Raw genomic sequence first — 144,179 nt, forward strand, 5'->3', positions numbered from 1 at the left:
CTTCCCAGGCCTGCCAACATGTGAATAGGCTGGGAAGTGGATCTTTGACCCCCATGTTGAGCCTTCAGATGAAACCACAGCCCTGGTGAACAGCTTGATGCAACCTCATGAGATACCTCAGAGCAGCAGTCCCCGACCTTTCTGGCACCTGGGACCAGTTTCCTGGAAGGCAATTTTCCCACAGACCGGGGTTGGGGGTTGAGGATGGTTTTAGGATGAAACTCTTCCACCTCAGGTCATTAGGCATTAGAGTCTCATAAGGAACACACAACCTAGATCCCTCTTCATGCTCCTATGAGAATCCAGTGCTGCTACTGATCTGGCAGGAGGTGAAGCTCAGGCAGTAATGCTCACTCGCCCACCTCTCACCTCCGGCTGTGCAGCCTGATCCTAACAGGCCATAGACCAGTACCAGCCTATGGCCTGGGGGTTGGGAATTCCTGTCTTGGAGTACAGGTACCCAGCTGAGCTGTGGAAGATTCTCAACACAGGGAATGTGTAGAATAATGAAGATTTATTGTTTAAAGCTACTAAGTTTTGGAGTAATTTGTTATGCAGCAATAGGTAACTAATACACCATCAAATGCATTTTGCTCAGTCAGATTGCAAGGCAGACCCTAGAGCTCCAGCTGCAACCCTGTTTTTCAGGATGTAAAAGTATATATATTGTGGTAGACCAAATAATGAGCCTCCCAAAATGTCCACATTCCTAATTTCCTGGAACATACTGTGGAGTGTGTTACACCACAAGACAAAAGGGACTTTGTAGATGTAATTAAAGTTACAAACTTTAAAATACATTATCTTAGATGAGCTGAGTGGGTCCAATCTAATTACCTGAGCCCTTAAAAACAGAACTTTGGCTGGAGGCAGGAGAGATTTGCCGGAAGTGGAAGTTGGAAAGATTCAGTGTGAGAGGACCTCACTGTTGCTGGAAAAGGCAACATGTAAAGCATGATAATGAAGATGGGCAGCCTCTAGGAGCTAAGACTCCACCCCAGCTGATAGCCAGCAAGAAGACAGGGATCTGGGCTCTGCAACTGTCAGGAGCTGAACAACCTGAAAAAGCTTGAAAGCAATTCAGTGCTGGAGTCTCCAGAAAGGAATGCAGCCCTGCTAACTCCTTGATTTTGGCCCTGTGAAAGCCAGGGAAGAAAAATCAGTAGCGCCAATTGAGACTTCAGACCTACAGAGGTCTAAGATAAATAAATTTGTGTTATTTTCAGTTCAGTAAGTTTGGGGTAATTTGTTATGGCAGCAATAGAAAACATATCTCTATATATGATATTTATTGGTTTTCAGGACTTTCCTACCAAGTATCATTGCTATGCAGATGTTGCACAATGCTGTTTATCATTTTCCACTTATTCTGCTGAAGCAATCATTCACTCTCTTAGTGTCTCTGTGTATTGCAGGGTTGAGTGTTCCATGCATTGTTTTTAAGGCTCTCTTGGAAAGACACTCCTTCTCTGGGAGGCTGGCGTCTGGCTGGAGAAAGACTGAATGCCTGCTGGTTGTTTCTGAGGCTAGTAATCAATACTTACCATTAGGATGACAACTCTATGTATCACTAAACTTTGACCTTTGTGCCCCAGAGAGCACAAAGCAGTCCCTAGAGCAGTCCCCAGAGCAGTCCCAAGATGCCAGTTGATGTACGGGCAATATACATGTTCCATGAACACAATACCCCTTTCACAGACTTTCCTGAATTAAGTTTTAGAGGTGCTGGCAATAGCAAAATAATGTTGCTAGTGTACCAGCAAGCTCAGGATATTGAGAAAGAGTGCTTATATTAAAGTAACAGTGTTTATGATTTTTTAAAAGATCTTTTGGATGGATACTGTGTATGGAATGCTGACTAGATGTCCCTGTCTTCGGCATAACTGGGTGATGTTGGCACCAAGGGCCCGTTAAGCCAGCCTTGAAAGCAAGCACATGCCTATAGGCCCAAGACCTGAAAGCAAGCAGGCTGCACCCCCCTCAGAAATCAGAAAGCAGGCCCCAAAGAACCTTAATTGCCCTTCTCCTTTATCTACAACTTTCAGAATTTTATTTCCCCAAAAGTATGTATTTTTCAGGGAACTCTTCATAATGGTCTATCATCATATAACACTGTGGTATTCCCAGTAAAAGGTGTTGATACTTCTGTTTTCCTTGATCTCTTCAAATGGGATCAATTGCCAAACAGCTGTTTGGACTAAAACCAAATGATTAATTAGGCTTTCAAGAGGCAGTTATTTTGATTAAAGGACCATATATGAATGGCTTTTGGCAATTTCTTATATCTAATCAGAGATGTCCACACACTTAGCCCTTGTGTGGAACCAGTGGTCATGGACAGCTCAAGTCAAAAAGGGTTTATCAGAAGAGAAGATGCATGGAGCCGTATTAAAGAAAGGGTGGCCGAGACTCATAGGAGCTGAAAAACCATTAGGAACCAAGGAAGGCTATTCCTTCCGTCTCTTTCTCTCTCTCTCTTCGTAGCTACTTAGCCTCTCATCATTGCTTTCCCCTGGAATTCTCTGCTTCTTAATGCCCAGGGCTGAAAATTCCATCAGCTTTGATTTTGTATCACTTTCAACTCTGTGGAACTGATTCTGAGTCTGAATTCATTTATTTATTTATTTTTTAGATGGAGTCTTGCTCTGCTACCCAGGCTGGAGTGCAGTGGTGCAATCTCGGCTTACTACAGCCTCAACCTCCAGGGCTCAAGTGATCCTCCTGCTTCAGCCTCCCTAGTAGCTGGGACTACAGGTGCATGCCATCACACCTGGCTAATTTTTTTTTTTTTTGTAAATTTTTTAGAGATAGAGTTTCGCCATGTTGTCCAGGCTGGTCTCAAACTCTTGGACTACAGTGGTCTGCCCACATCAGCCTCCCCAAGTGATGGGATTACAGGTGTGAGCCACCACACCCAGCCCAATCATACATGCTTCTAATAGTGCTAATCATAATCCAACTTGGTATTGAGGCAAAAAAAAAAAAAAAAAGAAAAAGAAAAGAAAGGGGGTCATATATTCTGATCACTCCTGAGTTCTTTCTTCCAGCATTGCTTGGGTTAATAATGGCTATTATTTAGTGTTCATTTTCCATGAGGCAAGCATTGCATAAAGTGCTTTATACATTATTATCCCATTTATTCACTATAATAATCCTTTGAGGAAACCAGAGCTCACAGAAGTGAGCTCAACTTGCCTAACTACACACAGGTCCAAAGTACTATGGCCAGTTGTAAACCTAAATCATAGCCCAGTCCTCTTAAGCACTGTATTGTCTTTCCTCCAGTGCTATGAGGAACTGTGAATGAGGCTGAGAGATGAGGCTAAGAGGAGAGGTGTTGGCTGGGTCAATGCCAATTTTGTGGAACTAAACAAAATTGTTCCATTCTAACAGTTTTTGAAAGCATTTTGAACATGGCCTTGGGCCTTTCATGGTTCTGAGGATTTCCTACAACTCCTCTTAATTGAGTCTTTCCAGGCTGAGCTGCAGGATTTAAGAAATTCAACAACCAAAAAGTCCTCAGAATTTCCCTCCTTTTCCTTTTAGCTGAGTGAGAATGTGTCCCCCAGCTTGCTGCTTTTAACCACTGAAAAACAATCTGGAAATCTGAGTCAAGACCTGGGTCAAACCTGCCATTTTTTATTGTACCTTGCACAGTGAGGGCCGAATTCAGCCTGGCCTCCACTCACCAAGTCATGTACTCTGGCACAAGGCTGTACTGTCCAGAGGAAGAGATGCCATGCTCTAATTCACATCCTAAACCATGCTGTGGGTGGCTCATGGGCTAGGGGCAGCATTGGATGGATATAACATTGTTTCAGATATCCCCTGCTTTAGATTTTGATTATGATTTGTGATCATTCTATTTCTGGATAATATCTCTAATCTCTATTTTGGAGAGAGGAATCCAAATTCTGGAAGTCATTCTCAAGGGAAAGAAGGGCTGATATTGGTACCTAGAACTGGGTTTCCACATGTTCATGGGAGGGTTTTCTTCTTGTCATCTTCTGGCTTGTCTCCCACACACCCCTAGTCCCATCCACAGAAGGCAATCTGAGCAGCTTTGGGAATGGTGGGGAAAGAAACTGGAACTTGATTTAGTAAAACAACTGAGTGAAGATACAAACTAAGGAAAACCAATGTTATTCCTGAGAAAGCCTGGCTTGTCTTAGAGGTTTTTTTTGTTGTTGTTGTTGTTTTTATTTTTATTATTTTTTTATTTATTTATTTTTTTGAGACAGATCCTTGCTCTGTAGCCCAGGCTGGAGTGTAGTGGCGCAATCTTGGCTCACTGCAACCTCCGCCTCCTTCGTTCAAGCAATTTTCCTGCCTCAACCTCCCAAGTAGCTGGGACTACAGGCATATATCACCATCACTGGCTAATTTGCGTATTTTTCATAGAGGCAGGGTGTCACCATGTTGACCAGGCTGGTCTCAAACTCCTGACCTCGGCTGATGTGTTCACCTCAGCCTCCCAAAGTGCTGGGATTATAGGCGTGAGCCACTGCACCTGGCTGTCTTTGATTTCTTTCTAAGGAAGGTGAAAATCCTCTATCCAACCCACAAGACACTATGGGCACAGCTAAAGTGTTACGCAGTATTTTGTTTCTAGGTACTGTTAAAATGCCTTTCCAACATGCAGCCATGATTTTAATTGTGTATGTGTGTTCATCCTGAAGTATATACATTTTGGAATATATGTGGAATGGAATTCGGATTTTAAGGAGAAAGACAGACTGTGAATTTCAAGATGGCCTTCCATCTGCCCCAGGTGTTCATTTGATACCTAGAGATACTTACGCATGGCAGTACCTAGGGAGTACCTAGGCAGTAAAGTGTAGGAGGTAAAAATGATCAGTCTGGAGGGACAGATCTGGGTGGGTTCAAATCTCATCTCTGCCACTCACTAGCTGTGTCTCCTTAAACAAATTCATTAAACACTCTAAGCCTCATTTTCCTCAACAAAGATGGTAAAAGCTTCTTCATAACTTCATTGTGACGTTCAGTGAGCTGATGCATGTATAATAGAATGCTTAGCATAGAGCCAAGAACATAACACCCAGAAATGCCAGCTCTTCTTCTCAGGAATCGAGATGCAAACCTCAATTCTGGTTGGAAACATGTTGAACATCCAAGACAGTTTTTGTACTCTTTTGTTGGGGACTCCCTGTTTCCTCAGTGTGAATCCCCTCAGAATTTGTTCACTGTCCCCCAAATCTCATCTGTGTGGCTGCTCCAACCAAGGAGAACCGCTGGTTGCCATGGCATGCATTTATCCGGTGAACATGCTTAATGATCTCGTTCTCCAGGTCCCTGGAGTACAATGTAAGACTAGTGAGCTTGTTAACAAGGGTGCAAAGCTGGTAAGAATGGGCTGTCCGATGTGTTTGCTTTAGTTACAAAGTTGTGTGGCAAAATGGAATTGCTGAAAACTCAGGACACTCCTAGAGAATGCTCATGGCAGCAGATTTTCCATTCTCACATGCAATTGCTTCCACCACCAGGGTATAACAAAACCTTCCAGCGACTTCTTTTTATGTAAGGAGATAGTAGAATGTAGTCAGTTGGGCGGAGGTTGGGCTGAGAGAGCTGTGGGTTGGATGCTGCTAGCTGAGAGACTGGGCAAATTATTGGACCTCCATACACCTCAGTTTTCTCCTCTGTAAAATGGAAATATTAATAGCATCTATCTCACTTGTGTTTTGAGGATTAATTGAGATAATGAATATAAAGCGCCTGGCACATAGTAAGCAATCAATAAGAACGCTTTATCATCAGCACCATCTTCATAATTACTACCTAGCTCTTGGTATTACTGGGTGTAGAATATAAGCTTTGCAAAGCAATCAGCCTTCTGCCCAACATTGGTATGCTATTAATGGTGGGTATTAGAATGTTTCTGCTGTGAATATCAACTACAGAAGCAAATTATTCTTTTTGAAGCTCTCCAAGGGCTTGCCTCATTCTGTAAGGCCTCTGGTTTGCCCTCTATAGCTTGCCCTCACCCTGTGAAAGGATGATTTCCTGCAGCAGACACCATTGGTGGCCACCCCCACTGCGAGTCCCCCTTCTCCCTTGTGAACAGAACACAAATTTTGCTTAGGCAGCCACATGCCTAGCCCCAGGGTAAAAAGCCCGATTAATGCAAGCCATTTATGGCAGTCTCATTTGGCTTTACCTTAGTTGGTCTAGGTGAGGGCATGTGAATGCATTCTGGCCAATGAGACATAAGGGAAAGTGTCATAATAAAAGGAGAGAGGAGCATGAGGTGAGCCTCATCTTGGTCCCTGCCCTCTTCCTCCCTGCTTTAGCTACTGTCATGGGATGCTTGGAGCTGCAAGCTGCTATTTTGGGACCATGAGGGAGATACAAGCATGAGGACAAAAGCCAACACTGTTAAGATGGCAGAGCAGAAAAATAGGAAGAGTCCAGATTCTTAATGACATTGCTAAGCTGCCAAATCAACTTGGAGGCTGCTGCTCTCCAGACTTCTTTCTTAGTATACAATAACTGTTCTTATGATTTGGGCTACTGTTAATCTGGTTTTCTGCTAATTAATCAGTATACTCCTTTTCTGTTTGCCAAGCCAGGAAAATGACTGCTATTCAAATTCTGCTGAGATATAAAGACATTCTGTTCTTATTTTCCTCCTCTACATTTGGGTAGTCAAGTGTCTTTAAATAAATTCCACCCTCACTATTAAAGTGAAACTGTTGTTGAAAAGGTCATCAATGACCTCTTGATTGACAAGTCCAATAGCTCCATCTGATTTTGCATTCTGCTGAACCTCTGTTCCATTAAACAGCTTGACCATGTTCTCATTGCTAAAGTGAATCCTTCCCTCAGTGGGCCTCACTGCTCTTTCTTTCTACTGCTCTGGCCCTCTCCTCTGTGATCCCTTCTTTCTGCCTCCTTACCTACCTACGAACCCTGACATTCTGCCCTTTGCCTTCTCTTGTCTCACTCAGCACTTTCCTGGCATGCTGCTTTCACTTCTAAGACTTTGGTTACCACCTGTCAGTGCTAGCAATGGTCCCATTCATATCTCCTAGGCAGATCTTTTTGCAGCACCAGATGTGAGCAGAACATGCCCAACTGGATGTCCTCATAGGACCGTCAACATTGCATTTCCTAAACTGAACTGTGTCCCTTTACAAATTACTTCTCTATAACACACTTTGCCACTCATACTAGCCCACAGCTAAAAACCCCAGAGTCATCCTAAGCAATTCCTTCTCTTCCAATATCCAATTAATCACCAAGTATAAAAATTTCTCTATTCTCAGGAGTCTATTGCAGCTTCCCCATGTTCACTGCAACAGCCTCCATTTATCATTTCTATAGTGCATAAGGTTTCACCGGCCTCCAATCTCTCCCCTCTCCAATCATCTGCATTGCTGGTAGAGTGGGTTTTCTAAAAGCAAATTGAATCATCTCACTGGCTTTAAAAATGTCCAAGAGGGTATGTGTGTATGTGAGGGGGGTATGATGTGGAGACTGTATTAGCCATCATGCCCTCCAAATAAAGTCCACATTTCATAACATGGCATAGAAGGCCCTCTAGTCTCTCTGAGTACACACTGATTTTTGCATTTCGTCTCCTACGACCTCCCCTCACTGTTTCTGTATCCTGAGCTCAAGCTCCTGTGAATTCTTCTTTCCTTCCACCATTTCCTCTAATTAGATGGTGGACATCAATTCTCAGCACTCTGAACTCCTGGCATCATTCAGTTCTCAAGTCAAACTGCACTTCTTCCCAAAAGCATTACTTGACCCAAGGACCACACCTGAGTTTCTCAACCTCAGCACTACTGGCCTCCAGAGTTGGATAATTCTTTTTGTGGGAGGCTGACCTGTGCCTTGTAGGTGTCTAGCAGCATCTCTGGCTTCTGCTTACTAGATGCCAGTAGCAACTCCGCCAACCCGTGTGACAATCAAAAATGTCTTCAGACACTGTAAATGTCACCTGTGGAAAGTAACTGCCCCCAGTAGAGAACTATGAAACTAGACCTGGTCTCCTTCTTATCATCCATAGCTTCCTGGTCTTCCTTGATCACCACACTTATGGCACATTTTTATTTTATTTTTTGAGACAGAGTCACACTCTGTCACCAGGCTGGAGTGCAGTGGTGTGACCTTGGCTCACTGCAACATCTACCTGCCAGGTTCAAGCAATTCTCCTGCCTCAGCCTCCTGAGTAGCTGGGATTACGGGCACCCACCACCGTGCCTCGCTAATTTTTGTATTTTTAGTAGAGGCAGGGTTTCACCATGTTGGCTAGGCTGGTATTAAGCTCCCGACCTCAAGCGATCTGTCCACCTTGGCCTCCCAAAGAGCTGGGATTATATGCGTGAGCCACCACGCCCAGCTCATGACACATTTTTGAAGTGACTTGTCTGATTGTCTCATCTGCTTCCAAAGGCTGTTATCTAGGAGGGCAACTCCTAGGGCATGGCACCCAGTAGGCATGCAGTCTAACCTCATGGAAGAGTGGGCTCTGTGATGGGAGCATCTTCATCTGTCATCATCATTATAGCTTTAGTAACCAGCGTGGTGCTGGCACACAATAGATGCTCAGTAAGTATGTGTTGAATGAAGGAATGATTGAATGCTCCCATTCGATCATTTCTTTCTCTCTAACCGAAGTATCCTAGTCGGGGTTTTGAGCCTTGTCTTCTCTTCCCTCATAATATTATTACACACGGCCCTGTTCCCTAGTACTCAGTACACTGGATAACAATGACAATCAAGACAACGTGTGAAATCATGTTCGTGGGAAAAATGATGCTCTATTTTGAGGCCTCTTTCTAAAAACAGAAAAACCAAGTCCAGTGCTGTGCCCAGCAACCTCATGGTCTAACTTGTCCCTCTACTGCCACGCCTGCTGTGCCCCTGGCAGCTCTCAGCCACACCCATCACACACACACTAGCCCTAAGTGGAGGAATCACTCAGGGCTGCTGATATTTGAAAGCTCACTTCCACTCCAAAGCATCATTGTGCCTCGCTCCTCGCTGACTGTAACCCCAGCCCCCTGCACTGCATTCTGCCAGCGGGTGATTACACGGAGCTCACTCACCAGCCTCTCCTGGGCATGGGAACAGTCCTCTCTGCAGCGTGCTCTCCACCTGATGACCTGAAATGAAGAGGCCAGTGAGGGCTCCACAGCAGAAGGGAGTCGCGATACATTTCAGGCAAACAAACTTTAAAAAACGGTTGGTAGAAAGGAAATCTGCCGGCTAGGGAGAAGAGTCTGGTACTCAGAGTAGAGGTGGGTAGCTCTTCATGCACAGTAGATGGTGAATATGCATCCTTTATATGCATCCTCTAATCACAAAGCCTGTGGAGAAAAGATGCTGTAGTTATTATTTATATTTGGCATCCAATCTTCCGCATAAATAACAGGACCGAGGTCTGGTGTTTGGTTTTAGGTCAGCTTCGTTTAAACAGCCTGGCCAGGTGCAGACACACACTCTGGACCTTTGAACTCTGTGTGTTGTAATCCAGATGTTTGGTCAAGGTGATGAACTCGGGTCACTGACGGTGAGAGAGTGTGCGCTGCTCTCTTCTAGCATCTTCCACAGGGAGCCCTGGACAGTAGGCCTGGCCCCAAGCCCACTTTCTTCGCCAGAGTCAAGAAACAGTAGCAGCTGCAGTTGTTGCTAGGGATGAGGGATAATCCACTTGGGAGTTGAGATAGCCGGGAGGGGGAGGTGGGTAGCAGGAAGGAGGTCATGAAATTGACCGTGCTTAGCTGCTGCCCACGTTTGGATTACTCGGAGACAGTCTGCAATGGGGAAAATATTAGGCTTTTAACGACAGCCCTGACAAACACGATCCGTATGACCAAATCAATCTCAAATGCAACTGCTATCATTTATTAAAGGAGGATTTCCCAAGTGGCACGGTTCTCCTAGAGTTTTCCTAGTCCCATACTTTGCCTCAAACACGTACGCAGAGCGAGGGGTCTGAACTTTCTGAGTTTCATGCAAAGCACATATGTTGTTTGGGTTTTGTTTTGTTTGTTTTTATTTTTGCAAAATATGTTATATAAGAAAGAAGCATATATCAATAAAATGGTAAATACCAACCCGCCAAAACGATGTTACATATTTCTAATGAAAGGAAACAACCACCTTCGGTTTATCCACAAAAAAAAAACTTAAAAAGATGAAGAGGGGCCATTTTCATTCACAGATTGTGGAATCCTACTGTTTACTGCTCCCCAAATGAGTATTTTTGAGGCATGACTTCAATGGGAATTCTCAAAAGGAAGCAGCTCCTGGCATAGCGAAGAGAACACTGACGTTGGCAGCCAGACGGCTTGGATTCCGGGCTTGACTGCTGACCCCTGCTTCCTGGCTTCCAGCCCCAGCACTCCACTCAAAGTGTTCTTGTCAAGGGTACCAGTGACCTTCTAATTGCTAAATCCAAAGGGCATTTTTCAGCCCTCTTCTGACCTGACCTCTCTTCAGCCAGATGACATAATTGCCAATTCTGTCCTCCTTGACGTTCTCTTACCCTGTGGCTTCAATGACACCATCCCATCCTGGCTATCCTCTAGCTTTCTCCATCACTCCTTCTAAGACCCTCTCCTAGGCTGCTCTCTTTTTCCTCAACAGCTATGGGGTAGCAACTGTGGACTGAAGGCTTTGTGCTTAGGCTTTGTATGCATCTTTGTATCAACAATTCATAGCATTCCTGGACTTATTGGTTTCATTCTAAAGATAAGAAAACATCAGTGATGGCTCATGCCTGTAATCCCAGCACTTTGGGAGGCCGAAGCGGGCGGATCACTTGAGGTCAGGAGTTCCAGACCAGCCTGGCCAACATGGTGACACCCCATCTCTACTAAAAATACAAAAATTAGCTGGGCATGGTGGCACATGCCTGTAATCACAGCTACTTGGGAGGCTGAGGCCCAAGAATCATTTGAACCAGGGAGGCAGAGGTTGCAGTGAGCCGAGATCATATCACTGCACTCCAGCCTGGGTGACAGAGCAAGACTCCATCTCAGAAAAAAATAAATCAAATTTTAAAAAAAGATAGGAAAACTAAGGCTCTGAGTGATTAAGGGATCCTCACCCAAGGTCGCATAGCTAATGAGTAGCAGGAATGGCAATCCTAACCTAGGTCTGTTTGAATCCAGAGTCAAGTTCTCAGCTATTAAACTCTAATGTCGCCTTCTCAAGTAGCCCCTCCCTTAAATAGAGGTGTTCTCCAGAGTTCTGTGTTTGGCTCCTTTTTCTCCTCTCTGCCCCTGTCTCAGCTGGGGCTTCTTCTCAGCCTTTCCTGTAGTTAACTCCTCTATGATATCTTCAGCCAAAATCTGTCTTCTGATGCTGATTTCCAACTGTTTTCATGCTATCTCCATTTGCATGTGACACAGCCTCCTTGTAGAGGTGGGGTGGTGTACTCCCCAACTGCCATTTCATTCCTGATGGTTGGCTAAAGCCAGTGATTATTTTAGGAGTGGGCTCATGACCCAATTCTGCCAGTAAGACATGAAGGGGAAGATTGCTGGGGACGTCTGGGAAAGGTTTTTCTCCCTCCTAAGAAGACACATGAAAAAATGGTCCCTCTTCTTCCTTTCAATGCTGCACCTTGTAATATTGGAGTGGTGACAACTGTCTGCAGCCATGAGGAGAACCAATGCCAGGTCGAAGCTAGTAAGAAAAGGATGGAATCTGTGTGCTTACGAACAAGTTGATTGTACCTCATCTGGGACTGGAGCTTTCAACTATGTTGAATATTAATAATACATTTCCTCACGGTTTGTATGGGTTTGTTGTTGCTGTGGTGGTTGCTACTTGCAGCCACAAGCATCCCAAATAACACACTGAATTCATCACATCTATAACTTAGGTCAATATTTCCTCCTCTAAACAGCCTCTCCTCCTGTGACTCTATCTCTGTGAATAGCACCACGATCCACTCCGTCACCCAAGTCAGAAACCTGGGTATTATCCTTGACTCCTCCCTCTGCCTTATCCAGAGTGTCCAATCATGAATTAAGTCCAGCAGCTTTTACTGTTGGAAATCTCTTCATTTTTTTCCAGAAACCCTCTCCATGTCTTTTTCAGTTATTTGTTATTTTTACTGGTCTTCTCTTCCCTTTCTCACTCTGACCCAAGCTACTGCTATCTGCATTGTTCCTAAAGACATTTTAAAAATTCAATGTAAATTCTATAAATTTCCCAATTATAGTCTGTGAATAGGCCATCACTGTCTTCAAGATAAAATCTAACCATCATCAGTGAATAGCCCACTGTTGTCTTCAAGATAAAATCCAACCAATCAGCATGGTTCGTAAGGTGCTTCAAGGCAGAGCTTACCACTCTGGATGCTCACATCCACCAATCCACGTGCACTCCACGTTCCAGCACACTGGTTGCCTTGCAGTCCACAAGGCTCTTCTCCTTAGTGTCACCACATGTGCTGTTCCCTGACCTTGGATGCCCTTCCTGACTTGTTTCCCTGAACCATACTGGTTGGCCAGTATGCTCCCACGCACTTTGATTTGTGTCTCTCATAACATAACAGGTAGGAATTTCAGGCATGCCAGAAATGTCTTTCCTTATTGTTCTCTCTCTCTCTGTCTCTCTCTCCTTGATTTTTATTTTGAACCCATATCCTGACTCAATTTCAGTGCTAAGGGGGGTGTCTATCTGGTCTCAGGGCATGTGTTAATCACAGGTTGCCATAGAGATATCCCTAGATTCCCCTTCATGGCTCCTTCAAGTCCAGGAGCCGTCTTGGCAATGCCCAACCCAGGCTAGAGATCCTGGAAGCTCTGCACAGTGGCCTCTACATAGACACAACCACTGCCACTCCTGATCTGGGGTCCGGCCACCTTCCCAGAGCCCCATTTGTAGGCAGGCTCCCCCTCCTCTCTGGCCCACAGCCCCCTCTACCTTATGAACTCTTCATCTTCTCTCCTCCCCCAGTGCCTGGAGGAAGAACTCCCCTGACCTTCGTCCTTCCAAACATTTGTCTATCCCACACCTCCTCTCAGTTCTCCTACCAGGGACTTCGGGAGTTTAGAATTATGGATCAGGGAACATGAGAGGAAGAGATTGATGGGCCGTTTTTGCATCTCCTCTGCCACGTTTCCTAAGACGGGGAGCATCAACAGTCTGCTTGAGAAAGGGGAAAACACTGGCAGACAAAAGAACATAGGGTGACAGTGACCAGTCACCCAGCCACCTCCCTGTTCCCATCACCTGCTCATGTGCCTCCTTCTTCCAGACTGTGAGGCCTGCAGTGTCCGTGATCCTTATATTGTCAGCACGTGGTATCTGGCTCATAGTCGGTACTTCATAAATATCTGTCAAGACTAAAAATAAAAGTAAAAAGAGAATGGACTTGGAGTCAGGAGACCTGAATGCATGCCGCCAACTGTCTTCCTAGTTGTGTGAACTTGGGCAAGATACCCTACCTCTCTTCTCTTGGCGATAGCAGCAGGGAGGAGAGGCTCTCAAGCGGTGAGGGATATGGCACCCTTCAAAGCTCTGCAATTGGTACTTCCCCTCTTCCCAGCTTTCTCAGATTCTGGCTCCAATTTACCATCTTCCTGTCATGCTTCAAGTGACCCAAAACTTTTATATCAGGTGCCTCTCTCCCTTGCAAAGCCATTTTGTGTATAAATAGATTTTTGCCCTTCCTCCTCCAGGTAGGCCCCTTTCCTTCCTTCAGTTAACAACTTTCAGGATTCTTGAGTTCCAGGGATTCGGTTTGTGATGAAGTACAAAGAACTGGAAATTCTGGTTCTGCCACACCCTGGCTGTGGGGTTGGACCAGTGTCTAAGTCTTACTTTCCGCATCTGGAAGATACAAATGATCATAACTGACTGACTAATTCCTTCAGCGCCTGGACTCTGGAGCCCAAGCTGCCTCGCTTCAAGTCTAGCCCAGTCACTTTCCAGATGTGCGACTCAGGGTAAGTGACTTAACTTTACTGCTTCTTAACTTCCTAATTTATAAAAGGGGCACTGTAATGTAATCTACCTCATATGCTTATTGTTAATATTCATTGAGTTATTAGTTCATTAGTTAACACCTAAAGTGCTTAGCACCTTGTCTGAGTAAGCACTCCATATATGTTGGTTATTATTATCTCATAGGCAGCCTCTCTCCTGTTTTTGTTTTTTGGCAGGGTCTCACTCTGTTGCCCAGGTTGGAGTGCAGTAGCATGATCTCAGCTCACTGCATCCTTGACCTCCCTGGCTCAAGCAATCCTCCCACCACAGCCTCCTGAGTAGCTGATTACAAGCATGCACCACCATGCCCAGCTAATTCTTGTATCTTCTGTAGAGACAGGGTTTTGTCATGTTGGCCAGGCTGGTCTTGAACTCCTGAGCTCAAGCCATCCACCCACCTCGGCATTCCAAAGTGCTGGAATTACAGGTGTGAACCTCTGCACCCAGCCAGGGCAGCCTCTCTTTAGCTACCCACAAACTCATGATGTGTGGATAAGTTTGCTGGGTGTGCTGTAACAAATAACTCAAACTGTGCAACTTAAACAACAGAGATTTATTTCCTCGCAGTTCAGGACCTAGAAGTCCAAGATCAAGGTGTCAGCAGGTTTGATTTCTCCTGAGGCCTCTCTCCTTGGGTTGCAGAAGGCCACCTTCTTGCTGTGTCTTTACGTGGTCTTTCCTCTGTGTGTGCATTTGTCTTCATTTTTCTATGTAGAGTGTCTAAATTTCCTCTTCTTATAGGGATACCAGTCAGACTGGGTTCACCCAAATGGCATTATTTTAACTTAATCACCTCTTTAAAGACTCTATCTTTAATACAGTCACACTCTGAGGTAGCCAGGATTAGGGCTTCAACATATTGATTTGGGAGTGGGGATGGGGACACAGTTCAGCTCATAACAATGTGTACATAGACCCTAACATTATTAGATGTTCCTGTGGGTAAGTCTCTTTTTTAACCTTACTCTTAATGAATGTCAGGATATTTAAGTTCTAGGGATTCCATTTGTGGCATGATAGAATCTGCAATCAGAAAAGCAGGTTTTGAAGTCCAGGTACAAAACCTGGAGAGTTGCAGGAATGAACTTGGATGAACTACATACCCTGCCAGTGTCAGTGGTAATTCACACAGAGGCAGCTGTGAGAAGCAACAATGTATGTGAAGGCCCTCTGTGATCTCTCTGCCCCTGGAAGGTTTTTGCCTCTGAACTAAGACAGTACTAGATGGACGGTCTTAACTCTTCATTCCATCTTCAACATTCTATGACTCTGACTCTAAGGGTGGAAATTCAAGTATCAAGGACAAGCTGCCAGTAGCCAAGCACAATGGTGTGTGCCTGTAGTCCCAGATACTAAGGAGGCCAAGACAGGAGGATCTCTTGAGCTCAGGAGTTCGAGACCAGCCTGAGAAAAATAGACCCCTGTCTCAAATATAAAATAATAATTAAAAAAAGAACAAGCTGCTGGGGAAGCAATTTCTGGGCCCAGGGCTTTAATACACATTGCAGAAATGGCTAGGCACAGTGACTTATGCCTATAGTCCCAGCTCTTTGGGAGACTGAGGCAGGTGAATTGCTTGAACCCAGGAGTTCGAGACCATCCTGGGCAACAGGGTGAAATCTCGTCTCTACAAGAAATACAAAAAGTAGCTGGGCATGGTGGTATATGCCTGTAGTCCCAGCTACTTGGGAGGCTGAGGTGGGAGGATCACTTGTGCCCAGGAAGTCAAGGCTGCAGTGAGCTGATATCACACCCCTGCACTCCGGCCCTGGGAACAGAGTGAGACCCTGTCTCAAAAAACAAACAACAATAATCACAATAACAACAAAAAACATGGCTGGGCGCAGTGGCTCATGCCTGTATTCCCAGCACTTTGGGAGGCCGAAGTGGGCAGATCACCTGAGGTTGGGAGTTCGAGACTAGCCTGAGAAACATGGAGAAAGCCTGTCTCTACTAAAATACAAAATTAGCCAGGCGTGGTGGCACACACCTGTAATCCCAGCTACTTGGGAGGCTGAGGCAGGAGTATTGCTTGAACCCAGGAGGCAGAGGTTGCAGTGAGCCGAGATCACACCATTGCACTCTAGCCTGGGCAACAAAGAGCAAAACTCCATCTCAAAAAAAAAAAAAAAAATACGGAAAAAATGAAGGAAATCATACCATCATAGAGAACCACTCACCTGAATATTCACAAGGCCCAAACTGGAACAGGCCCCTGAGGACGGGCCGGGCGTGGCAGGAAACAGCAAGGGGCCCAAGTTCCTAGAGCTGAGCTGGGGGTGAAGAAGCCAGGGGTGGATGAAGTTAGCAGGTCTTGAAGGCCAGGGTCAAGATTCTGGATTTTCATCTAAATGTCATGAAAGTCATTCGAGGATTTTGTGCAGGTGAGTCATCAGCATCTTAAAAGGATCTCTTGACGTGGTTTTGAGAGAAGATTTTAAAGAATCATGGTAATCAGAAGGCCGATGGCCAAATATTTCTTGCTCTCTACCTCCTGGGCACATGCTGGCTTCCTGTTTATGCTTCCTGTTGTGCAGCGTGGCCATGAGACTCTGACCAATGAGTTGTGAGCACAGGTCACTGGGTCACTTCCAGGCCAGGCAGCTGGTTGCCAGAATGCGTGCCTCCAGAGCCCCTTTACAGCCACCGATGATGTTCAAGGTGGATGCAGCTCAGAAAGCCTGGGTCTTTGTTTGTGCTGCTATCACAAAATACCCAAGACTGCTGGGTAGTTTATAAAGAAGAGAAATTTATTGTCTCACAGTTCTGGAGGCAGGGAAGTCCAAGATCAAGGTGCTAGCATTTACTGAGGGCTGCTCTCTGCTCCCAAGGTGGCACCTTGAACACTGTATCCTCCAGAGGGGAGGAACGCTGTGTCCTCACATGGCAGAATGCAGTAGGGCAAAGAGGATGAACTCCCTCTGCCATGCCCTTTTATAGCAGCATTAATCCATTCATGAGAATAGAGCCCTCATGACCTAAACACCTCTGCAAAGGCCTTACTTCCCAACACTGTTGCATTGGGAATTAAATTTCCAACACATGAATTGTGGGGGACACATTCAGGCCATCACAGCCTAGGTCCAAAGAGTGAGGAGAGACAGGGTGGAAGTGTTGACCTGCAGACAAGTGGCTTTAGCAAGAAATCCCTTTAATCACTTTGTTGGGATAAATCACGAAGATTTGGGAGGGCTACCATAGCATAACCATGCATATCCTGACAGTACAGGGTGCAAGAAGAGAAGACTAGAAGTCCTCCACTTTTCAGTTAGGAGGCTGAGAAGTAATTCTATGTTGGACTGGAGTGACAGCAATAGAGATAATGGGAAGTGGTCAGATTCAGGATATATACTGAAGGCCAAGTGCAAAGGCTGGACTGATGTAGGGTATAAGAAAAAGAGAGAAGTCAAGGATAACTCTAAGGATTATGGCCTGAGTAACTGGATAAATTACTGAAAAGAAGAATACTCTGGAAAGGACAGGATTATTCACAGTGCCAGGCAGACAGCAAAGCTACACGATGCTAGGTCTTATGGTTATTACTTTAAGAGGGGAAGGAATATGGAATGTAGATACTTAGGGAACTTTTCAATCCAGAGTTATTGAGATGTAACTTATATACAGTAAAATTTACTTACCTTTTTTCAGAGACAGGTTCTTGTTCTGTCTCTCAGGTTGGAGTGCAGTGGCATGATCATAGCTCACTGCAGCCTCGAATTTCTAGGCTCAAGCAATCTTCCTGCCTCAGCCTCCTAACTAGCAAAATTTACTCTTTTTGGTGTACAGGTCTGAGTTTTGACAAAGGCATTCTATCTTGTAAGTACCTCCATAGTCAAGATGTAGATAACTTCCACCCGCTGCATTCTTTTTTGCTGCCATTCCTTTGTAGTCAAATGCTCCCTCCACCCCAGTCCTTGGCAACCACTGATCTGTTCTCTATCCCTCTAGTTTTGCCTTTTCCAGAAAGTTACGTAAATGGAACCACACAGCATGTGACCTTTTGAGACTGTGATCTTTCACTTAGGATAATGTATTTGAGATTCATCCACATTACATAGATCAGTAGTGTGTTCCTTTTAATTGATGAGTAGTATTCCATGATATGGATGTGCCACAATTTGTTTATCATATCGCCAGTTAAAGGGCATTTGGGTTGTTTCCAAGTTTTGGTGATTATGAATAAAGCTGCTATAAATATCTGAACACAGGTTTTTATGTGAACATATGTCTTCATTTCTTTTGGTAAATCCCTGGGAGTGGGATTGCTGGCTCATATGGTGAGTGTATGTTTAACTTTGTAAGAAAATGCCAAACTGTTTTTCCAGAGGAACTCTACCATATTGCACTCCCACTGGCAATGTGTGAGGGTCACTCCACATCGTCTCCAGCACTCGGGATTGTCAGGTGTTTTTTTTTTTTTTTTTTTGCCATTCTGATGTGCAGTGGTGTCTCTTTGTGGTTTTAATTTGCATTTCCCTAATAAATAATGATGTTGAGCATCTTTCCATGTACCTATTGTGCATTCGTGTGTCTTTTGGTGGAATGTCCACTCACATCTCTTGTTCATGTTTTCATTAGGTGGCTTGTCTTCTTATTGAACAGTAAAAGTTCTTCATATATTCTGGATGTAAGTCCTTTATCAGATATGCGCCTTGCAAATATTTTCTCTGTCTTTGATTTGTCCTTTCATATTATTAACAGTGTCTTTCAGAGGTAAGTTTTTAACTTTGATGATGTAGAAGCTATCAACTTCTTCTTTTATGGATCATGCTTTTCGTTTCACATCTAGGAAACCTTTGCCTACCCAAGGCCACAAAGATTTTCTCCTATATTTTCTTCTGGAAGTTTTATAGGTTTAGGTTTCACATGTTGGTCTATGATACAGTTTGAGTTAATTTTTGTCAAGGGTGTGACGTATAAGCCAGGACAATTTTGACTTGTGATGTTTCTACTGTGGAAGAGGCAGATCAATGAAACTTCACATCTCTGATAAGCACGTGCACAGATGACACTGTAAAATGTCACCAGGTTGCAAAATCTGGTGAAGGTTCAACACAGATGGTCAGGGAAGTTCCATCTCGCTCTGACTCCAGGGGAGCTTCTTTAGAAGTTAATCTTATCTTCAGCATTAGTCTCCAGATGTCCCCAGTGATACCAGCACAAGCCTCAGGCTTTAAGTGAAATGAGCTGGGTTCTCCCCAGTTCCTAAGACCCTCCAGCTCCAGGTAGGTAGTTGCTCCAAGCAACAGTTTTCTCTTTTGAGCCACTGAAGGAATATTATGTGCAAAATAGGGCATTAATTCCTAGCGATTAGGATTGACATTTTAACCTTTCTGGCTTCACTCCTTCTTGGGTGGCTTTTTCAGTCATTCCTCGTGATACTGTTTTCTCCTTCCTCTTCCCCTCAATCACACATAACTCAGAAAGCTTCATTAAGATCATTTAGGTCTCAGTGCCCTTAAAACTTCAAGGATAAAATCAGCGAGGGGAGAGAATTGAGAAATCAACACCGAATTGCCAACTGGTGATTTGGCCAATTGAGGACATTTTAGGAAAGGCAACTGCCACATACTATTGCCATCATTCCATTAAAGAAGGGATGCTTAAATTACCTAAACCTCTGAAAAAGAAAAAAGTGAAAGAACATCATCTAAGAATAAAAAACAGTCTTTCCCAAGAATCAACCATTGGTAATTTATCTGGTCATAGGAAAGTACTCATACGTTTACCCCTTATTTTTCTCATTTCACTGAGGATTGTTGAAAATGTCACCCCAGATCAGGGTGTGGGACTCAGAACATAAGAAGGTGTATCATGGGTGGGGCAGGGGTAAGCACTGAGGTGTTTGGAGCAAACCTTTTTTCTCTCACTTGTTTATAATACGTTCATTGGCGAATCCTAAGGTTCAAAGTCCTAGGCTTAGTGAGTATTCAGGTTTCCCTCTGGGGAGTAGCACTTGCAAATTTAAAGGCAGGAGGAAGCCTGAGTTGATAACTTTCCAGCCCTTCCCATTGGCAAGCCTCAGTGGCTTTCACTTCTTTCTTGAGCTGCCCTTCATGGTCTGAATCTGGGCCATTTTAAAGGTCCTTCCACTACCTCCACTCCTTTAAGGAGTCTGCTTCTCTAGCATTTAATTCTTTACGGCAGACACTATGACAGTCCCAGGTAGACATATTCTTGTAAACTCATCAGTGGCTTCCATCGCATTCAGGATAAAGACCTCACTCCCAACTCACTCCATACACTGCCATATGGATCTATCCAGCACCTGCCTCTCCAGCCTCATTTCTCCTCTCTGGCGGGACTCTGGCCACAGCTGCTTGCCTTTAGCTCCTCCAAAGCGCCAGACATCTGACTGCTTTTGCCTTTTTTTCTTGTGGGCAACAACTTTTTCAGGGGAGTTCCCGGCTCCACCAGCTACATCAACACCCTCCCTCTCTTAGTACCCTCTCACCTCTCATCTCGTATTTTGTCTTTGTAGCAATTGTCACAATTGTAATTACTTGTATAATGTCTGGCTCCTCAACTAGGTGGTAAATTCCAAAAGATTAGGAACGAAGTCTATTTTGTTTATCTGATCTTCCAGTCCCTGGCATGAGCATGATAGCTAGTTGCTACTCAATATATTGTTACATGAAAGATTTTTTGTCAACAAATGTACACTAGTCAGTGTTCTAGGCACTTGATATATACTGGGTGGGATGGTGGGGGGAACGCAACAGAAAAATAAAATCCCTGCCATCATGAAGCATATATTCTACTGGGGCAAGGATCTGCTTAAACAAGATAGCTGAACTGTGGGGTATGTTAGAGAAAAAGTCTCCTCATTATAAGAGCCAAAGTTAGGGTATGCTAGGGAGAGAAAAGTAGAGCAGGACACAGGGACATGGGACATCAGGTTTGGGTTAGTGTATGAAATTTTTAGATTGGGCCGGGTGCAGTGCCTCACGCCAATAATCCCAGCAATTTGGGAAGCTGAGGATGGAGGATCGCTTGAGCCCAGGAGCTCCAGACCAGCCCGGGCAACATGGTGAAACCCTCTCTCAACTTAAAAAAAAAAAAAAAAAAAATACAAAAATTAGCTGGGTGTGGTATTACGTGCCTGTAGTCTCAGCTACCCAGGAGGCTGAGGTGGAAGATCGTCTGAGTTCGGGAGGTTGAGGCTATAGTGAGCCGCGCCGTGATTATGCCACTGCACTCCAGCCTGGGTAACAAAGCAAGACTGTCTCAAAAAAAAAAAAAAAAAAGAAAGAAAAGGAAAAGAAACAAAACACATGTAGATGTAGATTGCGTGACCAAGGAAAATCTCAGTGAGGAAGTGACCTTTGCGTAAAGACCTGAAGGAATTGAGGCAGCTGACAATGAATGTGGGTATCTGCGCAAAGAGCATTCCAAGCCAAGGGAGCAGTAAGTGCAAAGGCTCTGAGGCCCTGAAGGTAGGGAACTGTTTTAGAAACAGCCAGGAAGCCCGTGTGAGTGAAGCTAATGCGGGGAAGGAAGTCAAATGTAGACTTCGAATGTGTCTTATGTATCTGTGGAAACATTTATACTGGACGTTTCTTGGCTAGTGCTTCTAACCAGCATCTACACTAAAACCATGGGGTTCAAACAATTTTTTTTTTCTCTTTGAAACAGAGTCTCACTCTGTTGCCCAGGCGGGAGTGCAGTGGCATGATCTCATCTCACTACAACCTCCGCCTCCTGTGCTCAAGTGATCTTCCCACGTCAGCCTCCCGAGTAGCTGGGACTACAGGAGTGCACCACCATGCACAGCTAATTTTTGTATTTTTAGTAGAGACAGGGCTTCACCATGTTGGCCAGGCTGGTCTCAAACTCTTGACCTCAAGTGAAACATTTGCCTCTGCCTCCCAATCAAATAATTTTTAAAGCAGTAGAACCCTTTTGTCAAACGAAATATGAAATGGAGGTTCAAGGGAGGAAACAGAGGAGCAGGACTGGCTGGCAACTCTCACTGTTACTCTCACCCCACACTGGTCCAAGATGACATCTTACAGGAAGATTAGTTTCCCATCCAGCTCAGCCTCCAAACTCCACTCCAGAATCACAGTATGCTCTGCCTAGAGCCACAGCACTCTGGAGCACACTGTACCAGAAGTAATCCCATTTGGCTCATACAACTACAAGGAGACTTTGCCTCCAACATCTGAATGAAATTAAAGCCTCTAAAGTTACAATCACAGAGTGATCCTTGGGTCTGATAAGTTCCTAGAGATTAGTTCTCTACTCTGAAATTGTTTTCTTAAACACATTTTTTTGGTTTTTTGGTTTTTTTTTTTTTTTTTGAAACGGAGTCCTGCTCTGTCGCCCAGGCTGGAGTGCAATGGTGCAATCTTGGCTCACTGCAACCTCCGTCTCCCTGGTTCCAGCAATTCTCCTGCCTCAGCCTACCGAGTAGCTGGGATTACAGGCGCCCACCACCACGCCCAGCTAATTTTTTTTTTATTTTTAGTAGAGACAGGGTTTCACCATGTTGGCCAGGTTGGTCTCGAACTCCTGACCTCAGGTGATCCACCCGCCTCGGCCTCCCAAAGTGCTGGGATTACAGGTGTGAGCCACCATGCCTGGCCCTTCTTAAACCCATTTTAAAAAACTTTTTCTTTTTTGAAAATATAACACAAGACAAAGATACAAAAAGACATACTAAAACAGTCAATCTCCTATGGATAAATTACAGCGTATTTGCAATGGAATTCTACACACTTAAGCAAACAAAAATGAACTATTGATGTAGGCAACAACGTGGATGAATATCACAAATATGCTGAGCGAAAGGTGCCAGCCAGACACAAGAGTACAGACCATATGACCCCTGAATATGACCTTAAAGAACAGGCAAAACTAATCTTTGGTGACAGAAGACGGAATTGTGGTTACCTAAGTGAGGGATGAGTCATTGGGAGGATAAAATGTTTTATTGTTCTAATGGTGGAAAGTGGGGTGTAGATGTATGCACTAAGCTGCAGTGTGAAAATCTGTGTGTTTTATTCTATGTATAGAATAATAACAAAGTCTCCTTTCCACTACTATGGCTCCCAGCTACCTCCCCGGAGGCCACTCTTCCAGTGAGGGTTTCTTAGTGCCCCGCTTCTTTCACGACCTTCATGCCAGGGGCAGAGTCCTGGGGGCATGCCAGGCAGACACCAGAGGCCAAGGCTGCTCCATGGCGCAGCTGCACTGGGCCATGGCTTGTGTACATACCCTTTGGCTTTCTACGGCCCTTTTACCCCTAGAACCCTATCCCTCTCTCCTCCTCTTCTTTCTTTCATCCCTCCCCTAAGGAGGCAGCTGTGGCATTGAGGCCTTGAGAGGTTGCTGACCCTTGTTAAACAGTGTTGCTTCTCCTGGCCCTCCTGGGTGCGCCTGCCTGGAGAGGACACTGCGTGCCGATCAAACTTATTGTTGACACATTCATTCTTTTATTCTCTCCCTTCTGATCCCTGGACTGATCTCTAGGAATTTCTGCTCCCTGGGTGCTCAGTCTCAGTGAGCTTCCCTGGTCGCAAGCCCTGATATGCTTCCCTTCCATGGGGCAGTCCTGATAACAACCTATTTTGTATTTGCATATATAAACCTGGCTGAGGGTCTGTCTTATCTCCAACCCCCCCACCCCCGGGCCACAACTCCCCGGGCCACAACTCCTAGTCCCTCCCCTAACCTGGGGCATCAGCACGGCCGTGTCTGTGTCCTTTATCTTATCATCTGGGGTCCTCCTCCTACCAGATCTCCCGGCCTGAGGACAGAGGGTCCAGAGTCACTTTCAAGTCAATTTGGCAAGCGTTTTTGGAGCAGGCCAGAAAGTGAAGGGCACTACCCTGTTCCTCGACTTCAAAAATCGAATGCGGGGGAAATGGTGCACAATTCAGGCCCAGTTATAATAGCTCCTAATACCCAATATCTTGTTTTGGTCCATCGTGAATACCAGGCATCCATCAGCGAACCTTCCATGCAAGATTTCTCTGAATTCTCAAAACAACCCTGGGAGGATAAGCCCCATTTTGGAGATGAAGGAGCTGAGGCACGAGGTTTTAATGCGGGCATGTGGTCGCCAGAATTTGAATAGCAACTTCCCTAAGGAAACGCCCTATTTAGACTCTAGGGGAGAGGAGGATCCCAGGAGGAGTCCGCCAGCAGGAGCTCAGAGTCTGGCCTGGGGGCATTTAGTTATGCCACACCCTTTCTGCACTGTTCCCTCCCGCGTCAGGGGACTGACAAGGAGGGGGGCTTCGGGCCAGCGTGTCGGCCGGAGGCAGGGACTTCAGAAGAGGCAAATACAAAGCTCCGCATGGCAGAAGAAGGGCGCGGGGGAACGCGGTCCAAAGGAGGACCTTGTCGGCCCCCAGGGCACTGCAAGCCTCGAGGCGCTGTGAGCGGTGAGGCTGTCGCAAGCTCCCGCGGCGCGCGCAAACTGCGTGGAACTACTTCCCCGGGGCGGCTTCGGGGCCGCCCCGAAGTCCCGATCCCGGCAACAGCCTCACGGGGCCCGAAGCCAGTTGCCGGCTCCCGGGCGCGGCCACGTGCGCCCCGCCGGGCTTGCACGCTCCGCCGCGCCGGGCCGCGGGGCCACCGGCAGGCACGCGCGCCCCCAGCGCGCACACACTCCCGGGCACGCACACCGACGGCCCAGCCCACGTCCGCCACGCCCCGCCTTCCCCCGCGCCCCGCCTCCGCCCTCGCGGCGCCGGCCGCCGCCCTCCCATTGGCCGCACGGCGCGTGACGCGCGGCGCCCGGCCCCGCCCCTCGTCAGTCACTCGGCGGAGGCGGCGCTGGCGGGGACTAGTCTCGGCCGGAGACTGACGGCGGCGGCGGCGGCGGCGGCGGCGGCCGGAGCTCGAGCCCCAGCGGCTGAGGGCGGGCGGGCGCGGGGGAGGGAGGGGGGCCGGTCCGCGACGACTCCCCGGACGGCGTTTCTCCTCCGAGCGGCGCCGGTTTCGGCTTGGGGGGGCGGGGGTACAGCCCATCCATGACCATGGGCGACAAGAAGAGCCCGACCAGGTACCTGCTCCGAGCGGAGGGGGCGGAAGGGGAGGGAGAGCTGGGGGCGGGCGGGGGCCGGCGACGACTAGGCCCCGGAGCCACCCGGGGCGGGGGGAGGCGCTGCTAAGATGGAGATCCGGGGGCGGGGGGAGGCGGCGGGCGGTGGCGGCGGCGGCGGCGGCGGCGGGAGGCGGTGTCGCTCCCGCTCGGGGCCGGCGGCCGTGCGCGCCGCAGCCATGGCGGCTCCTCCTCAGCCGCCCTCCGCCGCCGCCGCCGCCGCCACTCCTCCCAGACAAAGGGAGATTTAACCAGGTGGGGAGGGAGGGAGGGAGGGCGCGAGCTTGGGAGTGGAGAGGGAAGGAGCCGGCCCACTCCCCGTCGCCGGCCTCGGGCTGCCCCTGCGCGCCCCCTCCAGATCCGGCCCGCGGCTCCCCTCCCGGCCCCCCCAGCCCCACGCTCAAGTCCACAAGTCCGCCCGCTTCCTGCGCCCGCCGCGGCCCTTCCCGGGGCGCCGCCGCCACCGCCTGGTGTGCGAGGCTATCCGGCCCGGGCCCGGGGCTTGCAGGGTGCCAGTGGGGGCGCCCGGTTCCCTTCCTCGCTCCCTCTTCCAGTCCCCGGAAAGGGTGGGTGGGTGGTCGCCCGAGCGAAGTTTCCAGCACTGGATTCCTGCGAAATTACGACGGCTCACTCGCGCCTGTGTTTTGCTGTCTCTCCCCCGTTTTCCTGCTCCCTACCTCTTCCCTCCCTTTTCCCCCACTCTCCACTCCTCCGAAGGCCAAAAAGACAAGCGAAACCTGCCGCAGACGAAGGATTTTGGGACTGTAGCGTCTGCACCTTCAGAAACAGTGCTGAAGCCTTTAAATGCAGCATCTGCGATGTGAGGAAAGGCACCTCCACCAGGTACTTGAAGATCTGTGTTACCTTTTGTTAAAGGACTTTTTTTTTTTTTTTTTAAGTGAGAGAGGGTAGTGAGCCTTACTTTCTGCCCTTTTTCCAACTTGTTGATTACGGCTTTTTTTGCATTTGCGGGTGGGTTGTGTGTGTTTTTGGGTTGAGTGTATTAAGTGTTGGGTGAAAAGCCTTGTGTTCACTAAATGATTTATGGGAGGGAATTTTTCCAGGTTTTCATCTTATTTCAAACAGACACTGGATTTATTTGACACTTGTGTCTATTGGCTTATTGGTATTGGCTGGGGAAGAGAGGAAGCAGTACTGTCGCTATGGATTGTAGGACATAGACCTTTTATATTTTTGCCATGTGTAGAATGGTTTTAATTTGCCTGTCCCGAGTTATTTTTCTCTTGTCTGAGAAATTTAGTGGGGGTAGTAAGGCTGGCTGTGCTTTTCCATGTCTGTTACTTTCTTGCACTTGAAAATAAATGTCGGTATTTGATAAAGTAAGTGCATTTTGTGGGAGGCTGAGCTGTCAGTTTTTTTTTTTTTCTTTGACTAGCTTATGTGGGGTGGTGATGGGGGACGATTTTGTAAAATGGTGAAATGAGCAGTGACTGTGGAAGTTTGTGTTTAAAGCTCTATTATGATGAAAAGAATGTTGAAAGAATTCCTTTTCATTTTGATGAAGGTCGTAAACCATGTGATTAAAATGAGTTGAACTACTTTAGATTTAACATTCATAAATACTTGGATAAAATGTCAAGACTGATGTTGTAGTCTTTCAGTCATCTTTTAATTTGTGTCTGGAATTTGTTTCATTGGCGTTAGAGTTTGAAGTTAAACTGTTCTTGGTGTCATTTAATGAACAGGCATTGGGTGTGTGTGTGAGACAGAATGAGTTTTTGGTGGATTCTTTAGAACATTACAGTTGATTGCCAAAAGTCTCATTTTTCAGGTACTTATTTTTGAATTGGTGACATTCCAGTATGACTGTGTAGTAGTACTTCACAGTTGCAACTGGATATTATTTTTTGATTAGATGAATATGTCATGTTAAGGTTTCATTGGTTTATTTATACTTGGGATTAAATAGGATTATTGGGCAACCTAAAATAATCTAACTCTGAGATTAATTGGCCTAATTATTGTTTCTGTGAATTGCACTCTTTGAATGATGAGACCTTTGAATAAAAATAATCAAAAACTAAAAATACTACCCCATACCTTGTTTTAAGTAAATTTTTGTCGGCGTTTTGTATTATCATGGAATATGTCTAAAGTAAAAAAACACGCATCAGTAGTTTCATAGATTTTGTTTTGCTGTCTAAAATAGGGAATTCCATCAAATGGCATGAAAGTTTTTAGAAATGTATTTGTTATTTAAAGCGGTAGTGATTGTATATTATTTTTGAGTAATGTTTTTTACGTGTAGAATCCCTCAGAGGCCAAACCTCTTTATTGTGGTTTTGCTTTGAGTGTTACCGTAGATGGTGTTCAAGTAAATGATTAGGAAACTCCTAAGAACTTGAGAACATTACTGGTGAAGAGAAACGTAAACCAAATTCAAAAGTTTATGTCTGATTTATTGCTGGGAATGATTATCTCATAATGAAGTGCATTTCAGTTTTTAACACGTATTTTTAAAAACCTTACTCATCAATTTTTCGGAAGCACATGGAAGGTGTCGACTTTTAAAAACGGTATGTATATATGTTTAAAGTTTTTTCAGAGCCACAGATGACAGTTGAAACTTAGTTAAAAATACTGAATTATTCACAATGAAAATATTTTAGAGTCTATTCAGGAACAGGGAAAGGCATCTACTTTAAGGGTCTTCGAGTAATTTTATGATGTCATTTAATAGGATTTGAATCCAGATTTAACAGGTGTGAGGGCAGAAAACTGTGTCCATTCATGACACTCTTAGCTGGCCACAGTTTCATTTTGGTTATTGTCAATATTTTGGTGTTTTAGATCTATTCAGAAGTCATCATTGGTTGGAATGCAAATAACGTTTTGGTTTTCCTACATTATGAACAGGTTTTATGTGGAGAAGTGAGTTTGACAGGTTTTCATCCTATCTTGTCTTGTGTGTTAACTGTTGGTTAATCCCTTTGTGATACTGGTTACTGCCATGTTTTTTTCTTGGCCCTCTTGTATTTTTTTTGTACCTCAAAGCTTTGAATATGAACTTGACTTTTTCTATCTTTTGTAGTTTTAATCAGACTTGGTATTGATTGATGGCAGTAGAAAACTTGTGTTTGGGATGCTGGGTAATAGGCAAATGTTTGTGATTTTTAGAATAATTTGTTTCGTGGCACAGAAATTGTGTTTTATTGCTCTGAGCTGGTGTTACTTATTTTAACAATTCCAGCTAGTTGGCTAGCCGGTGGTTATTTTGCAGTTTTTGATCATTCTCGTCGCTGTCACCATCATCTACCAGTCAACCAAGGAAACCACCTGTGACTTAGTGGTAGGCCAGTATGATAGAGAAGTATATTTGCCCTTTGAGGGTGGAATTGATATTGCTGATGTGATTGGGAAAATACTGCCATTCGTCTAAAGAACACTTACTAAATTCCTAGGATATGAAAGATACTGCTGAAGGGATTGGAGAGAGGAGAGGGGAATGTTAAAATGTTGATAAGCCATGTATGGGAATGATCATAATTCCAATTATAAAGGCTGTACGGAAGCAGGGGTCTGGCTTAGGGAATCAGTTAGAAGGATTCCTTCTTCTCCATTTCTTTTGGACAAGGAGAATCACAAAATCACCTGTCACCTTTTCACTATTACCATGTACGTCAGATTTGTTTAGTTCTGCAGGTGGAATTGTTAAGGTGATTGAGAATGAGGTCTTTTTTTTCTTTTTGGAGCAGCAATAGAGCAGAATGAAAGGTGAGATGGTCTTAAGGAATCTGTTAAGGGAAGAAGGTGGCCTAGGCTGTGTGGAGGTTCAGGGGCAGCAGGAGAGATCTATATTTTAGATGTATTATCAATATGTGTTGGGTGTCTTTGGTTCTTTAATAAACTTGTTTTTCTAACTAGGCTGTCCACTCTTTATGCCTTTTCTGGTTATATACATATCCTTTTGTTTGGAGTCAGGGCCTTTGTCACCCAAGCTAGAGTGCAGTGGCATAATCATGGCTCACTGCAGCCTCAACCTCCGTGGCTCAAGCGATTCTTCCACCTGAACCTCCTGAGTAGCTGGGACTATGGGTGTGCACCACCACATCTGGCGAAGTTTTGTAATTTTTATAGAGACAAGGTTTCGCCCTGTTGCCCAGACTGGTCTTGAACTCCTGGCCTCAAGTGATCCTCCTGCCTTGCAGGAGTGAGTGATAATTTACTTATAACACCGATTTTAAGTGTGCAAATCAGTGATTTCTAGTCATTTTAAGGAGTTGTGCAGCCATCACCGCAACCCAGTTTTAGAACATTTCTATCATGTCAAATGGTTTCCTTATATCCATTCTGTAAGTCTAACACAACAGAATGGAGAAGTCATGGGCAACAGGTTGCTTCACTACCATGCTGATGTACCCTGAGCCTTTCAAGGTAGAAAATAAAAGAGTGCATGTTGGAATGTGTGTGTAAGGTGGCAAGTGGCTGGGGGAGAAACACTATCCCTTTCTTAAGTGATAAAGTAGTATTTCCCATCCTGCTTTGCCAGTCTCAAGAAAGAGGATACCAGCTTTTGAAAGTGGGAGAAAAAAACTGTAAATGCATGAATGTACCCAACTGTGTGTGTGTGTTTTTTTTTTTCTTTGTATTTTCCACCTTCCTACACTTCCAGCTGATGTTTTTTTGTTGTGGTGGTGGTTTTTTTTTTTTTTTTTTTTTTTTTAAATGAAGAGACAGGGTTTTGCTATGTTGCTCAGGTTGGTCTTGAATTCCTGGCCTCAAGGGATCCTCCTCCCTTGACCTCCCAAAGTGCTGGGATTTGCCCAGCCCCTAACTGTTGTTTTGTTAAGTTGCATTCCTCAAGATTGGGCAGAGTAGCTTCCTAGACTTGGTGATTTGATTTTATTTTTGTGGTCTTGTTATTTCTCTGCATTCAATGTTACCTTAATTGTAAAATAAAAATTACCAAGACATTGCTGAATATAGTTGTTGATTAGTATTCCCTTGATAGTAGTCCTGCATTTTTACTTTCAGCTACTGCTTAATCATATTCATTTGCAAAATTGGAAAATTTTTACTTTGGCTAATTACCGTAGGTTTAGAACTTTCTGGTCTTCAACTCCAGAAATGTATCACTGTGTTGAGATCATGTTTTATTTCATCCCTGTTTATTTGAATACTGCTCCTCTGAAAAGTTGACTGTTTTTGGAGCTTTTATAGACAAGTATGAGTGAGGAAATTAGGTGTAGAATAAAATTGTGTAGAAATAATTATCTTTGAAAAAATTTGGTATTCAGGATATTGAATTGGAAGTGTTGAAGATGCAGCTGTTTTGTGTGTAATACGTTTCTCTTGAGAACTTACCAGTTTTTTGCAGTTGTAACTTTGAACTATCCATCCCCCCCTTAAATTTAGATACCCTGACAACCCAAAATCTCTTGAATTGTCATGAAGTACTTTAGTAGAAGTTTTATGGAAAAGCACGACATAGTTATGATCTTTGCTGGAAGCTTCAAAAAGGCATCATCCTGTGATGCTTTTTAGGTAGAAAAACTCCCAGAAATAAGATAAGGTACCTACACTGGGCAAAGCCAAGCCTCTTACTCATGTTTCCTGGTAATCCACAGCAGTGGTTTTGCTCCTTTCATCACATTGTTTTTGTTGTAGTGTTTGTCTTTCATAAAAATTCTCCATAAAAATACATAAAAATTATCTGTCTTCCAAATCAAACTTTTATCAAACCTTCCAAGCTGAAAGCTGGTACAATTTTAAGATCATTCTTACCCAGGAACAGAGTAATAGTTTATTTTGTGTTTACTGTTGCATTGGACTTAACTGATTTATTGGTAGTGACTTGATCTTATGTGTACTTGGTGACCTTAAAGTAAATTACCTGGGTAGTTGTGGTCATTTGACAAGTTTTTATTGAGCACACAGCCGTTTGCACTCTTGGTGTACGGTGGTATAAAGACGGACCAGGTCCCTGTTCTTACAGAGCTTAAAATACTATGGACAGGAAGAGAAAATAAACAAATGAACAGAAAAATAACAATTTCAGCTAGCGACAAGTGCTACGAAGAATTTAGAGCAGGATAAGGAACTACAGAGTGATGAGAACTGGGTGGAGTGACTGCTTCATAGACAACGTTGAGATAATGCATTTAATTTTTTAGGAAAAAGTAATGCTACTTCCTTTTTGAGCCAGGGATAATTCTTATGTAGGTTTACCTGTGCCATTTAGCTCATTTGGTTGGGGGACAGACAGCTTTTAGATTTGGAGCCCTTGTGCATAGGCTGCTAAACTTATAAACTTAGTTCCGTGTTGTAGACTAAACCTAGGCCAGCTAATTTACTAGTACTGTTAGTCTTTAGGGTGGGAGATTATGAATGGATTCACTTACATACTATTTATTCATGTGACGTATATTCGTTGTGTATTTTAGTAGGTGCCGGAGAAAATTCCAAGATGAAAAACTTTCTCAAGTAGCTGTAGTTTACCAAAATAGTTATCAGAACTAATTCGGTTCATTAGGACTTTCAGTAAATAGTAGGTCTGTCGTGTCCTAAATGACTTGAGCTAATACATTCTACAGTCTTTCTGGCACTTGTTTTCTCTTTTGCCTCATCACTCGTGCTTTTTCTCTTTGTGGCATCTTCTGTGTTACTTTTCATAACTAGTACTCCCACTTCCCTTTTTACCTATAGATATAAACTTTTTCAGCTGTCGCATACATAGAAGTGCACAAATCGTAAGTATAAGGATTTGATAAAGTTTTGCAAAGTGAGCATACCTTTGCAACTAGCACCCAGATTGATTTTTTTGTTTTTTTTTTTGGAGACAGGTATCTGGCTCTGTTGCCCAGGCTAGAGTGTGTTGGTGTAATCACAGCTCACTGTAGCCCCTACTTTGAGGCTCAAGTGATCCTCTCACCTCAGCCTCCTGAGTAGTTGGGACCATAGACATGTGCCACCATGCCTGGCACATTTTTAAGAGCTTTTTTTTTTTTTTTTTTTGTCAGACAGGGTCTCCCTATGTTGCTTAGGCTAGTCTCTAATTTCTGGGATCAAGCTATCCTCCTGCCTCAGCCTCCCAAAGAGTTGGTATTATAGGCATGAGCCACTGTGCTGGCTTGCACCTAGGTTCTTAAAGAGAACATTACTAGAACATTACCGGAAGCCCCTTGTACACTGTCCCCTGTGGGCCACTTCCCCCACCCCATTCCTGTCTTTTAATACTAGAGATCAGTTGTGCTTGTTTTTGAACTTTATGCGAGTGGAGTATACAATGTATACAGTACACAGTAAATACTGTATGTACCACTGTGTATATACAGTATACTCCACAGTGAGTGAAACAAGCCAGTCTCAGAAGTGTACATACTGTACGTACCACTTTGCTTAGTAGCCACAGTGTATGCACCGTGGTACATACATATACTTCTGAATCTGGCTTGTTTCACTCATGGTTAGGTGCGCAGGATTCATCCATGTTGTTGTGTGCAGTTCTTGCTTCTTTTACCAGTCTGTTTTATCCTAAGAATATCTTAGGCATTCAACTCTGCGTGCAGACCCTTCCTTGCACGTTCTAGAGAGAGGACCTGTCTTCACCCTGTGTTTATTACCCACATACTTGAACAGCTGTCTCCTCCAGGCATCATTATGCAAAAGGAATGAAACCCGGTGTGTGCAGCTTTTTTAGAGGATGTAAAAGGAGTCAGCTCCTGCCTCTCATCAATAGTATTGTTTATCATTTCTCTTTTGAGGCATTGGTTGAATAAATGGGAAAATTCCTGCTTTCAAGGAACTTAGCAGACTTGTTGACAGATAAGACCATAAGAAGAAAGGCAGTGAAGTGTACCCAGTGATGTGAACACCATGGTATGCGCAAGTACATAATAGAGACCGCAAGGGCTTTTTAGAAGTTAGAGATAGTCATTCTCTGGGGCTTCCTCAGGAAAATCCTCACTGAATCTGGGATCTAAACTGGGCCTTATGATTCTTGGATGTAGGGTTTGTTGTATAGGTTGATACAAGTTACTTATTAATAGTTGTTTGCCCCCCTCCCTATTCACTATCTTCAGGTGATGATGTCCACACCTTTACACATCTCCTCAGGAGCCGGTGATTCCCAGATACTATTTGTTAACCTGCATCACCACTCCCATGCACACGAACACAGGACAAACAAATCCAGCTGCTTCCTGGCATCTCCACTTGAACGACTTAAAGGCAGTTCAGATCCCACAGGGTGAAAAGCGGAATTCATCTATCAGAGTGTTTTCTAAAATCCCAAATAGATTATATCCCATTCCTGCTTAGAATGAGCTCCTGATTCTCATTACCTTTTGGATAAAATCCAATCCTTAGTATCACAAGGGGCTTGTGATTTGGTCCTTTTCTGTGTCATTCTTCAGAATTTCTGGAAGCAGCCTATCATCGCTCCATCTGCCCTCCATACACAGCGTTTGTGTGTGTTATGCCAAACTGCTTGGTGTTTTCCAACCGTGGACCATGATATCTCACTTTCTTACCTTACCTTCATATGCTTTTCCTTTGTGTCTTCTTCTGAAATGCTTCTTCCTTTTGTCCAGGCTGCCTCCTGTTTGTCTGAGACATGTGTCTCAGGAAGCCTTTCCATTCCCCTCCAGTCATTCATACCTCTGTCATAAACACATACACTGTATTTTTAATTTGATTTCCAATCTGTCTCTTTTAGGTTGTCACCTTTTTTGAGGACAAGACCTTTTTGTTTCATAGCTTTAGTTTGCTGTGTCTGTTACAGTGCCTGGCATTTGGCAGGGGTTGAGTAAATATATACAGAATAAATGAAGACTGGGAGAAGGAGTTCCAGTTAAGAGTTCTAATAAATAACTGTTTTTTCAAAATCTTGGGGCTTTCATCTTGTGTGTTGAATGTTACTGGATTAGGGGAAAGTTGTCTTTATGAAGTGTGCCCTTAAAACTAGTATTCCTGTTTTTCTGTTATAGTTCCCTACTCCCTGCCCCACACCCCCCCTTAAAAAAAAACAAGTACTAGAAGTTAAACATAGAACGATAGCCTTGGAGGCTGTAGGCAATGCATTTAAAGTACTTCTGGAGTGGTTTTGAGCTTCAGAGCATTGACACACTTCCCTAAATAACTGTGACAATTCTTTCTATTTGCTGTTGCCCATCGGTGATTTCAGTGGCCAGTAGTCATATTGGAAAGTCTGATAATAAAGCAGGGGATCAGTCATGTGCCACCAGACCAGTTGTGGGGAATGTTAGATGTGTTAAGATGTGATAAGCAACTACATTCCTGTTTGTAAACTGGCATCTATGGCGGTTTAAAAATGGTGGCAAAACCATTTTGAGTATTGTTGGAAACGTTATCTGTTGTTCTGCCATGTTAATATACCTATAATTTGATTGTTGCATCTTGTATCCTTGATAGTCATACTTTGTACATTGTGTATGCCACTGTTCTGTTGAGTAATTTGGATTAATTACTTTGGTTAGATTGAAGTCATGACTCATTCACTTCACTCATTTATTTAGCTGTAGTTTCAGTTCCATGCAGTGAGTGACACAGACTATGGTGCCAAAAAGGAATTCTCAGTAAGGGCAATGCACATAAATTACTGTGTTACTCAGAAATCATGAATAGTTGAAATCACAAGGTAAATGGTGAAAATTTTGTTTTTAAATAGGATTAGATATGACTTTCTCCCCTCCTTTCTTCCCTCTGTCAATTTAGAAAATCTACTTAAATTGTCCTGTGGTTGGGAAAAGAAACTAGTGGAAGGAATATGTTTAAAAAGCATCTTTCTTAAAATGTATTCAAAATATTTTTCTCTACAATTTAAGAGCATTAGCAAATACAACCTAGGATGAAACTTTAACCGCCTTTGAGAGGGACAAGAAATGAAATTAAGGGTGATATATTAAGCCAGTATCATCGATGTATTGGGTCTCATAATACATACAATACATGGTAGTTAGTCATAGGGAGAAAACAAACCTGGTGGCTGCTTTCTAAGAACAAATCAGATTTCTTGTGTAGCTATGTGGTTTAACTGTTCTTGTCCTTCTTTCACAAAACTAAACAGGTTTAATATCGTAAGTGCTACAGAAATAGTCAAGATTGCTCTATAATTAGGAATCTAGCTCAAACTACCTTAAGTCAGAAAAGCCAAAAATTTACTGGCCCACGTAGCCAATGAGAGAAGGTTGATGTTTGAACTCAGGGAAACGGGAAGAACTGCAAGAATCAGGACTCCTGTCACTTGACTGGTCCCTAGGTTAAAACAGAAAAACAAAGGTCACCTATCATCCTGCCATTCAGAATTATTTATTGAGCATTTTGTTCATTGGACCTCACATATTTGAGTAACTACGGTTTTACAGTTGCTTTGCTTTAATAATGATATTTCATTGAATTTTCAAAATGATGGTTCCCTATGGGAGTGGGAATTATGCTATGTGTTATATGAAACAAATTGAATTTGATTTTTAAAGGCATGTATTCTCGTCTGTTGGGTGATGGAGTTCATTTTGATTTCTTCTTCTAGGGGAGAAGTTTTATGAACACTTAATGGTTTTAGAGTTCTATTTGTAGAAAATAAATATAAAATCCAGATTTCTTTCAGGATTATTTTCATTTTGGGAAGAACCGAAACATTGGATTCTTAGTATCTATAGCATAATTAACTTTGCCCAAATCTTCCATTAAAGAAAAATTATGTATACAAGAGAACCCACACTTAATATTTTTGCTCTAAGTTTGTTTAGAGTGCTGGTTCTCAAACTTTAGCATGTTATCAGAATCACTTGGAAGACTTCTTCAACACATTGTTGAGTCCCATTCCCAGAGGTTCAGAAAATTAGATGTTGACATTTTCAAAGTGAACTTAAGAAAAGTAAGTGGTCTACATTTATAGGAACCATGTTTTTGGCATTTGAGGTGATTACTTAATTGATGAAAACATTGTGCAAAGTATAGGAGTGTTTATAAATTAGGGAACCATATCAATTAAACCCTATCTTTTTGCATTCTAAAATCATCTATCTTGCATTATTAGCACTTAGGATTGGATTTCAGACATGTTTAAAAAAAAATCTGATTTCTGGCTGTGATGTGGTGGCTCATGCCTGTTATTCCAGCACTTTGGGAACCTGAAGCAGGAGGCTTGCTTGCTAACAGTTAGGAGTTTGAAACCAGCCTGTGCAACAAAGTGAGAACCCGTCTTTACAAAAATAAAATTAGCTGGGCATGGTGGTGCATACCTGTAATCCCAGCTACTTGGGAGGCTGAGTCAGGAGGATTCCTTGATCTCAGGAGTTCGAGGCTACAGTCATCTATGACTGCGCTCCTATACTCCAGCCTGGACGACAGAGCAAGACCTGGTCTCAAGAAAAAAAAAAAAATCCTAGTTTTTTTTGCATTGCACAGTAGAGAGATGGAACTAGGTCTTATAATCAGTAAACCAATGTTCCAGTAAAAAGCCTGCAAAGAATGCAAATAAGTAATAAAAGAACTACAAATTAAGTCAGTAAATATGAGAGATGTATAGCCTTCCCATTACTCAAAGAAATACAAAGTAAGATAACTTTTTTTTTTTTGGCAAATCAAGTTTTAAAGATTAAAAAAAATAACTTCACTGAGACTGAGAGTTAGGCATTCTCATAGACTCTTTGCGGGTATGGGAGGTGATTTACATTTTCTGAATGCCAGTACAGCAGTTGTTATCAAATGCCTTTAAAATATTTGTGCTCTGTGATCTAGCAACATAACTTCTAGGAATTTGCTTGACCTGCATATACAAATTCCTGTTACGAATTATGTCATTATTACAACAAAAAATTGAAAATGACTTAAATAGGGATTATTAGGGAATTGCCAAAATTATGGAACCACCATGTTGGAATATTTTGCAGCTGTTAAAAATGTTTTGTGGGTTTTCATACCTGTCATTTTTTTTTTTTTTTGAGGCGGAGTCTCGCTCTGTTGCCTAGGCTGGAGTGCCATGGTGCATTGTTGGCTCACGGCAAGCTCCACCTCCCGGGTTCACGCCGTTCTCCTGCCTCAGCCTCCCAAGTAGCTGGGACTACAGGTGCTCGCCACGACGCCTGGCTACTTTTTTTGTATTTTTAATAGAGACGGGGTTTCACCGTGTTAGCCAGGATGGTCTCAATCTCCTGACCTCATGATCCGCCTGCCTCGGCCTCCCAGAGTGTTGGGATTACAGCCATGAGCCACTGCACCCAGCCCATACCTGTCGTATTTTTTTTTTTTAAAAGTTTTCAGATCTGCCACACATTGCTGGTGAGAATATGAAATGGTACATTCCACTTTGGAAAATAGTTTGGCAGTTTCTTACAAAGTGAAACATATACTTACCATATGACCTAGCAGTTGCCTCCTGAGCATTTATCCCAGAGAAATGAAAGCTAGTGTTCACAGAAAACCTGCCCACAGCTTTCTTTATTTGTAATAGCCCAAAACTAGAAAAAACTCACATGTTCTTCAGTAGGTGAATGGTACATTCATGCTGTGGAATACTATTCAGCAACAAGAAGGAACAAACTATGGATACATAGAATAACTTGGGTGGACTCCTGGGGCTTTATGCTGAGTGAAAAAAAGCCAATCTTAAAAGGTCTCATACTATAGGATACTATTAACATTTTTGAAATGATAACATCACAGAGATAGGAGAACACATTAGTGGTTGCCAGGAGTTAGGACTAGTGGTGGGAGGGAGGGAGATGGATATAACTGTAAAAGGGTAGCAAGAGGAAGATCTTTGTGGTGATGCAGTAGGTCTGCATCTTGATTGTCGTGGTAGTTACATGAATCTAAACGTGATAAAGTGGCGTAGAACTATATGCATACCTACCAATGTCAGTTTCCGGGTTTTGACATTGTGCTATCAAGAAGGTGCACATGTTGGGAAATTGGGTGGAGATTACATGGGACCTCTGTGTACCATTTTTGCAACTTCCTGTAAATTTATAATTATTTTCAAAATAGTTAAAAATGTTGAGAATATGTGATAAAGGAAAAGGTTCATAATTAGAAAAACAAGTTACAAAATGATAAAATTACATGAAACAAATATTTCATAGCATTCGTACTAATACATACACGTGGAAGGAATGACTGATAAAAACCTTAACTCTGAGATGATGATTCTTTTTTGTATTTCTGTAGTGTATGTGTGGATGAGTCAGTATCACTTTTATAGTTGTAAGAAAGCAATTTTCCTAATAGGAAATTCTTAGAATTAATCTGGTTTGGAATATTTAAGTGACAATGTGTTTTTACATTAAGGGATTAAAATTTTTATCGGGCACACTACTAACTTAGTATTAAAACAGCTGTTAAGATTGGAAAGTATCTGAATGTATTCTTTAAAATATATTGTATTTGTAAATTTAAAATTATTTCATACTCTTCATATATAAGACATTTTGTGTGTTCTAAATCAGTGCTGTCCAAAAGAAATATATTGTAAGCCACATGTAATTTTAAACTTTCTAGTAGTCACAGGAAGAAAGTAAATTGAGCAGGTGAAATTAATTTTAAGAATATGTTTTATCGAACCATTTATATCCAGAATGTTTTTTTTTTAAGCATGTAACCAGTATTACAGTGAGATACTTTACATTCTTGTTTTCAGACAAAGTCTTCAAAATCTAGTGTACATTTTAGGATTACAGCAAGGTTTAGTTCAGACTAACCACATTTCAAGTGCTCAGTAGCCACCTGTGGCTAGTGGGTATCATATTGAAGAAGAGGATGAGTAGTTGGGAGTGAGGGCTTTGATGTCAGACCCAAGTTTGAGTAACAGCAGCTCTGCCATTTGCTCACCTTGTGACCTTGGGAATGTTACGTGAACCTGTGCTTTTGTTTTTCATGTATAAGATAGGGATAATAACTTCTCCATAGTGGTATTATAAGGATTAAATGAGTCAATGTAGGTAGCATGCTTGGCACAGGACTGGGCACAAAATATGTACTGTAAATAGTATATGTTATACAGTGGTAATTTTTAAAATTCCCAAATATTGTGTACTGAATTGAATGAGTAACCATTCTAAAAGTGTGACTGATTTCTTAGTAGTAGTAGTGAGTAAATACATAAGCAGTACAGGAAATAATCCTTACTTCTTACAATTAAAGTTTTGGGTCCTTTTAAATTACGACTGATTGAATAGACAAATATTTGAGTACTCATGTGCAAAATATTGTACCAGCCACTTGAACATTTAGAAGGTAGGTTTTAAGATGATATCCTCAGATATTGTATATTTACATAAGTACTTGACATTTTGCTTGCCACTTTTATGTCTTTTTTTTTTCAATGTAATACTGAAAGCAATCCTGAGAGATAGTTGTTACTCTAACTTTCACAATTGAAGAAGCTGAGTTTCAGAAAAGTAACTTATTTGGTGTCATACCCAGTTAGTAGAATAGAAGACAGGTGATTTAATTAAATGGACAAATTTAATATGATGTTTAAAGTGTTTCAGCTACACTCCTTTGATTCTTTCCCTTCCAACTTTGCCATCTTTTCCAGGACCATTTAAATTAGAGGAGGACAATAAAATGTCAGTTGAGGAGTTACCTTTCACCGAATTACCCTGAGGTTATTAGCCTATTCAGATAATCTGTAATGTAAAAAGTTAACATAAGCCTGTATAGATTAGATGATTTATTTTGCTTGTTGCAGTGTTTCTCTTTATAAAGTTGAGTATTCTTCATCCTGTCTTTTGGATACATATACCTATAAAAACGGGCCAAGAATATGCATTCTGTGCTGACTGCCTTAAAATCGGATTCTTTGAAGTGTAGTTTGTCGCTTCACTTATTCAGAAAATTACACAATTCTTTTAAGGAACTGCGTGCCACGATTAAAATCACTAGTGAAAGGCAGTGAGTTTGTGAATGATTGACTTTCCCAGGGCAGTGGTGCAGTGGAAGGCACTTGTTACCTGGGCAGAGTTAGATGGAGCATATTTCATAAGGCGTTCAGGCTCTGTGTTCTAGTGTGTAGATTTTGTTTTCACTGTATGCATTGCTGGCTTTATTTCCAGTTTCTTCTCTAGTTAAAATACTGAGGAAGTCACAGGACATCCAGTTTGTTCTTGGGTACTATGGGACAAAATATATGACAGTAAACTATCAGCTCATCTTGGCAAGTACTTTTGGTGTGGACCACTGAAGCATATTTGTAAGAAGGGAATTATATTTTGGTGGTCAGGATGGGAGTGATGATAGTTTCAAAGATTTCTATTTTGGAAGAGGGATCTCAATGCCTAGGATTTCTGAAAAATTTCACTGTACACAGTTTCTGCTACTGCAATTACGTTATAAATAAATGCTTCAATTATAAGATACAACTTTATATATGTAAAGATGTGTATGTTAGGTTGAGATTTAAAACCGTGGGTTGCAATTAAAATAAAAGATCCCTGAAATTCATGGAACTGGACGATGTCTTTCCTTTCCTTTATGTTCTTTTAAAGACAGGGTCTCGCTCTGTTGCCCAGGCTAGAGTGCAGGAGCATGCTCATAGGCCACTGCAGACTTGAACTTCTGGGCTTAAGCAGTCTTCCCATTTCAGCGTCCCAAGTAGCTAGGACTACAGGCTTGTGCCACCAGGCACAATTTAATTTGGTTAAAAAATTTTTTTTTTTTTTTTGTAATGATGAAGTCTTGATATGTTGCACAGGCTGGTCTTGAACTCCTGGCCTCAAGTGATCCTCCTGTCTTGACCTCCCAAAGTGTTGGGATTACAGGCATGAGCCACTGAGTCCGGCCAGAACTAGATGACGTCTATGTCTTTTCCAGTTCTAAAATACTGTGCTATGTCAGTTTGGGCAATTTATCATACAGTAAGATGACTCTTAAAATTTTACAATGCCAAATTACTTGTCTACAAGTATATAGAGAAGATAATTTGTCATTTACTCTCCCCCAGTGTGTTATATAGATATTCATGCATTTTGTGACTTGTTTTTCTTTCTTTTTTCTTTTTCTTTTTTTTTTTTTTTTTGATGCAGTCTCGTTCTGTTTTCCCAAGCTGGAGTGCAGTGGTGCAGTCTCGGCTCACCGCAACCTCCACCTCCCAGGTTTAAGCGATTCTCCTCCTTCAGCCTCCTTAGTAGCTGGGACTACAGGCGCCTGCCACCACGCCCAGCTGCTTTTTGTATTTTTAATAGAGACAGGGTTTTGCCATGTTGGCCAGGCTGGTCTCAAACTCCTGACCTCAGGTGATCCACCTACCTCGGCCTCCCAAAGTGCTGGGATTACAGGCATGAGCCACCATGCCCGGCCACATTTTGTGACTTCTGAAGAGGAAAGCTTTATCTTAAAAATTTTTTGTAGTGTTACTTATGTGTAGCTGAATGATTTTCTTATTGAAGTTATAATTAAGGTTTTAATTTTGAAATCTTCATTCAGGGGTTAACAAATATTTGCCCCATTCTAAGAAATTAAACTCAGTGCAGACTGACCAAAGACCAGATTCAATCTCCTTTTCAGGATCTCTGAGATGAGGGCTTCAGGACAGAATACCTGGTGTGGAAGGCTAGTGTTTTCAAGTATAAACAGGTGTACTGCAGCCCTAAGGCTGTTCTTACTTAGACCTTGGTCATATTAATTAAAAGAATGACACTGATACATCTTTTTTTTTTGAAAAGTGTTTTTATTACTGAAATGGTTAATACTGAATCATGCTCCACAGCAAAGCTTGGTTCTAATAGAACAGGTGTACATTGGGTGTTTTTCCTGCTTAACATTTATTGATATCCATCCCTAGCATTCAGTCTGATACCAAATTCTGCTGACTTTATTTGTTCAGTATCCCTGCTGCGACTACCTTAATTTAGGTTCTCATTATATTTCATTTTTTATTTCAATTCTTAATTGCAAGCCTGTATTACCCAGACCTGTACCATTGCAGTAGCGTTGAAACTGTTCTGCCAAGTCTAGTCTGTTTGCTGCCTAGAGGTATCTCCGGAAAGCACATAGACCATGTTGTGTGCTTAAAAACCCTGGATACTGCCTCGTTGCCCAAAGAGGTCTTGCCCTGCTTAGCATGCACTTTCTGGTCAAACTGTTCAGTGTTACCTGAACATGTTCTTTTATGCCACTATGCTGCCTGCCACATGTACTTCTAGAACAGCTTGAAGATGTTAACTCTTTGGGGAAACCTTCCTTGATTCTTTTTTTTTTTGTGACAGGATCTTGCTCCTTTGCCCAGGCTGGAGTGCAGTGGCATGATCAAAGCCCACTGTAGCCTCAGAACTCGTGGGCTTACGCAGTCCTCCCACCTCAGCCTCCCAAGTAGTTGGGACTCCACAAGCATGTGCCACCATACCCAGCTAATTTTTTTCTCTCTTTTTGAGAGATGGGGTCTCCCCCATGTTGTCCAGGCTGGTCTTGAACTCCTGGCCTCAAATGATCCTCCCACTTTGGCCTCCCAGAGTGCTGGGATTACAGGCGTGAGCCATTGCTGGGCCTTGATTTTTGTCTTTTGTGATCTTTGAAGCACTTTGTGATATACTTACCATACCACACAATCATTTTGTACTGGAATTTCGTGTTTACATTTGCTGCTCCATATCCGCCCCTGTGTGAGGCTCTCAGGGATAGAGACTATAACCTGTTGTTGAATCTTTAGAGGCAAGGTCTTACTATGCTGCTTTTGTGTTCTTCAAATGTATTTAGAGGGCAGTCTGTTCTTCTGATTTCTTATTTAAAATGTTTTCTTTTTAAAATAATTGTGTGATATATTGGTTAACCCCCTCTGCAAATAGGTTTATTCATTTAAAACCTTTGGGAAATGCCTTGGAAATACTGCTACACTACTTTCCTTTTTCACTTCAGTTTCTAGTTTTACTGTGTGCATCATCTCTTTTTTTTACCCTTAAGATGATTCCCTTGATTATCTGTCTCTCTTTGAAGTTCATGCCTGCTTTTCTGTTCATAGCTGATAAAACAGTTGATTGCGAAATCGGATTCTTCTGAAGCAGTGTCTGTTTTAAAACGGTGATCCCTCTTAGTAGGGCTCCCATACAATGCCTTCTGAAGTTCTCTTCTGCTCTGTGCCCTCTGGCTGAAAGTTTTAGAAACAGAGTGACTAGAGTGGTCTAGAGTCAGAATACAGTGTAAGGAAGCAAAGGGGATGAAAATTGAGAAAATCGTGAAGTCTGTATTCTTCATGAGATTTTGCAGCTGAATAGGACTCAGAATAGTTGTAATTCTCTTGGGCTAGATAATTGTTTGAACTGATAAATAATTTAGATACCGGAATTTTCTCTCTTCTTTTTCAGGAGCCACCTCCTAGATAATCTTCCTCTTTAGCTGGTACTGTTTTATAAATGAAGCCTCTGAATTGTTCATTAGTATTTTCAGAGCTCTTTTATCTAGTAAGTTTTATGAGAGAAGACATTTTTCCTGATGAATTGGAATGTTTTGATTAAAATGGTTTTTTTTATGTTTTAAGTTGATTTATTAGACATTAGTAAGCACTTAATTTTTGGGGCACAGTATGTGTGGAGACTAATGCTCAACTACAGAGTTAGTTTCTCAGTAGATGTTATGTAGAAACTTCTGTAATCTCAGTACCTAGTTTTAAAAAAATTAGAATTAGGAAATGATCTATATAGAAGTAAATAAATTTAGTACACAGTGACCAGATTGATCCCTAGATTGGGGGGTTTTTGCTAATCTAATATTAGATTTAATCCTAATAGTTAAATCAACTAGTAATGCCATGAATAATTTTGATCTTTTTGTGGTTTTGAAAGATGTATTTTCAGAATTAATTTTATTACCCTCAAAACATGCTCAGAGAACTTTGGTGTAAAGATAATGCTTTGTTTTTCTTGGTGGCCAATATAATCTTTTAAAGTGTACTTCTTAGCTTAGGTATCCCTGGAAGTTTTTGTTCTCAGTTTAATGATCTTGTCAAGTAAATACCACCTAATTATCTATTCCTATTCCGCTGTCATTTATCCAGGCAATAGAGTTTTATATTAAATAATGCTTTAGGAATGAGAGATTTATTTGTAATTCCTGTTCAGCTATCTTGTCTACAAAGCAAAATTCATACTTGCAGTAGTTTTTATTCTGTAACTTCTCAGTTAATAGGCAGTGTGGCGAAGTGGAAAAACCCTACAAACTAACATAATGACAAATACATCTTGGATATTTTTGTGTAGTTCTCTTGTCATTTTAACTTTTCTAATCTGCTAATGAATCAGACTTTAGAGGAAAGAAATAAGAGCTGACCTTCTGCCTTCCTCCATATAACTGAGTAAACCTATCTGGATTGTAGATTTCATTTCATTTCCTTTTTTTTTTTTTTTTTTGTGAGACGAAGTTTCCCTTTTGTTGCCCAGGCTGGAGTGCAGTGGCAGGATCTCAGCTCACCGCAACCTCCGCCTCCTGGTTCAAGCGATTCTCCTGCCTCAGCCTCCTCCCGAGTAGCTGGAATTACAAACATGCGCCACCATGCCTGGCTAATTTTGTATTTTTAGCAGAGATGGGGTTTCTGCATTTTGGTCAGGCTGATCTCAAACTCCCGACCTCAGGTGATCCACCTGCCTCAGTCTCCCAAAGAGCCGGGATTGCAGGCATGAGCTACCACGCCTGGCTGTAAATTTCATCTATAAGAGAGCGATACTTGTGGTGTTCTTGTGTTTATATATATTTTCCTCCAAGAAAGTGGGCTTTTTGACTGATGGCTTGTTCTTTAGAGTCATAATATCTTTAGTGTATAGATAAACCAAAATTCTTCTGTAGTTCTGTGATGGAGGACGTAATTTGACCTTCAGGTTAGTGAATATTTGCATTGAGTTGTGCAATATTTCTTCTATGTATATGAATGAACACATTTCTGATTCTTGTCACAGGCTGTTTAGAATCAGAGGAAGCTGTTGGTCTCTGCTGCTCTACTGCAAAAGCAATGTGAGAGTGATGAATGCAGAACAATTAGTGTAGCTGCCGGTTTTCAGTTGTCTTATATGATTGGAAAGTTCCTCATCTAAACACTAATTTATTTTAATCGTTAACCTTTTCATTATTTTCTCCCTCAAAGATGTGCCCCCCCCCCCATTCAAAAACAAAAACCCACCCAAGCCCTAAAATTAAACCAAAAAAAGACTTCTGGCAAATAAAGTTGATTTACTTTTCTTTCCTTACCTCTGGCCTTTCAAGATTCAGAGACTTAAAAGTAGTGAAACAAGTCATACTTTTCCCTATATGCTGCCCACAAAAACTTTCAGATGACATGAAGCAAGAAAGAACTAACTAGATAGTTGACTTCTGAGTAAACTCAGGCTTTGCTTCTTGTGTATCTTGTGGTAGATAAGAAAGACTTTGGACCAGATACTGGTGTGAAGATAAGGAAGAAGAGTAGGTTTACTTTATTGTTGGGAATATGGGAAATATATTCAAAATACATGAAGCTGTGTTCCAGTGTAAATATGCTAGGTTGATTATCTCTTCCAGTCATCACGAAAACCACTTCATGCCTTGGTGAAACTGGCAACGTGGGTTGTTTCTGAAGACATGCATGTTACAATTTATGAGGTGTATTTTTTGTGTATGTGTGTGTAATGGTAATGATGGTATTCATACTGAATTTACTGCTACAGTGTTACAAACTATTGCCAGTTAAAATTACCCAGGAATGAAGATAGAGCATTTTGAAAATACAAGTTAGTGGTAAAATACTTTGCTGTACAAAAGTAGAATTTATTTGTTGCATTTCTATACTGCATCATCAAATAATATTAAACAATTGGATTTTATCTCCTAGTAAAACTTGTCTAAAGTAAATGCTGTAGACTAATGTGTAATTTTGAATTATTTAGTCTCTGTATTTAAGAAAATTCTATAAGTATTATACTGCAACCAGCATAAAAACACAGCATTTGACATCCTCATTTAAAATTTTTCAGCTTTATTAAAGTGTAATTGGCATGTAAGTAACTTCACTTTTAAAATATTACCTGGGAAACTACCACTGTGAAGATAATGATCACATCTGTCACCCCTAAAAGATTTCTCCTGCCTTTTGGTAATTCCTCCTTCCTGTTCCTTTGTCACAGGCAGCCACTAATCTGCTTTCTGTCACTATAGATTAGTTTGCATTGTCTTGAGTTTTATATAAATGTAATCGTGTATGTGTTTTTTTTTTTTTTTTTTTGGTTTGCCTTCTTTCAGTCATCATGGTTATTTGAGATTAATCAGTGTTTATTTTGTTATTGCTGAATAATATTCCATTGGGTGAACAATCTGCAATTTAACTGACCCTTCACCTGTTGAGGGACATTTGAGTTTTTTGCAGTTTCTAGCTCTTACAGATAAAGCTGTTGTATGCATCCCTAAACAAGTCTTTGTGTGGACATATGCTTTCACTTCTCTTGAGTAAATACCTAGGAGTGGAATTGCTGGGTATTTTTAACTTTTGGCTGAACTTAATAGGTTCTAGGAACTTTTTTTCTAGATTCTGTAGAATTTTCTCCATAGACAATTTTGTCTTTGAATTGAGACAATTTTTACTTTCCTTCCAATGTGGATGCCTTTTATTTCTTTCGCTTGCCTGTTGTGCTGGCTAAAACTTCCAATACAGTGTTGAATGGAAGTTTTGGGAGAGGACGTTCTTGTATTAGTAAGTGTGATGTTAGCTGTAGTAAACATTTAAATAGGTTTAGGGAATTCCTTTCTGTTTTAATTTGCGGAGGGTTTTTTTTTTCTTAGTCTGGGTCTTGCTCTGTGGCCCAGGCTGGAGTGCAGTGGTGCAGTCACAGGTCACTGTGGCCTCAAACTCCTGGGCTCAACCTGTCCTCCTGCCTCAGCCTCTTGAGTGGCTGGGACTAATGCACCACTATGCCTGGCTAACTGTTTGGGGGGCCAGGGTGGGGTGGAGGTGGGATCTCACTGTATTGACTATGCTGGTCTGGAACTGGCCTCAAGCCATCATGCCATCTGGCTTCGGCCTCTCAACGTGCGCGCATTACAGGTGGGAGCCATCGTGCCCAGCCCATTGAGCATTTTTATTAAGGAATAGAAGTTGGATTTTGTCAAATATCTTGCTCTCCTGCATTTAGTAAGACAGTCATACAGTTTTCCATATAATGCTGGATTACATTGGTTGATTTTTGATTGTAGGAGTCCTAGACCAACTTGGCATTCCCAGATTAAATCTCACTTTGTCATGATGTATTTTCATGATGAATAATCCATGTTGGATTATTTTGTTAAGAAAATTAGCATCTGTGGTCATGAAGGACATTAGTCTGTACTTATTTTTACCTTCTGAGCTATTTGTCTGGTTTTGGATTCACGGTAATGTGGGTCTCATAGAATAAGTTGGAAAATGTACTGCCCTCTTCACTTTTCTGGAAGAGTGTGTGAAGAATTGAAATTTTTTTTTTCCTTTTTTTTTTTGAGACGGAGTCTCACTCCGTCGCCAGGCTGGAGTGCAGTGGCACAATCTTGGCTCGCTGCAACCTCCGCCTCCTAGGTTCACGTGATTCTCCTGCCTCAGCCTCCCAAGTAGCTGGAGCTACAGGCACCTGCCACCATGCCTGGCTAATTTTTTGTATTTTTAATAGAGACAGGGTTTCACCATGTTGGCCAGGATGGTCTCAATCTCTTGACCTCATGATCCACCCGCCTCGGCCTCCCAAAGTACTGGGATTACAGGCATGAGCCACCGTGGCTGGACTGAAATTATTATTTTCTTAAATGCTTGGTAGAATTTACTAGTGAAACCATCTGCTCTAGGATTTTCTTTCTGGGGAGATTTTACTACAGATTCAATTTATTTAAAATACATAAGGGTATTCAGATTATTGATTTATTCTTGAGTGAGCTTTGGAAGTTTGTACCTTCCAAGGAAGTTAGGAATTTGTTCTATTGAAATAATGTTCATGAAATTTCCTTATCTATACCTGTAGAATCTGTAGAGATGTCACTTCTTGTTTTCATTGGTAATTTGTGTCTTTGTCTTTCGATGAGTCTGGATTATCAAGATTTTATTGATCTCAACAAGCTTATGATTTCACTGTCTTTTTGTTTTTGTTTTGTATTTCATTGATTTCTCATGTGATCTTTATTATTTTCTTTCTTTTATGTCGAGTTTCATTTGCTTTTCTGTTTTTAGTTTCTTAAGGTGTATACTTTGCTCCTTGGTTTGAAACTTTTTTTTTCAGTATGGGTGTTTGGCGCTAAAATTTTTTCCCTCAAGTTCTGCTTTAGTTGTAACCCACAAATTTTGATATTTTTGTGTTTTCCTTTTCATTCCATTTCGGATGCTTTCAATTTTTCTTTTTTTTTTTTTTATCTTATGGGTTATTTAGAACTGTCATTTAGTTACTAGATATGTGAGGATTTTCCAGATACTCTTCTGTTTTTGCTTTTAATTAAGTCATGTTCAGCTTTGTTACTTTGGTGCATAAACATTTAAAATTATGTCTTGATGAATTGACCCCTTTTTCATTCTGAAGTTAACCCACTTTATCCATGGTAATAGTCTTTGCTCTGAAATGTACTTTGGCCAATATTAGTATAACCACTCCAGCTTTGTTTCGAATAGTGTTAGCATGGCATCCCTTTACTGTATTTGTGTCTTTGTATTTGAAATGAGTTCCTTATAGGCAGTATGTAGTTGGGTTTTGTTTTTCTAACCAGATATCATAATCTCTGCCTTTTAATTGTGGTTTGTAGACCATTTATATTTAATGTGATTATTGACATGATCAGTTTTAAATCTACCATCTGGCACTTTGTTTCCACTTTATTTTTGGCTTTAGTTGTTTTTTAAATATAATTTATGTCTTTTATTAACTTAACTAGCTATAACTGTAGTTATTTTATTTATTTATTTATTTATTTTGAGACAAGCTCTTGCTGTGTTTCCCAGGCTGGTGTGAAGTAGGGCAATCTGGGTTCACTGCAGCCTGGACCTCCTGGGCTCAAGCAGTCTGCCCACCTCCGCTTCCTGAGTAGCAGGGACTACAGGCACATGCCACCACACCTGGCTAATGTTCTGTGTTGTTGTTGTTGTTTTTGTAGAGAGAGGATTTTGCCATGTTGCTCAGGCTAGTCTTTAACTCCTGAGCTCAGACGATCCACCCGCCTTGGCCTCCCAAAGTGCTGGGATTACAGGGATGTGCCATTGCTCCTGGCCAGTTATTTTAGTTGCGTTGGTATACATCTTTAACTCAAGTCAGTTTGCCTTTAAGTGGTATTACACATCTTCACATACAGTCTAACAACTTTGTCGAAGATCCTTTTTTCCTTCTGGCTTTTGTGCTGCTATTGTAATACATTTACTTCTACATATGTTGTAACCCTCCCCACAGTGTTGTAATAATTTTTACTTAAAGTAGTCCGTTATTGTTTAAATATTTAAAAAAAAGAAAATTTCCCACATTTTTATCATTTCTTGTGCTCTTCATTCCTTTGAATAGATCCACATTTTCATCCAGTAATATTTTTTTTCTACCTAAGGGACTTTGTGTAATATTTCTTATAGTACAGGTCTGCTGGTGATTACTTTTTTAAAAAGTTGCAAATTTTTTGTTTTGCCATTTTTCTGGTAACAGCTTTATTAAGGTATAATTCACATATCATACAGTTCATCCATTTAAAGTGTGGAATTTATTGGTGGTTAGTACATTCACAAAGTATGAACCTTTGCCATATTTTGTTACCCCCCTCCCCAACGAGGAATCCTGTACCTTTTAGCAGTCACCCTCCAGCCTTCCCCAACTCCCAGCCCTAGGGAGCCTTTAAAATAGTACCTGTCTCTAAAGATTTGGTTTTTTTGTTTGTTTGTTTGTTTGTTTGTTTGTTTTGAGACAGAGTCTCACTGTCCCCCAGGCTGGAGTGCAGTGGCGCGATCTCGGCTCACTGCAGGCTCCGACCCCCGGGGTTCACGCCATTCTGCTGCCTCAGCCTCCCGAGTAGCTGGGACTACAGGCGCCCGCCACCTCGCCCGGCTAATTTTTTGTATTTTTAGTAGAGATGGGGTTTCACTGTGTTAGCCAGGATGGTCTCGATCTCCTGACCTTGTGATCCGCCCGCCTCGGCCTCCCAAAGTGCTGGGATTACAGGCGTGAGCCACCACGCCCGGCCGAAGATTTGCTTTATCTTATAATTTTGTGTAAATGGAATCATACAATGTGTGGTCTTTTGTGACTGTCTTCTTTCAGTAGCATAGTTTCCAGGTTCATTTATGTTGTAGCGTGTGTATCAGTACTTCATTCTTGTTTATGGCTGAATGATATTCCATTGTGTAGACATGCCACATTTTCTTATCCATTCATCAGTTAATGGACATTTGCATTCTGCCCTTTGATTATTATTAATAATGTTATTGTGAACATTTGTATATGTATTTGTGTGGATATATGTCCTCTTGGATATATACTTAGCAGTGGAATTGCTGAGTCAAGTAAGAACTGCCTTTAACCTTTTGAGGAACTGCCCCACTGTTTTCCAAAGTGGCTGTAGCATTTTACATTCCCAGTAACAGTGGTTTCCCATTTCTTGCCCTTGTTTCAAAACATATTTTCAATGTGTATAAAATTTCCAGGTTCAGTTTGTTTCTTTTAGTTGTCTTAAAAGATGTTACTCCACTGTCTCCTGGGTTACATAATATTTGATTATCATTCTTTTTTTTTTTTTTTTTGGAGACAGTCTCACTGTGTCACCCAGGCTGGAGTGCAGTAGCGTGAACTCTGCTCACTGCAACCTCCCTCTCCTGGGTTCAAGCGATTGTCGTGCCTCAGTCAGTAGCTGGGACTACAGGCATGCACCACCACGCCCGGCTGATTTTTGTATTTTTAGTAGAGGTGGAGTTTTTCACCACATTGGCCAGGCTGGTCTTGAACCTGACCGCAAGTGATCTGCCCGCCTCCCAAAGTGCTGGGATTACAGGCGTGAGCCACCGTGCCCGGCCAATAATTGATTATCATTCTATCATTTTTATCTTTGTTCTTTAAAATAAGTCTTGGTTTCTCTGACTGCTTTTAAGATTTCACTTAATCACTGGTTTTTTAGCATTTTGGTTATAAAGGGCCTTAGTATAGTTTTCTTCATGGTTGTTGGGCTTGGGGTTTGCTGAACAGCATTTTGCCGCCTTATTTAAAGCTTATATCCTATTGGGAAATATATAGAATTTTATAAAATGAGAATGTTAAATCCTCATTCATATTAAGAAATATGCCATAGCCTATCTGGCCAAGAAGAGCTAGAATCCTTTAGATTGCCCTTGGTTGCTACTGTATCTTTCTCTTTGGAAAAATTTATTTAAGACAGGTTTTAGAGATATTGCCCAACCATTAACTAAAATCCAGTGATTGGCACAAGGTTATGGAGCACATTAATAGTAATAGAGCCTACACTGGACTCTTGGTCTACCCTTGGGTCTTCCCATCAAATTACACCACCTCTCTGACAAACCAAGTACTAGGAAGATGACCAGGGATACTACTCTGGACCCTGTGAGTGTTGACTGCTGCTGTGCTCTATATTTTAGATTCCTTTACCTCTAAGATAGAGAAAGAAATGGTATGCCTCATTCCCCTTCCTTTCTCCCCTTATCCATCCTTCCCTGTCTTTCAGAACTATGGTAGACTCATGTTTATTTCATAATGAAATAAAAACTGTCTCAATTTCCAGCTCTTTCATTTCTCCATACAAACACTTCTGTGAAACTCTTTTTTGTTATAGTCCACAAACAATGATAACTATCTGAGACTTCCAGTTATGTTACTTTAGGAAGTCTATGATTTGGGTTGGCTTGCTATTCTCAAACAGCAGTTAGCTTGACCAACTTTTTTATTTGGTACGATGGGCTTTGGGGTGTGAACTTACTTTCTCTTGACATACGTTTCTGTTTTTCTGCCCACCTAATTTCCCCCTAGCGGGAAGTATGTATGAGTGTGGGTTGGTGATTTTAAATTACCGTCTGTATCACATCCATAGCGCTTCCTTTCCCTTTGTAAGATTTCCTTTGTTTTTAGAATCCTCTCATGTTGGTTATTCGACGTTCTTTGTAGATAATTGTGGAGTACCTGGAGCATTTTGGCTGAAGTGGAATGCTTTACATGTCTTTATCCTTTTTGAAGTTTTCTGATTGGTTGTACATTCCCATGCATTAGAAACAGATTGTCTAGTAATATGGAACATCCAGTCACTTATCTTGTAGAGTTCAGGAAGTACGTGTATCTTCTTAAAGTATCTTCTGGCGTTCAGGAGGAATTTTCTAATGGAAAACCAAAATGTTGTAATTTTGAGAAATCTTTTTTAAAGTTAAATTTATTGAGGTATGATAATATAGTAAGAGTAACCCTTTTTGCTGTATAGGTTCTGTGAATTTTGATGAATTTAAGTCCTATGATAATTAAGAAAAAATAATGTAGTTTAATTTTCATTTCCCTGATGACTAATAATAAGCATCTTTCCTGTGCTTATGTGAGTCATCTATATATTTCTTTGATGAAGTGAGTTCAGATTTTTTGCCACAATTTCTAGATTGTGTTGCTTTCTTATTACCAAGTTTCTAGAGTTTTCTGTATATTCTGAATAATAGTTTTTAATTAGGTATTTGTTTTGCAACTATTTTTGCTGAGTCTTTGACTTTCCATTTCCTTTTCTTTTGATTTTGACTTTGCATTTTCTTAATGGTGTCTTTTGAAGAGCAGAAATGTTTAGTTTTTATGAAATCCACTATATCAATTTTTCTCCTTAAAGGCTTATGCCTTTTTAGTTCTTCCATATGGAGAAAGATATGGATCGAGATTCTTAATTTTGATGAATGGATGCCCCATTCTTTTCTGCACCATTTGTTGAAAGACTCTCTTCTCCATTGAGTTAGATTGGCATATTTGTAAAAATCCTGATTACTATTAATATATATGAGTGAGTTTATTTCTGGACTCTGTTCCACTGACTCTTAAGTGTCTGACCTTTTGCCAATACCACGGTGTCTTAAAAATTGTAAATAGGTAAATCATGAAATTAGGTAGCATCAGCTCTTCAATTTGGTACTTTTTTTCCAAAATTGTTTTGACTTCTAGGTGTTCTCTTTTTCCATGTAAATTTTAGAGTCAGCTTGTCAATTTCTAAGAAACTTGCTGGAATTTTGACAGGATTGCATTGAATGTGTAGATCAATACTCTTCAATAGGATTATCTGTAATGATGAAAATGTTGTGTATTTACACTATCCAGTGTGTGTCTGTATATGGCTAGTGACTACATAAAATGTTGCTTGTGAAATTGGAGAAATGAATTTTGAAGCTTATTTCATTTCAATTTATTTAAATTCAAATATAGTCACATGTCACTAGTGGCTATTGTATTGGACACCATAACATAGATTATTTTGGGCACAATTATATATTATTTTGACTTCTTAAAGTCAGTATTGAGTTTTAAAGCCCACAAATGTGGTATATCTCCCTATTGAGTCCAAAAATTTGAGATTGCAGCATACATAACAGATCTTATAGTACATATTTTGTTAAATTTATCCTGGAGTATTTAATGATTTTTGGATGTTATTTTAAGTGATATTTTTTCTTTAATCTTTTAATTGTTCATTGCTAATATGCAGAAATAAAAATGATTTTTGTATATTGACTTTGTATCCTTTGCCTTGCTTAGCTTCACTTATTCCAGTAATTTTTTGTATGTTCTTTGGGATTTTCTGCATAGACAATCATGTAAACTCTCAGTAAAGACAGTTTTATTTTTTCTTTTCGGTCTGTATGGGTTGTATGTATTTATTTTATTCTTTTAGTGCATAGGTGAGGATCACCAGCTAGTTTTGACCAAAAAGTCTTAGTTTGCTGAGTTTTAAAAATTACTATGAATGGATGTTGAATTTTATTAATGCTTTTCCCGCATCTATTGAGATGATCATATAGTTTTTCTTGTGTCTGTTGACATGGTGAATTACTAATTTTTCAAATATCGAACCATCTTTGCCCGACCCACTTGGTCATCATTTTTTTTATATATATTGCTGGATTCAATTTACTAATAAATTGGGTCCATGTTCTTGAGGGCGATCGATCTGTGTGATCTGTGGTTACTTTATATTGTCTTTGTCTAGTTCTAATGTTCTGGTAATGCTTGTAACTAACATTGAGGTGAGAAATGTGTCTTGTCCACCCCCTCAACCCCAAAGACACACACATTGTGCAAATTAGCCGGGCGTGTTGGCGCATGCCTGTAATCCCAGCTGCTCGGGAAGCTGAGGCAGGAGAATCATGCGAACCCAGGAGGCAGAGGTTGCGGTGAGCCAAGGTTGCGCTATCGCACTCCAGCCTGGGCAAGAAGAATGAAACTTGATCTAAAAAAAAAAAAAAGAAAGGTTACCTTGGTGGGAAGAGGGAGGGGTGTTTGGTTTAATTGTTGAACGTTTTGAATCACACACTAGTTATTTATTTATTTTTATTTGTTTGAGACAGGGTCTCACTCTGTTTTCTAGGCTGAGTGTGATCATGGCTCACTGAAGCCTCGACCTCCCAGGCTCAGGTGACCCTCTCACCTCAGCTTTCCAAGTAGCTGGGACCGTAGGTATGTGCCACTGTGCCCGGCACATTTTTAAGAAAAATTTCTTGAAGAGGCAGAGTCTCCCTGTGTTGTCTAGGCTGGTCTCAAACTCCTGGGCTCAAATGATCCTCCCTCCTTGACCTTCCAAAGAGCTGGGATTACAGGTGTGAGCCACTGTGCCCAGCCTAGTTTAATAGATATAGATCTATCTGTTTGTTCCTTTATGTTATCCGGTTATTCCTTTTTGAGACGGGTCTTGCTCTGTTGCCCAGGCTAGAGTGCAGTGGTGCAATCATACCTCGTCAAGTGCGACCTCAAACTCCCAGGCTCAAGCGATCCTTCCATCTTGGCTTCCCGAGTAGTTGGGACCAAAGAAAGGCACACTCTGTCATGTCCAGTTAATTTTTGTATTTTTTGTAGAGACGGGGTTTTGACACGTTTCCCAGGCTGGTCTTGAACTGGGCTGAAGCAGTGCACCTGCTTTGGCCTCCCAAAGTGCTGGGATTACAGGTGGTGTGAGCCACCATGCCCAGTCTAATTTTTATTTTATTTTGTTTTTTTTAAGTGTAGGCAAGATCTCACTATATTGTCCAGGCTGGTGTTGGACTGCTGGGTTCAGGCAATCCTGCTGCAACCTCTCAATTATCTATTTATTCTTAAGTGAACTTTGGCAGTTTGGAAAAATTAGAGATCACATTGCATTTAAGCTGTCAACCTTAATATTTATAGAATTGTTTGTATACCTCTCTTATTATCCTTTTAATTTCTGTAAGACTTGACATGTTTTCCCGTTTGTTTCCAATACAGAGAATATTTATCTTCTTTTTTTTTTTGGTTTTATATGCTACCCCTTTTAAAACTTAAGAAAAAATCCATAATGCTTCAAACGAATAGAAAAGCATACAGAGTGATGTAAGATACCCATATATGCTCACCACCTAATATTTGCTTTAGTTTTAATTGAATTTTTAAAACAATGAACATTTAGCATTGCTTTAAAAGAACAAATTCCTCTTCATCTCCCTTAGTGTCTTTTCTAACCACTGTCACTGAAGTAGGTATACATCATTCTTACGCATATTTTCCTGTTTTTAGTTCTTGTTTGTATCAGTCCATCATCATTCTATACCTTTTTTGTTTGGTATAGTTACTTAAGTGATATACTGTACATATCCTTTTGGATCTTGTTTTTTTCACTCAGCATTGTTTGAGATTACAAGAATGTTGACACTGCAGTGTGTGTACTATGTTAGAAATTAGATTCTAAACATCATGTCTTAAATGGGAAACTGCTGCTCTCTTCTTTTTATCTTACTTGCAATTTATGTTTGAAAACATAACCTATTGTCTGTTGGCAAATAATAAAATGAGAATATTTTGAAAATTGTATTAGCCTCTATATTGAAAAGGTTAGAATATTGGATTCTAAGTTTTATTGCCATGTAATTTACATACCATACACGTTGCCCTTCAAACAGTTCAGTGACTTTCAGTGAATTTATAGTTGTGCAACCATTACTACAGTTCAGTTTTAGAATATTTATATCATTCCCAAAAAGTCACCTCATGCCTGTTTGCAGTCCGTCCACTCTCTGTAGGCAACCATTGATCTGCTTTTTGTCTTCATAGAAATTTTATGTCAGTGGAATTATACAATATATAGTCTTTTGTTTATATCTGGCTTCTTTCAGTTAGTATAATGAGTTGAGATTTGTCTACCTTGTTTGTTGCATCATCAGTGCTTAATTCCTTTTTATTGCTGTGTAGTATTCCATTGCATGGATAAACCACATGTAGCTGGAAACGTAACTAATGAACTCTATATTGGCTAGTTGGTGGACATTAAGAGTGCTTGCAGTTTGTTACTGTTGTGAATAAAGCTGCTGTAAGCACCTCTGTAGCAGTCTTTGTGTGCACATATATATATATGTATTTTTTTTTTGAGTGGATATGTAGGAATAGATTGCTGAGTTGTGTAGTAAAGAGATGTTTTAACTTTTAAAGAAACTGCCACACTGTTTTCCAAAGTGGTAATTTTATATTACCACCAACATATGAGGGTTCCAGTTTATCTATATTCTCACCAACACTTGGTATTTTTTTAATTATAGCCTTTTGAGTTGGTGTATTGTGAAACCTCATTGTGATTTTTTAAATTTGTATCTCTCAAATGACTAACAATATTTAGCACCATTTCTTGTCATTAGCCATTTGTAGATCTTCTTTGGTCAAGTGTCGGCTCTTCATATATTTTACCATTTTAAACATTGGGTTGTCTGTCTTATTTATGGAGTTGTAAACAGTTGAGGAATGGGCTTTACCGGATACCAGATACGCTGGTGCCTTGATTTGGGACTTACAAGGCTCCAAAATGTGAGGAGTAAATTTCTGTTATTTATAAATTACCCCGTATCAGGCATTTTGTTAAGCCCCTTGAATAGACTAAGAGTTCAGTTTATAATTTACTTCGACAGAAAGGTGTTTTTCAAGAAGGTAATTTTAGCAGTGAAACAATGAGGTATACTTCATGAGCCTTTTTTAGTTGGTTTCTAAAACCATGTTGGGATACTGCCTTGAGTCTTGGTTTTTAGCTTTCTTATCCCAAAACGAAAAAACCATTTACTGTATCTGTATTTCTGTTCTGAACCTTCTGGATGTATACTAGTCGTCCCCCCCAACCCCCCGGCCCATTAGTGGGAGATACATTTTAAGACCTCCCAGTGGATGCCTGAAACTGTGGATAGAACTGAACCCTAGATAAACTGTGTTTTTTCCTGTGCATACATTCCTGTGATAAAAGTTTAATTATACATTAAGTACAGTTAAAAGATTAACAAAAATAACCTCACTACTCTTGCATTTTGGGTCATGAGTAAGTCAAATAAGGGTGACTTAAACACAAGACTGATAATACCACAGTCAAACTGAAATGGCTATTGACAGGCAGGATGGTGTCTACAACATGGATATCTTGAACAAAGGGGTGATTCATATCCCTTGTGGGACAGAGTGGAACAGTGAGGGATTTTATCACGCTGTTCAGAGCAGCATGCAATTCACAACTTAAGAATTGTTTATTTCTGGAATTTTCCGTTTAATATTTTTGGACCACGGTTAACTTCAGAAAGCAAAGTCTCAGATAAAAGGAGATTACTGTATTACAAATCCGTGAGAAGTTTTCATTGTATTACTTTGTAGTGAAAAGCAGTAGATACCAGCCTAGGCCTGCTCAGGTCGTTTTGTTGAAGAACAAGTAATCAAGCCACCGACTGATTAATTTACAAAAAATAGTAGAAATTTATTTCTCACAGTTCTGGAGGCTGGGAAGTCCAAGATCGAGATGCCAGCAAATTGTGTCTGGTGAGGGCTGCTCTCTACTTCCAGCTTTGTTGCTGTGTCCTCACATGGCAGAAGGTGGAAGGGCAGAAAGGCCTTGCTAGTTCCCTCCAGCCCCTCTTTTTATTTTATTTTTTATAGAGATAGCATGTCCCTATGTTGCCCAGGCTGCTCTTGAATTCATGGCCTCAAGTGATCCTCCCACCTCGGCCTTTCCGAAGTGCTGGGATTACAGTGCTCCCGGTCCCCCTTTTAGAAGGCACTGATCCTATCCATAGGGCACAGCCATAATGGCCTAATCATGTGTTAAAGGCCCTACTGCTTAATGCTGTCACCTCAAATGCTGTTTCTTTGGGATTTTCAACATGAATTACGGAGGGGACGCAAACTTTCAGATAGCAGGAGTATACATTTTCCAATTCATATGTATTTTTTGCCTGCAAAAGATAAAAATTTTTCTTGCTTAAAAAGTAAAATTGACTTCCCTAAACTGGTGGTAAGATGGGGAAAACGTTAATAGGGATTTCATTGGTGCTTTACTGCGAAGCTTCTTAAATGAGAACTCTGTGAGGGAGAAAGTGAGTGACTTGGAGTGTTGGTGGATTAACATATAAGCTCTGGTGCAAGATTATTCCCATCAGAGAATTAGCTGTGCCTTTTTGGAAGGTATCTCTTTTATTTTGTATTTTACACAGTTATGTGGAGATTGATGTAACAGATGAAGCACCTGCTTCATGCAGACATTAACACAGTATTTTTCCAGCATAGTTGATGCACGGAAGTGCTAATATGGAAAATAAGGATGGTGTTTTAATAAACATGTTATAATCTTTTAAACATACATTATCTTGGAGCTTGCATAAAATGGATTTTGAATGTTTTCAAGTCTTCTCTGGTGATGATAGGTACTGCTGAGTTAACCACAGTCTTTTGGTTAGGCTGCAGTTAGTTAGCAAAGAGCTACATGTAGCTATGTAGGTAGTCTGATTTTGTCCTCTTATCAAGCATAGCCTAATAAACTGAGTGGATTGCCCAAGCTGATTTGGATGTTTTCCCTCAGTTACAAACCAGGAAGCATGTTTTGCAGGCTGTTGAAGAAATGTGGATAACAGGTGACTGGACTTGATTTCCTTCTTTAATTCTTTCCCAAACATGACAAGTTTTGCCCTCATTAGCTACATTTTCACTGTATGGTTTAATTAGGTTTTCCTTACAAGATTCAGCACTAATAATGCTTTTTGCTTTTCTGTTTTTGAAGAGTATTCTCTGACACTTGTTTATTAGTGTCTTTGGGAGTGGGGAGGGAGGGCATTTGGGGAAGGAATGCTGATACGACTGGGAGACTTGTGCTACTACATCAGCTCTAGGGTGCTCTACTTCATGTGGGCATAAAATGTGTATAAAAAGGTAAACCTGCTAACAAATAATGGAACTTCATTTGGTGAAATATAAATGTAGTATCTCTTGTCTCTTATTCTCATCATTAGTATAGCTGCAAAAGAGGATTGATTGGAACCCTTCTGAATCTTTCGAGACTGATAAGAATAAACCAACTTCACTGTTCACCTCCCTGCAGATCGTGGCTGTTAGCACATCTAAGGTGCATCTGTAGTTCTTGTCACCGATGAAATGGCTTCATGGGATACGGGGGATCCTTTTTTTTTTTTTTTTTTAAACATTGGTTTCCATAGATAAACATTGAGATGGCTTCTTGTAACAGATTTATGAATTGGCTGACTCATCCTTAATCTTTGCGATTTGTTTGTTTAGAATTTGTTCTCTGGGCTAAAGTTGATTTCTCTTTCTCCTTGTATGTATGTAAAATGTCCTTAGGTTTGTGTTCTGAGATGTCTATATGGTTTATAATAGACTTTAAAATTCCTAAATAGCTTAGAGTAAAAGATAAGTAACTATTTGACAAGGCCTTAACAGTTAAATTATTTGCACATTTTTATAGATTGTGGAAAATAGCGTACCTTACTGCTTTTGTAACCACAGTGAAAGTTCCTTACTGTTTACTAGCTTTCAGATAAGAGCACAAACCTCGGGTAGAGTTCTGTGTGTTCAGTAATTGGGTAACTGCAAAGAGTTCTTATACCCATCAGCCTTTCTTAACCAGCTCTGAGAGAATTAAGCTCTCCTTCTCCAAGACTTCCACTGTAGACAGTTACCTTTTCCCCTATGCATTCAAAATGGTACTAGTTATAATACATACTTGGAAGAATTGAGAAAATAATCACCCACATCATTTTTTGGGTGTTCTGTGGTTCAGACTGAGAAAGGCCATGGACCTAGAGAGTACACTGTGATACTATTTCTCATTCACATTTACAAATGTTAAACAAAACTGCCTGCAGAGTTGTTCTTAGTACTTGGAGACATAACCTGGCATGTGCTTTTGGCTTTTCAGTAACCCAAATAGTTAGTGAACCACCTGCAGTCCTTTCTTTCACAGGCAGTAATGTGCTTTGGCTGCTCAGATTATTTGGAATTCCTGTACTTTTTATTTCTCTCTCACCTTACATAGGTTTTCTTCTCTGTTAGGGATGTTCCCTTTGTTCACCTAGTTCACTGAACTTGAAGAGTCACTTCCTTTGTGAAGCCCTTAGTCATCTGCCAGCACAAGGTTGGTATTCCCTCTTTTGTGCCACAGTACCTGCACTTAAAATCATTATCACATTTAAAAATAATATTTTACAGAATTGCCTCACCATTCCTATCTCTATCGATCCCTGGAGGGCAGGGACTGTTAGGTTTGTCAACACCTAATGTGTGTTGGTTGAATGTTGAACGAGTTGTTGATACACGTTTGCTGTATAAGGTAGGCATTTTACAATAAAGTTTTGCAGTATTAATAATGGCAGTGGCCGGGCACGACGGCTCATGTCTGTAATCCCAGCACTTTGGAAGGCCGAGGCAGGCAGATCACCTGAGTTCCGGAGTTCAAGACCAGCCTGGCTTACATGTTGGTGAAACCCCGTCTCTACTAAAAATACAAAAAAGTTAGCCGGTTGTGGTGGCGGGTTCCTGTAGTCCCAGCAACTCAGGAGGCTGAGGCAGGAGAATCGCTTAAACCTGGGAGGTGGAGGTTGCAGTGAGCCAAGATCATCCACTGCACTCCAGCCTGGGTGACAGGGCGAGAGTCTGTCTCAAAAAACAACAAAAAACAAAAACCCAGAACGAAACATTCAAAGGGCACCAAACAGCGGAACACATTGGCCTTTGTCGAGATAGAAATACCATCATGGCTTCATTAAAATACCATGCTCAACCCAGCTGAACCGGTAACCATAGCCTGACTGGGGCATAAGAACATTGAAGCATATTCTGAGCGATGTAAAACCATAGTACTTCAAATACAGGTATGTAATTAATTGTAGAGAATGAGCCAGCATCGTATGTGATAGATGAGATAGATAGATAGATAGATAGATAGATAGATAGGGCTTCAAAGGAGGTATGTACCCAGAAGACCTAGATGAGATTGCCTGCATTGTCACTACCTAATATCTTGAAAGGTCACCACCATCTCTGGGCTTCTCATATCATTTTCTCATTTGTGAAACTGGTGTTTTGGGAGAATTTCTTGAATATTTGAGCAAGTGTGTTGAAAGTGAGAGGCAACAAAATAGATGTGTGAACTGTAGTGAAACTTAACAAATTCTAAGTTTGGATTGTTGAGAGGTTTCTATCACTGCTCGTCAGTCAAAGAGACTAATATATAAAGTTCTGCCATATAGTGGATATTCAGTAAATGTTTGTTGAGCCAATGAAAGAAGTGAAATTCCAAGATAGAATTAGCAAGAATGACACTTGTAGGTTGAATTGGGGCCCAGAAAGAGTAGTCTAGGCAAAAGATGCCTCTGGAGAATGTCTGGAAATACCAGTACTACATGGGAATGGATTGTGAAGTTAATTAAAACCTTGAATCTGGCTTATAGTGCATTGTGGGAACCCAAGCTGATACTTCTGTACTTTGATCTGATGCAGGAGGTGGGATACTTACCATTTATTGAATGACCATTGTATGTCAGACCAAGTACAAAGCACCTTATAGATGATTTTTATGTTGATAGCAGCTGAAGACACCTATTTTTACCTGCATTTAAAAGATGAGGATAGAAATAAGCCATCCAGAAAACACATAAAAGGTAGTATGATACAGTAATTTATGTTGCAGAGGAAGTAGTTACATGAAGAGAGGGGGAAGAAGAAAGCAGGAGGGGTGGTAGTTGTGTTGTTGCAAGGGTTGCCCTTCACACTGGGTCTCTCAGACTTTGCCTTTGCAGATTTGGTGGGGAACAAAGGTGAAGCTGGTTTTCTTTCTTTTGGAAACAGTTACTTGTTTTTGTTTTAATTATTTACTGAAGGATTTAGTCAGACTTTTAAGTTTGTTCTGTTGCATTGAACATTGGTCATACTGTAAGGAAGGGTCACAATTGATAATGCTTATTACCTATTTTTAAAAGATCAAGTGATGAATGAGTAGTGGCAGTGTATTGTGAAAGCTCTGAATTTGCGGAGGAAAATAACAGTTGAATTTTCTTGAAAGTAAAACTAAGAACTGTGTGTAGTAATTTAACTTCCCACATCAGTGAGTAATTTAACCATTTTAACCACCCAAAGAAGTAATGAAAATAAAACTTTTATTCAAATATTTGGCTGTACACATTATATCTGTTGTTTTACATTTCAAAGCTACATTTATTGAATGGACAACATTTTTTTCTCTCACACTTCATTACCTTCTATAGAACAGATAGAGCGAGTCACTTAAGTTTTTAATTCCTACCTGCAAACCTTCTTTGTAATTACATTTATTTCTGAAATGCCTTACAGCATCTTGTCAGCTTCCTCCCCTCAGCCCCAGAGATTTAAATCAGGTAGATTCTTACGATATCAAGAAGTGTTCAGCTTCTTCTATAGAAAGTTATGATTTATTGCAACATACTGCTATAACTGCTTTGCCAGTTCATCCATTGCGAATCCACTGACTGTACTGTCTAGTGTGCATCTTAGTACATTTTGTGTTGCTGTAACAATACCTGAGACTGGATGATTTATAAAGAAAAGAATTCTGTTTGGCTCATGATTCTGAGGTTGGAGAGTCTAACATTGGGCAGCCCCTTTGGTTGAGGGTCTTGTGCTCCTTCAGTTCATGGCAGAAAATGGAAGGAAGCCAGCATGTGCAAGGAGAAGGAACAACCCACTCTTTGAGTAATGAATCCAATCCTGTGAGAGGAAGAACTCACTCCCACAAGATGGCATAGTCTGTTTATTAGGTATCCCTCCCATGACCTAATCACCTCTGACTAGGCCCCACCCTCTAACACCGCCACACTGGAAATCAGATTTCAACATGAGTTTTGGTGGAGACAGACCACATCCAGACTATAGGCACATGCATGAAATATTTTTGCTTTGTGTGCTCTGAATATTTTGTGGTGTTCATAGGTTTAGCTCATAATCTCCAAAAGGGAAATTGTAGTAACTTCTAACTTGCAATTGAACTCAAACCAGTATAAACAGCCTTATTACTTTTAAAAAAAGTTTTAGGAAGAAGTGGTAGTTTAGTATTTTAAGCTGTATCAATTGGATGAAATAAAGTGGAGGAAATGGTTTAGAAGTATTAAATTGCTGAGTTTATAGAAATAACTTATATATAGTGCATGAAAAGGAATGTATTTGAAAAAGATGCCTGATGTACGATAAAGCAATTGAGCATTATTTCAGTAAGCTCAGAGACTGATTTATAAGTTAATACTTTAATATAAAGTCATACCATTGCTTTAATGGTGATGGTGGAGCAGAACACATTTCTAAGAATTTACTATTGTTAAAACAAAGATTTCTATTGGAAGACATATGTAAGTCATCCTTTTTTTCAAAGTAACTGGGAAGGAAATAAAAATATGAATAAAATGTGTTTTAAATTATGTCATCAAAAGGTGGGATGTAATGTTCTTCACAGATTTAAAGAAACATTTCATGTATATTTGGACCTAGAAGTTTTGGAGACTGAAGTCATTTGCTAAGCATTGTTTTTCTTTTAATTCATTTAAGGCTGTGTATGGCATCTGTGTCAGGCTGACAAATTCACATGTGTTACAGAGTTGAGTCATGAGGCCAGATGTGCACCCGTTAGCTAACAGGTGGTATAAGCGTTAAGAAGCCCAATAACCTGTTCTCACGTCTGTCTCTGTATACTGTGGTCAGTGAAGACTGTATAAGTGCAGCTGTGGAAAGTTTATGGACAGTAAGTGGGATAGGTGTTGAAAGACACTTCTGGTACTGTTGGGAGACTGTACTTCAAACAATAGTGCCAGGATGGTGTAATTTACATTTGGCCCAGATTCACCTTAGTTCTTTGAGAGAACTAATTTTTCTCATTGTGGCAATTGTAATTGGCCCTCAGAATGAATCTGTTTTTAAAATAGTGAAGTGAACATTACATTGCATTTTTTACTTTTGAGATAAATTTTCGTAAACAAGTCTTGATTTTTTTCATGCATAAAACTGCCTGCTTAATGGTTAAAGTCTCCTTATGCTTTAATGTAAATGTTTATCAAAAATATGCAACAGCCTGACAGTAAAAACAGATGCACAGATAAGCCCAAGTAACCAGTGAAATGCAAAACTATTCATGAGCTGAGTTTAGCTTTGAATTATTTTATACACTAACCTGTGTATATAACCAATATTGGGGGCAGGGTCCTATTGGTACAGATAACTAACACTGCCTATCAATTTTCTTCTATAACAAAGCACAGGATTTTTACCCAAGGTGTCTCTACTTGTATTTAGGCAATTTTAATAGCTAAAGAGTTGACCTCTGTGTGACTAGCATTTGAGTTCTTAACGGCAATATGCCAGTAACTTTAGGAGCAGTTTTGAGTGCAGCTCCTCTCTTCGAGCCTCTTGGGACCCTGCGTCTGTCCTTGTCTGTCAGATTCTCAAAAACTTTACCTGGGACACAAGTAAACCTGGGTTCAGTAGTTTCCCTTTCCTTTTTCCCTTTCTTGAGAGTGGGGAGAAGCTTCTTTGTTCTTCATCTCATTTTTTTCTTCCACTTTATGGATGTTACGCCATCTCCTACAGAATAGAGTTTTGATTAGAGTATTCAAGACCAAATTGCTTACTTTCAGGGTAGCGTTATTATTCCAGCGCAATACTGCACTCCCTACTGCATTTTTGATACAAACTTGCTCGTTTGAAAGGGTGTGAAAAGAATGATGTGGTTCCTGAGATTTAGCTACTCAGATAGAGAGTAGGAGGAGACAGCAGGAGTTGGGTTAAATCTAGGAGGAATGAGGTGGGGGAATGTCTAATGTTTTGAGGAAGGGCTGTGAGAAACAAAATGCTATTTTCTGAGAAGCTTGTTAAGAGAGTTGTCCCTAAGGCAAGTAGTTCTCTACTGGGATTTCATGTGTTTCTAGAATCTCCTCGGGGGAGCTATTTAAAATGCCTTTGTTTAGGTGGGCCCATCTCCTGCCCATTAAGTCAGTGTCTCTGTTAAGTAAACAGCATTTCACCTGTTTGAACTTAGGAGTTTTAGCAGCTGAAGGCATTTACTAAGCAGACTTTGATTTTCTTTTAATTAATTCATTCAAAGGCTCCATATGACACTTGTGTCAGGGTGACAAGTCTCCACTTGTGACATACTTTAGGCTGGACCAGAGCATCATTGTTCTTTTAAAGGCTCCCCAGCTGATATAATGTGCAGTCAGATTTTTGAGCCACTGCTCTCCAGGACAAGCATGGTTGAGAATCAATGATGTGATCTGGTGGCTTTGTCTTCCAAGTTGCTTATTTTTTAGTAGTGTGTGTGTATTTTGTTTAATCTTCAAGTGAATTTTAAGTTTCCAGTTAGATAGTACAATAGTATGGTATAGGGGTTCATAGTAGCTGAGTACATACATGATCCCTAAGTAACAGTGCTTGATCTGGCTCCTTGCCTTCAGTTCCTGCCTTGTCTTGTCAGCCCAGTCTCTTCAGCTTAGCCACCCTAGTCTTCTTTTAGTGTTAACTAACGTATGATTTTTCTTCCTACCACAGGGTCGTTTTCCATGTTTTTCCTGACTTAGACCACCCATCCTTGGCCGCCCCCTACCCCACCCCTGGCCCAGACGTGACCACATTTTTTGAAAAAGTCCTTGATGTTCCTGTCCTTTGGAACATTTCCCTCATTTGCAATTTTCTATCCATGTGTGTGATTATTTGCTTGTTTGGCTCCCTTATTAGACCAAGCTTTTTGGATCTGCCTATTCTTATCCGCCTTTATTTCTAGCATCTCCTCAGTGCCTGAGATACAGCAGATGTTGAATGAATGAACAAATGAAAAGTGCAAGGTAACTAGACAGAAATTCAATTAGTTGTATGTGTCTGTAGAACTGAATAGGAGAGCAGTGCGATAATGTAAAAGCTTCTGGGGCTGGAGAAATTGTAATGGACAGGAATAGTCAGGGAAAGCTGTAAACTGGAGGTAGAAATAGGGAAGAGGGTAATCGTTGTCAGGTTTGGGGGTGAGAAGTAGTGGGAAAATAGGTAAAGAAACCAGACCTATTTGTTTAGGGTATAGGGATGTTGCTTGGGAAAGGCAAATATTAAATTGGTATCAAATTGAGGGGTTTAGGTTTTAGTCGAAAGACATTGAGGGTCTTAGAGGAGGGATTAAAGCAGTATTGGTAAAAGATGAATTAACTTTAGGGTAGAGGCTACAGTGGGAACGGTAAGGAAGGAGCTGGAAATACTGTGTGTGAGAAATGAGTAGGATATGGGTTTTATCTTGGCTTCCTGGAGTGTAGTTTTGAGGAATCTGAGGCCCCATTTTCTACCGTGTTTAAGGAGGGAGAGCGTTTATTTATGCTTGGTTATTTGTTATCTCTGGGCTTTTGGGAAATGACTGAAGATGAATGGTAAAGTCAGTGTGGGAAACCTTGTGGAGGAGAAATAAATAGCCAGTGTTTATAAAGGGTGATTATTTTTTAGAGGAATTGTTATCAAATGATAGTTAATGCTTATTGTAGCAAAATTTAAGTAGTTTGAATTTCTTTGGGTTGATCTTTTTAAAAAAAAAAAAATTAGGATAATCCAAACCTTTTTAAAGTTCTAAATTGGCAGGCAGACTACTTGTTCATTCTTTTGATTGTTTATTAATAGCAGATTAATCCTAGGACAGATTTTTAATATTTTAGAAATATATTTTTATGTATTTGTGAACATTAATTCCAAGATATTTATATGAATCTTACAAGGAAGGCAGTGTTACAAGATTAAAAAAAAAAAAAAAAAAAGCAGGACTACTGTATCCAGAAGTTAGCAGACACTAAATAGCAGTAAAACTTTTGGCAAATCACTTAGTATTTGCATTTCATCTGTAAAATACAGTAGTCCCCCATAGCTGTGATTTCACTTACCAGTTTGTTACCCACTGTCAACTTCTATCAGAAAATAGGTGAGTACAGTAAGATATTTTGAGGTAGGAAGAGAGAGCAACATATACCATGTTCACATAATTTTTAATACAGTATATTGTTATAATTGTTCTGTTTTAATATTGTTAGTCTCACTGTGTCTGATTTACAAATTAAAGTTTATCGTAAATATGTAAGTATAGGAAAAAGCGTAGTATGTAGGGTTCAGTACTGTCTGAAGTTTCAGGCATTCACTGGGGGACTTGGAACATATCCTCTACAGATAAGGTGGACTACTGGTAGAAGAAATCTGACTAAATATATTCTAACTGGGAAGGGGCAACAGAACATGGTTGCCCACTATTTATTGTATGGACCTCCCCACAGCTTAAAAGGAAACAGATCCTAATACAAAGAAAAATGGTAATCATGATTGGTGCTTTTTAATTTTGTCGATAATTGTTCCTGTTTTTAATTGTCCTGGGAGTAAGATGCATGGAGATTTATCAGTGTTCTTTGCTAATAACTAGCCTTGCAGGAAGCCTAAGCCTATTTAGTGGCTAAGCTCATCCGAAAGCATTGTCAAAGCCTGAATATCCGTGGCAGTATCTTGAAGGCTTTTCTGTGATCCTGGTGGGCACCTGGTTGGAAAATTTTCCATGCAAAGGTTACCTTAAATGACCTGTGAAGTTTGGGGAGTCAGTTTAGTATTGGTACATGTGCTGAGGTAGGCCCCCCAGATACCTAATGGCTTTGCCTTCAGCTGTCTCTGCTATTTACCCCACAATGGGGTAGGATGATCTGACCTGATTTAAGTTCCTTAATTTTTGCCATACTTCAGCACCTATCTCTATACCTGGTTTCTAATATCTAGACCCCTTAGAAAGTGCTTCCTCTACTGCTTTCTATCCAGCTTCTTCCCAAAAATGGCAAAAAAATTTTGCATTTAAGGAAGATTAGAGGCAATATAGTCCCTTTTCCCCAGGACTGTCTTTCCTGAAGGATCAAATGGAGCTAATCAGTGGCTGTTAAACCTGGGAGAGTATCAAACATGCAGGGACCCTGTCTTGTCTTACCCTAAGAAACTCATTCGCTTTGCTGGCTTCTTCTCTGCCCCCATCCTTAATTCATCCCCCTCTTCTGTCCTTTTTCATCAGAGCTACGTGGAGTTCATCCAACCATAGCAAACATGTTGTATATTGTATATTTGTTCTTTTTGCTAGTCTCAGTTTTCTTCTAGTAAGCACATTTAAAATATTTGTTTCATTTCCACTCTGTACTTTGAAACATATAGGTGTTTTCTATGCTTGCCTTAAACCTACATTAAAGTAATATATAGAGTACGTTTATTGGAAGGGAGTTGATTAGCCATGGTTCAGTGTTAAATTTACTAAAAACTAAAAAATTAAGATTTCTTAAAACATTGAGTTTTCCTAAGATACTTAATATTTTTCAGTTTTTAAAGAATTTTACTTTAGTATGGACCCTATGTAAAGTACATGCACAGCTTTAGACTAAATATGTCTGAAATTTTGAAGACTTTAAACAATTTATCAATGCATATTGTAGTTAGATTCAAGCTGGATCCTTACCTGTTATCAGATGCCAAATACAGGATAATGCTCTCAGCCACCAAGTATAGCCAAGCGAATTCAAGACTGTATAATTTCACAATGAGCACCCAGCTTTCCATTTGTGGCAGATGTAGCTTGATCCTGTTATTTTTCCTGTGGGGATATTCAGGATCATAGATTGGCCCACTAGACTGATTTCAAGTGCTTTCAAGTGATATTTTCACTGGAGAAAAGGACACTTGATGGGAAGCTTTTATTGGGGAAAAAAGAATTCTACCGAGAAGATTAATGGGCCTATAATTTTAGAGACAGAGACAAAACACTGTTTTAAGACAAGTTAAACAGGGGTACTGGCATTAACTTCAGAAAAATTTCACTGGGTTCTTGGAAAGAAAAATTTTCCTTACATGAGAACCTAAGCAGTGGCACATTTTGCAGACCAAAATTTCTTCTTGTCATTCAAAGGTTTCAGATACAATAAATTATAGCTCCATCATGAAAAGTCTGAATGCCAGAGAAAACAAATGACGGGGCAAGGATCGCAGAGCTAGTTGCTATGCGTGAGGGCTAGACGTTGGTCACTTCACCACCTTATTGTTATGAGGGCTAATTTAATCAGATTAACTTCATCTCAAGCATCTATTGGTTCAAATAAATTGAGTTTACAGAGCTGTGTGCTTTTTTTTTAAAATATGAAGCCTGTAACCAAAGGATGTGATAATGGCAGTAGTCAAAAAAGTAAATTGTATACTTGTTTGCTTACATGGGTCACCAGTATGTCAGCCTTGCTACTCAAACCCCTTACTTGCTTGATGATAGATATTTGCTAGGAACATTACCACCGCCAGCCCTGTCTTAATCCGTTCAGACTGCTGTAACAAAATATCATGGACTGGATAGTTTACAAGCAACAGGAATTTATTTCTCACAGTTCTGAAGGCTGCAAAGTGCAAGATCAAGGTGCTGGCAGATTGATTCAGTACGTGGTTCATTGCAACTTTTTGGCTGTTCTTACATGCTGTAAGGGGAGAGGGATCTCTCTCTAGAAGAGCACTAGTCCCATTCATGAGAACTCTGACTTAACTACCTTCCAGAGGCGCCACCACCTAGTATCATCACCTTGGGGATTAGGATTTCAACATATGAGTTGTGGGAGCGGGGAGAACACAAACATTTGGATCACAGTAAGTCCCCTTTCCCCAATATCCTAACTGAAAGAATTGTGCATTTTTCCAGTTGGACAGGATTGTATGTCTTTATTCTTTAGGGCTGTGTGGTTGAGTGGATACCAAATATTGTTAACTTGAGAATAGCAAACCTTACTCTCATGAAAAAGCAAGGTTTGCCATTCCTTGTAGCTCTGGTCATCTAGACTCTAGTTGCCCTACCCTCTGTATTTTTAGGGTCTGGGAGCTCAGGATGGTTTTTACAGTTTTAAATGGTTGTTATGTATGTGTCTACATAATATTCTTGATTTTGTTTCTTGGCCTAAAAGAGTTATTATCAGACCCTTTACAGAAAAAAATTGCTGATCCGTGGTCTAAAGGAATACAATACATAGCCAGGCACAATTCCTCATGCGTGTAATCTCAGCACTTTGGGAGGCCAAGATGGGTGGATCACCCGAGGCCAGGAATGTTTGAGGGTGTGGAAAGTGCATATGTATCTATTCATTGTCTATTGCTCTGTAACACATTACCCTGAAATTAGCCACTTAAATATTATCTCACAAATTTTTGAGAGTCAGGAATCTGGAAGTAGCTTAGCTGGACGGTTCTGGCTCAGAGTTCCTAATGAAGCTATAACAAAATGTTAGCTGGGGCTGCAGTCATCTGAAGGCTTGACTGGGGCTAGAGGATCTGCTTTTCAAAATGAGTCACTTACATGACTGCTGAAGACCTCAGTTCCTTGCTGGTTTTTGGCAGGCAGGTCTTAATTGTTGACGATATGAACCTCTCCATAAGGCTTTATGAACGTCCTCATGATGTGACTGCTAGCCTCTACCAGTGACCCAAGGGAGAGCAAGGTGGAAGCCACGATTTCTTTTATATTCTAACTCAGAAGTCACTCAGAACCTCGTATTCTGTTAGCTGTGATTCTCTAAGTCTAGCCCCACAGTCAAGGACAAGGGAATTAGGCTCCCTATTTTCTTCTTTTAAGGGAGGAGTATTAAAAAATTTATGGACCAATTTTAGAACCACTGCAGTCTATTTCAGTGGTAGTGGTGGCAGTGGCAATGGCAGTGGGCTGTAGTATATATGCATTGGAAGGTATTAATGGATTGTATTTTTTTAGGAGTATGGTTGGGTTACATGTAGTAAGTCTTGGTGACCTTTCTAGGCAAGCAGCAGAAGGGAGGCACATGAGCATGTATATTTTGGGTGAAATTAGGCATGTTTATTTGGATGGTGTGTGTATTTTTTGTTGGTATCTTGGTGTGTGTATGCATGTGTTTGAAGGCATGTGCATTTGAGGGGTGTGTGCACTTGTGAGGTGATTGGTTGCTTGAGGGGCATGGGCAGGTTGTGTGCATGTGTGGACACATACCTGTCTGAAGGGCGAGTCTATGCTGTTGTGTCTGGGATGAAGTTGGAGTAGGGTAACACTGGGCTGCTGTGTTATCTGGGAGGAAAGTTGGTTGGTGGGAAAGAATAGACTCCCCACTGTCATCAGGTGGGTTAGGATTTCATTTGGAGGCCCCTAGGAGAGGCCGTATCTCTACTTTTGGGGGCTGCTTTTGCCCTCAACTGGGATTATTTCATTACAAATGCACATATGTATGTACATACATACACATGTGAATTTTCTATGGATGACTTCGCTGCACAAGCCTGTGGAATGCATCTCACCCAAGCCACCCCACTGTAGTCTACCTTCATCAACTCAAAGATTTGCTTGAGATATCTCCGGACTCTTAATTTTCATGTTTCCAAATTGGCCCAATGGATTTATCTATGAAGGAGATTGATTAATATACAAAGACTTATTCCCTCCTATTAGAACATATCCCAGAGCATCTCTATTCTGAGAAGACCTTAAACTGTGGATTTTAAAATCAGACTGCTGGTCAAGTGTCATCAGAGGAAAGAAACACAGAAGTGACTGATCCTGCAATACCAGGTGTTGACACTCTTCCTTACTCTTCAAAGTATTATTTCCAGAGGCTTGGGTTTTAAAAGAAAGGGTGAAAACTTTATGAGGTACTTAAGATTTAGTTAGGGAATTAAATACATACGCAAAAATTCAATTTAGGAATATACAAGCAAGTAAAAACAAAATATAAACTCTGTTAATTCTTCTGCAATAAAAAGCAATGACGGGGCCAGGGTAGAGAGGGAAAGTTCTTGGATGTGGATATTAAATTGCTCCATGATTGTGTCACTGTGTAGATGAAAATATGTGTAGAAAAGAGGTAGACGACATTTGTGTATGGTCATTTCCAGTCAATTTAGCTATGTTTTCAAGGCATAATCCAATGTAAATACTGTGTTTTTTAGTTCTCATAGTTGATAACTTGAGAAAAATTAAAAATCAGACATTAAATGTACCACCTGAGATTCTGCAGGTCCCACATGGAATATTAGCCAGTCATCCTTGTTGTTTGTTATTTGTAAACGGGAATCTGCTTCACCGGACGTTCATTATTTGAGATCCACAAGTCCCCTGAAATTGCATGCAGACATTTGTGTGTGTACTTATTTCTGAGTAGGTTAAAGTTTCAACGTGCAGTCCTTTGTATCCCAAGTTTCACTCCTCGGATTCAACCAACCACTTGTTGAAAATATATTCAAGAGAATAAAACCAATAAAAATAACAGTACAACAATTAAAAATAATACAGTTTGATAATTATTTCCATAGCATTTACATTGTATTAAGCATTATTAGTAATCTAAAGATTAAAAGGTATATAGGAGGAAGTGCATAGGTTAAATGCAAATATGCCATTTTACATAAGGGACTTCAGCACCCACAGATTTTGGTACCTGTGGGGGTACTGGAACCAATCTGCACAAGGAAGATTTTGGTTGGCAGCGCCACTGTCCAGTCTTGTCGTTGCAGCTGTTGGTCTGAGTGTGGAACTCAAAAATTTAGAGGGGGAAATCACCATATGCTGTACCTTCCCCCACAATCAAACACTTACTACTTCGTTTTAAACATGTTCATAGTTAATCTATGGGACAGTTTGTTCAGTTCTGCCAAAACCTTGTCAGCCAGGGGTTTGTCATGATCTTAAATATTTGAGAAGGTTGAATAAAGTTAATTGTCATTATGCAAACAGATGAGTTAAATTGAAAATTATTGAGTATTTTTTCTGTGCGAAGGCTTATTTTGAGTTTTGTGCTTTTGGAAATATTTTCAGTTGAATTTGCTAATTCCTTCAGAGAAGATGGGTCATTTGTTGGATAGGCAACACCTCTTTTATGATTAAGGTTTCAGTGGTTAGTCCTGGTATGTCCTCACCCATATCCCTACCAGTCCCAAATATATTTCCCAGCTCTCGTTTGAAAGGGAATGATTTTAGCCCTGGGTGACTGTATTGTATTTGTTGTTCCCATGAGATAATACTTCATATAAGAGAGTATTGATGTGTTTGAGTCTTCTTGAAGTTTTTCTTACTAAATGTTATGTTTGGGGATGTGGAAACATGCTGGAAATAACATGGTGTTGTGGGTTGCTTATTAAAAATAGTTAAGTATAAAAGGAAGTTGGTTTTCTTTTTTTTCCTTTTTTTTGAGACAGAGTCTTGCTCTGTCGCCCAGGCTGGAGTACAGTGGCGCGATCTCGGCTCACTGCAACGTTCGTCTCCCGGGTTCAAGCGATTCTCCTGCATCGCCTTTGGAGTAGCTGGGATTACAGGTGCGCACCACCGCGCCCAGCTAATTTTTGTGTTTTTAGTAGAGTCGGGATTTCACCATGTTCTCCAGGCTGGTCTCGAACCCCTGACCTCAGGTGATTTGCCCGCCTAATCTCCCAAAGTGCTGGGATTACAGGCGTGAGCCACCATGCCCGGCCATAGGAGGAAATTTTAAACGTGCTTTTTATGACTGATAAATTTAATGCAGGAATACCTTATTTAAGAGGGTGAGTCTCTTTAAAGGACACTTGGAGAAGATGCTTTATTATTGGTCATGGATGGAACTCAAAATTGTGGTCTGCTTCTGAAACAATTATACTCTCAATTCTAGTACGTTGCTTTAAATGCGTTTGTCTCCCATAATGAGGGCTGGGTGCTGTTGTGGAAGACACAATAACAGTAGGAACCATGGACAGCTGCTAGAGTAACAGGTGGGACACTGTCATTGCTGTAAACCATCAAAACAGTGGCAGGCGCTGTATTGGGTAGGGCAGCTCTGAATACTTCTCCAGGGAATCTCACCATAATAGCAGCCTAAAGTAATCAAAAGAGAAAAAATTCTTTTCCATGTAATATTAAATGATACAGGGTCTATAGAATACAGTTTTTAAAAACTAGAATCAGTGGTGGTGCTCAATAAATGTAGTGTGGCAATTAAGGCTTTTTTTTTTCTTTTGGAATATTTTTTCTGTAGCATCCACATTCTGAGGCATACATGTGTCTGAAACTTGGGGGGAAATATATTCTTCTGATTTCACTAAGACCAAAGTTTTTAAAACTTGAATTTGCTTTATTAAGATGTATATACAAGTGTGAAAGAAAAACAAAAATAGCACTTGTATACTTTTTCTTCCAAGCGTTTATTTTACTGATTCCAACCTTTTTTTCTCAATCATGTTGATGAGAATGTAGGACAGGCATTTTCGTTGTTTTAGCAGTTGGGAAAACAGGCTGAAGGCTGTGGTTCGTTCTTACAAGTCATCTGCAAATTGATTAAAAGTGCCAGGGCTAAAATTCCATTTTCTTAACATTTGTTACTCTTTTCACTAGCATTACATTCACATTAAGAAATGCAAGGGCTGATCACGTGGCTCATCCTGGGGGTCCCAGCACCTTGGGAGGCCGAGGCTGGAGGATTGCTTAAAGCCAGGAGTTCGAGACCAGCGTGGGCAACAAAGCAAGATTCTGACTATAAAAAAAACAAAACAAAACAAAACTGGACACGGTGGTATGCACCTGTACTCTCAGCTACTCGGGAGACTGAGGGAGGAGGATTGCTTGAGCCAGGAGTTCAGGGCTACAGTGAGCTATGATCACACCACTGCACTTCAGTCTGGGTGACAGAGCAAGAGCCTGTCTTAAAAAAAAAAGCAAGCAGATGAGCTCTATAAATATTACTATGCTGTGAAATCTTGTCTGATCTCAGAATCTATTATTCCAGTTCGCTGAACCCCTTCAGATTTTGGTTGTCTCATCCAAAGTGCAGCATATCCATCCAGCTCTCCTTTCCAGTAGACGTTGCTTGTCTACTGTGTTTACTTCCAATTCACTGATTCTACAAACCTTTATGCAGTGCATACACTCTTACTCATCTAGGTCAGTGCTTCATTTTTAAGAGATGGTTGATTGTACCTTCCTATAAAGCTGTTTAGCTTAGAGTAAAAAATGCTTTACTCTATTACTCTGCTCCAAAATTAGGCAAGTAGCTGCCTTTACTTTCGTTCTGTTCTGAGTTCTTGTACCTCAATTAAGACATTCCTTGGACACGAAACTCCGTGGGCTTCTAGTTTATTTTTAACTTTTAAAAATGGATGTAAATGAGACACAAGAATAGAAATAATCTCCCTGTTCATCACCCAGCGTCAACAGTTTGTATATTGGCAGTCCTCTTGATCTTCATAAATACTGTACAGGCTTATTGTTTTTGTTAAGCCATCAGCTTAACAGTGCACTTGTATAAAAGTGCATTCCGGGCAAAAAATTAGCTCCACACCATTAGTCATTGGGGAATTACAAATTAAAATCACATTGGGATGCTACTATACACCCACTTTAATGGCTCAGATTAAAAAGACTGACAGAACCAAGTGTTGTTGAGGATATGGAGCAATTGGAATGCTCATACTTTGCTGGAGGGAATGTAAGATAGCACAATCCCTTTGAAAAAGAGTTTGGCAGTTTATTATAAAGTTGAATATATATCTTGCCATGAAGTTAAACATATACTTGCCATAGGCATTTTAGCCAAGATAAATGAAAACATATGTCTGCACAAAGACTTGTTAATGAATGTTCATCTCAGCTTTATTTATAATAGTGGCAAGCTGGAAAAAGCTCAAATATCCATCAACAGGAGCCTGGATAAACAAAACACATAACAACATGGATGAGTCTCAGAAATACTATGCAATGAAAGTAGCCTTACACATAAAGAAGAGTATATAGTGTATAATTCCATTTATGTGAAATTCCAGGAAAGACAAATGGAATCCATAGTTACAGAAAACATCAGTGGCCTCCTGGAGCTGGGAATGGGGATTGTCTAGAAGGGGCACCGAAGAGGATGAGGGGTGATGATTAATGGCTGTATACATTTGTCAAAACTTCTTAAAACTGTACACTGTATTGTATATAGATTGTACCTCATTAAAATTTACCCTATGCAAACATTGGCCATGTCAATAAACTGCAGCACTTCTTCTTCTTCTTCTTCTTCTTCTTCTTCTTCTTCTTCTTCTTCTTCTTCTCCTTCTTCCTTCTCCTTCTTCCTTCTTCCTTCTTCCTTCTTTCTTCTTTCTTCTTCTTCTTCTGCCTCCTCCTCCTCTTCCTCCTCTTCCTCCTCTTCCTCCTCTTCCTCTTCTTCCTCTTCTTCTTCTTCTTCGTTTTTATTTTTGTTTGGATGGCAGGTAATCATTCACCTGTAAACAAGCAGGGTGTAATTTTGGAGGTACCACTAGTCTTTAGTTCTATTCCAGCTGTAGGGAGGGCTGGATAGGGTCAGAAGTAATGGGATTCTTTGCTGCTTTTCTCTGCTGCAGGCTGTTTGGGTCTTTGGAAGATGAAGCTTTGGCTCTTATATCCTTATTCCTGGGCAGGGTAGCTCCAGTTTCTTTCAGAGACTGAAGTATTTTCCCCTCCCTTCCCCACTATCCCAGAAAAACATACTTAATGTTTTAGAGAACACTTTGTCTAACTAATGAATCTATCGTTATTTCTCCTGATGGTTCTCCTTTTGGCCACAAGTTGTTTGATGCTCAAGTTTGTCTTTAGAACACAGCAGTTTCTCATTAGCAGAGGTATTTGATTAGTGATATAAATTAGTTTAAAACTCCGACAAAATATATTCATAATGGTATTCAGAGCTCCCACACCTAACTTTTGGTGTTGGTTATGCTGTCTGGAATTTAAGGCTAATTGGGATAGGGTGTAATGATATATTACTTTGCGTCACTTACTAGTTAGAATATTGTAATCCTTCTCTAGGTGGCCCGTAATGGTTTTCTTTGAGTACAGTGCTTAGGAATGTGAAAAAGTCCAAGAAACATCTGTTGCTAAAAATCATCTAGATTTTTAAGAGTTCGAAAAAGGATGGGGGCTTGTCGTAAGGAAATAGGGACTGGGTGCTGTGGCTCACATCTGTTATCCCAGCACTTTGGGAGGCTGAGGTGGGGAGATCACTTGAGCCCAGGAGTTCAAAACCAGCCTGGGCAACACAGTAAGACCCCGTCCCTACAATTAATTAATAAGCCAGGCGTGGTGTCATGTGCCTGTATGTAATCCCAGCTACTCAGAAGGCTGAGGGTGGGAGGTTCACTTCAGCCTGGATATTTGAGGCTGCAGTGAGCTATGATCACTCCATTGCATTTCAGCCTGCTCAATAGAGTGAGACCCCGTCTCTTTTTGTAAAAAAAAAAAAAAAAAAAGACAGTCCGAAGGAGGAGCTCCTGATGGCCAAAGCTGGAACAATTTGAGCAAAAAGTTATATAATGACAGTTTTCTATTTTAGCCTATAGGTTAAAATAAGTATCCATGAATTCATATTGATGTAAATAATTGAGTAAATATATGGGAGAGTAGAGAGAGCTCTTAAAGAAAAATTCCACTTAATAATTATAAAAGGAAAGAGGGAACTAGAAAATCACCATTAGGACAAAAATACCACCACTACCAACAAAAAGAGATTTGTGCCGAATCCACGTTTGGACGCTAAAATTTAGTAGCTTAAGGTTTCAGGAGAAAGAGCTTATTTACATAGTCTCAATATCTCTGTCAAAATATTTATTTGAAAGACAATAACTTTAAGGTGGAGAAACATAGCAACATCATGAGCCCTTTGGTGTGATACCCTGAGGAGGGCACATCATTGCCGTGGTGTTGTAAAAAGTCACGACTTTCATTCTGATCATGAGAAAACATGAGACAGACCCAAATTAAGGAGCATTTCTGCAAAATAACTGACCAGTCCTCAAGAGTTTCAGGTTCATAAAGGACAAAGGCCAGAAAACTATCAGGAGGAGCCCAGAAAATGAGAAATAACAACAGAATGTGATGTGAGACCTAGATAGGATCCTGAAACAGAAAAGGGGTCATCAGTGGGAAAACAGGTGAGATTCAGGAAAGGTCTGTGGTTTAGTTAATGGAATTGTACAGATGTTAGTGTTCCAGTTTTGATCATTCTGTTTATATAAGATGGTAACATTAGAGGGAACTGGGTGAAGGGTATTTGAGAACCCTACTATTTTTGCAACTTTTCTGTAAGTCCAAAATTAGTTAATAAAGCATCTAAAATTTCTACTTCTAAAAGGCATTAGAAAAATCTGTTTTCTCTTTGCAAATTAGTGAATCATTTTCAGCAAGTCTTTGCAGAAAGTATACTTATAGCAGTTCAGTTTGGTGGGGAGGGAGGTGTCCCCTCCCTCTCTCCCTCCTTTCCTTCTGTGGAGAGGTATCTGTCTCCCTCCCTCCCTCCTTCCCTCCTAACAGGGTCTTGCTCTGTCACACAGGTTAGAGTGTAGTGGTGCATGATCACAGCTCACTGCATCCTTGACCTTCTAGGCTCAAGCAATTTGCCCACCACAGCCTCCTGAGTAACTGGGACTGCAGATGCGTGCCACCACACCCAGCTAATTTTTTTCTATTTTGGTAGCGTTGGGGTCTTCCCATGTTGCCCAGGCTGGTCTTGAACTTGGGGGTCAAGTAATTGGCCCGCCTCGGTCTCTCAAAGTGCTGGTATTACAGGTGTGAGCCAGCACATCTGGCTTCCCTCCCACCCCCTTCAAATAAAGACCTTTCAGAGTCACTTATGGAACATACAGAATCCTCACCTTGTTGGAAAGTTTTTACAAGGGATAAAAATCGGATTACACTGATGCCAAAGGCAGATAATTTGGAGTGGAATACTAAATTGAAAAGCTTTTGTGTCAGAATGATTACACTTATGCACGTACTTTCATGTGTGCAGTATACAATCCCAATTTTCAAAATACCCGTTTTTTAAATCTAAGATTTTAGGTGAGTCTGTAATTGGAGGTCTTGCTACTAGTGTGAGAATCTCACTTGATGCCACAATACTTGGTGTTGTGATAATGTAGTTTCTCTGAGGTTAAATAAGCAGGCGTATTATGTCATGCTCTGGGGACTCAGTTTTTACTACCTATAGACTTTTTCTGTTTTGATAGAGAAAGAGAAAAAGACAAAGAGGATTCCCAAAGGACTGGATTCAACTTCCTAAGAAGTTTGTCCTAGCTCCTTCTTCTAAGATTTTTTAAAATCATAGGCATTGTAGAGCAGATTGCAAAAGTAGCTTTTTTCATACCGGTATAGGTGGGACATGTTTTGGTAGTTGGACTATTTGAGGTAGGAGGAAAGGTGGAGGGTTAAGGGGCATGTATGTAATCTGGTGAAGGAATTGGAAAAGAAACGCTTTGGAAGGATACCTTCCTGATTGCCAGGTTCAGAGGCTTGTCCTCAGGCCTTATTTGCTATAGCTTTTAAGATTATTTTTAATATTATTGACCGTTCTTTCCTGGAAAATCTTCTCTCCCTTTTAAAATGGTATCTCATTCTCTTCGTTTTCCCCTCTTTTACTGGCTTCTGTTCATCTCCTTTCCCTCTCACGGTTTAGTGGAAAGAGCAGAAACTTGGGTTAAACTCTACTTGCGCTAGTCTCGTTTTTACTGTTGGCTGTTTGGTTTATTTAATAACTTCAAGAAGTCATGAGAATAGTGAGAAGTAATGTATGTAGAATGCTCAGCACAGTGCTTCCTCATGGGAAACATTCATTACCTGTTAATTTTCTTACTTCTTCCCCTCTTTTAACAGGGAGCAGTTCTGTCTCTGGGTAGATCCTTATATTAATTGAGATCTCTCTCTCGTCTCTCTCTCTCATGTATCATATACATTGAGATCTCTGTCTCATATATGTAATATCCCTAAAGAGCTCAGTTCTGAGGCCCAGAGAGAGAGAGTTAAGTACATCATTATAATACAATGTTATGCAACATGCTGATGTAGCATCTGCTGTCTGCACTGCATTATACAGAGGACATACACTTGCAGCCAGCATTAGCTGACCTACTGGCAGGAAATTATTATTTTGAAGCAAGTTTGGGGAGCACACATAACATTGAAAAGGTCGGTACTGTCTCAGAGGTGTTCGTCATCTAGTAGGCAGACATAGACAAGCAGGGTGGTAAATTATAATGTAGAACCATAAGTGGTGGAGGTATGTCAAGGTGGTTTGGGAACACTGAAAACCTGACCACAAACTTAATTTGCCAGGAGAAGTTGGGAAAGAAGCGGCATTTGAGCTGGGTCTTAAAGCAGGTATGGGTTTTACAGAAGAAGTATGGAGAAAAAGGGCATTGCAGAAGCTAGGGAATAGATAAGCAAATAAAACAAGTAGTAAAAGGTACCTTCTGAAAAAGATAAGATAAAGTTTAGTGTGGCTCGAGTTCCTATGAATGAGAGGCCTGGGACAGTGAGTGTGGAGAAAAAGCAAGCTGAGAGAAATGTCTGAAGAAACTTGGGAAGAGCCTATATATCACGCTAGGGAGTTAGGATTTCATTCTGTTAGCAGGCTGTGGCAGAGTTTTAAGCAGAGGAAAGGGAATTCACCTTTTGTCTTTAGGCCCTTTGGTCTTTAGCATCATGTATGATAGCTAGAGGGAGGACTAGAAAAGACCAGATAGGACCTTATGGACATAGGAAGATATTTACGTCCAGAACTAGCGTGGAGGAAGACAATGAAAATGAAAGGTGGGGACTAGGAGATTAGAGAGTCCTTTCTGAGGTTTCCTTGGCATGTGAAGAATGAGGGTGGGGGGAGAGTTCACATACTAGAGTATTCCCAGTGGTGTGTTCCGAACATAATCGTCTTAACTAATTGATGCTGAAGCCATTAGGTGATACACATTCTGATACATTTTTTTTTTTTAACATCATTTCACCACACTTGCTTGGAAAGTTCTTTGGAGAATTTTGCTTAGGTAAGAAAAGTACTCACAAGTGGGAGCTGTGCAGAATTAAGTTTTTATGTAGAAGTACTTATTAACACCACTCTGGTCCTTCAAAATGAAAAGAGTACAGAATGAAAGAATTGATTAAGATTTTCCGACAAATGTTTTCTTTAGTTAGAGCGGACTTTGATACTTGCATGATTAATTTCTTAGGCACTAAGATGTGCATGCTTGGGTGTGTTAGGATGTGATACATGACTATTGACAGCCTCAAAGATTCTCTTCTTTATTCAAGTTTCTGTTCTTACGCAAATGTTTTCTGGTTATTCTGATAAATATTTCATTCATATGTAAAAAAAATATGACTAACATTTTAAGTTCGGAGATCACGATTTAAATCGACATACGAATTCTCATCTACCTGTGCCAATCTGTGCCCTCCCAGCCCCCAGAAAAACAAAACCATATTTGTGGAGTTGAAGTAATTATCAAACTCATTGCTAGTGTCTCTAGTAATAGATACCGGTAATTTTAGAGTGTTCTTCACCTTTATTAATATCTGATTTTTCAGCCATTTGACCAAGTGAATAAAGATACCCTAAAACTTTTCTTCCCTTACTCAAAAGCCGTTTCCTTCCCTTACTGGAAATAAAGACCATGATTACCAGAAATGTTTGAGGTATAGATGGTATTGTCACAGTTGTAATTGTATAGAGACCATCAAATTGTCTTTCTATCTGGTGGAAGAAGAGTGATCACACATCTCAATACAGAGATAACATAGTATCAGAATACTCAGTGTTCTTGGGATTCCTCTCCCTATGTCCTACCCTTTTATAGCCTGGCCTACCAGTCAGAACAATGAACACATTGCAGATGTCTTGGGCAGGCATCTTTTGATAAAACTGATGAGAGAAGTTCTCTTTGTTCTAGATTGCCCTCCCATATTTGCAAAAATTTCTACTCCCTTATATTGGATTCCTGTAGTTAAGGTTAGACATTAGCCCAGTGATTCTCACCTAGGAGTGATTTTTTCCTTCCAGGAGACATTTGGCAATGTCTAGAAGCAAATTTGGGTGTCACAACTTGAGAGAGTGTGGTACTGCTGGCATCTAGTGGGCTGCTAAACATTCGCCAACGCATAGCACAGCCCCCACAACAAAGAATGAAGGGGCCCAAAATAATCAATAATGCTCAGATTGTCAACACTGCAGTTAGTGAAGTGTTGAGAATCTTCTGAAGTGATAATGGGCTTCAAGAAAGTTTTTAATAACCAGTAATGTAATTTTTAATAACCAGTAATAACGTTTTAAAGTATTAAAACCAATAAAGTTTTAATAACCAGTAATTATAATAGATCTCTTGACCATGAATGAATTTGTCAGGGCTGTTATTTTGTATTACTTAAGTTTTTGTTTTGTTTTAAAGGTTAGATTTGAGGGAAACCTTAAAAGTTTACCTTAGTTTAGTTGGAATCTTAATTTGATAGGTGAGGAAACTCACACCTGAGGAGGGCAGCTAGTTTAGTATTTGTTAGACTGTGGCTTATCTAATAGCTTCTTTCTTTGATGAATTACTGATTCTTTTGTGTTTTGGAAGTATCCATGTTTGTGACATGAACTGTAATTTCAGAATCGTTAAATGCATTTTAAATAGGATCTTTGACAGCTTTAAAGTAATTTGCAGAGCAGATTGGATTGCTTTAGTGTAATGTTTCTTGGAGAAAGACTTGATTTGTCAAATTTATTTGCATCTGAAAATAGCATTTGCTTAGAGATTCTTAGTTTCTGGGATTCATCTTAATCATTGACATGGCTTAGAAGGTACTTTTGTGTATGTTTTTTGGTGGGGGGGGAAGGAGTAGTCATGTCTAAGTCACTAAACCAACAGTATGTAGTTTTAGAAGGTTTGTAAAAGCATGATGTTTATTTCTGACTTGAATGAGTTACTAAGAACGTAAACTGCAAACTTGCCTGCACCTTAAGAACAAATACTTTATTTAATTGTCTTTATTAAATACTCAATAGAAGTGTCTGAGCTAAAGGAACCTTAGAGATCACTTACTCTAATCTTTTTATCAACAAAGAAATTGAAGTTTGGAGAGATTATCTAACTCATCCAAAGTCACAGACTTAGGGTTCCAAGATAAAGTGAAAAGGGGAGGTCTAGATATCTCTTCCACTAAAGGCCGGTGTCCCAGCTTGTGTGACAGGGCAGACCCCATGTAAGACAAAGGACCTTGCCAGAGGTCTGGGCTGTTGGAATCTCTTGTGTTATTATCCCATCGGCCCCTTGGAAAATGAGCGTGTATCCACACACATCCAGAATGCACAGCACTGTGCCTCTACATTTAGTAGGCACTGGGAGAAGTCTGTTGCATGAGTCTGAAAATGTAAGTCAAAATGCTAAAGGTGAAACTGAGATGGAGAGGAGATGGCATAAGCCAAAATGCCAGAGATAGAGTTGAGATGGGAGAGGAGATGACACAAGAAATGTTACATCTCTGACACAGAGAGTAGGGTTGGATGTCCACGTAGGCTTTGCTCCTTCCAAGGAGGCAGGTGAGGAGAGGTTTGCCTCTACCTCTCCTGTAGTTGCAGTACCAGCAGTTGCCGTGGTGCTCACACTGCCTCAAATGGGACAGCGATCCTACAGCACTGCTAAACCAGATAATCAGCAAGCAAAAAAAGTCTTTTACCATAGAAGAAAGTTTATGTTGAAAATATGGAATGGAGGTATCAAAAAGAAATGTAGCCATTTTCAAACAAAAGTCTATTTTCAAAACAATTTAGGAAATCTTTTTCTTTAGTGATACATTGAACTAACACATTCTTTGTCAGTGGGCATGTTCTTTGGAGAAGGGCTGAGGGAGAGCTAAAGGGCCTATTTATTATGGGACATTTACTTAAAATATTTGAATAACCACAGATAGAATTTGTTATAGGCACTGCAAGAGAGAGGAAATGGAAGGAAGCCAGCTTTATAGTCTATGGCTTAAATACTTGAAGCCCACGTTTAGAAAGTTGTTCTAGTGTTAAATAAGTTTAAGATTTTTCTTTATTCTCAAAATGTTTCCAGCAATTCGAGTCAGTGCTGCTTTTCACTTTTTTTTTTTTTTTTTTTTTTTTGAGGAAAAATTTAAGCCTGAGAAGTTAGCTTCTCAAGACTCTCTCTTTCTTTGCCCGTGATGCGGTAGACTTGCACAGTCCGGTATTCGGCATGGTGCTGCGGTGGCTGTTTGCAAGCATTTTGGTCAGAAGATCCCTTACATTTCGTAAGAGGATTAATGACCCCAAGGAGCTTTTGTTCATCTTAGTTACATATATAGATACTTCCCATATCAGAAATTAAAACTAAGAAATGTTTAAAACATGGAAATATATAAGCCCTCAGACCAATGATGTCATATGTCATTGCTTTGGAAAGCTCCATTGTAAACTCTTGAAGAAAGGAAAGTGAAAAGGCAAGTATTGTTTTAAAATTATTATGGAAATAGTTTTGGCTCGTAGATCCTCCTGAAAGGGTCTTGGGGACTCCCAAGAGTCTCTGGATCAATACTTTGAGACCCACTGGGCTGAGATAACTGTCTGTTGCTGCCAGATTGGTTTATAAAATAGGTCTTTTGTTTCCAAAAATCAGAACCACTTTTAGCTCTTTTTATTTATTGAATATATATTCCTGAGTTGCAGAAAAGTTACGGTGCTTTCACCTATTGGTGCTCAGGTAGTGAAGTCTGTTTTCAGGGCATAAGAGACATTTTAATTCCAAAATGAAAATTTAAGGTGAAGGAGAACATTTCAGAATCTGCTGTTTATTAAGGTAAAGATACTTGTTAGTTTTGTGGAGCCAGTTATTTCTAACCAAGCAGTATCTGGTGAGAGTTTGTGTGACACCATGTGTGGATATTTTACAATTGAAGTTCAGTGGCCCTCCCTAAAGGCATCCTCTTTTAAAAGGGATTTCTGCAAAACCAAATTTCTCTCTGAAATATGCAGAAAAACTGGCAGCTATGTTGGTGAGGCTCCTTAGTGCTGCTGTTGCTGTTAGACAGCATAATTAACTTTAGGATGCTAACATATGCGAAGGATCTATGTCTCTAGAACCATTTCCCAGGGCAGACTTACCAGCTTCTTTCACTTGTAAATCTTTCCACTTGCCTTCCAGTATCTGAAGAAGGGTGGCAGACACATCTACGGCTGGAAAAGTAGTGCTTTGGAATGTATGTATGATTTTTACAGGGAATTGTCTTGTGGAATATCTCTCTACATGTCCTTTTGCAAGAGCTAAGTGAATGGTACCTAATTTCGTCCTCATTTCATCCTGACCTCAGCCCTGTGAAAATAGGTGTGGCCTCATTCTCATTTCAAGTAATTTACCTTAGCTCATTAGCAGGTCTGGATAACGTCCAAAGGCTGTCTTAACTCCAAAGTCTATACTCTTCCTTTGTACTACTCTGTTTCCCTATTACCTGTGAAGATGATGGAAGGAAAGATCAGGGAGAAAGGGGATGACTTGAGTTTTGAAATTTTGATAGGATCAAATTTGAGGGAAATTTTTAGTTTTCTAATACAGAGCAGAGTGATTCTCTTGAGTCAAGGATGTATGTGGGAAAGAGTAACCTAGAATGGGACTAAGACCCCCTTCAGGTTGCCTAGTAGCTCCTTGTAGATGGGTCAAAGGATTTGAGAAATTGAAGAAAAGTGTTTACGTGAAAGAGGAAAGTACTATTTAAGAAAAAAAAGAACTACAAAAAACAATACTGTTTGGGAAGGAGAGGGAAATTAATAATGTCCTGCAATGTATGATCCTGATAAAGTGACAATTGAGTTTTTAATTATCCATATTATAATGATGGTTGGCTTCAGTCAAGTCATGAGGTCATGTAGGTTCCTTGGTGTATAAAAAATACAGTGGAACAGAGTGTATGGGTTAAGTGAACAGAAAACAAATTTTATTAATCATCAAAGCCAGAGACCAATAGTGTTTACTGGACAGTGCTGTTGGGATAAAACAACTCAGGTGCTTTCACACTTTAACACTGCTTTCCTTAGAAGTAAATATATATGTTGCCCAACTTAAAAATGGATTGTATTCCACAAACATATTTGCAATTTGGTTATTTACAACTTGGAATACATTATCTTAGACAAGTCCAGACAAAGATTTAGTCTCAGTATGGCTTTAACAGGGTACTTTTGCAAAGAAAAAAAAAGTTGTGTTCAGTTTATACAGCATTTTCACACATGTGGCCCACCTAGTTTCCTGCAATTGGATTTTACTACCGTTCCTGTTTTGTTTTTAGAATGTTTTAGTCGGCAGTTGTCACAGAATAACAGCTGAGTTGTATACTTTGGTAGGTTCTAACCTGGGATATATGCATTTTGGGACATCAGTAATATAAAAATGCAGTCATTATTGGGTGGGGTAAAATCTGTCCTAGCCAACCCAGTGCACATGTGTATGTCTGTACAGTGTACATGTATATGACCTTCTGGATGTAGGGACAGGAAAACAGGTCATGTGAGAAGGCTCCTTTTAATTACAGTATCATAATGTGACTTGTCCTAAAGAATCCTGATAAAGAGTACATTCAGTGGAGAGACTTGCCCAGAGTTGCTAAATTCTTTGAAGTTGCTAATTCTTAGACTAACAGATTGCCAAGGCAAGGAAGGGTTGGGGGAACATAAAAGCAGCATATGAAGAACTCAAGGGCTCAATGTAAGCTGATTTGATGAAGACATTTTGTAGGTTGTAAGGAACTGTCTTAATTGTAAAGTACCTTTGTTTGAGATGGATGGGTTTATTGCCTTAATTCCACAACCCATGGGTATTTTAATTAAAAAGTGAAATGCCAGGTGGAATTCCAAAAGTGAGCACAGTGGACACATGATTGATAGTTTATGAAAAGCTGGACACATAATCAAGGAAAAGATACAATTTATTAGAGACTCTTCTTGCTCTTTATTGCCTGAATCACAAGAAGATGGCTTTGTCATCTCGTTGCTCGTTGTGGTAGCTGAGATCCAGAGAAGTGTATGAGAAATGAGCAGTAATATCTCAGGTTGCACAAGAGGAAAAGGAAAAAAAGAGTAGTACACGGGGGAAATGCCTCTTTAAAAAATAACGGTTTTGCCTGTGCTCCCTGAAAGTGGTATCAGTACACATACCAAAGCAATCCAGAAAAGATGTCTTGTTTTCTGTTCTTATTTGTGCTCGTGTACATTTGAACTCTGAAGTTTTTCCTTTCCAGACACTTAAGAATGCACCAGAAAGATCTGCTTCACTTTTTGTAGAATGGACTCTTTTCTAAAATGTTAGCTGCTTAAATGCAAATAAATATTTTCCTGATGATGTCTATTATTGAAGTTTCATAGCACATTTTCATTTATATGCTACTAAAATGGCAACAATAAACCTGTAAAATAATATTTCAAGAAGACACCCTTTTCATAAGAAAATATAGTCGTGAAGAAGATACAAAAAGCTTGTTTGCTAAATTTATGAGGGAAACTGTGTTTACTATCTTGAATCTCTGGTCTTTTTTTTTTTTTGGAGATTGGTGGTGGCGATGGTGATGATTGATTGGTTTTAATTTGAGACTTAGACACCAAAAGTTGTAGGCCATGGGCTCTGATCTAATATTTCCCACTGTATTGTGAAGGTGTTTAACTGCTTATGTAACGTTAGTTGGGGAAACTTGAATGATCGTGGAGACTCAGAGACTGTCAGCTTCGTATTGAAGAAATGACTTGCCACAACATGTTGAAAGTTTTGCGCATTAAATGAGTGCTATTTACAGTGTGTTGTATGACACTTAGAATTCATTAAGCAATGTGAATTTGTGGGAAGTTACTATTTCTTACCGATCAGCAGTGTTAAATATCGTAATATGGGTTCATTCCTTACAGAGAATGTTCTGAAGGCAGTGGAAAGCAAGGAAAACATTCTTGCCTGTTCCCCCTGCCCCCTTCTCTTTTCTTAAGGACAGCCAAGTGGTCCCCTTCTTGCCAGAGTAAGGCATGGTGAGACTAACAAAGGTGGCAGTGGTGTTCTCAGGGAGGAGTCTAGCTAAACTGTAACTTGGGGACCTGAGTTTTTCAATCCCTAGTACCCTCATCACCCTTTTCATCTCACATTGCCACCCCTGACACACATGCCAGGCTGCACTCTTCAAAGGCATACCTGTAGAGTGTTTAAGGACACCTGAAGACGAGGAGTCCATGAAGAGTCCAGATGGAGCTGAACCTTGGATGAATTTCTTACTCTTTCTGCTCCTCAGTCTTCCTAATTTGTAAAATGGAGATGACAGTTCCTCCTTGAGGGGATGTTGTGCTGACTCTGACTTCTTGATGTGACTGTCCTGTGATAGCTTTGAAAAGGTTCTTCCTCTCTCCCATGTTAGGTACATTTGTAAAGTTTAACCAATCTAGAGAGCCTGGCACAGCATCCCAGGAGTGGAATGTGGGAGTGTGCATAGCTCTTAGTGGAAATTGGACTTTCTCATTCTTCCACTTGCCATGCATCGAAGAGAGTATTAGGGCAGAAGTGGGGAGGGCGCAGATTGCAAGAGCTGCCAGAACAGCTCTGATGGCGCAGCATCTTTATATGGGAGGGCTCAGCCTGGTGGCCCTTGTATTTTTCTTTTCCTTTGCCTTCCAAAAGGTGAATTTCCCTGCCTCATCCCCTGCCCCCCAACTCTAGGAATACTGTGGCATTTATCGGGAGAGCTAGTTTGAAAAAGCAGTTACACTAATTAAGATGATAAATGCTCACCTGTTGTTGAGGGCATTGGGTGGGGGAAGGGGGGCAAGTGATGGTTTAAGAGTTAGGTTGTCATTTAAGGACACATAGAGGACATTCAGAACACAGCAGTAGTTTTCAAACAACACAGGTAGTTTAGCAGATGCCCCATTTTTCTTGGTAATAACCAGATCCCAAATAGTCTTGCGTCCTTTTCATTTGTGAAGTTTTGGTTTGTTGACCAACAGAGGGAGAAACACTTCAGCATACTAGTCAAACATTTTCTTAGGAGCAAGTGAGACATTCACCTAGTTGTGCTTATGTGTTGCATCTTCGGAGGACTTATGGCTGAAATTTACCTTTTGTACATGCAGACTTCATCCTGCAGGTACTGGATTGTGTTGCATGCACTGAAGAATTCTGAGCGTGCATTTGCTGAACTGTTGAATGATATCAGTGGTAGAACCATCCAGAGGGGCACCTTACATGTTATCTACAGTGTGCCAATAAATAGTCCTGGCAGATGGGCCGTGTTTTAGGGAATAAGTCATTTTGGATAAGCGTGATCTCTGGGTAGTGGAGACCTGCTTCTTTTAGGCATACTATATTCATGCTATTAAAGAGTAATTTGTGAGATGCAAGTAAATTTCCTTTTCTCTCTCTGTTCATCACTTGCTCTCTTTTCTCCTGTACTGTCCAAACCAGGCACTGCTTTCGATCTCCGTGGTTCATTTAATCTCTTTTCTGATTTCTCATTTCCAAATTCTGCTCACGACCCCTACACTACCTCTGCCATATTGCCTGCCTCCCTGGGAAGGGAGAGGCCACCTGAGAGAACGTCCTCAGATTGTCGTCTTTCTAGTAAAAATGTCACTTTATCTTTACCTAACATCTCTCTCATGTCTCAGCAGAAAGTGTCCCCATTCCTTTCCCCAGGGCTTTTGTTTGATTGTGTTCTTTCTCTCCCTTTGACCAATGATTTAACCTCTCTGTCCTGCGTGCCCTCTGTCATTCTCCCTCTTTGATTGTACAGCATCATCCAAGACCCTATTTCCTACAGAAATTCTTCTCAGTTTGCTTGGGTAATAAGCAGAGCAATCTCTTACCTCAGCACCACAGTTCAGAGGTAAGGAAGAGCTCCTGTGCTCTTCCTCTGACAACCTTCAGGCTCTTAATTCTTGCTGCCCTGATCCCACATAGCCTGCTCTCCTAAAAGTCACCAGCGACCTCGATTTCCAAAGCTTGGGCTCTCTTCTCAATTTGCATCCTACTTTGTCTTTCTCTGCAGTGTTCATTTATTCATCCAGTAGATAATTTTATTGAGTACCTAGCCCTGCTTAATGCCATGATGACGAAGATGATTAAACGTGGTCTTTCCTATGGAGTAGTAGACAGTTGATTAACAGTTACAGCGTAATGTGATAAGTGACAAGTTTTATAGGTTGTCCTGGAGTAAGGTAGGCTCCTCCATCTCAGATTGGATGGGCCTGGTGATTTAGGCTGAGATTTCTCTGGGGCCAAGCCCCTGGCTTACCTTTGATTCTCTCTGTGTTTAGGATAGTCTTAAATTGGTGTTCAGCTGTCCTGTCTTGTTCTTGGATCAGATTTGTCTGGCGTAAAGTACCCATATTGGCTTAATTGAAACTCTTCATCAGGGTGTAGTTTCTCACAAAGTTTGAATGGTTTATTCACATTATTAACTCCGGCTACATTATTTCATTTTAACACCTGAATATTGGTTAATGTATGGTAGTTTAAACTGTTTGGTAATCCCTGTAGACAGCTGATCTGTGGCCCCAGTTGAATGCATGTGCAGTGTTTTGTAGTGGTCATTTTTTTTTTTTAAGTATTAACACAATCATACTTCCTCTTTAAAAGGAGTAAAATGTGTTAGAATGGCTACTGCTGCTGTTAGAATCTGTGAAAAAGCGAAAGTCACCTTTCACCTAGGGGGTCCTGTGTGTTTCTTCGAAGAGAGGGGCTTAGAGTAAGTACATGCCCCTTCTCCAGGGTGCTTTCGCATGTGTTTGAATCAATCCCTTGTCATTTGTGATCCAGGCTCAGGTAATACAAGGTTTCATGGTATGCCATCCCATGACCAAAACTTGTATTGCTAGAGGCCAGTGGCAAACTTGCTCTGAGCTTGCCCCCTTTTTTGCAGTTTTGCTGCAAAGCCATGACCAGTACTGAAACACTCAGAATATACCCATTTCAATGCTCAGATTAACTTTGATACTGTCATGGTATAAGCATCTGTCCCTACCTCTCCTGCGTCACCTGTCAGCTGTATCATAGCCACTGCCCAAGAGGTGCTCCAGTAACCACACTTAGCTTAGGGAGCCAGCATGTCATGCACCTAGTGACTCTGATTTTGTTTCCTGGTAAAGAATATCAACATTGGCCAGGTGCAGTGGTTCACACCTGTATTACCCCAGCACTTTGGGAGGCCGAGGCGGGTGGATCGGGAGTTCGAGACCAGCTTGGCCAGCATGGTGAAACCCCGTCTTTACTAAAAATACAAAAATTAGCCAGGCATGGTGGCAGGCGCCTGCAATCCAACCAAGCTACTCAGGAGGCTGATTCAGGAGAATCGCTCGAACCTGGAAGGTGGAGGTTGTACTGAGCCAAGATCGTGCCACTGCACTCCAGCCTGGGCAACAGAGTGAGACTCTGTCTCAAAACAAAAAAGAATAGCAGCATTAGGTAAGAATGCAGCAGCTTTGTTTTGGGTTTTGTTTTTAGATTTTTGTTTTCTAATCCTCCACCACTGACTCTCCCATTGATGAGTCAGACTTGGTCTGTCCAGTTATTTTTCTCCAGTCCATTTCTCCATCCTGGGGAATTGGAGAGGGGGCTGTCGGTTCTGAAGGGGACTATTACGTTGTGGCAGCCAGTTGTTTTACTTTGTAAATGAACCATTTATATATTTGTTTTCCATCTTAAACTTGGAGAGTTTATTATATTGTAAATGTCTATCTAGATGGGAATGTCTTGGAGAGTTAATATTATGTAGAAATAAAGCATAGGCATTCCTCTCTCCCTTTCTCATTTAGGGCTGTGAATGGTCATGCATTGTGAAAGTGTTTGGCATCTCTTAGAATTTGTGAACAATAGTGCTAAGAGCCAGTGTCAGTTGGAGATTGGCACAGACATAATGGTTTATGGCACAATGAATGTGTCACTTGTGGAAGATTTTTTTACAGTGACTTTCAGCTTCACTCCCTTGGGAGCTAGTATGAGCCATAGTTACCTTTATTGCTCTGTATTTGTTGTCTGTGCCAATCACAGAGCTGCAGGGGAGCAGAACAAGTTGGAATAATTAGATTGAGGAGTGAATGTCACACTTCTAATTTCATTCTCTTTTCAAGGGATTACCAGTGTCCATTTAATAAAATGAGATTAACCCTCTGCAGCAGGAGTACTTGAAAGCTGTCAGTCAGTATAATCTTGACGGCTTGAAAGAAGTAGTGTTCTCAGCACTCTTAGAAATACTGTCATGTTTTATTGGTTTAAAAACTATTTTACTGCACAGGGATGTGTATGTTAGTGTTATCACATGTGAATGTATCATTTCCTTTGAAAAAGGAAAAATTTAGTATCCATACTAAATAATCCATAGGGAATAATGCAGAAATAACATGTACCTTATAATTCAGTTTTGAGTTGGCAGATATCAGTAATAAAATACCGAAGGAATTGTGAGACCAGCTAAAAATGTTTAAAAATTTTATAAAGCAAATAGTGATGTATATTTTTTGAACATTTCAGAAAACCTCGGATCAATTCTCAGCTGGTGGCACAACAAGTGGCACAACAGTATGCCACCCCACCACCCCCTAAAAAGGAGAAGAAGGAGAAAGTTGAAAAGCAGGACAAAGAGAAACCTGAGAAAGACAAGGAAATTAGTCCTAGTGTTACCAAGAAAAATACCAACAAGAAAACCAAGTAAGTTTCTGGTTAACTAAGTACAGGGTATTACTTTGCAAGTGAATTCAAGATATCTTCTAAATGCCTTTTTTTGTTTGTTTGTTTTGTATCTCCCCCATTTAGACCAAAGTCTGACATTCTGAAAGATCCTCCTAGTGAAGCAAACAGCATACAGTCTGCAAATGCTACAACAAAGACCAGCGAAACAAATCACACCTCAAGGTACTTGGAAACTAGAATGACATACTAAATTACTGCTCTGATTTACTTCATCGTAATCATGAACCCAGGGTGGTTTTGTGCCTTGGGTTTGTAGGCTAAGAAGGTGAAGAGCTAAGTGTGGGTGGAGCTGGTGACTTTTTCCCTTTTTTAAATACTGTGGCCAGAACAGGAAACAGATAATAGTAATTTTCCATTGGTCCCAAGCTTTGCTATCTGTGCTTGTTGGATTATTGCTAAAACTGAGCAGCACACTCTGCAGTCGGCTTTGGCATGTGCGGTAGGCAGTTCAGATTCATTGCCACAGTGTCATGAAGTCTTGTGCGTATTGGTGATATTCTGCCAGAAGCTGTTTTTGATCCATAACTTACTTAATTGGCTCTTCCCTTGTGGTGTTGCTTCTAGGCCCCGGCTGAAAAACGTGGACAGGAGCACTGCACAGCAGTTGGCAGTAACTGTGGGCAACGTCACCGTCATTATCACAGACTTTAAGGAAAAGACTCGCTCCTCATCGACATCCTCATCCACAGTGACCTCCAGTGCAGGGTCAGAACAGCAGAACCAGAGCAGCTCGGGGTCAGAGAGCACAGACAAGGGCTCCTCCCGTTCCTCCACGCCAAAGGGCGACATGTCAGCAGTCAATGATGAATCTTTCTGAAATTGCACATGGAATTGTGAAAACTATGAATCAGGGTATGAAATTCAAATCCTCCACCTGCCCATGCTGCTTGCATCCCTGGAGAATCTTCTGTGGACATCGACCTCTTAGTGATGCTGCCAGGATACTTTCTGCTTGCCATGGGCATCTGGCCACCAAGGAATTTCGCACCCTGACGATTACTCTTGACACTTTTATGTATTCCATTGTTTTATATGATTTTCCTAACAATCATTTATAATTGGATGTGCTCCTGAATCTACTTTTTATAAAAAAAAAAAAAAAAAAATCTGCTGTGCACAATTTTCCATGTACATTACAACTGGTTTTTTGTTTTTGTTTTGTTGGCGGGGGGAGGGTTGGGAGGGGGAGGGAACTTTTATTTATTGTGTTCACAAACTCCATCCTTTCAGCATATCCTTTTAAGTTTAGTTCTTTCTTCCAGTTATACTATGTACTATCAGTTTTGATATAACTATATATATATAAATATAAAATTATATATAAAGGGTTATTTGAAACCAATCCATGGCAACGCTGGTGCTTGATACACTGTGAAGTGAATACAACATTGAACAGTTACAGATCTGGGACAGTCCCTTCTATGAAAGTGCTGAAATTTAATTAAAATCAGTCTTACATGAAGTATGTTCCAATCGATGTGGGAACTTGACTCTCTCATCTGTCTAAAGAGTACTGGACGATATAAAAATATATATTTTTTAAACAATGTGATCTCAAATTTAAAGACTGCTCCAGATAGCCTGCATTTGCAATGGAATAGCTGACAAATCACAAGTGGTTTAGTTGGGGAGGGCTTTGATCGTTCAAAAGTAACTAAAGTAGCTCCAGAATGCCAAGTATTCATGTAAATTACGGTTACATGTTATCATTTGCTGTTCTTACATAAGCACTCGTGAAAATATGGTATTCTGTAACTCGAATTCCATCCATTTTCCAGACCTCTACTCATGTCTGAGGTAAATCTAGAAATTGTCTTAGTTTTAGTATTGAAACAGTCTATAAACTGTATTTTTGGTCCATACAGGAAGCTAGTTCCTTGTTTCTACTTTCTACCTGACATTGCAGTGTGGTTTCTGTATTTAAAATTTGTTTGCCTCATGTCCCTTTGTCTCATAAACCTTCACTCTACCGATTCAGTTGTGAGCATTCTTTGTTTTTCCTTCTCAAAACCTACTATGATTTGTTTTACTGAACAAAGGTTATCAACCACACATCCAGTCCTGACATGGAGCTTTTCAGTGTTTGGAGACATCTCTCAATCCCCTGCTGTGGCAGGAACTCCAGTGGTGAACGGCTTGCGCGCCTGCAGCCACAGTTGCAGGGAAAGCTCGTACTTACCGCGAGCAGCATGTAATCTTTTTTCTTCCTGGACATAAAGATAGCTTGAATAAACTGTTCTATTTCATTCTCTTCACTCTTTTTACTGTCTTGCAAAAAATAATAATAATCAAAGACCACTAATAAGATTCCACCTTTCCTTATTAAAATAACTTTTTAAAATTTTGTTTTGCTTTTGTTTGGATGTGGGGTCTCTCTTCTATTTGACTTCTACATTTAGATACAGAGTTTGTAGTACTTCAGAGACATTTCAAGCATGAGAATTTGAGGTTACCTCTCTTTATTTGACCTTTAGGGACTCACGGGAGGGCAGCCCAATTTGTGATGAAGCACCACATTTTGGTGTTAAAAACCTGGTTTGCTTAATAATAGAAGTAATTTCTGTCTGTGGAGGCAACAGATAAAAAAAATTAACAGCTTGAATTGAGTAGCCAACAGGAAAGGTTCCTTTCACATTTACATTAAAACTATTCTGTAGTCACTAAGGTACCATAATTTAAATTCTTTTCTCAAAGGTATAGATTGTAAAGCAGTGCCATTTGTTGCTGTGGTCCTATTCTCAAATGCATGGACAATGTTCCCCCCTTTTTAAAATAACACTTGTGTCTGGGATGCAAGCTATGCTTATCTTTTTAAATACATTTTTAAAGTATTTATTAATGAACCAAAGGAAATCAGATGCTTTCTGTAAGCATCAGAATATATAATACATAGTGATTTGACTATGAATTTTAAATCCACATTTTAGTATTAGTGGGATATTGCAAAGACATTCCTTCTAAAGTTTTAATATTCCTTTTATTAAGGGTCTCAGGGAGGGTAAATTAGTCAGCCATATTTATTTTCCAGAGGTTTAAGAAATTGCTGTTTTTAACTTTTTAAAAAAACTTAAATGTCACCAAACTCATGTAGGTTGCACTGCTTTTTGAACCAATAACTGTTGGTATGCACTTTGTTCAGACACACTGTACTTTTTCAAAAACTAGTTTCATGTAAAGTGATTGGACCCCATAGATTAGTGGAAAAAGCTGATTAACCAGCTACTCATAGGCTGCTAATTCATTCATGCCAATGTTTTGGTTTTTCAGTTTTGCCTCCGTGATAAATTAAAGAATGGGGAGGGGTGAAGGAAGGGGGAAGAAGATTGCTTTAGAACAAGTGGCATGAAATTACCAGCTTCGTAGAAACCGCAGCTAACAGTGGGAGTTATCTAAGCAATCAGATGTTACAGGGCCAGCCCTTTAGCTGCTGTGGTGTATTCTGTTGGGTAGTGAGGTAGTAGGTACTTTACAGACTTTTAATTTTGGAAATTGATGACGTCCCTCAGGCATGTATTCTGGAAATGGAATTCCTGTAACTTCCTGTGTCTGCAGTATGCCCTACATTTAGTAGGCGGCGTGTAAAAACACTAGTGTAGATTATAAAGCTATATATTAAAAGAGGACCAGAAATACTTGGTATTCAGTGGCACAGAAAGCAGGTTAAACAAACAAAAAGCACAGTGTTATGCTTGCAAGTTTCCATTTGTTTTAATACCACGCAATCTTTCACACTCGTGTGTGCATGCACACAGAGCTTACCTGACTTGCTCTGCTTGAGTCATGCAGTTAAAAAAAAAAACATCTTGACACCCACACAATATTCTAATCAAAACCTTTCAGTTTCAGTCTGGATATTTAAAAACATTGGCAGAAGCTTCTGTGAGTTTAGTTCCACTAAGATGTTTCACCTGCCTTATCAAGACCATTCTCAGTCTACTTTTGTAAGCTACCGTATCTTAAATTATTGAAAATTTATTAATTGCTGAATATATAATAACCTTTGCTTGTATGTAACCGAAAATGGTTTAAGAGCCAACATTTAGAGTATGACAATGGAGCTGAACAGTTTTTAATGCGCAAGCAGTTCTGTTCTTGTGTATGACTTGTAACCTTAATTTACTGTGTAAAGATGGTTACATTATTTCCTTAGCTTTGTTTGTTGGAGACAAATAGAGAATGCTTGTTAAGTATGTCAAAACAATCTTATCTTGTGAATTTTTGTTAATGTATTATACGAGCTATATTTTTCATTTGCCCAGAAAGACAGCTTGTATAACGCTTTTGGAAGTTTCTGCTCTGTAATGTCTTTAGAGCTGACAGTCTGTTAGGTTTGTTTTTTTCTTCATGCTAAAGTGTCAGTTGGTGGTTTTGTGAACTGGTCAAAAATTCACAGGTCTTAAATGTTTTGGGGGAAATTTATATTGGACACTGCTCTTTGTCTAGCAAATAAAAGATGTTAATATATTCCTGTTACTGGCATGTGCACGACTATGTTATTAGAAGCCACTTTATCATTTTCCTGCTTTAAATAGAAATGTCTATTTATGAATTCTGCTTGTAGTTTTTTCACAAATAAAATAGTAAAATTTACATTGGAAATCTTTATTTTTGTGTGTATAGATTGTAGCCTTAGAATAATAGTTAATTTTTAACCTGTGGAATATTTCCAATGTGAATCGGAAGCTCACTTTGTATTTTAGAACTTATCCGAAGCTGAAATAGCTGAGTATCTTAAGTACATGCCTCAAAGATGCAAAAGAAGACAAAATTGAGCAAAAGAGTCATTAAAATTTGAAAGAAAATGAACTGTCTCCTAAGTGTAACCTTTGCGATAGATTGCAATGATGTGTAAAGGAAGGAAATGGGATTTAAGGAAAGAAAATGGAGATGATGCTAAAATTTGCTAATTGAGGACTGAAAATCCTCAAAAGACAACCCGTTTCTGGCCAACTGGATTTAGGTGAACTATGTCTCAGAGATGTGAATAAAGTGTGTTACTAACTTAAAAGCCGCACAAGCTCACTTACTGCCCCATGCTACGGAGACTCCTGCCTGCTGCTGCAGGTGCTGAGGCAGAATTAACAAACCACTTAAAACACGTCAAGATCCATCCCCCATTATTTTGTCCTGGGTCTGCACCTGAACTAGCGCTGGAAGGAAGAGAGTGTAAATAGCGCAGGATTTTGAGTTGAAAATGGGTCTGTTCTGATAAAACAGCAAGTCCATTCTTCGCCCTCATTTTTTTGTACTGAACGTGACCCAAGTTTGGCCCCTCAGAAGTCTTGGAAAGGATCTGGAAGGGTTGAAGGACAGGGATTGGATGGGGTGTCTGATGTTTCCCCCAGGCCATTTTGGATACAGATATGCAATCTGCTAACCCCATGCCCCTCTGCTTGCTTTTGTGCCTGAGGAGTTCGCTATGAGTTCCCCCACTGCTGGTGGCACTGGTGCCATCCTTTGGAGTAGGATGGGAATTGTCTCCCATACCAGGTGTGGACCAAAGCAAGCACTTGGCCTTTACAGGGGAGGCACGAGGAAAAGTCGTTTCTTTCCAGTCGTGTGGACGGAAAGGGAGGCAAAAAGCTTTTCTCTAGTCCTCAGCCAAACTCCAGTGTTGACACCAAGTGTCCAGACCCCCTTTGAGAAATCCCATGGCTAGAGTATGACAGGATCATGGAAGCAGCTCTTGCTCAATTATTCTTGATCAAGGGTGGAATGATGACTTCAGCCAGCAAGGGCCCAGGCTTGTGCTCTCTGATTTCATGGCCATGCGGCATGGAAATGGAAACCAGCCAGACTCCACCTTGGGCAGTGAAGAGAACATAAGGGACGTCCAGGAGGCCCTTGGTCTAGCATGCCCCTGACCTCCCAGCCATTCTGGAAGGCCACTCCTAACCCTTCAAACCGTAGCAAGGAAGGTTAGAGCCATCTTTGTGTTAGGATCAAAGCTCTTGAGAAGGTTCTGTTGGCTAACCACTGAAGGAAGCCCACGGCCTGTCTTTAGGGCTTCTGTCAGGAAAGTACAATGGACATAGACAACTAGATACTGCAGGAGGGCTCTGAGTTTCTGAGACGGGATCCTAGGATGTGTCTGGAAGCCTGGGGAGTGAAGGCAGACATGCAGGTGTGATGTTCTGCCTGATAGTGCCTCTCTCCACGCATTAACTACAAGGGTGGGTAGGGGCTTACTGTAAGGCATCCAGTCCCTAAGCATTTATACAGTCCCAATCGTGCATCAGTGCAGTGCTGGTTATAACAGGGAAGAATTTGTGGAGGGGAGGGCACAGGCTGAAATTGGCCCATTCCTACACGTGCTCCTGACCTAGACCTAGAGTAAGTGACACTGACCCCAACTGTCCCCCTACCCACCTCCAGCTTGTGCCAGACATCACTAGTCAGTCACAGCGCTTCTTTCCAGCTGAATCCAGACTCAGAATCCTCAGAGCTCATTGTTAGCATGTCTTCCTGAAGTGCAACGCATTTGCCATTCCTTCCCTGAACGAAACCCACCCCAAACAACTGGGAAACGCTTCAAGGCAGTTTTTAATCAATGCTTCAGTTGTGGAACTGCATGAATCCAAGAAGGCCAGCTGAGAGGCTTGGAGGAGTCAGGAAGGAAGAAAACTAAATATCTAACACCCAACTCTTCAAAGAGTTCAACTTCCTCTTCAAAACAGGGTCAGACCAGGGGATTCTTAGTGAGGCCAGTATTGAGCACTGTAACTTTCAATGCAGCCCTGAAACCCCAGACCTGAAGGCCTGCCAGTGTCTTACCCTACAGGCCAGACCAGGACCTACTTGCCCAAGCTGTCCCACTGGTTCTGTCAACCGGGGACTCTCAAATAACAGAGTAGAACACCACATGGATATGATTCCTGGAAACCACAGAACTAGGTGAGACTCCTACCTCTGACTGCCTGGGTGTCCTTGGGCAAGTCAGCCAACCGGGCCATTTCCCTCAGTTATCAAATAGGGATTAGAGGTGTATGTGCTCCTGCTGTGTTCTCTGCTCGAAGGAATCATGGCGCAGTGCTCCCAGAGGTGGGTTGTGTGTTACCATGTTTTTAACAACAGGGAGCAAAAACTTTTTTTGAACTTTCATTCTGATGCTTCACTGATGACACCGGAAATGAAGAGAACTTGTTTTGTGATTGTTTTATTGTGTTTTCAAGTTTTAATTCATGAATTTTCCTGTACTAAAACAAAGAGCAAAGTTGGTTAAAGCCTGCATGTAAATAAAGTCCAGTGGGATTTTAGACACCTGCTTGATGTTTCTATGTCTACAAACAGTGTTGTAATGAATACGGTCTTTCATCATTAAACATTCGATGTTTTAAAAATGACGTTTACTGTCCTGTTATTATTGAAAAGGTAAAAGGTGAAAGTTGATGGGAGAAGTAGAGATGTGCACGGCACCTGCCGTGATCACACCGTAGAAGCTTACTAAGCATTAGTTACTGGGTTGTGCATAAATACACGTATACGTACACACATGTATATCTTCTTAATTGAGAATGGGATTTTTTTCATTGGTGCATAAATGCCGCAGGCTTCTTGCACAGAGATGTTTGAGGTACAAACCCCTAGATCTGCCACAAACACACTCATGGTGTGAATTCTAGATGAGAATCATTTTTTCAGCCTGAGTAATTCAGCCATCACAGCAGCCCCAGAATGAGGAGCGCTCGGTGTCTGGGAGCCAGGCAGATTTATAAATTGTATTCATTGCCTCTTCACATTAAAAGGAATTGGTACCCGTTTGGAGGAGTCTCCAATAGAGTTATCTTATTGGTTGGAATTATAGCAATCTAGCAAATGTGTGAATCCAAGGCATTCCCAAGAGGCAGAAACCTCTAATAAATTATACTGTGAAGTTCCAAGCAACCCCTGCTTGTAGAAATCATCCTGACAATGCACACGAAGGCAGCAAACAAATAGGGGAATAAGAGGGAGACTTGCAAGTGGCTTCCATTCATCTTAGAACAATCAGCGGCCTCCGGCGCTGTTAATGCCGTTAATCGTGTCGTGGTGTCGCGTGTGGCCTGTGCTGGCTGGCAAGATGGGGACCACTTTGGTGGGCTGCTGAGCAGAGGCAGGAATGCCAACACCCCGGCTGGGCTCGCCCCTCTGCTGCAGAGGTTGATAAATCTCGAGTGGGAGCTTAGGCCTAGATGAGACTGAGTGAACTGGAAATGGAGACACATGTGAGTAGAAGTGGTGGGAGCAACAGTTCGCTCTACAACCTTTGTTTATGTTCCCAGCCCTCTGACCGTTATTCATTAGTGGTTTATTTTTTGTTTTTCTTGTTCTCTGAGACGGAGTTTTGCTCTTGTTGCCCAGGCTAGAGTGCAATGGGGCAATCTTGGCTCACGGCAACCTCCACCTCCTGGGTACAAGGGATTCTCCTGCCTCAGGCCTCCAAGCAGGTGGGATTAAAGGTATGTGCCACCATGCCCAGCTAATTTTTTGGATTTAGCAGAGACAGGGTTTCACCATGTTGGGCAGGCTGGTCTCGAACTCCTGACCTCAAGTGATCCTCCCGCCTCAGCCTCCCAAAGTGCTGGGATTACAGGCGTGAGCCACCATGCCTGGCCAGTTATTCATTGGTTCTATGCAACATGGATTGGTATCATCATAGCAAAACTTATCGAAGTAGAAAGAATGGCACATTTTATTGGTACTGTTTTAATGCCTTATGTAGTAAACACATTTAATCTTCACAGTGACTCTATTGAATATAGCAGGGGTTGGCAACTACAGCCCATGGGCCTAATCCATCCCAATGCCTGTCTTTGCATAGCCCTCTAGCTAAGAATTACTTTTACATTTTTTTAATGGTTGAAAAAAATATTTAAAGAATTATAATTTAGGCCGGGCGCAGTGGCTCACACCTGTAATCTCAACACTTTGGGAGGCCAAGGCAGGTGGATCTCTTGAGGTCGAGAGTTCAAGACCAGCCTGGCCAACGTGGTGAAACCCCGTCTCTACTAAAAATACAAAAAATTAGCTGGGTGTGGTGGCGTGCACCTGTAATCCCAACTACTCAGGAGGCTGAGGCAGGCGAATCACTTGAACCCAGGAGGCGGACGTTGCAGTGAGCCGAGATCATGCCATTGCACTCCAGCCTGGCAACAGAGCGAGATTCCATCTCAAAAAATAAATAAATAAATAAATAATCTTAATGATTATTAAATGATTTTTGAAGAATAATTGTGATGTGAAAATTACATGAAATTCAAATTTTAGTGTCGGTCAATAAAGTTTTATTGGTACACAGCACACTTATTCATTTATATATTGTCTATGGCTGGCTGATTTCCCCACTACGATAGCAGAATGGAGTCACTGCAACAGAGACTGTGCGGCCCAGAGCCTAAAATATTTACACTCTGGCCCTTTCTAGAAAAAGTGTGCTAACCCCTGCAATATACTCCCATCTTAGTCATGTTCTATGAGGTAAGCACTGATACAGCCCTCCATGTCTGGAGACTTAGTAAAAACTCAATAAATAGTTGTGGAATGCAGGAATCCTAACTCCCTGCTTTACAAATGAGGACGCTTGGGCACAGGAAGGTTACCCAGCTAGTAAGTGGGGGAGTCACGGTTTGAATCAAGGCTGTCTAATGTAGAGCCCTGGCTTTTAGTTTTCAAGAGACTGAATGCACAGCTTGCCCCAAAGCGTGTTCCTTGAAACATCACGTAGGCCAGATGCCTAGCTTTGGCCAAATGTGTTTGGCAATGACTGTTTAACATAGACGCCTTCTTGAAGTTTCACAGTGATCATCAGTGTATCAAAGGCTCTCAGAAGTGCTACAGGAAAGAGACCCATTTAACTTTCTTTACTATGGTGTTTTAAAAACTTAAAAAAAATTTGACCTACCTTCCACCAACTTATATAGCCTGGGTGAAAGCTTAAGAGAACAGAGCAAGGGACTTGCAGGTAAGACATACTAGGTACAAATTGCATGTGTGACCTTGGGCGCATCATTAAACCTCTCTGAACCTCTGTTTTTTTCTCTGTAGAAGGGGAAGACAGTTGTAAGGATTTAGTGAGCTGATGAGGTCCTGGCTCCTGGTAGATGCCCAGAAAATGACAGTCCCTTGCTCCACCTGGGTACTAACTTAGATGTCCTGCAACCTGCTATTTCCCACCATAGGGACCACAATGGGAACCACTGTAGCTTTGCAAAGTGACAGCTCATTTCATGTTCAGGTGCCTAGTGGTTACAGATAGGACCATTCAGAGCCATCAAATGCAATCCCAACTGCAGAAGAGGGAAGGTTCTGGCATCCTAACCGCAGACCGGAAAATGCTCCCAGAGTATCTGCATGCCAACAGCATGGCCTGGCCTGGCACGGTGGCAGGGAGCCACACTCCCCGCCTTGTGGGTTTCTCGTCCATCATTTTCTGGGAGAGATCTAACAGTGTACTCCGGCTGTCAGTAGCGCTCTTGAATCCGCTCTCATCTTAGTCACACTCCTGCTTAAGTGAGTCGTTCTTGACTCCCTGGACACCAGAAGCCTTTCTTCCTGACAGCAGGTGAGAGGCTGGCAGCCTCTTGACGTGACCATTCACTTCAGTGCTTTCGAAAATCCCCGGCTGCCCCGCGACCCAGACATCTGAAGATTTTGCTTAATAGACTCTGCTGCCAGAAGGTGTGTTGGGACTTGGCGAGCCCAGCCTTGCACTTGCTCTGCCTGAGCCAGGGTAATTCCCTCGTCAGTGCCTACCCTCGCCTTCCTGGAAAAGTCTGGCCCTCCCCAGGGGGAAGAGAGGGAAGGTGGCACACCACCTGGCACACAGCAGGAGCTCTGTAGATGATCTCACTGCCCAAATTATGGAGTTTGGTGAAATGCAAATTCAACATGTATTCTAAGAACAAAAGGGAAGAACTCAGAAATTTCCTTTCTTAGTATACTCTTCTGCCCTGATAGTGCTTTGGCTGGAAAGTTTGAAAAAGCCTGCTACCTTCCTACCTCGCACTCCACAGAGTGCCTAGTTTCGGGAGGGCTGGAAGGAGGGGGAGGTATATATTGACAAAGTATGAGTTCCCAGGCCCTCCCATGAGCAGGGTTTTTTGTTTGTTTGTTAGTTTGTTTCAGATTCCATGTGCATTTGCTAGTTTCTGGCAGTTGGCAGATTGAGCCAGCGGCTGTCTTTCACACATACTCCTGAAGACCTCTAAAAAGCATGAGAATCAATCACCTCAGCACCCCAAGAAGCCAGTGGAAGACCAGCATTGACTCTGCTGCCGTTTTTGTTTTGTTTTGTTTTTGAGACAGCGTCTCGCTCTTGTTGCCTAGGCTGGAGTGCGATGGCACGATCTTGGCTTACTGCAACCTCTACCTCCCGGCTTGAAATGATTCTCCTGCCTCAGCCTCCCAAGTAGCTGGGATTACAGGTGTGAGCTGTCATGCCCCGCTAATTTTTTGTATTTTTAGTAGAGACGGGGTTTCACCATGTTGGCCAGGCTTGTCTCAAACTCCTGACCTCAGGTGATCTACCCGCCTAGGCCTCCCAAAGTGCTGCGATTACAGGCATGAGCCACTGCACCTAGCCTCTGCTGCTGTTTTGATCAAAGGACATAGTTGCAAGATAGTGACCTAGTCAATACCCTCACCCCCTTCTCCAGCTCCTCCCTGTCCTACCTCACCGTCCTCTTGGGGAACAGGTGCTCCCATTCCAGGGCCAGCCATCCTGCTGGGAGTTTGCATCCCAAGCAGCAGCAGGCCGTTTGGGAGGAGGGGAGCCGAGATGACAGTCAGCCATCCAGTGTCGCTTTGAAAGGTGTAACATTTTATTCCCTGAGTTTTGTATGCCTCCGCTTAGCTGCTTTTCTCTTAGTGCATAGCCAGGCTGAAAACCAGATTTGTCTGACGAGAAGAGCTTGTACTTGAATATAAAAGCAATGACATCTCTCAATTACTACATGGTAGAGAATTTAAATTTTTTCTAAATCCCCTTCCTTCCCTTTCTCTTTCTTTTTTTTTTTTTTTTTTTTTTTTTTTTTTTGAGACGAAGTCTCGCTCTTGTTGCCCAGGCTGGAGTGCAATGACATGATCTTGGCTCACTGCAACCTCCGCCTCCCGGGTTCAAGCAATTCTCCTGCCTCAGCCTCCTGAGTAGCTGGGATTACGGGTGCCTGCCACCACACCCGGCTAATTTTTGTATTTTTAGTAGATATGGGGTTTCACCATGTTGGCCAGGCCAGTCTCGAACTCCTCACCTCAGGTGATCCCCCTGCCTCAGCCTCCCAAAGTGGTGGGATTACAGGCATGAGCCATCACTCCTGGTCTTTTCTTCCCTTCCTTTTTCATAATGGAATCCCAGTGATTCGCCGGGCTGATTGCCTTCTAGGATGAAGACAACATTTCCCAGCGTCCCTTACAAAGCTAAGCATGGCCATGTGACCATTTTCTAGCCAATGCGAAGCAAGCTGAAGTGCCATGTGTCTCTTCCGGGAAGTGTTCTGAATGATGGGGGTGGAAGTGGAGAGACAAGCATCCTCTAGCTTTCCAGCTTGGAACTTGAATGTGATGCCTGGAACTCTACCAGTGATCTTAGACCATAAGGGAAACATTTAGGATGGAAGCCACATATTAAGTATGGCAAGAGCTGAACGACAGAAGCCCGGGTCCCAGGTGAACCCATGGAGTTGCTGTTCCAGGCTGGCCTTGTCTAGCAATTTGACCTCTTACAGATGTCATAAATAAACCTCTCTTTTATTTAAGCCACTACTACTTTTGAGTTTTGTTTCTGTTATATGCAGATGAAGTTAGTATTAACGGATTTTAAAAATTTCTAGTAAAACTGATGCTCCCCTCCCCCCAGAAAGAAATGGGCCACATTTCTCCTGAAGCCTCCTGTAGCCCTGGGTTTGAGTAGCTTGGAACTATGGACAATGCAAGGGTTTAAGTTCAGTGGATTTGGGGTCCAAATCCACCTATCACTTAATAACTAGATGACCTTGAGGATTTTTCCTATACAACCAGGTCATATTAATACCTTTTTTTCAGAGCTGCTATGTTTAATCCAATATATATTTTTGACTGCCTGCTTTGTACCAGTTACCATGTTGATCCAGAGCTGAATAATACAGTCCCTGTCTTCTAGTGCAAATTGTCTTAAGTGCTATGTTAGGTTTCAGCTAGCCGACTTAGTCTCTGCTGCTGGGAGGTTTCGAAGATGAGAGTGAAGTTAGATCTTAAATGAAGGATTCATGAATGGCTTCAGAGGGTCTGTGACACGAGTTCCTTCTTGAAAATTTTCACAAAAAGTGTGTGGGTGTGTGTGTGTGTGATAGTAAATGTGCATTTTTATTGGAGGCAGTGTTTGTAATTTTTTTTTAAACAGAATCTCTCTCCATTGCCTAGGCTGGAGTGCAATGGGTGACCTCTGCCTCTTGGGTTCAGGCGATTATCCTGCTTCAGCCTCCCAAGTAGCTGGGATTACAGGTGCCTGCCACCATGCCTTGCTAATTTTTGTATTTTTAGTAGAGACAGGGTTTCACCATGTTGGCCAGGCTGGTTTCGAACTCCTGACTTCAAGTGATCTGCCTGCCTCTACATCCCAGTGCTGGGATTACAGATGTGAGCCACTGTGCCTGGCCAGGTTTGTAATTTTTATTAGAGTCTAGAATGCTTCCATGGTCTTAAGTGGAAGTGCTACTGCGAGCTAAAAAGGATCCAGATAATCTTGGTATGGCTCTCACTTCTCTTCCGCTAAATGGCTTCCTCCTTGAAAAAGAATCTGTATAATGCAGAGAATGTGATGGCCACATAAGTTAACGGGGCACTGTTGGGCTGCTTCAAATGGAACATATGCCCACCAGAATCAATCAGCTGAGGCTGGGTTTTGCTACTGTAACAAATGACCGCAAATCTCCAAGGCTAACAACAAAGGCTTGTTTCTCATCCATGCCAGTGTCCCTGTGCATTACTCTGGAACCCAAGCTGATGGAGCAACCTCTCTGTGATATTATTGTCAACCTTGGGGCAGAAGGGATAGCAAACCATGCACTGCCTCTTCAACCTCTGTTTAGAGGTGACACGCATCACTTTTGCTCACATTTTACTAGCCTAAGAAGTACACGGTCACTCCTGACCACAGAAGACTGGGATCCCATGAGAAGGGTGCCAGAGGGAGAGGAAACACACATTCTGAGCATTAATCGATCTACCACACCATTGTATTGGGATACAAGAATGCAAACAGAAACTGATCAAAAATGAGCAGGAATTAAACCTAACCCAGCTTCTTCAATTTCACTGTACTCAACACTCTGCAGCCAAGGAGACATGCTGAACAGAAAAACCTGGTTTTCCATTCTTGCCACATTGTTAAAATTGGAAGAAAATCAAAACCAGGTAGAGGTACTTGGACGCTGGGAGTCTTTGTGATGGGCAAAAGACAAGACTAGTAAAATGGGTGTGTTTAACAGATGTCTACCATTAGCCAAACTAGGGGCCTGCCTCTTTATGCCCCCAGTACTGGCCTTTATATCAGGATGCTTTTAACACATACTTCATGCTCCCTGGATGTACCTTGCTTAACATACCCATAGTTGGAAGAATTTCCTAGATCCACATAGCACGCTAAGTGTAATGGATTGGATCGTGTCCTTGCCACCCCAGCTACCGCCACCAAATTCATATGTTGAAGCCCTAAACCCGTATTTGGACACAGAGCCTTTAAAGAAGTGATCAAGGTTAAATAAAGTTACAAGGGCAGGGCCCTAACCTAATAGGACTGGTGTCCTTGTAAGAAGAGGAAGAGACACAGAGGAATGGCCATGTGAGGACACAGCATGAAGACAATGATCTGAGAGCCAGGGAGAGAGGCCTCAGGAGGGACCAGCCCTGCTGGCACCTTGATCGTAGACGGTCAGCCTCCAGAACAGTGAGAAATAAGTGTCTGTTGTTTAAGCCACCTAGTCTTTGGTATTTTGTTATGACAGCCCAAGCATCGCAATACGTTAAGAAAAACTGGCCGTGTGTGGTGGCTCACACCTGTAATCTCAGCACTTTGGGAGGCTGAGGCAGGAACATTGCTTGAGCCCAGCCTGAGCAACATAGTGGGACCCCCATCTCTGCAAAAAAACAATTAAAAAATTAGTCACACGTGGTGGAATACAGATGTAGTCCTAGCTACTCGGGAGGCTGAGGTGGGAGGATCATTTGAGCCCAGGGGGTAGAGGCTGCAGTGAGCTGAGATTGAGCCACTGCACTCCAGCCTGGGTAACAGCGAGACCCTGTCTGAAAATAAAAGAAAGAAAGAAAAACGAAAATAGCAGCCCCAGTCCCCAGCCCTACCCTCTTCCCTTCTCCGCTTCTTCAGAGGAACATTTTCTGTTCTGTATCACTATTTCTTTGGTACTTGTTTCCACATCTCTTAAGAATCATGCCTAGAGCTCCTTGCTGTGTTTTCCATCTTGTTATCTCTTGACTTTCCACTATGGAAGATGAGATTTTAGCCCTTATTCCCTCTGCCCATCCTCATCCTATATAAGCAGACTTTTCTCTCACCCCCTGCCCAACTCTCAATATTATTATACTGTATTTGGCTAAATCAAAATTCACTATTTCTATTGTTTTGACTTTATTAGTGCACATCATCACAGTGGTGTTTTATGGTAAAACCGTGATTGTTTTTCCTTTCCTGCACAATTTTTGTTTTCCTAGAGTTTATGATTTTTTTTTTGTTTGCTTCTTTATCATCAATTCTACCACAAACACAGGCAGGGTGAGTTGGAGTCCTGGTTGGATGTAGCATTTCACACAGAGGTTTTAGTCCAAGGGTTTGTAAATGAAGGGGCTGTTGAGAGAGGTGTGGACGAGGATGGAGAGGCACCCCAGGACTTCAGCAACAGTAGGAAGCTGTTGACAGTGCCAGGCCTGAAGGGCAAGTGGAGGAAATAATGTTCCTGGAGCCTAGGAGATTGAGCTGCGGAGGAGATGCCTGTAGGAGCTGTGTTTGGGGAGGGATGACATAGCCACTGCTGAAATGGCGGCTTATTAGTTCGTTCCCATGTTGTTGTAAGGACCTACCTGAGACTGGGTAATGTATAAGGAAAAGAGTTTTAATTGGGTCTCAGTTCTGCATGCTGTACAGGAAGCATGGTGGGGGAGACCTCAGGAAACTTACAATCATGGCAGAAGGTGAAGAGGAAGGAGGCACATCTTACCATGGTGGAGCAGGAGGAAGAGAATGAAGGAGGAGGTGCTACACACCTTTAAACAACCAGTTCTCAGAAGAACTCACTATCACAAGAACAGCAAGGGGGATGTCCACCCCGATGATCCAGTCACCTCCCATCAGACCCCTCCTCCAACATTGGGGATTACAATTTGACATGAGATTTGGGTGGGGACACAAATCCAAGCCTTACCAGGTGGCATCAAAGCAGTCAGGGAGAGGCACGGAATACGCTTGACCTCTCTCTTTTCTTCTGCTCGCATGTCTTCCCAGTGCCTCCCATTAGCCAAACTCAGTCAGAACCCAGGTAAGGGAGCCAGGAGTTTCAATCCGCAGAGAGAGCCTCCTGGAGGCTGCCGGCCAAAGAAAGGCAGAAAATGGATGAGGTGGGCCATGGTGGAGACTCCCAGCACATTCATCCAGTAGTCTCATTTCTTCTCAGCAGATTCACTGGCTTCAGGTATCACAGCAGTTTCAGCTTTTTGGAGACATGTCTCCCAGAGCACAGCCTCCTGACCTGCTCCATCCAGGCTGGGGGGCCCTGCTCTCATAGCGGGATCTCCTTGACCGTCATCCTGGGACTCCCTTCCTTCTCTTCAGTGTTGTATCTCCTACTTCCTGCAGGCTCTGTCTTTCTCCTTCTTTGCTTACTCCCTCATTTTGGTGGAGCTCATCGTGCAGTAGCTTCCTGAGAAAGGATGTGTGAGTGGGAGGTACATTCTTTGAGACCTTTCAAGACTAATGATGTCTTTATTCTTCCTTTACATTTGACTGATAGCTTGACTGGCATAATCTCCCAGGAGGAAGTGGTTTTCCTTCCTCACAGCTGGTGACACTGATGAGAAAATCGAAGCCCTCTGATTCCTGATTCTGTGCATGGAGATTGTTTTCTCTCTGGAAACTTAAAGAATCTTCTCTGTGTCTTCGGTGTATGGAGGTTTCGTGGCTATGCTCTTTGGTGTGGGTCTCTTTTCGCCACTGTGCCAAATACCCAATGGGCCCTTTCAATCCTTCAGTGTTGGGAAATTTCTTTGAAATATTTCACTAATGACTTCCTTCTCTTCATTTTTTTTCTGCTTTCTTCCTAGATCTCCAGATACTCAGGTATTACATCTCCTCTAATTTTCTTACAATTTCTGTCTTGTGTTGTGTTGTCTTGTGTATCTCTTTATGCTTTTGGTCTTCTTGGAAGGAGATTTCTTCATGTTATGGGTTGCATCATGTCTCTCCAGAAGATGTTGAAGTCCTAACCCCCATTGCCTATGAATGTGACCTTATTTGAAAATAGGGTCTTTGCAGATGATCAGGTTAAGATGAGATCATTATTAGGGCAGGTCCCTAATCCAATATGACTGTACCCTTATACAAAGGGAAAATCTGGATACAGAGACAAACACACACACACGGAGAACACCGTATAAAGACAGATCTGACAATAAATCTACAAGCCAAGGAATGCTCAAGAGTGCCAGCAACCCACCAGGAACTAAGAGAGGAGCAGGGCACAGATGGCTCTCACAGCCCCAGGAGGAACCAACACTGCCGATTTCCCCTTCAGAAAAGTGAGATGATACATTTCTGTTGTTTAAACCACTCAGTTTGTGGTACCTTGTATTAAGCTTGGCCTCTATTTTAGCCCAAAGCTGCCTGCTTACATATTTCAAGTTCAACCTAGAGGTTTCTCTGCACACAGTGAACTGTAACCCAACTAGTTGTGGAAACAGACTGTAACCTACTCTTGTACCAATCACAGAGTTTTGGCCAATCACAGGCTGCCAGCTGCTCTAACCATGTTCAAGTAAGGCAAACGCCCAGCTATAGCCAATTCAGCTGTTTCTGTGCCTCACTTCCATTTCCTGTATCTCACTTTCCTCTCCATAAATATTACCCCATCATGTGGCAGCCCCAGAGTCTCTCTGAACATATTCTGGTTCAAGGAGCTGCCCAATCCTCAAATTGTTCTTTACTCAATTAAACTCCATTAAATTTAATTTGCCTAAAGTTTTTCTTTTCACATGTGTTATGGCAGCCTTAGCAAACTAATATACTTCATTGTTGCCTCTAGTTCTTACTATTAGGTTCTTCCTTTCTTCCATCATGTTTCAAATTTCCAAGAGCCATTCATTTTTACATATCCTTTTGGTCACCTCTACTTCTCTCTCTCTTTCTTTCTCTCTCTCTTTTTTTTTTCCTTTTAATTAGAGATAGAGTTTTACCATATTGGCCAGGCTGGTCTCGATCTCCTGACCTCAAGTGATCCACCCACCTTGGCCTCCCAAAGTGCTGGGATAACAGGGGTGAGCCACCACTCCCAGCCCTGTTACATCCTCTTCTTATTTCATACCTGCAATATATTCTTTCATTTCTCTGAGAAAATTAATGATGCAAATATTCAAAGCTTTCTTTTCCCAGACTAGTCTCTGTTGTCAAGTTCCTTGTTTCATGTCTGTCCTGTTAGAGGATTTTCTCAGGTGTGTCTAAATCTCCTAAATCTCCTATTTAACAGTGGAGGAGGGCCAGGCACAGTGGCTCATGCCTGTAATCCCAGCATTTTGGGAGGTGAAAGTGGAGGATTGCTTGAGGCTAGGAGTTCGAGACTAGTCTGGGCAACATAGTGAGAGCTTGTGTCTACAAAAAATTTAAAAATTAGTTGGGTGTGGTGGTGCACGCTGGTAGTCCCAGCTACTCAGAAAGTTGAGGTGAGGGGATTGCTTTAGTCTGGGAGGTCGAGGCTGCAGTGAGCCATGATGGCACCACTGCACTCCAGCCTGGGCCACAGAATGAGACACCGTCTCAAAAAAAGAAAAAGAAAAGAAAGAAGTGTGGAGGACAGTAAAGGTGAAAACACCAAGAGCAGAGGGCATTAAACTTAGAGGGATGTGGTGGGCTGTGTTTTGGGGAAACCCAAATATAAATGTCTTTAGGTCTTCCCCCTTGGCCTAGTCAGCCCTTCCAGTCTCCTGCCTGGACAGCAGTCTGGAGTCTCAGTCTTCATTATGTGAAGTCACACATCCTGCCCTGGGGACCTCTGTGTCACCCTCTCCAGAGGGCAATGCCTCACCCAGAGTGGACTGGGGAGGACAGTTTCCTGCAACCTGAAGTGAGGGCTGGGCCTAAGGAGCAGATCTGGGAAACCATCTACTCCTGAATTGTGTTGAATCTTTTGTTTTGTGAAGTGTATGTATACCATCTACTCCTTTAACAGCTTTAACTCACTCCTTATTTAGTCCTCCCCACCCTTCACCTCCACTTCTGGAATTATAAGAGCAACAAATTGCTGAGCTCTGGAAGATTCCATTGATTCTCAGTTTTTACAACTTGGCTTAGGATTTGGCTTTCTTAAGGCAGTGCCTGCCTACCCATCTATTTTCAGCTTAAAATATTTTCTTGTCTCCTCTCCATTCTCCCAGTCCTGTGGGGTTTTTGTTTGTTTGTTTTTCAGTAAAGAAAAAAATAAATACTCTAGTTTAAGTGGTTCCAGGAGGGAACAAAATGACCAGTGTTCAAGGGTTCATCTTTGCCTGCAAATCCTAAGGTCTCTTTTTAAAACTAATGTTCACTTTTATGATTAAAAAAACACTCAACAAATGAGTACTGTAAGGAAACTTTCTTAATGTGATGAAGGGCACCTATGAAAAACCTACAGTTGGCATCCCACTTAGGGATGAAAGATTGAATGCTTTCCCCTGAGATCAGGAATGAGAGAAGACAAGAAGTGCTCTTGCCACTTCTGTGCAACATTGTACTGGGACTTCTAGCCAGGAATCCAAGAATTAGGCAAAAAAATGACATTAAAAGCATGCAGATGGAAAGGAAGAAGTAAAATTATCTCTATTTGCAGATGACATAATCTTGTATATGGAATATCCTAAGCAGTCTGCTAAATACCTATCATAGCTAATGAACAAGTTCTGCAAGGTTGCAAGATAAAAGACCAATATACAAAAATCACTTGTATTTCTATACACTTACAGTGAAAAATCTGAAAATGAAATTAAGAAAACAATTCCATTTTACAATAGCATCAGAAAGAACAAAATACTTAAGAATAAGTTTAACAAGGAAGTCCAAAACCTCCTTTGTGTGGGTCTGTTTTTGGACTCCTTACTCTCTATCTGATATATGAATAGTTCCCTTCACCAATGCCACATCGTTTTGATTATCTTCCTCCAATTTTACTCTCCTTTGCAAAAATTGTTCTGATTATTCCAGTGTCTTTGCCTTTCCATACAAATTTTAGAATTAACTTGTCTACATCAGCAGCAACAGAAATCCTGCTGGAATTGTGTTAAATCTATTTATCAATTTGGGGAATGTTGACGTTTTTACTCTGTAGAATCTTCTGATCCATGAACATAGTATGTCTCTCCATTGCTTTAGGTCTTTGATTTCTTTCATCAGTGTTTGTAGTTTTCAGCATACAGATCTTGTATGTATATATTGTCATTTTTATAAATACATGTATAATACATATTATTTTTATAAATGAAATAAATTCAGGTTGAGTATCCCTTTAAAAATAAAATAAAATAAAATTTAAAAGTGCAAAACCTATGTTTGAAAACTATAAAACGTTGCTGAAAGAAATTTTTAAAAGACCTAAATAAATAGAAAGACACCCCATGTTCACCAACCAAAAGATTTAATATTGGTAAGATGGCAGGACTTCTCTGAATTGCTCTACAGACTCAACACAGTCCCTACTCACTGATTCCAATAGTCGTATGGAAATACAAGGGACTCGGAATAGCCAAAACAATCTTAAAAAAAACGAAAAGAAAATTAAGGGGCTCACACTTTCTGATTTGAAAACTTAGTACAAACCAACAGTAAACAAGGCAATCTTGGTACTGACATAGACGTGTAGATCAATGGAATAGAAGTGAGAATCCAGAAATAAATTCTCACATTTATGGTGAATTGATTTTTCATGAGGTTACCAAAACAGTGCAATAGGGAAAGAATAATATTTTCCACAAATGGTGCTGGGACAATTGAATATCCACATGCAAAAGAGTAAAGACAGATCTCTATTTCACATGGTATAAAATATGAACTCAAAATGGATGAAGATCCTAAATGTAAGAGCTAAAACTATAAAACTCTTAGAACAGCCTGGGCAACATAGAGAGGCCCCATCTCTACAAAAAATAAAAATAAATAAGTTAGCCAGGTGTGATGGTGCACACCGGTGGACCCAGCTACTTGGGAGGCTGAGGTGGGAGGATCACTTAAGCCCAGGGGGTTGAGGCTGCAGTGAGCTGTGATCACATTGAACTCCAGCCTTTGTGACAGAGTGAGACCCTGTCAAAAAGGAAAAACAAAAAAAAAACAACTCTTAGAAGAAAACAAGGATAAATCTTCATGACCTTAGATTGGCAATGGTTTTTTTTACATTATACCAAAACAAAAGCAACTAATTAAACATTGATAAATTGGACTCCATTAAAATGTAAAACTTTTGTGTTTTAAAGGATACAATCAAGAAACTGAAAAGATAACTCATGAAATGGGAGAAAATATTTGCAAATCATATGATAAGGGACTTGCTTATAGAATATATAAAGAACCCTTATAATTCAATAATAAAAAGACAATCTAATTAGATGGGCCAGACATCCTAATTAGTGGTGTGCACCTGTAGTCCCAGGTACTTGGGAGGCTGAGGAGGGAGGATGACTTTAGGCCAGGAGTTCAAAGCTGTATCGCTTCTGCATTCTAGCCTAGGAAACATAGTGAGACCCTGTCTCAAAAAAACAAAAAGACAACCCAATTAAAAATTGAACCAAAGATCTGAATAGACAATTCTCTAAAAAATTACATACGAATGGCCAATAAGCACATGAAAAGATGCTCAACCTCATTAGCTACCAGGGAAATGCAAAAGACACATAATAATAACAATAACAAGTGTTGTTGAAGATGTAGAGAAACTGGAACCATCATACGTTGCTGGTGAGAATGTAAAATGGTGCAGCCACTTTGGAAAATAGTCTGGAAGCTCCTCAAAATGTTAAATGTAGACTTACCACGGAACCCAGAAATTTCTGGGTATATAACCAAGGAATAAAAACATGAAAACTTGCACACAAATATTCATGGCAGAATTATTCATAATAGCCAAAAAGTGAAAACAACTGAGATATCCCTCAACTCATCAATGGATGCATTCAATGTAATGTATCATATAAATTCCAATGTTGGGAATAAAAAGAAAGAAAGTACTGATACATGCCACAACATGATGACCCTCGAAAACATTTTAAGTACAAGAATCCAGACACACAGCTCACATATTGCGTGACTCTGTTGACGTGAAATGTCCAGAACAGGCAAATCTGTAAAGACAGAAAGTAGATTAGTGGTAGTTTAGGGTTGGGGAGGGATTTGGAGAGAAACATAGAGTTACTGCTAATGGGCACAGAGTGTCTTTGGGGAGGGTGATGAAAATGTTCTGAAATTGATTTTGGTGATGGTTGTACATTCTGACATGAATATACAAAAATAATTGACTTGTCCACTTTAAATGGTTGAATTGCATGGTATGTGAATCATATATAAATTAGTCTGTTTTCTTAAATAAAATTTTTTCCCTTTTGCTGTGGTGCTGATATATTTTTTAAGCCTAATTTTAACTGTCCTGGCTTCTGTATTCCTACTACAGCCCTTTATGTTAGTTTTTTTTTTTTTTTGAGACAGAGTCTCGCTGTGTTGTCCAGGCTGGAGTGCAGTGGCACAATCTCGGCTCCCTGCAAGCTCTGCCTCCCAGGTTCATGCTGTTCTCCTGCCTCAGCCTCCTGAGTAGCTGGGACTACAGGTGCCTGCCACCACCCCCGGCTAATTTTTTTTTTTTTTTTTTGTATTTTTAGTACAGACGGGGTTTCACCATGTTAGCTAGGATGGTCTCGATCTCCTGACCTCATGATCCACCCACCTCGGCCTCCCAAAGTGCTGGGATTACAGGCGTGAGCCACCGCGCCTGGCCTCCTTTATGTTAATTTTTAAAGTAGTTGGGCTATGCATTACAATCAGTATAATGACACTATAGATTCAGAAGGAGGATTATGGACAGTGAGTCAGGTAAACCTGAATGGATTCTGGCATATCTGCCACTTGTTTGCTCTATAGTTTTGGACAAGTAGCTTAACTTCTTTGGGTCTCGTAGTTTCATAGTCTGCAGAATGAAATTACTAATAGAACCACAGGAAGGGGTTTTGTGTTTATAGGAGCTCTGTGCTAAATGGACTATGGGAAACACTAAGATGCTTTTAGCCTATCTTCCACCCAGGAAGAACATGTTAGAAGTGTGTATTAAGCAAGATTCTTTTGGTTGTAAGATACAGTAAAACAAAGCAGATTAGAGGGAATGAATTGGCTTGTGTTACCTGAGAAATCCAGGGGTAGCTTCAGGTATGGCTGGATCCAGGGGCTTAATTGATGTCATCCCTTCCTCTTTCCCTTGCTCACTCTCTGGTAACCGTTGAGAGTAAAGACTCTCAGGCCAGACACCTAGGTTTGAAACTTACTTCTTATGTGACCTTGGGCAAGTGGCTTAGCCTTTCTATGCCTCAGTTTATTCATCTACATAGAATGGGTGGTGATAAGAGTGTTGAGGAGGAGGAGGAGGCTTGTGGGGATTCAGTGAGGTAATATGTGTAATGTGCTTAAAATAGTGTTAGGCACAGTAAATACTAAATACGTCTTTGCTATTATCATTATTATTATTTATTTTGTGATCCAGCTGTAGCCAGGAATATTCCATCAGGCCAGACAGTTGGTGCTTAGAAGCATGAATTTATATCCCTATAGCACAAAAATGTAAGAAAAAAAAGAAAGAAGGACTATTCTTTTTTTTTTTTTGAGACGGAGTCTCGCTCTGTCACCCAGGCTGGAGTGCAGTGGCGCAATCTCGGCTCACTGCAAGCTCCGCCTCCCGGGTTCACGCCATTCTCCTGCCTCAGCCTCTCCGAGTAGCAGAAGGACTATTCTTACACATTAGCTTTGAATCCCAGGGAATGTGGGTTATGTGCCCATCCCTGAACCAAACAGAGAGACACAGTTGCCCTATGATTGGCACGGTCTGGGGCATGGACCCATGATGCCCAGGGTCTGGGCATCATAATAACAACCTGTTGAGACCACGTGGAGACACATGGAGTTAAAGAGGGCAGAGAAAGCAGAAAGTAGTCAGGTAGACATAAACCAGTACTACCTCCACCTACTGCAAGGACGTTTCCAAGCATCGCTGGAGAGAACTGAATCTGGGAAGGGTGTGATGGGGCCATGGCTCTTTGGTGAGGGAAGAAGAGCTTATGGTGGGGAAGAAGCTCAGCCTTGGTACTGGAGGCCTGCTCTGCACCCTGCCATTCCAGTTATCTCTAGAAATACGAGGCCTCTGAGGCTTCCTTGAGGCTAAGGAATGCCATGTGGTATGCATTATCCGCCAAGTAATAGGCCATTTACCTTCCCCAAAGCTGGGAGCAAGCAGACCTAATTGGTGTAGCCACTGGAATATTGTGTGTCTCCCATTGGGGTCCCAGAACTTGAGACCCTCTTACTTTTGCAACCAGGACAGCATGTTGAAAAGATGGTGGTCTTTGTTCTAAATGGAAAAAGCAACAAAACCACATTTTAGATGGTTATGGGTGTTTTGAAGTGGTTTCTGGTTAATTCCAGCTCCATGGAGCCATCTGAGAGGTTTGCTACATCTGGGGTCTGCTAGAAGGAGAAAACGATTTTGCTAAGCCAGCCTGTGTCTGCATTCCCAAATACAGAGTTCAAGGACTCATCTTGGAGAAACTGAAACAGAAGCTTCCAACAAAGGGTTCTTGAAGTCGGTTTGTAATTAACCTTTCTGTGTAATGTGAGATTTCTCAACTAAATAAAGGGTAGAAAAATAGATTCAATTTTAATAATTAACAGATACTTGATTACAGGAGTTCCAATGTGCCTCGCGGAGTATTGGTTGCCATATGCTGGGGGTATTAGTCCACAGCCACATATAAACTGATCCGACCTATCTATTTTTTAAATTTCGGTTTCTCCTCTATGTGACAAGCAGGCTGGGCCTCGTCCGGCTCTGTGACAGGCAGCAGTGCAGCTTCTGGAGCCCGGAGCATGAAAACCACAGCGAGGCCCAGGCTGCAGTCCCTGCCCTCATTTAATCTGTGACCTCATGGACTCGTCTCCAAACCATAATTGAATTCCCATTTGATCTGTTTGACCTCAGCCTCCCACAGCGCCAATTCCCTGGTGGACGGGGTGTGCTCTGAGAACTCTCCAGGCTGCAGGGGTTGCCACCTGTGCCCTCTCGGGCAGAACGTGGCCTCCAGACAAATCTTATTTGGCCTAGCCAGGGTTGAAAAACGCTTTTGAACGTGGATGCCTTTGGATGCTGTATTTGTTCCCTGGGGCTGCCGTAACAAAGTACCACAAACTGGGTGGAGTAAACAACTGAAATTTTCTTGTGTTCTGGAGGCTGGAAGTCTGAGATCAAGGTGTGGGCAGAGTTGGTTTCTTCTGAGGGCTGTAGGGGATGGATCTATTCTGTGCCTCTCTCCTTTTCTTGTAGATGGCCATCTTCTCCCTGTGTCTTCACACTGTCTTCCCTCTGTACACGTCTGTGCTTGAATTTCCCTTTTTAATAAGGACATTAGTCATACTGGGTTGGGGCCCACCCTAATGACCTCACGTTAACTTGATTATCCCTGTAAAGTCCCCATCTTCGAATAAGGTTGCATTCTGAGATACCAGGGGTTAGGACTTCAGCATGTGAATTTTGGGGGGTGTAATTCAGCCCATAACAGATGCCATGGCACTTCGTTTTGCCATGGTACCATCCATTTGTGAGTACCTTACACCGGCGCTTCTCCTCTCACTTGTTTACATGCCCTGCTGGCTCCTGTATATCTTTTTTGGGGGGATGGAGTCTCACTCACTCTGTCGCCCAGGCTGGAGTGCAGTGGTGCAATTTCTGCTCACTGCAACCTCTGCCTCCTGGGTTCAAGCAATTCTCCTTCCTCAGCCTCCCAAGTAGCTGGAACTACAGGCGTGCACCACCAAGCCCGGCTAATTTTTGTATTTTTAGTAGACATGGGTTTTCACTATGTTGGCCAGTCTGGCCTCATGTGATCGGCCTGCCTCAGACTCCTGGGCTCAAGTGATCCTCCCGCCTTGGCCTCCCAAAATGCTGGGATTACAGGTGTGAGCCACCATGTCTGGCCTCCTGTGTGCTTTTGGATGGTGACTCCTCCCTTGTTAGTTCATAGTTCATTCATTCATTTGTTCAATCAATCATTCATCCTCCTAAGATTGTTGAAAAAAATGAAATAATTTATTTCCATGTTAGCTTAATATCTGGCATATATATAGGTATTCAGCAGCATTTATTTATTTATTCATTTACCCATATTTATCAGGCAAACGTCCACCAAATGCCAGGAACACCGCAAAGCCAGACAAGTTCACTCCCCCGATGGAGTGTATAGTGAGGCAGGGGAGAGACTCGATCCAGTGTTCACAGTGTAAATGTATGAACCAACTGTGATAAGTGCTCTGAGCTGCAAGGGGCAGCGGGAGGCCAGGCCATGTGGAGCCTGCAGCCCGTGGGAAGGCATCTGAGCTTCTTTGGAATGTACCAGATGGTCAGACTGATAACTTATCAGCAGAGGGTGACACTCTCAGGGTAGCACTGGGGCAATCAGGTTGGAAGTGGGCAAGAAGGGATTCCGGAGATCTCAGGGAGGCTGCTGCAGGTGCCCCAAGAGAGAGATGAGAGCTTGGTCTCAAAGGGAGTGGAAAAGATGGAGAGGGGTGGATGGCTTTGAGAAATTAGGGGTAGATTGGCAGGACGTGTGGAGGGGAGGGAGGTGCCAGGGATGGACAGGCTTACAGATGGGGCTGGGTGGTGTGGCTTCTCACTGAGAGAAGCAAGAGGATCCGGTTTATAGGTACATGTTGAATCTGAGGAGTCTGAACTTGATAAAGCATGGGGCGTCACTGTTAATCATCTACTCATTCATTTGACAATCATTTATGGGCGCTTGGACATGGGCAAGCGTGGTGTGAGATGTCAGGAATACTGCAGGAAGCAATGCAAACTGCCTTATACAATGGACATTCTAATGAGGAGACAGACAGTAAATAAGTGAGCAAATAGATAAGACTATTACAGAGTGTGATAAGAAAATAAGGCCAGGTGAGGTGCTAAGGAGCGATTGGCGGTAAAAAGGGTGGGCTAATTAAGTTGGGGTGGACAAGAAAGGCTACTGTGAAGGGCTGCCATTTGAGCTGAAGCATGAATGGTGAGAAGGAGCTGGATATGGAAGAGATAGGGGACGATCATCTCAGGTAGGTGGCATAGGATGTGCAAAGGCCCAGAGGCAGGAAAGGCTCAAAATGGGGTTGGTGTGAGAATCAGGGACCATAATGTGCGTATACTTACAGGTTAAAGTAAGGCATTCACACCTTTCCCCAGGTCCATTTAAGAAGGAAAGCCATGTAAGAAGGCCTTAAGCCGGGGAGTGACAGCGTCTGCTTTCCTCATTATAAAGATCAGCTCGATTTTGAGAAAAGACAAAGTGGAATTTTAGGGACCTTGCCCATACCTTTCTCTTTTTGCTTAACTTGGTTTGAATTGAGTTTTTGTCTCTTGCACCCCAAGAGTTTTGATGAGCACATTTGGGAAGAAAAACCTTTCTGGTGGGACTTGTGTCAAGATCCAGGATTCACAGAAAGTCAGAGCTGGGTGGGGCTTCCGGGATGGGCTAGGTCCGGAGTATCGTAACTACTCCCCGCGGAGACTGAGGGGCGCCAAAACCCAGGCCTCTTTTATCTGGAACAGCTGCTCTTTCATTGGTTTTGCACACACAGATATCTGCGAGCGCTTTCATCAGTGCTTTCCTTGCCTGACGATGTCTGGAAACCGCTGAGACAAGTTTGTCCCCACTGCTTTATACATGGGGAAACTGGGGCTCAGGGAGATTAGGCCACACGGCCGGGAAGAGGTCAGATGTGGCTGTGCCACTCCTAACTCAGTGCCCTTGGCAGTGGAGAAGGCTGCCTGCCTCCAAGGCTGGAACTGGGCAGTTTGCTGTGAGGGCAGAAGGTTCTTCCTTTCTTTCCTGGAGGTGGCCAGAGAGGGGCCTGAAGGAGCTGCAGCTTTGTGATCCACCTCTTCCAGGACATGAGGGGAGCCATGGGGCCAATTCACAGGCTGGGACAGATCATGCATAAATAGAAGAAGGCAGGCCCTGGAGCTGAGCTGCCTTCTGGGGTTCCGCACATAATGGAGATGATTGTCACTTACCCAGCCTCCTCTGAGGACTCAGGACCTCAGAGTCCTCAGGACCATGGACCATGCTCTGTGGCCCAAAATAGGGTTTGGGGCACAAGCTTTGGAAGTAGAGCTGGATTCAAGTCCCAGATCTTCCCCACATCTAGCTGTGGACACATTATTTACATTCTCTGAGTGGCAGTTTCCTTGGCTGAGAGAGAGAACGCATAGCAGCCTCCCAGCAATGTGGTGAGAACTAAATGAAGCACTTAGCACATCGAGCACTGAGCATGGTGCTTGGTACCTGGTCAGCGCCCAATACGTGGGTATTCTGCTGTTATAATAATTTGAGAATGATCACTATTTTCGTTCCAAGTTCCACACTGCACAGTAGGGGACAAGAGGCCGAGGAAGGCAGAGCCTGAAGGAGTCTGAACTGGGGGCTGGTTTGTCAATTGGCATGAAAATGCCACCTCACAGTAAATTTCCAATGGAAACGAAGCATGAGAGTTCAGTGTTTTCCCACTTAATGGAATTGTGACTTTTCTTCTAGCCATGGTTCTTTGTCCTGAGTAAAGTGGTAGCAAAGGCTGTCACTGTTCGCACTTCTTTGTTTTATTTTTACTTGTGTGAAGAGCAATCAAAATAGATAAATCGGCTGTGTGATTTCAAGTAACTAAAACAGAAACCAAAAATTGAGGGAGGAAAAAAAACCCAACAAACCAAAACAAAACCAATCAAAATTTGCTTCTTCAGTGGCCCAGATGCCTCTTCTGAGGTTAGGCACCTGGGGGTTTGTCTGCTCCGGAGAACAGACACGCCAATTGCATGGTGTTCCCAAGGCTTAGAGGAGCAGAGCGAACATTCAAATGCATTTTTGCTCCTCTAGCAATTTCAAAAATACATAATTATAAACCTAACATTTTTTGATCTATTTCTCATGTGCCAGGTGCTATAAATGTGTGTTTTACATGCATTCTGTCCATTAGTTCCCCCAAAAGCTAAGGATTAGTATTATTCCCTTTTACAGGTGAAGAAACTAAGGCTGAAAGAGGGCAATTAACTTGCTTATGGCCACGCAGCTGGTAAAGATCCCGGGAGACTCAGGATGCAGGGTAGGGCAGATTGCTCCAGAAAAGATGCTGAAATTCCTTCTGGAGACTCTGCTGGGTGGGGGTTGAATTATGGTGGTTGAGCCCTTCTGTGTTCCTAGGGCATCTTGGGAAGAATATAGAGTGGCCACGGCTCAGAGGACCCACTTCCTGACAGACTGTTTACTTCCAAGAGTAGCGGCCTCCTTCAATGGAAGAACTCCCAGACTTTCAAAGTGTGTTAGTCAGATTTTGCACTGTGATATGCCGCATGACAAGCACCCCCACCTTGGAATGTGGCTGTGCTCGCCCTGCAGACCAGCCCCGCCCTGCTCCTGGAGGAGGAGCTCTTCCCCTTCACAGAACTGCAGGCCCTTAGCGGCAGGAGACCGGGGGCCCTAGAGACTCCTTCAGCTTTCTTGGAGGGAAATCTCAGGTTCCCAGGGCACAGAGCAGCAAGTGGCACCCCCAGAATTCAAACCCTGGCCTTTGCCTCCATGCTGCTTCTGCCCTCAACTCCCTCCCTGGGAGCACTGCCCCATGCGGGGGTCACAGACAATCAGGGGACATACCAAGAAAGGAAATTTTTTTTTTTTTTTTTGGAGACGGGGTCTTTCTCTGTTGTCAGGCTGGAGTGCAGTGGCATGAACATGGCTCACTGCAGCCTTGACCTCCTAGGCTCAAGCGACCCTCCCACCTCGACCTCCCAAAGTGCTGGGATTACAGGCATGAGCCATCACGCCTGGCCCCAAGGAATATTTTTAACCTTAACAGCTATAGACTCAAGTCAGCAGCTATTCCCAGCCTCTTCTGCATGAGAATGCAAGCTCCACAAGGACGGGGGTTTTTTGTCTGCTTCATCCCTACTGTGTTTCCAGAGCCTTAAATAGTGCCCCATTCACAGTCAGTGCTTCACAAATGTTTTGTTGACGGAATAAGAGGTTGCAGTGAATGAATGTATGCGGTGCTGCTTCTCCCTCTGATAAGTGACATAAAGTTCTATTTGTAAATATTTTATGTGGCTTTTTTTTTTTTTACGTAGAGTCTCACTCTGTTGCTCAGGCTGGAGGGTAGCGGCGCGACCTTGGCTCACTGCAACCTCAGCCTCCTGGGTTCAAGCGATTCTCGTGCCTCAGCCTCCTGAGTAGCAGGGATTACACTCAGCAAATATTCATAGCCACCACACCAGGCTAATTTTTTTAATTTTAGTAGAGACTGGGTTTCACCATGTTGGCCAGGCTGGTCTCGAACTCCTGGCCTCAAGTGATCCACTCATCTCGGCCTCCTAAAGTGCTGGGATTACAGACATGAACCATGGCTCCCAGCCTGTAAATACATTTCAGTAAGAAAAAGTTAGGTCAGTTGGAAGGCAAATGCTAAGGGAAGAGCAGCAGGGTGGTGAGTGGAAGTAGAAACAGCAGTCAGGTGGGGCCGGGATGCCGGGATTTAGGCAATGTCGGGTGACTCAGCTCTGCTGTTCCTTCCAGCAGAAAATTCTGTGGTTCTCAGAAGCATGCTCTTCATGGGCTGAAGCAAGAGGTGAGTTCGCTCTTCCCCTGGGTATTCGTTTCCTGTGGCTGTCATAACAAATTAACTACAAACTGGTGGCTTACAACAACAGAAAAATATTCTTTTACAGTTCGGGAGGCCGGAAGTCTGACCAAGTTGTCAGCAGGGCCACGCTCCCTTCGAAGGCGCTGGGGGAGAATGCTTCCTATCCTCTTCCAGATTCTGGCTCCAGGCTTCCCAATGGCTGTGGCCCCATCACTCCAATATATCTGCCTCTGTTTTCACATGGCCTTCTCCTCTGCGTCGGTATCTTCACCTCTTCCCTTTCTTAAAAGGATGCTTGTCATTGGATTTAAGACCCACACAGGTAATCCAAGATGATCTCATCTTGAGATCCTTAATTTAATTACATCTGCAAATACCTTTTTTCAAACATAATCAGGTCACATTCACAGGCTCCAGGGGTTAGGACTTAGACATGTCTTTTTGGTGGCCACCGCTCAACCCGCTATACCTGGATCTGGTCCCTATTCGGCACCAATCCCTGTTCTGCAGTGCTGCCCTCTCCAGGGAAGCCTCGCTATGTCCTGAGGCCCCTTAAGGGATGAGGACTGGGGGCATCTTTGACCTGGCCCAGTGAGGAGCAGCAAGAGTCTTCCTGGGGAAGCGGCTTGCTCCCAGGCAGCCATCCTGGGGGCCTGTTCGCTCTGGTCATCCATTTCTGAAGAAGGAGGAAAGGGGTTGAGCTGGGAGGGTTTGGTCCTCAGGGAATCTGTTGAGGGTGGGGGCCTGCTTATCCACCTCTTTGGAGTTATCTAGTTCCTCTGCAGACTTTGATGAATATTGCTCTCTGAATGCAGCAGGGGGAAGGAAGAGAGGAGAGGAGGGTCTGCATCAGGCATGTGACTTGGGAGTCCCATAGCCTGGATGCCAGTGCTGCATTCACTCGACAGATATTCATAGATCACCTACTGTGTGATGGAGCAACAGTAACACAGCGCCAGGAGCTTGCAGCCCGGAGAGATTAGACAGATAAAACAATGACAAAAACTGTGATCACTGCTAGAAAGGAAATAGACTGGGTGTGGGGATGGAGAGTGTCAGGGAAGGCCTCTCAGAGGAAGTGGTATTTGAGCTGAGACCTAGAGTTGGAGGAAAAGCATTCCAGACAGAGGGAGCAGCATGCGCAAAGGCCCTGAGGTTAGAAAGAGTCCAGCTCATAAATGGAAAAATGTCCAGTGCTGGAATGTACTCAGTGGGGGTGAGAGTGGGAGAGGTACTGAATCCTACTGGCCTCATGGGCTGTGGGAAGGAATTTGGATTTTATTCAAAAGATTTTAAACACGTTGTGCCATGACTTGAGTCAGCATTTTTAAAGATCCCTTTGGGGACCAGCAGAGAATAAATTATAGGGCAGTGGTCAGAAACCTTTCTCTCTAAAGGTGCAGATGGAAAATATTTTTGGCTTTTGGCTGGGCACGGTGGATCATGCCTATAATACACGCACTTTGGGAGGCCAAGGCGGATGGATGACTTGAGCTCACGAGTTTGAGACCAGCCTGGACAACCTGCATTTTTTGTCTCTACAAAAAATACAAAAATAAGCCAGATGTGGTGGTGAGTGCCTGTAGTCCCAGCTACTCAGGAGGCTGAGGTGCGAGGATGGCTTGAGCCTTGGACGCGAAGGTTGCAGTGAGCTGAGATCATGCCACTGCACTCCAGCCTGAGTGATGGAGCCAGACCTTGTCTCAATTAAAAAAGAAAGAAAGAAAATATTTTTGGCTTTGGGGTCCATCTAGTCTCTGCGGTAACTTCTCTGCTGTTGTAGCCCCAAAGCAGCCAGAGGTAATACATGAGCCACCAGCCATGGCTGTGTGCCAATAAAACTTTATAAAAACAGGCAGTGGCTGGCCTGGCCTGGGGGGGCTGTGCTTTGCTGACCTCTGTTATAAAATGGAAATGAGAAGAGTCTTGTGGTCCAGGGCAAGTGACATAACTCTGTGCCTCAGTTTTCTCTTCTGTAGAACAGGCACACCTTACCTCATAGAGATGTTGTGAAATTTCTGAGTGTTAATGGAAATAAAGTTCTGAGCGCGGAGCCCTGGCCCGTGGTAGGCGGTCGACTCTCAGTGGCCATAACAACACTAGTGGCTGCACTAATTATTATTACATCCAGCTGGGATGATCATCACAATTATAAAGCGAAGACTTGGAGTGAGTATAGTTCACCAGTGCTGGTCATTGTAGTACTTCAGTGGTGGGTTGGAACGTCTGTGTATGGAGTTGAATGAATGCTACAGTGACATGAATTAGAGCTTCCTCCTTGGGTGTGCCAACATATCTTCCTCAAATCTTGCTCAAAGGCAAGATTTGTCCTGAAACTTTATTCTTCAGTGTAGCGTCTGCCACCTCCTGCCTGCCAGCCCAAGTGGCCCTCCTGTCATCCTGTGCCCCTTTGGGGAATATCTTTCCAGCTGCAGCGGCTGCCCTAGGCTGTTCCTCTGGGCTGCATATGAGGTTTAATTAATCTTTGTTTACAACTTCTTCTTGCTTTTTTTCCTCTCCCAACACGGGGGGTTTCAAGACTTCTCTTTCCGGTAGCTTGGTAGGAAGGAAACTATAGAGAAGTATAAGGGTCAGTTTTTCTCAAAAATCTCACCTGGGGAAGGAAGAGGTAGGTACGGAAGAGAGAGGTGGGTGGGGAAAATGTGGGTAAGTGTTCGGGGGAGTCTAAGAGACCACATTGGTCTACATGTTCTGGCTGATTTAGAGGGCACAGCTCAGGCTGAGAGGCAGGAAGGGTAATGTGGGGCCTTTTTCTCACCTCCGGTCCTCAGGGTCACTGTTATGGTCCCCGACCTCTGACACCAGGTGCTTCAGGGGAGGTGGGAGGGGCCTAGTCCTAAGGCATTTGTGGGTGGGACCGATCACAAAACCAAGAGGGACAGAAGCAAGAGGGATGGGCACAGAAGCAGGGAATGCGGCTAGGACTTTAGAGCAGAAAAATGGGGGTTCCTAAAGTTCACTTTCTCCTAAGCCTGCTCTCCCAGAGCAAAGACCTCCACGGTAGAGTTTGGGAAGAAGGGGAACCTTGTTCAGAATTCTGTGTTCTTCCAGTTGAATGTCCCATGGTTAGGTAAATGTTGTGAGTCTAGGAACTGCTACAAAATCGAAACAGACAGATAGATAGATGGGTGGGTGGATGGATGGATGGATGGGCAGAAGAATGGGTAGACAGACAGAGAGATAGAAGATGGATGGATGGCTAGATATATGATAGATGAATAAGTGAATAGACACATATAGAGCAGATCTTCTCTGTACAATCAAGTGAGAGTCATTCATCATTTATTAACAAAGATTTCGTGAGCACCAACTATGTGCCAACTGTGTGTCTGGTACTGATTAGACAATGCCAAGTAAAACAGGTGGGCTCTCTGCTCTCGCAGTGCCCTCAGTCTCTTGTAAAATCTAATGCTCTGGGCCAAGAGAAACTATTACGATTTCTCTCGGTGTTATTTCTTAGTGTGAGTCACAGAGGAGCCCACATCCTCCACCAGGAGAAGGCAGAGGGAAGGGCCTTGAAGGCCTGGTACCAACATAAGTACATTTTAAGAAGCTGACAGGCATCACTGAGCCAAACCATTAAGGCTTTGGAGTCAGGCCTACCTGGGTTCAAATCCCTGGTTTTGCCACTTTTTAATTTGAGACCTTGGACAAGTCATTTCACCTCTCTGAGTTTCAGTAGCCCCATTTGTTCACTCATTATTTATTTTGAGTTCTTGCTAGATATTAGATACTGATTTAGGTGCTGAGGAGATGGTAGTCAACAAGATAGATAAAGTCCCAGTCTTTGTGCAGCTTATAATATACCTGTGGGGAGACAGAAAATAAAGAAATACATCAATTTCTAATACACCAGTTGGTGATGAGTGGATGGAGAAAAGTCAAGCATGGGGCGAGGGGTTTCATATGAGCAGCTCCCTGAAGGAGGCGAAGAAATGAGCCATGTGGATGTCTGGGGGAAACGCATTTCGGGTGGAGGGAACAGCACACACAAAGGCCCTGAGGCAGGGGGCACGCTGCAGATGTGATTAAGCTCAGGATCTTGAGATGAGACGATCGTCCAGGGGGACGAACGTGATCACGAAGGTCCGTCTAAGAAGGAGGCAGGAGACTGGAGGGACAGAAGGCAATGTGACAAGGGAAGCAAGAGGTTAGAGGGATCCGAGGAAGGGACCATGAGCCAGGGAATGCGGGCAGCCTCCAGAAGTTGGAAGAGACAAAGGGGATGGTTTCTCCCCTGAGGCCGTCAGAAGGAAGACCTTTAGAATGCAGACCTGCTGTCACCTGATGCTAGACTTCAGATCTCCAGAACTCTAAGAGAATCAATATGTTTTAAGCCATTGAGTTTGTGGCAACTGGTTCCAGCAGCAATAGGAAACTAGTCTAAGAATGCCTTTCTTCTTTTGTAAAACAGGACCGTGAGAGTGCCTGACTGAGGCCCTGTAGAATTAGGGGACAGGAAGCCTGGCAGCTCTGCCTGAGGAGGGAGAGCTGGCTTGGGGATGGCCTGAGAACCAGGCTACCCCTGGGACTCCAGCTCCAGCCCCTCTGGCAGGTCCGAGGTGCCCCTGGAGGCTCCACTCTCTCCTGCCTCCAGGCCTCTGCACAGGCCCTCCCCTCTGCCAGGAGCTCCCCCATCTGGCCCCACCCATCCTTTGGCTAAGCCCCAGATGGCTCTGACCCCTTCTTTCCCTTCCTCATCACCCCACCAGGTAAGTGGAGCTCCTGCTTCTGGATTTGTACCCTAACTGAGCCCTTGCACACTCTTAGCATTTAAATACTTGTTTTCTACTTTGCTTTCCCCTCTAAGAGTAAGACAAATAGCTCCCCGTTTATGGGGCCCTTACTGTTTGCCAGACAGGGCCACTGTGAAGAGCTGCACAGGCCGTGACTGATCAACCCTGGTGTGAACAGCACCCACTAGAGCTGTGCGAGGTGGTAGCAACAGTGCTAAGTGCTCATTAATTCTTCACAGTGACCCTGTAGGGTAGGGCCTTATGCCCATTTTACAGATGAGGAAGGAATTGTGGGGCAGAAGGGACACACTCATAGCTCCCTGGAACATATTTTCTAAGCATTTATTGAATATTTTGTTAAATCCTCACCATGACCCGGTAAGATTGGTGCCATAACTATTCCCATTTTACAGATAGGAAAATCGAGGCTTGGAGGAGCAAAGCCACTGGCCCGTGGTTGCAGATCTAGTAAACATGTGAGCTAGGATTCAAGAATGGGTCTGCCTGCTCCTGAATCTGAGGTCTTAAGCCTCTGCTGTGCTGTCCTCCCGACTACACACCCCTAGAGCCAGAGACCAGGCGCTCATCACTGTTGTTTCTGCCTGGTTCAACAGAAGAAATGCTCATAAAAACTTGCTGAATGAAGGAATGAAGAGGAAGGAATGCATCAGGAGGTGGCCCTGAAGTTCCTTGGCTATGACCTTGGGGATGCTTTATTACCTGGCGCGTTGTAATTTACGGTTATAAGTGGCTGTGAAGGTCAAATGAGCTCACCTCCCCAGCAGCCCTTTGAGAACAGGACAGCAGTGTTAGCGTGGGAGGGATTTTCCTGGGCCCACACCCAGGTTCTCAGCCTCCTGGGGAAATTCTGCCTCTCTGGCTGCCCTCACTCTTCTCAACTTCAGAAAAGAGTCTGGCTTTTTCTTCATCTCCTGGAGGGCCTGAGACCCTGGGCGTTCCTGGAAGAGGCTCCTGTCCCCACCAAGGCCTATTCGTGACAACTGGGCCCTTGGCTCTTACCTGGGGGAACCTCAGAAAATTTCCTCTGGTTTTTACCTCCCTGTCCCTGGGGACCAGGCCCCAGTGGCTGTGGTGTCAGGAGCAGCTGGTGCCCCCCCAGAGGGTCTGTAGTACCCTTTGGGGAAGCAGGTGGCATTTCAGGGTGGCTGCAGAGGGCCCAGCTGGGCTCATCGGTGGCACCGTTACCAGGCTGTGCAGCTGCCTCCCAACACTTTGGGGCTGAACGTCATGGCTTCCCAAGTACATGCGCGTCAAAGATCTTGATTAATCCTAATGCCTTCCAAGAGATGAGGATTAATCATGGTGCAGGTTCACATTTCTGGGTTGTTTACTGCGTGCCAGGCACCGAGCTGAAGTCTTCATGTGGATTGTGTTTTTCCTCCTCATGACAAGCTTATGAAGTAAGTGCCTTTCTTGAGCCAGTTCCCATTTGTGAGTGGGGACACTGAGGCGCAAAATGCAAAGCTCCCTGCTGGAGACCACAGAGGTGGTGACAGAGGCATCTGGGCACCCAATCCGAGGTCTGCCAAATGGCTTCTATCAGAAACAGCTGTTTAACTGATGAGAAAACTGAGGCTCAGAGAGATGGAGTAACTTGCCCAAGGTCATCGACCCTGCCCCCCAAAGTCTGCTGCCCAGCATCTTGCAGAAGAGTAAGGGAGGGCTGAGGCTCACCACCTGCCCGGGCTCTGGGGGACAGCCCCGGGGGGGCCGGGTGTGGGAAATGCCCTGGGCCCTTGAGGGCTGTGGGCCTCTGTTTCCCCAGCTATAAAATGGTGGTGGTAACAGAGGTGTGACTGACAGACACATTGCTCCTTCCTAAGGCTTCTCCAGCCCTGCATTCCAAGACGTGGATTTTCTAGGGCAGCATTTGGCCCCAATCCAAGCCCCATAAATGGCTGCCAGTGGGCCCACCCCGCCCCCACCCAGCTATCCTCCCTCCCCCAGCCGTATAATTGGAGTCCTGTAGGTGAGTTATTGGCTCAATATGTTTATAGGTTCCCTCAGCTCCCCTCCCCCCTCCCCCCCAAACAAAGGAGCTATAAGACTTGAGCCAAAACACAGCTCCAAGAATGTGTGCCTGTGACCCAGCCCCCGCCAGGGTGAGGTGGAGAACTTTCCATGTGGCCCATTCCTGGGCAGGGCCTACTCCTCTTCTCCCTCCGGGGGCTCCTGCTTCCCTCTTCCTTTCCCTGCTGCTCCACAGAAGCTGCTCTGTGCCCTCAGGCTGGGCCACCTCCCACTACAGCACTTTAATGGTTTTGGGAAGGGTAGGGACTGTGTTGACAGGCTACCTGGAGGCAGTTGGCCAGGAAAGTCAGTCAGTCCGTCCTTGTCTCACAGTCAGACTCCGAGACACAGCCAGGGCCACACAGTGAGGGATGGCCACGCACACCGTGAGTCCCAGGCACGGTCAGCTGGTCTGTTGGCCAGCCTCAAGCAGTCAGCCAGTTGGCAGACCCGGCCAGTCAGGGAGTTAGCCGTTGTCTCACAGCCAGACTTGCCTATATGAGTCAGGGACACCCAGTCAACACCCACTCACATCAGGAATCGCAGTCACAGCTGGTCAGTCAGACACCCAGCCAATCTCAGTCAGTTGGTCAGTCAATTAGTCATTGTCTCTTGGTCAGATTGTGTTACACAGTCAGACATGGCCGCTCACACAGTGAGTCACAGCCGTGGTCAGCAGGTCTCCTGCTGCCGGGTCAAACTCGATCTGTCAGCCCATCAATCAGTCAGTCAAGGCAGGGTTAGCCAGTCAGCCAGGAGTCATCAGTCACCCACATAGCCAATCAGAATCAGCCACCCAGTCAACACATTCAAGTTAGTCAATCCATAGGTTATTGTCTCACAGCCAGACTCAGTTACATTATCACAGCCATCCAGTCAGACAAAGCCACTCACACCACGAGTCACCCAGCTGTCTCTCGGCTGGCCTGTTCATCTCAGTCAGTCTCTGGCAGTTGAGTCAGCCAGAGTCAGTTTTCCATGACTAAGGCAGGTGGTCAGTCCACCCGGTCTGTCCTGTGAGTTTGGTGTAGTCAGTTTTATGGTTAGTCACAGGTAGCCATAGGCTGTGGCTTGTTCAGCCACAGCCACAATGAAACACCAGGCAACCAGCCAGTCAGTTGATCTCAAAATGTCAGGCGTGCATTCAAGGTGGTCAGTCAAGACTCAGGGGTCACAGTCAGACCCACGGTTACCTCGTCAGTCTGGAAGAGACAGCCAATCCCAGAGCCAGCTAGTCAGTCAGTCAAGATCATCACTGAAGGCTATCAGTTAGGAGATCATAGTCAGTCATCCAGACATCCAGTCAGTCTGAATCAGCCTGCCAGTCACACTGACTCAGTTATTCCCTCAGTCAGCCAGGCAGGCAGTCACAATAGTCAGTCATAGTAAGCTGCCTAGTTATCCAGTCAGTTTGAATTAAACAACCAACCAGTCAACCATACACCAAACCCATTGTCATCAGCTGGCCAGTCAGTCAATCGTGTATGTGGTCAACGAGTTGGTCTCCTTGTCAACCTGTCACCTTACCACTCAGGTTCAATCCACTGAATCTATCAGCCCAGTTGCAGTTGGCCCAGTCATATTCACAAGCTCCCACAGTCCATGGCCTGGTCAGTCCAGATCACAGCCAGCCAGCCACAGAGAAACCCACAGTGACCATCAGTCAGTCAGTCAGTCAGTCAGTCAGTCAATCATCTAACCTTGTCAACACCAAGGCCCTGACTGACTTCTTAACAGTATCACATGAATCACTAGCGATCACTGACAGAAACCCTAGATCAAACCGAAAGTATGCCTTGACCCTCTTCAGCGATGTCCAGAATAAGTGGTCCACAGTCAGCCAGCTACTCCTATTCATCAGGAAGGATAGGGGCAGGGGGAGGCAATTAAGTTGACATATGAGTTCAGGGGAACCCCCTTGTCAGCCAGAGAGGCCATGGGGCTGATGGCCATGGAGAGAGGGCAGAAGACCCTTGGGCCAGTTTTCCAGTCCCACCACCTGGATGCTCCATGAGGGTTTTCTCAGAGCAGGGACCCCCAGTGCCCTTTCCAACACCCCTGCTGTCCCCAGGTAGGGGAGAGTGAGAGTATGAGATACCCCTGCAATCGCTGGCCTCCTCCTTTCTCCTCCCTCCCTTCCCCCTTCCTCTTCCTCCCTTTCCTCTTGCTCTTCCACTTCCTCCTCACCTCCGCCTTGCTCTACATAGGTGAACCTAGCCCACCCACACTCAGATCCTGTCCTGGTGTTCCACAGTGCCAGTCCCTCCCCCCCTACACACACACCACACAATCACAAACACTCCCACCAGACACATACACACACCAGTCACAAACACCACCACACATACCACACACATACCCACACACCACACACATGTATACCCACACACCACATATACACACATACCCACACACATCACACACATACAGACCCACACACACCACACATACACATATACACACCCACACACCACACATACACATAAACACACCCACACACCACACACCCACATACACCACACACCCACATACACCACACATACACACCCCCACATACCACACACATACACACCCACACATACCACACACATACACACCCCCACACACCACACACATACACACCCACACACAACACTACACAATGACACACACCCCCACCACACCCACACACACCACACACACCACACATACACACTCACACACATCACACACACCACACATACACACCCACACACCACACATACCCACACACACCACAGTCCAAACACCACCACACCCACCACACACATACACACCCATACATCACACCACACGATCACAAACACCCCCACCACACCCACCACACACACACCACACAATCACAAATACCCCCGCCACGCACATACACACACCACACAAACACCACCACAGACGCCACACACATACACACCCACACACACCACACAATCACAAACACCCCCACCACAGCCACCACACACACACCACAAATCACAAACACCCCCCACGCTATACACACACACACCACACAATCATAATTCCCTCCACCACACACACCACATATGCCAACACACATACACAGGCCCACACACATACGCTCACACACACGCACACACACCACACATACACAAACACTCCCCGCCACACACCAGACACCGTGTGCATGTGCACATACCACACGCATATACACACCCACACACACCACATACATCACATATGCCCATATGCCGTACGTCACACACAGACACCACACTCACACATAGCCCTGGCACACCACACCCTCCCACATGCACGTGCGCTTACAACACAGGGCACATACACCACACATGCACACATGCATATACCACATGCACGTACGCACACCACGCACACACACACAGATGCTCCACAGACACGCACACACACACGCCCTGCTTCGTGGCTTGCCTCCTCGTTTTGGAACATCCTGTTCCAGGCAGCCTGGGAGAAGGCGCTCAGACACTCCTTGGGCCGGCCCCTCCCCCTCTGCTCCCAGGGTTTCCGCCTCCTGTCGCCGCCCTTGCTGGGGTCGGGGGCCGGGGCGGGGGAGGCCCTCCTGGCATGAGCCTGAGCGCAGTGTCCTGGGTGTGGACTCTTTCTGCAGCAGCTCCTCCTTCCAGCTTCTCTGGAGGAGAGGGATGAGCAAGGGAAGGCTGGAGAGGGGAGGTGTCTTGCTCACTTCATTTCTCTGCCCGGGCCCCCCCTTACCCCCCCCCAACCCCCGCCCCCAGCTTCCCCTGGAGTCAAGCAGGGCTCCCCAGGCAATCTCGTTACCTGGGCGAACACTGGCAGGAGTCCAGCTCAGAGAAGCAGCTGGGAGTTCTGAGCCCGAGGGGAGAGCTGTTCATCTCAGGCTGACTGGGGCTGCTTTCGGCTGGAGTGGGCCGCACTCTAGGCAGAGGGGATCTCTGGACCTCTTTCTAGCACCTGGACTCCACCACTTACTAGCCTTGTGATCACACTGGGCACATTAATTGGGGTTTAGGAGCCTCAGCTTCCTCCTCTTTAAAATAGAGAGGATAACAGAGCGCATCTGCTTGGGTCTGGGTGACGATGAAACGAAGAACACGTGGAGAGGGCTCAGGGCAGCATCTGGTAGCTCCTGTGACTGCTGACTTGGGGCTCATTTGTTCTCACCATGCAATTTGGTAGCCAGGCCAAAGGGGGTTCTAGAAGCTTCTTTCCATGCCCTTTCTCTCACCTGGCTCCATGACCCCCTGCCCTATTGCAGCTTCCAGTCACCGAGGGCTCCTAAGTGCCCAATACCACTCTGGGTACTCTGTTAACATTATCACCCTGCACCCTCACAGTAGCCCCATGATGTTGGTGCCCGTGCTGTGCCCATTTTACAGAGGAAGAAACTGAGGTTCTGGGAGTTAGAGTAATATGCCCGAAGCCGCAGGTAGTGAGTGGAAAAGCCAGAACTGGCTGACTTCCTGAGGCCCATAGGGTGGCATAATGCCTACCCTGGTACTGAAAGCCACGTGTGCGTCTTTGGGGCCTTTGGGGAGGGTGGAGAGGTGTTTTCCCTGCCCCAGTTATCCCAGGTTCCCAGCTTCTGCTCTATCTTGTACTGGTTACCTGACATGTTTGTTGGCAACATTCATTGACTTTGGATTGGTGAAGAGTTGAGTGGATGTTGGTGGAAGCACAGGCACTCCAGAAGCTGGGGGGGTGGGTGGAGGCACTCCTTAGCCTGGGGAGGCCCCAGGGACACGTCCAAAGCTCTGGTTTGGCTGAGCAATTCATATCTGAAAGGAATGTGTGAGAAGGCTTTGGGAGACACAGAGAAGCTATCTTTTATGAGCGTCGGGGAGGCCGCAGAAGAACAGCGTCCAAATCTCTACATCATGTGGACCTTGCTGTCGATAACAGCAATCTTAATGACAACTCTCTACAGGCCCTGGGCTCCTTAGGAGGTAGGAGGGTGTCTTTATCCAGAAACCCTTTCTATTAACAGTAACAACATAAAGATTCCACCCAGTGCCTCTGGGGCTGGCGGCAAGAGGACTCCAGCTTGGGGCCACCCCCAGGAGAGATTCCTGTGAGCAGCCCTCGAGGGCCTCGCGGTGATGCCCCCCAGCCTTCCAGCTTTCCCTCAACCCACAGGTGGCTCTGCGAAGGCCTCTCTTTGTTTGGAATCGCACTTGGCAGTGATGACACTTTCTGAAGGGCTGCAGGGTGGAAATCGGCAGCAGAAGCCCTTAATTCCCAGACCCGAGGGGGCTTTGCAAAGGCAGCTCCTCTCCTGCTGAGCACAAACCCACCATTTCTCTCACTTCCAGGCTCCAAGGAGGAGGGCCAGGCCACAGTGTGAAATGCTCTTAGAGGACTCCCGCTGGGGTGACAAGGCTCAGAAGAAAAAGGCAGATGGCTCCCCACTGCCCTGGGATGACATCCAAACGGCCTGCCTGCTGAATTAACAAAGGCCATCCTCATCCTGCCTCCGGGCACTGCTCCAGCCCAGGCCTTTGCCATGCACACCATTCCAGCTACCGCAAGCTTCTCAGTCCTTACAGCAGGACTCCTGGCACCCCAAGCTGCCCCCTCTACAGAGAATATGCTTCCCTCCCGTCATCTCTCAGCTAACTCCTATGCATCCTTCCGGACTTAGGTGTCACTTCCTCCAAGAAGCCTTCCCAGAATGCCTCTCCGCTAGCGTCTAGTAGCCTCAGGCGTTCTTTAGCTTGTACATTGCATTCTCCTGGTGTCTTCTCACTGTCTTCCTCTGTGCATGTCTGTCTCTGTCCATTTCCCCTTTTCATAAGGACACCAGTTATATTGGATTAGGGCCCATTCTAATCATTTTATGTTAACTTGATTACTTCCGTAAGAGCCTATCTCCAAATAAGGTCACATTCTGAGGTTCTGGAGTTTAGGAGTTCAACACATCTTTGAGAGAGAGCACAATTAAACCAGAACACTTGCTTCGTGACCCTAACTTCTAAGCTAAGTGTATTCCTTAACTTCTCTGAGCCCTGCTTTTCTGTCTGTTAAATAGGGATTGTGAAAGGGAGAAGAATTGCCCCAGGATGCTGGGGAATTTGGCTCAAGACTGGGTTCCACTGAGCGGCTGTGTGACCTTGGGCAGCCCCTTATCCTCTCTGAATCAGTTATCTACTGCTGCAAACAGACCACCTCCAAGCTCAGTGGCCTACAACGACATCATATATTTTGCTCATAAATCTGCAATTTGGACAGGGCATGGAGAGGAGGGCTTTTCTCAGTTCCCATTTGACAGAAGCTGAGGCAGCTCCACTGGGTTGGAGGATACACTTTCAAGACGGCTCGCTCGTGTGGCTGTGGCTAGCAAGTAGGTCTGTCTGTTGGCTGGGAGCTCAGCCTGGAGCTGTGGGTTAGGGACCTTGGATTTTCTCCATGTGCTGTGTGGGCTTCCTCACAGTATGGTGGCTGGGTCCCAAGAGCGAGCATCCCAAGAGAACCAGGCAGAAGTTGCATTATCTTTTGTGACCAGGCCTTGGAAGTTGCATAGTGTCACTTCCATCGTAACCACAAGCCTGTCCAGATTCCAGGGAGAGAACCCAGGTTCCGCCTCCTGGTGGAAGAGTGCCGAAGTTATGTATTTTGGAAAACGTGATCTGCTGCATCCTTCACTGACTTAGGCAACAAGAGTTACCACTTAACCGGGCACAGGTGGTGAGCTGAGGCCTTTACACACATTATCTCATCTAATCCCCACAACAACCGCCTGCTGCTGGTGGTATTGTTATCTCATTCCACGGATTAGGAAACTGAGGTTCAGAGAGGTAACTTGCCCAAGGTCACCCAGCTAGACAGTGACAGAGTCAGACCTTCCTTCCCTCCAGAGCCTTCTGTTACTCAGATGGACATCACTAGTCACTGCTGTCTAGAAGGTCCTGCCCATCCCTCCTCCCTCCTCCTTTGGAGGCCCCTGAACTTCGTGCTTATAGTGTTCTTGGCCTTGTGAAGTTTGCCTTTTGTACCCAGTCTTTTCTCTTATAAGAAGATCCAGCTGGTGGTGGGGTGAGGCTGATGTGGGCCTCTGAGCCAGCCTTTAGGCACATGGTGGCCTAAAGAAGCTTTTGCAGGCTGGGAACACTGTTTCTATGGGAAAAGCATTCAGAATCCATCCCATTAATTTTCAGACACTTCTGGAAACTTCTAGAAAGATAGTTAGACACTGCCTTTACCAATAACTTCATCTAGATTGATATGTAGGTAAACGTGTGTGTGTGGTGGTGGTGGTGTTTCTTTAAATATAGGGTTTAGAGTCTGACAAATTGGGTCTGAGTTTCTTTTTTCTTTTTTGAGACAGGGTTTTGCTCTTACCCAGGCTGGAGTGCAGAGACATGATCTAGGCTCCCTGCAACCTCCATCTCCTGGATTCAAGTGATTCTCCTGCCTCAGCCTCCCAAGTAGCTGGGATTACAGCTGTGTACCACCGTGCCCAGCTAATTTTTGTATTTTTAGTAGAGACGGGGTTTCACCATGTTGGCCAGGCTGATCTCATGCGATCCGCATGCCTCGGCATCCCAAAGTGGGGGATTATAGGTGTGAGCCACCGTGCCCGGCTGGGTCTGAGTTCAATTCTATAATAATAGTCAAAAGGCATTAGTTTATAATCAGAATACAAAGACCCAACCCTCACCACCACCCCATTTTACAGATGAAGAGTCTGAGGTTCAGAGAGGTGAACTGACTTACCCAAGGTCACAGAATGAGTAATTGACTCTTGAGCCTGAGCCCTTTTCATTTAACTCCTCCACTTCAGGCTGAATCATGAATAGCCATTAGCCACTGGATGAAAACATGACAGTGGTTGCATGGCTGGTGAGAGGAACCTGGCTCCTCGAGGCTCTGCACCAGCTGGTGGTTCGAGGGGAGAATGAGCATTTGTGCAGCTTGGTGGTTAGGTCAAGGTTTACCAGGCTGAAGATTCCCAGAGACCTTGCTTGGGATCTTGGCTTTGCCACTTACTGACTGCCCTGTCACTTTGGAAAAACACTTAGCCTCCCTGAGAGTTCAATTCCTTGCTTGTGAGAGGGGTCTAATAATAGCGACTTTACTGGGTCATTGTGAGTAGGAAGGAAGAGAATGCCCATGGAGGTCTTTGCACAGGGTCTGGCGCATGGGATACCTTCAGTAAAGGCATCTGTTTTATTCATATCCAGAGATATCTGAGATGGAGCTGCTGTCACAGGCTTGGCAGGTGGAGTTCCTCCATGGCTCCATAAATGTTTGTTGCCTGAATAACAAATCTCATTTTCTAGAGATGGAAACTGAGGCCCACGGAACTAACTTTTTGTGCTCATACAATGACAGATAGGCAACGAGGACCTGAAGCATGAATGAATGCATGAACGAATGAATGAACGACTTCTGTGTTAGGCTGGATTCCCTCAGAAGCAGACTCTGAGGTGAAGATTTGAGGACCAGTAGTTCGTGTGGGAGGTGACCCCAGGAAACTCTGGGAGGATGTGGGAAGCAGGGGACATTAATAAGCAGGTCACTGCTTTGGGTGACGGGGACTCCATCCCATCAGGGACCCTGGGAGACAGTGGGGGACATGTTTAGCCTCCAATTCCCCCTGTGTATCCCTGTGGCTGCTCCTGGGGTGCTAATTCCACGTCCTGCCCTGGCCAAGCACGCTCCTGGACAGAGGGCACCATGCACAGAGGGATGTAGGTACTTGCCCAAGAAACCTGTGGGTGTCAGGGAGCAGTGAGGGCTGATGGGGTATAGGCAAGGCACCGACAGACTCGACTTGGGCTCTGGCAGCTCTCTGATTCTGGATATCCTTGGAAGGCAAAATATGATTCTGAAAACAATCTCCCTGTAATCCTTCCTCCTCTCTTGCATTCTGAAGCGCCTGTGCTAACCCTCTGGTCTCTGTCTGAAGCACCTTCTCCCACTGCCACCTTCACCAGCATTTTCTCCCCAGTCCCTCTATAGCAGGGGGATCCTGCCTGGAGAGCAAGCGGAACCTCTGAGGTTGCAGCAGGGAAATGGGTGGTCAGAGCTTGAAGGAGCTGGTTTGGAGGAGGCCACTTCAAGCACTTTTGGCTAAGGGAGCAAGGAAGGGGTTCTCTGTACATGTGTCCACAGGCCACTGGCCTGTTGTTTGCCCGCACCACTGCTGCCTGCAACCCTAGGCCGGGCTCTCCGTCTTTGGAGGAAGAGGCTGGGGTGGAAGCTGAAGTCACCTTTCTCTGTGGGATAAGGGGACAAGCTGCTTGCCTGGCATGGGGGAAGCTGACATTCCCACTAGGCTTGAAGTTAGGTTTTGGTACTAATCTTGGCTGTGCCACTTCTGGCTGTGACCTTGGGCAAATCTCCAGGTTCATTCTTCTGCATCTATAAAATTAAGGCAGTTTTAATGCCAATTTCACAGGGCTCCTGTGAACGTGACATTAGCTATGGACACATTTGATAAATGATAGAGTGAAAGTAAAGACTGCTCCCTACGTCAGCTTGAAACCTGGGGCTTCCCTGGGTTTGTTCTTGGAGGATTTGAGCTTTTGAGGATCCTTGGGAATCACATGCTATTGGTCTAGACATTGGGGTCCACTCAGCTGACTTGACATCGGGGGCACAGCTAAGGACCCCCGTCAGAGATTCCAGGCAGTGAACAGTGATGGCTGCAGACGAGGGGAGTCCATGGCAATTGCTGCTTCATGAAGTAGGTTCATAAGCCAATGGGAATCACCCCCTTAGAACACCTAACACACCCAGGGAAAAGTGGACGGGGAGAAAAGGTACTAAATGGTGAAAGAAACCAAGGGCAGAGCCAGAAACTGTTAGCTTTATTTATGCACAGTAACAACTGAGCCCCAATGGAGTACCTACTATGTACCTGGCCCTGGGCTCAGTGATTGCCACACAGAAAAAAAATCGTATTTCATCCTTGCAGCAAGGAAAGAGGTAGAAATTATTACTGTCTTCGTTTTTACAGACAAGGAAACTCAGGCTCAGAAAAGTGAAGGCGATTCCTGGGAGTGCACAGCTAAAAAGTGGCAGAGCTGGGATTGGAACCTAAGCCTGGGTGACTTCAGAACCTGAATCTCAGCTGTGAACACAACACAAAGAAAGTCCCCCTTGATTATGAACAGGAGGAAGAAAAATTGAGAAACTAGTTGAGCGTGCAGATCAGAGGAACTTGCAAAGAGGGCAGGAGAGTTTTCCAGCAGCACAGGGTGCATCATTTGCAGGGCCCAGTGCAAAGTGAGAATGCAGGGCCCCCTGTTAAAAAATCATTGAGAATTTAAGATCGGTGACAGCTGAGCATTAACTAAGCACAGGGTCCTTCTAAGTGCGGGGTCCTGTTTGACTGCTTGGGTCACATGCCCCTGATGCTGGTCCTGTGCCCCTGTTTTGAACAGTGAGTGGGTACAGATGGGGTTTCCTGCAGCAGGATGGGTAAAGGGCAAACTCGTGGGTCAGATGGCTTGGGTTTGAGCCCTAGGAGTTCCCAGCTTCTTAGCTAATGACCTTGAGCAACTTCTTTAACTCCTCTGGGCCTCAGTTTTCTCATCTGCAAAATGGAATGTTATTGGCTCTTCTTTTCTAGGAGTACTGTGGGGCAGATGCAGTAAAGTATTGAGCACAGCGCTTGGCCCATGGTACTGACCAGAAGTACCGGGTATTAGAGTTAATAGTCCCTACTGCCCCACCTCCCCAGGGCACAGTGCCCATGGAAATGCCAGGTCCCTGCTGTCTTTACCTATGCCCTGCTCAGCCTGGGTTGGAATCTTGGAGGCTGTAGCCTCCCCACTCTGGCAGCCCTTCTTTCCCTCCCCATCCCCCAGGCTTTTAATGAGTTTAGTATTTTCATCAAATCATTCTTCCTATAACACAGGGCTGGGGAGGCTAAAAATAGCTCCCCGAGTCACATGACAGCTCCAAATGCGGAGGCTCCCAGCAAAGGTACAAGTGCGACTCCCTGTTTCCTAGGAAATGAGAGTCATTGTGATGCCTGACGCCAGGCCGCCGCCAATGCAGCCGGGCCCTCGCAGGGGCACATTGTTTCCTGTGACATCCTCCAGTGTGACAGGCGGAGGGTGGGGGCCAGGGAGGGCAATAGCACCCCCAGAACTGGCAGACCCCAGGCCTGGTGCTCTGGGCTCAGAGCCAGAAGCTACCCCTTCCCTTCAGGAGCAACGGTCTTGGAGGCAAGGGCTTTCTCATACCTGGACCCCGTGTCTCCATCCCTTTCCCGGTGAGCAGGCAAGGCATGTCTTTGCCAGCAAGAGAGAAGGGTTTTTCTCTCAGGTACCCACGCTCCCTGCCCACTTGGTTCCCTCACCAACTCCTTGCAACTAAAGCTGTTTTATTATTTGGGCATAAAGGTAAATCTGTTGACAAATATCCCCCAAGGAAGTCTTTCTGGACTCCTCCCAGGTTCCTCCCCCGAATATAGAATAACTTCCAACACCCTCAACCAGTCTCAAGAGACCCAAACTTGAGGGTGTTACAGTAATGCGGAGGGCTTCTTAACACACTGGATGCTGGGCGCTGGCCCTGGAGTTTCTCCTCCAGCAGGTCTGGGGTTGGGCTCAAGAATCTGCATTTCCAGCAAGTCCTTATGTGATGCTGATGCTGTGCTCCAGCAGCAACCTTTGAGAACTGCCATCCTAGATGCTGTGACCCTCGCCCCTTTCTTCTTTTTCCCTAGCCGCTTTTTTCTCTTCTTTTCCCTCTTATCACTGCTTGTAGCAACCCTAAACTACTTTTAGTCTCCCCATACCCTGGTCCTGCACTCACAATTCTGTGGCCTTTGGGCCTTTGCTTTGGGTCTTGCTGGCTGGAGTGCTCTCCCTGCTACTTCTCCCTTGGCTAACTGCTACCCTTGCTTTAAGTAGAAATAGTGAGAGCTAGCACTTATTCACAATTCTATATGCTAAGCACTGTTGTTATTCCCACTTTACAGATGAGGAAACTGGCATTCAGATGGAAAGTCACACCCCTAAGTTACAGAGCTAGAAAACAGAGCTGGGATTTCAGGTGGTTTAATTTCACACCTGCAGGTGAGTTACAGTTCACCTGTTGACTCCCATGGGAAGCCTTCTTTAAAGCTCCCAGACTGGATTTCATACACCTTCTTGGAGGTCTCCTGCACTAACAGCCTTGCGGAACAGTTTTCTATTGATGGGCCTGTCTTCTTGCTTTGACTGTTCATTGCTGAAAGGCATGGACTTTGTCCTAACAATCACAGTATCCCAAGTGCCTGGAACAGGGTCTGGCACTAGTAAATGCTCACTAAATGCCCGCTTGCTGGCTGATTGACTAAATAATGACTGCGCAAATGTTCACTGAATAAATAAGTAAATGTTTGTTGCCTAATTACTATTAAGTGAATACATAAATAGTAGGTGCTCAATGCTGAATAAATGAATGAGATATTAAATTCTCTATACATGCTGGTTGGCTGAGTGAATGAATTAATAGTAGCTCTTAATAAATATTTTCTGGATAAATGAATGAATACATGAATGATTAGTAGGTGCTCATTAAGTGTCTGTTGTCCCACTGGGCGAATGGATGGGTTGGCTGGTAGATGATAGATGGGTTGGATTGGTAGGTGGATGGATAGGATAGTTGGATCAATGGATGGGTAGATTGGTATATAGATGGATAAACAGGTGAATAGGTGGGGGTAATGGGTAGATGGGTTGGTGAATGGGTGGATGGATGCATGGATGGGTGGACGGATAGGTTGGTATATAGATAGATGCATAGCTAAGTAGACAGAAACAATGGGTGGTTTGGTATATAGATGGATGAATAGGTAAATAGGTGGAGGTGATGGACAGGTGGGTTGGTGAATGGATGGAAGAATGGAAGGGTAAGTTGGTATATAGATGGATGGATAGGTGGGTAGGTGGAGGCAATGGGTGGATTGGTATATAGATAGATGAATATGTGAACAGATAGAGGTAAGGGACGGGTGGGTTGGTGAGTCGATGGATGGATGGGTAGATGGATAAATGGATGGATGGGTATGTGGCATATAGATGGGAGGATAGTGAATACATAGAGGCAATGGGTGGGTAAACTGGTATATAGATGGATGAATAGGTGAATAGATGAAGGTGATGGATGGATGGATGGATAGGTTGGCAATAGATGGATGGATAGGTGAACAGATGGAGGCAATGAGCGGGTGGGTTGGTGAGTGGATGGATGAATGGATGGATGGGTAAGTTGACATATAGACGGGTGGATAGTGAATAGATGGAGGCAATAGGTGAGTGGGTTGGTGGACAGATAAATTGGTGGATGAGTAGACTGGCATATAGATGGATGGGTGGTTGAATAGATGGAGGATGGGTGGGTAGATTGGTGGATGGAGGGATAGA

The 144,179-nt window shown here is 42.8% G+C and overlaps 1 protein-coding gene and 1 long non-coding RNA gene across 2 annotated transcripts; one reads left to right on the forward strand and one right to left on the reverse strand.

Moving 5' to 3' along the window:
• Positions 1–8,772: 8,772 nt before the first annotated feature.
• LOC115832036 lies at positions 8,773–13,725 on the reverse strand. The gene is made up of 3 exons (XR_004027509.1): positions 13,437–13,725; positions 13,222–13,334; positions 8,773–9,338 (listed from the first exon to the last, which is right to left on the reverse strand). It is a non-coding gene; the product is annotated as an uncharacterized LOC115832036 (long non-coding RNA).
• Positions 13,726–24,738: 11,013 nt separating this feature from the next.
• RYBP (RING1 and YY1 binding protein) lies at positions 24,739–97,517 on the forward strand. Its single transcript, XM_030801713.1, has 5 exons — positions 24,739–24,991; positions 25,748–25,873; positions 92,707–92,883; positions 92,989–93,087; positions 93,490–97,517. Exons 1-5 carry the CDS (start codon positions 24,960–24,962, stop codon positions 93,740–93,742), a joined length of 687 nt encoding a protein of 228 aa, XP_030657573.1. The 5' UTR covers positions 24,739–24,959; the 3' UTR covers positions 93,743–97,517.
• Positions 97,518–144,179: the final 46,662 nt, after the last annotated feature.

Source organism: Nomascus leucogenys, chromosome 21 (assembly GCF_006542625.1).
Source record: "Nomascus leucogenys isolate Asia chromosome 21, Asia_NLE_v1, whole genome shotgun sequence".
Classification (NCBI taxonomy): Eukaryota; Metazoa; Chordata; class Mammalia; order Primates; family Hylobatidae; genus Nomascus; species Nomascus leucogenys.

Excerpts from the sequence above, each read along its gene's own strand:
- RYBP (XM_030801713.1), top strand. The coding sequence starts at position 24,960 with ATGACCATGGGCGACAAGAAGAGCCCGACCAG. Across the intron at positions 24,992-25,747 it reads GACAAGAAGAGCCCGACCAG|GCCAAAAAGACAAGCGAAAC; the intron begins GTACCTGCTCCG and ends ACTCCTCCGAAG. Across the intron at positions 25,874-92,706 it reads AGGAAAGGCACCTCCACCAG|AAAACCTCGGATCAATTCTC; the intron begins GTACTTGAAGAT and ends TGAACATTTCAG.